At 44.9% G+C, this 138,441-nt stretch overlaps 10 protein-coding genes, 1 long non-coding RNA gene and 1 other non-coding gene across 22 annotated transcripts; 7 read left to right on the top strand and 5 right to left on the bottom strand.

Annotated features, from left to right (window-relative positions):
• The first annotated feature begins 34,272 nt into the window (after window positions 1-34,272).
• On the top strand, window positions 34,273-35,907 carry SMIM40 (small integral membrane protein 40). The gene is made up of 2 exons (XM_036023933.1): window positions 34,273-34,652; window positions 35,841-35,907. The coding sequence occupies exon 1, from the start codon at window positions 34,371-34,373 to the stop codon at window positions 34,611-34,613; it is 243 nt and encodes an 80-aa protein (XP_035879826.1). The 5' UTR covers window positions 34,273-34,370; the 3' UTR covers window positions 34,614-34,652; window positions 35,841-35,907.
• LOC118500165 lies at window positions 35,094-36,557 on the bottom strand. The gene is made up of 2 exons (XR_004902705.1): window positions 35,554-36,557; window positions 35,094-35,443 (listed from the first exon to the last, which is right to left on the bottom strand). It is a non-coding gene; the product is annotated as an uncharacterized LOC118500165 (long non-coding RNA).
• Window positions 36,558-36,688: 131 nt separating this feature from the next.
• Window positions 36,689-41,057, top strand: DAXX (death domain associated protein). 2 transcript variants are annotated; one of them, XM_028508847.2, is made up of 8 exons: window positions 36,689-36,857; window positions 37,741-37,999; window positions 38,154-38,985; window positions 39,111-39,325; window positions 39,479-39,674; window positions 39,832-40,306; window positions 40,452-40,674; window positions 40,877-41,057. In XM_028508847.2, the coding sequence occupies exons 2-8, from the start codon at window positions 37,793-37,795 to the stop codon at window positions 40,934-40,936; spliced, it is 2,208 nt and encodes a 735-aa protein (XP_028364648.1). In that variant the 5' UTR covers window positions 36,689-36,857; window positions 37,741-37,792; the 3' UTR covers window positions 40,937-41,057. The 2 variants fall into 2 exon arrangements, with proteins under 2 accessions (XP_028364648.1, XP_035879818.1); XM_036023925.1 differs by having other exon boundaries at window positions 36,738-36,857; window positions 37,744-37,999.
• A 396-nt stretch (window positions 41,058-41,453) lies between these two features.
• Window positions 41,454-45,034, top strand: ZBTB22 (zinc finger and BTB domain containing 22). Its single transcript, XM_028508849.2, has 2 exons — window positions 41,454-41,826; window positions 42,478-45,034. Exon 2 carries the CDS (start codon window positions 42,546-42,548, stop codon window positions 44,433-44,435), a length of 1,890 nt encoding a protein of 629 aa, XP_028364650.1. The 5' UTR covers window positions 41,454-41,826; window positions 42,478-42,545; the 3' UTR covers window positions 44,436-45,034.
• A 117-nt stretch (window positions 45,035-45,151) lies between these two features.
• LOC114493978 (TAP binding protein) lies at window positions 45,152-57,165 on the top strand. 2 transcript variants are annotated; one of them, XM_028508852.2, is made up of 8 exons: window positions 45,152-45,428; window positions 45,567-45,737; window positions 45,967-46,227; window positions 53,186-53,584; window positions 53,914-54,255; window positions 54,334-54,423; window positions 54,537-54,574; window positions 56,095-57,165. In XM_028508852.2, the coding sequence occupies exons 1-8, from the start codon at window positions 45,392-45,394 to the stop codon at window positions 56,104-56,106; spliced, it is 1,350 nt and encodes a 449-aa protein (XP_028364653.1). In that variant the 5' UTR covers window positions 45,152-45,391; the 3' UTR covers window positions 56,107-57,165. The 2 variants fall into 2 exon arrangements, with proteins under 2 accessions (XP_028364653.1, XP_028364652.1); XM_028508851.2 differs by lacking the exon at window positions 54,537-54,574 and having other exon boundaries at window positions 45,173-45,428.
• Window positions 57,166-57,654: 489 nt separating this feature from the next.
• Window positions 57,655-65,050, top strand: RGL2 (ral guanine nucleotide dissociation stimulator like 2). Of its 5 annotated transcripts, XM_036023921.1 has the most exons (19): window positions 57,655-57,944; window positions 58,162-58,355; window positions 58,887-58,952; window positions 59,602-59,685; window positions 59,932-60,110; window positions 60,241-60,291; window positions 60,378-60,675; window positions 60,947-61,198; window positions 61,283-61,386; window positions 61,479-61,563; window positions 61,644-61,712; window positions 61,908-61,982; window positions 62,545-62,577; window positions 62,700-62,821; window positions 62,917-63,012; window positions 63,094-63,205; window positions 63,312-63,602; window positions 63,979-64,093; window positions 64,211-65,050. In XM_036023921.1, the coding sequence occupies exons 2-19, from the start codon at window positions 58,197-58,199 to the stop codon at window positions 64,420-64,422; spliced, it is 2,403 nt and encodes an 800-aa protein (XP_035879814.1). In that variant the 5' UTR covers window positions 57,655-57,944; window positions 58,162-58,196; the 3' UTR covers window positions 64,423-65,050. The 5 variants fall into 5 exon arrangements, with proteins under 5 accessions (XP_035879814.1, XP_035879815.1, XP_028364644.1 ...); XM_036023922.1 differs by lacking the exon at window positions 58,887-58,952; XM_028508843.2 differs by lacking the exon at window positions 58,887-58,952 and having other exon boundaries at window positions 58,151-58,355.
• Window positions 65,051-65,803: 753 nt separating this feature from the next.
• On the bottom strand, window positions 65,804-67,177 carry PFDN6 (prefoldin subunit 6). Its single transcript, XM_028509662.2, has 5 exons — window positions 67,090-67,177; window positions 66,798-66,874; window positions 66,511-66,581; window positions 66,308-66,432; window positions 65,804-66,039 (listed from the first exon to the last, which is right to left on the bottom strand). The coding sequence occupies exons 1-5, from the start codon at window positions 67,107-67,109 to the stop codon at window positions 65,910-65,912; spliced, it is 423 nt and encodes a 140-aa protein (XP_028365463.2). The 5' UTR covers window positions 67,110-67,177; the 3' UTR covers window positions 65,804-65,909.
• A 261-nt stretch (window positions 67,178-67,438) lies between these two features.
• Window positions 67,439-74,879, top strand: WDR46 (WD repeat domain 46). The gene is made up of 15 exons (XM_028510275.2): window positions 67,439-67,587; window positions 67,684-67,893; window positions 68,003-68,083; window positions 68,222-68,334; window positions 68,450-68,537; window positions 68,659-68,720; window positions 68,961-69,065; window positions 69,175-69,325; window positions 69,437-69,572; window positions 69,763-69,862; window positions 73,456-73,769; window positions 73,919-74,013; window positions 74,148-74,243; window positions 74,380-74,493; window positions 74,608-74,879. The coding sequence occupies exons 1-15, from the start codon at window positions 67,519-67,521 to the stop codon at window positions 74,707-74,709; spliced, it is 1,836 nt and encodes a 611-aa protein (XP_028366076.1). The 5' UTR covers window positions 67,439-67,518; the 3' UTR covers window positions 74,710-74,879.
• Window positions 70,659-70,763, bottom strand: LOC114495782. Its single transcript, XR_003684457.1, has one exon. It is a non-coding gene; the product is annotated as a U6 spliceosomal RNA (small nuclear RNA).
• Window positions 74,880-75,145: 266 nt separating the features above from the next.
• Window positions 75,146-76,937, bottom strand: B3GALT4 (beta-1,3-galactosyltransferase 4). Its single transcript, XM_036023932.1, has 2 exons — window positions 76,734-76,937; window positions 75,146-76,551 (listed from the first exon to the last, which is right to left on the bottom strand). Exon 2 carries the CDS (start codon window positions 76,526-76,528, stop codon window positions 75,395-75,397), a length of 1,134 nt encoding a protein of 377 aa, XP_035879825.1. The 5' UTR covers window positions 76,529-76,551; window positions 76,734-76,937; the 3' UTR covers window positions 75,146-75,394.
• Window positions 76,938-77,360: 423 nt separating this feature from the next.
• Window positions 77,361-82,869, bottom strand: RPS18 (ribosomal protein S18). The gene is made up of 6 exons (XM_028510278.1): window positions 82,782-82,869; window positions 82,211-82,309; window positions 78,006-78,092; window positions 77,825-77,926; window positions 77,619-77,710; window positions 77,361-77,479 (listed from the first exon to the last, which is right to left on the bottom strand). The coding sequence occupies exons 1-6, from the start codon at window positions 82,782-82,784 to the stop codon at window positions 77,404-77,406; spliced, it is 459 nt and encodes a 152-aa protein (XP_028366079.1). The 5' UTR covers window positions 82,785-82,869; the 3' UTR covers window positions 77,361-77,403.
• On the top strand, window positions 82,787-110,544 carry VPS52 (VPS52 subunit of GARP complex). 5 transcript variants are annotated; one of them, XM_028510274.2, is made up of 20 exons: window positions 82,787-83,290; window positions 84,086-84,170; window positions 84,316-84,368; window positions 84,565-84,640; window positions 84,832-84,899; window positions 85,567-85,742; window positions 86,102-86,252; window positions 86,537-86,637; window positions 86,737-86,869; window positions 87,008-87,065; window positions 87,425-87,558; window positions 88,241-88,396; window positions 88,898-89,016; window positions 89,351-89,474; window positions 89,761-89,856; window positions 89,944-90,051; window positions 90,264-90,329; window positions 109,160-109,271; window positions 109,503-109,621; window positions 109,815-110,544. In XM_028510274.2, the coding sequence occupies exons 1-20, from the start codon at window positions 83,201-83,203 to the stop codon at window positions 109,959-109,961; spliced, it is 2,172 nt and encodes a 723-aa protein (XP_028366075.1). In that variant the 5' UTR covers window positions 82,787-83,200; the 3' UTR covers window positions 109,962-110,544. The 5 variants fall into 5 exon arrangements, with proteins under 5 accessions (XP_028366075.1, XP_035879821.1, XP_035879820.1 ...); XM_036023927.1 differs by having other exon boundaries at window positions 82,892-83,302; XM_036023928.1 differs by lacking the exon at window positions 84,316-84,368 and having other exon boundaries at window positions 82,891-83,290.
• Window positions 110,545-138,441: the final 27,897 nt, after the last annotated feature.

The raw sequence follows: 138,441 nt of genomic DNA, 5'->3' as shown, positions 1-138,441 counted from the left end.
AATGAATACCCTCCTCCCCAGGAGCGGCTCTTAACCAATGACTGTCAGTATTGGATGCATAAATAACTCAGCCACCTTGTCCTTGCATGCAATAACTCTAAAGTGTGTGATTTCACCATTTTCCAAAAATCTTTCTGTAGGATTAAGCCTTAGTCATTCCTAGTTCTACTTAGCATTATGACTGCTTTCTTTGCTTGTCTCATTTCTCTGCTCCCTTACCTTTGTATCTCTGAGTACTTCCATTCAAATGCATGTCCCAGGTCTCTTTTAGGGGAACCCAAATTAAGACAATCAAGTTGGAATTCCAAAGCCCCACACAAGCGTACAGAGCTTCTAATCAGCCTTTTAGTTCCCCACCCTTAAGTAGAAGCAGACAGCCAAGGGTCACCAAAAATTTAAGAAAAAAAAAATTAACTTGAAATATAGAGATCAAATAAAACAAAGATAAAAGAATAATTTGGAGGAAAGAAACTAAAAAAGGAGAAGAAAACTTACAAAAATTCTATTATTAATATCTTCAAAGAGTTGATATTACATTTAAGAAATATGAAAGAAATACTACAAAAATAATATTCAGAGGACAGCCCTGGCTGGTGTGGCTCAGTGGATTGAGTGCTGGCCTGTGAACTGAAAGGTCACTGGTTTGATTCCCAATCAGGTCACAGGCCTGGGTTGTGGGCCAGGTCCCTAGTTGGAAGCATGTGAGAGGTGACCTGTTGATGTTTCTCTTACACATCGATGTTTCTCTCTCTCTCTCTTCCTCCCTCCCTTCCCCTCTCGCTAAAAAAAAATAGAATCTTAAACAAAATAAAAATAAAAAAATATTAAGAGAACAAAACAGCCTTGGAAATTAAAAAATAACATATAATAGCAGAAATTAAAACATGCTAAAAGATTTGGACGATAAAGTTAATGGAATCTCCCAGAAAATAGAGCAAAAAGAAAATAATAAGGAAAATGGGAGAAAAAGAGGATTAGAAAATTTAGAGAGTAAGTCCAAATGGTCCAATATCTGATTTGGGAAGTTATGTAAAGACAGATAAATAAAGAAGTTGAAAGGATATTATAAAAAATATAATTTAAGGTCCTGACTGGTGTGGCTCAGTGGATTGAGCATTGGCCTGCAAACCAAAGGGTCACCAGTTCAATTCCCAATCAGGACACATGCCTGGGTTGCAGGCCAGGTCCCTGGTTGGGGGTGCGTGAGAAGCAACCAGTCAATGTATCTCATGTATTGATGTTTCTCTCCCTCTCTTTCTCTCTCCCTTTCCATCTCTCGAAAATAAATAAATAAAATCTTTTTTTAAATAAAAAATATATAATTTAAGAAAATTTCCCAGAACTGATATTTATAGAATTGAAAAGGCCCAGCACACTGAATAAAAATATGCTAGTTCCACAGTTCCATCATTCTGAAATTTCACCAGTGAGGACAAAGAGAAGATTCTAAAAACTTCTGGGATAAAACTGGTTTTATGTAAAGGATCAATTGCCAGAATGTCATGCACTGAATGCAGGTACACAGTGGAACAATGGCTTCAAATTCCTGAGGAAATTTTTTCTTAAATCTAGGATTCTACACTAAACAATACTATTAATTCAGTATAAGAATAGAATAAATACATTTTCAGACATATAAGAACTCAAAGCATTTACTTCCCATGTACCTTTTCTCAGGAAGTTTTTAGAGGATGTCCTCTACCACAACAAGGAAACAAGGAGATAAACAAAAAAGGTGACTTGATATGTGTGAAACAGAGGTCCAGCACAGGAGAGGAGGAAGAGAATTCCCAGGAAGACAGTGAAGGGAAACCCCAAGGACCACAGCTGTTCAGCAGGCCTGGAGGGCAGCCGGTGCCCCCTGGAGCTGGTCAGAGGCTTCAAGAGGGAATTTCATTCTGATGTGATAGACTGTATAATATGTTTGAACAAACTGAGAAGAGATACATAATGGGGGATATCTGGGGGTTGAATTAATGATAAAAAACAGAAACAATTCACACATAGGTGATTATCAGATCAAGGGAAAATGAGAGTTTATGCAGTAACATTTGCACAGTCATCATAGGTAAACAATGACTGTCCATCTAACCAAAATAAGTTTTGTTGGGCTGATAGGGAGATGAGAAGTGGGCAGATGAGGCAGTGGGGGAAGGGTGTGTTTCTTTTCATAGCAAGCCACATAGAATTATTTGAATCTTTAAACTACAGCCTTGGCTGTGTGGTTCAGTTGGTTGGAATATTGTCACATACACCAAAAGGTTGCAGGTTTAATCCCCAGTCAGGGCACATGCCTAGGTTGTCGGGGTGGGTGTGTGTGTGTGGGGGGGGTATTGATCCCCAGGCAGGGTGCATGCTGGAGGTAATTGATCAGATGTTTCTCTCACATCTCTCTCTCTCTCTCCCTTTCCCTCTCCCTTCTTTTCTCTCTCTCTAAAAGCAATAAACATATCCTTGCATGAAGATTAAAAATAAATAAATAAATAATAAAATATGTGCCTGAATAACTTTGATAAAATAACAAAATTGTGAGATTAATGGCAAAATAAACAGCTAAGTAAAATAAAGGCTGGAAACTCTAAACAGGAACAGAGGTGAAAATAGGGGTCACTGGACTGTTGCTTTTTGTAAAAAAGCCTCATTAAATTATGTGACTCTTTGTTTTTCAGTTTCTTCATTGATACTTTTTTACTGATGCATCCCTGAAGTGCATGCACCCCTAAAGTGTACGTGTCATAAATATACAACTTGATTTTTTTCACAAACTGAACTACTACCCAGATCAAAGAACAGAATATTGCCCTTATTGGCCAGCACCATTTACTTCTTTCCAGTCACTACTCACAAGGGTACCCCTTCCCGATTCTAACATTACATCAATAGATTGAGCTTGATGATTTTGTATTTTACGTAAATGGAGTCACATAGTATGTCATTTTTTATGTCTCGCTTCTCCATTCAATATTATGTCAAGGAGACCCATCTAGTTGTGTGTAGCTGTAGTTCATCCACTCTCATTTCTATCATATCGCTTTGTTAGAACATGCTACAGTTTATCCATTCTACTGTTAACTGCATCTGCATAGTTTCCAGTCTAATGCTACTGTATATAGTGCTACCAAGAATATTTTAGTAAATATTTTGACAGATATTATATACATATATTTGTTGGGTATACATACCTAAGGCTGGAATTGCTTGGTCATAGGTTATATGTATGCTCAAATTTATGTACTGCCAGAAAATTGTCCAAAGTTGTACCAGTTTTCATTGCCACCATCAGTGTGTGAGAGCTTCAGTTGATCCACATCCTTGCCAATTCTCGCTATTGTTAGTGAGACATTTTTCATTTTAGTTAATCTGGACATATGTAGTGGTATTGTATTGTGGTTTTAATTAAAATTTCACTAATGATTAGTGAACTACTTTTTCATAGGTTTATTGACCATTTGCATATCATCTTTCATGAAGTATCTCTCCAAATCGTTTGTTCAATTTTTCTATTGTGTTTTCTTCCTCTTATTGATTTGTAAAAATTTTTCACTTATTTTCATATCAGTCTCTTGTTGTCTATACATACATATTATAAATGCTTTATCTCACTCTTTGGGGTACCTGTTTTACTTTCAAACTCTGTTACACAAATAAAAGCAAGAACCAAAATATACACCCTCTACAATTTAGATTAAAAGTAAAGGATGCAAAAAGACAAATTATACAAACACTAAACAAAAGAAAATGGAGGAGCTATATTAATGCCAAACTAGATTAACAATAAGGACTATTACAAAGGATAAATAGGAACATAAAATAGAGAAATCAGTTCATGAAGAAGACATAACAGTTGGAATATTTATGCAACACAGACTCAAAATACCTATAATAAAACTTATAGAACTAAAAGGCAAAATAGGTAAATCCACAAATTATCATTTAGAGATTTCAACTCTCCTGTCTTAGTAATTGATAAAACAAGTGTACAGAAAATCAGCCAAGATATAAAGACCTGAACAAATTATCAACAAATCTGAGCTTCTGGTCAAAATACTGTAGTAAATACGGTATTTGCTTCCTCCACAACCACATCAAAACTACAACTAAGCTACAAAACAACCTGAACTGCCTGAAATCTGGCTGAATGGAAGTCCTACAACTAGAAAATTAAATAAGTCACATAGAGACTGGTGGGAAGGGTGTAGATGGAGAACAGGCTTGTCTCACATCCATGTGTGGTGAGTAAAAATCAGGAGGGATGTCCTGGCTGCAGAGGTCCCCCTGAGGAGTGAGAAATCCCAGCCCCACACCAGGCTCCCCAGCCCAGGGTTCCAGTGACAAGAAAAGAAGTCCTTATAACTTCTGGTTGTGAAAATCAGCAGGGATTGAGGCTAAGTGAGACAGGGTGGGGTGGGGGGTGGTTTTGGAGTCCCAGGAACATCATCTTAAAGGGCTGGTGCATGGACTTACTCAGACTCACTCAGAGCTCCAGTGCTAAGGCAGCAGCTCAAAAGGCACCAGAGATATATGGGGAGCCCGGTACAGGGTGAGAGCTGGGGGAATGGCTTTTGCCCAGACAGAAGTACTGGCAGAGGCCATGTTCCTTTGATGAGCCCTCCCCTCACAGAGCCAGCAGATGGGCACCACATTGGAGACACCATGAGTCTGGCTCACAGTTTTCCCTACCCTGATTCCCTGAGGCCCCACCCCACCCAACATTTAGGCCCATCCAAGCTGTCCACAGTGACATTTCTATACAAATAACATGTCTTGGCTCAAGCTTCAGATTTTCCTAATATCTATCAAACAAGCAGCATCTAGCCTCAGCAAGCCCTATACCTCTCACTAAGTGGCCTCAGGCCTGACACTAGCAGCAGCCAGCCTTGGTTCATAGCTTGGCCTCTCCTAAATACCTCTAAGCCAACCACAAATAGCAACCATCTGAAGATAGCTTTGTAGCTCATGCTGGGTGGTCCCAGGCAGAACACTGGCAGTAGCTGACCTTGACCTCCTTGGAAGTCCCAGAGCCAGTGCACCCAGTGGACAGCTTCATTTCACATCAGAGCAGCACCCAACCACCTCTACAAGTGACACACTCAGGGAGCAGGCTCAGCAGGAAGCAGATCCCTGCCAAAGTAAGTCCTGCTCTGTGGGGTGGGTCCCTGCACAACTGGTTGTTGGTCAAAGCCATCCTTGCAGCTGATCAGCCTGGGGACAAATCACTTCCATTGTTATGCCAACAGCAATCAAGACTCAACTATAAGAGGAAGGTGTATACAGTCCATGAGGGTGCCCACCTCCAGTGCCCAGTTTGGGTGATTGGAGAGTCTGTTCCATTGAACCCTACCAAACACCTACTACATAATTGCACTCTACCAAGGCAGTGAGATTTAACAGCTCTACCTATACATAGAAACAAACACAGGGAAGCAGCCAAAATGAGGACACAAAAAACATGTTCCAAATGAAAGAGCAGAACAAAACTCCAGAAAAAGAACTAAATAAGATGGAGACAAGCAATCTACTAAATGCAGAGTTCAAAACACTGGTTATAAGGACACTCAGTGCACTTAGGGAAAGAGTAGATGAACTCAGTGAGAACTTCAAAAAAGAGAGGGGAAACATAAAAGCAGATCTAGAAAACATAAAAAGAAACCAGTCAGAAATGAAGAATACATTAATTGAAATGAAGAATACATTACAGGGAATTGACAGTGGAGTATATTGAAGCAGAGAATCAAATCAGAGATTGGAAAGATAAGGAAGCATAAAACACTCGATCAGAACAGCAAAAAGAAAAAAGAATATGCTCCAGCCTGTGTGGCTCAGTGAACTGAGTGCCAGCCTGCGAACCAAAGGGTCGCCAGTTCCATTCCCACTCAGGGCACATGCTAACAACAAATTTAAAAACAAAAAAATATCCAGAACTGCCAGAAAAATCTTGCAGGCAAGAAGGGGCTGAAAGAAGTATTCAAAGTCATGAGAGGCAAGGACTTACATCCAAGATTGCTCTATCCAGCAAAGTTATCATGCAGAATGGAGGGCAGATAAAGTGCTTTCCAGATAAGGCCAAGTTAAAGGAGTTCATCATCACCAAGTCTTTATTAAATGAAATGTTAAAGGGATGTACCTATGAACAGTGAAATAACAACAAACTCACAACTACCAACAACTGAATCTACCCCCCCCCCAAAAAAAACCAAAAGAAACTAAGCAAACATCTAGAACAGGAGCAGAATCACAGAAGTGGAGATCACATGGAGGGTTATCAGTGGGGAGTAGGAGAGGAGAAAATGAGGGAAAAGGTACAGGGAATAAGAAGCACATATGGTAGGTACAAAATAGACAGGGGGAGGTTAAGAATAGTATAGAAAATGTAGAAGCCAAAGAACTTATATGTATGACCCATGGACATGAACTAAAGGGTGGGAGGGGAGAGGTAGGATGCTGGTCATAGGTGGTACAGGGCAGAGGGGAATGAAGGGGAGAAAAAAATGGGACAACTGTAATAGTATAATCAATAAAATATATAAAAGAAGAAGAAGAAGATTAAAATATGAATAAAATTACAATAAATACATTATCTGTCAACAATTGAATCTAAAAAACAAAATAAAGCAGAACAGAAATAGGCTCATAGACACAGAGAACATTTTGATGGTTGTTAGATGGGAGGGGTTTGAGGGGATGGGTGAAAAAGTGAGGGAATTAATAAGTACAAATTTGTTGTTACAGAGTAGTCATGGGGTGTAAAGTACAGCATAAGGAATACAGTCAATAATATTCTAATAACTGTGTATGGTGTCAGATGGATGTGAGATTTATTGATATGATCACTTAGTAATTTATGTAATGTTTAATCACTGGGGTGTACACCTGAAATTAATATAATAATGTATGTCAACTGCAATTTAAAAATTTAAAGAAAAATGGAAAATTTTGAGCTTTGAAAAAAGATTTTATTTATTTTTACATGGAGGGGAAGGGAAGGAGAAAGAGAGGGAGAGAAACATTAGTGTGTGGTTGCCTTTTGCACACTAATCGCATACTGCAACCCTGGCCCGCAACCCAGGCATGTGCCTTGACTGGGAATTGAACCCATGATCCTTTGGTTCACAGTCTGGCACTCAGTCCACTGAGCCACACCAGCCAGGGCAAATTTAAAAAAAAATTTTAAGATTTTATTTATTTATTTTTAGAGAGGGAAGGGAGAAAGAAAGAGAGAGAGAGAGAGAAACACCAATGTGCGGTTGCTGGGGGCTATGGCCTGCAACCTAGGCATGTGCCCTGACTGGGAATCGAACCTGCAATGCCTGGTTCGCAGCCCACGCTCAATCCACTGAGCTATGCCAGCCAGGGTGAATTTAAAAATATTTTTAAAATACAAAATAAATTTAGCCTAACTGACATTTATATAACCTTCCACCCAAGAACAAACCAACGTTCTTTTCAAGGGTACATGGAGCATTCATCAAGACAGATCGTATTATGGGCCATAAAACAATCCTCAATGAATTTAAAATAATTGAAATCATCAAAAGTGCATTCTCTGGCCACAACCAAATATAATTAGAAATCAATAATGAAAAAATGGCTGGTGTAGCTCAGTGGATTGAGTGCAGGCTGCAAACCAAAGTATCGCAGGTTCAATTCCCAGCCAGGGCACATGCCTGGGTTGCAAGCCATGGCCCCCAGCAACCGCACACTGGTGTTTCTCTCTCTCTCTCTTTCTCCCTCCTTTCCCTCTCTAAAAATAAACAAAATAATGAAAAAATATCAGGAAAATTTCCCAAGTATTTGCAAATTATACAACACACTTCTAAATAATCTATGGGTCAAAGAGGAAGTCACAAGGGAAATTAGAAAATATTTTAAATTGAATAAAAATGAAAGCACCACATATCAAAATTTGTAGGACATAGCCAAAACTGTGCTTACATGGAAATTTAAAAATTAAATTAGAGCCCTGGCTGGTGTGGCTCAGTGGATTGAGTTCCAGCCTGCAAACTGAAAGGTCACTTGTTCATTTACCAGTCAGGGCACATGCCTGGGTTACAGGCCACGTCCCCAGTTGGGGGGCATGAAAGAGGCAAACAGTTGATGTATCTCTTACACATCAATGTTTCTCCTCCTCTCTTTCTCTCTCCCTTCCCCTCTCTAAAAGTAAATAAATAAAATCTTTAAAAAAATTAAACTAGAAAACAATAAAAGCTTTAAATTGGTAATTTAATCTTCCATTTTAAGAAATCAGAAAAAAATAACAGATTAAATCCAAAGTAAACAAGGAAGGAAATAAAAAAGATTAGAGCATAAATCATCTAGCTGAGAAAAGAAAGACAATAGAAAAGAAGTCAATGAAACCAATAGCAGGTTCTTTAAAAATATCATTAAAATCAGTTAATCTCTAGACAGACACAATAAAAAAGATATTCTCCCTTGGGACTTTCCACTAGCTACCCCCTCTGCCTGAAATGCTTTGACTGGTCCATTTTCCTACTTCAAGTTGCCCTCCAGCGGCCTCTCCAGGCCACTCCATCAGGCAACTCAGTGTCTTCCTACTTTCTCTGTCTATCTCTCCTGCTGTTTATTTGTTCATATCACCTACTGCAATCTGTCATTTTTTACTTTTTTTTTAAAAAAGAGGGTAGGTTCTTTTTTTTAAAAAAATACTCTTATTTATTTTTAGAGAGAGGGGAAGGGAGGGAGAAAGGGAGAGAAACATCAATGGGTTGCTTCTCACATGGACCAAAACCGGACCTGACCCCCAACCCAGGCATGTGCCCTGACTGGAACAGGTAACAGCTTTCCTCTTTCCCAAACTGCCCCTTGGCATCTGCTTTGTGAGCTAGTTCTTCCACTGTCTCTCAATCCTCAGGAAGGCCACAGTGCATTTTTTGCTCAACCTCTGGAATAAAAAGTTCTCCAAACTTTGTTTTAAATTCAATTTCTTCTCTCTGCCAGCGAAGACTGGCTTCACGTGGAAAGCTGTGATACAGAAGCAGTGAGGATAGCTTACAGAGGATTCTTTCCAGCCTCCCTCAGTGTCCTTCCCATTGGAGCCAGGTGCAGGGAAGTAAGAGGGGGAAACAGTTAACCAGCACAGACCAGAGGTAGTTTTTGTTCCTGTGGCTGATGCAGGGGTTCATATTGGCTTTTGCTCTTGCGGGATGTTTGTGGATGAGAGAGAGCCCCCAGTTGCTGGCTCTCTCTCACATGCACTCTGTATTCCAAACCTCGCATTTGTCTACCTGTTGAATTGGCTGTAATTCTCTACCACTTTATGTAATCCTAGCCCTTTGCAATGTGCCTTGGCAGCTACTCCATCAAAAGGTGGGGTTTATTTCTACACTCTGGAATCTGGATTGGCCAGGTGACTTGATTTGGTCAACAGAACAAGGTGGAAGCAGTCGTGAGCCAGCTCTTGGTCTCAGGACACCTTGTACACTGCTCTCAATCCTGGGAGCCTGCCAACAAACTCAGGCTACTCTTCTAGATGACGAGATGTGGCCAGGCACCTCTTGTCACCCCAGCAGCTGATCACAAACATATGAGTGAGCCTTGCTGAATTTAAATGAATCGCATACATGAACCCAGCTCATAGTGCTAATTCACAGAATCACAAGTAATTAAACAGTTGTTGTTTTAAGACACCAAGTTTTGGGGTAGTGTAATACACAGAAATTAGCTAATTAATACAATCTACAAGAAGTTATCTGTGCCAGCTGGATTCTGGTTCATAATGTACATGACTTTATTTTAATTTTTTGTGTCTTTATGGTTATTTTTTTTAAAAGCCAAATAACAAGACATTACTATTTGTTTGGTCTTCCATGCTGACTTTTTCTTGGCATAAGCTCTTTGACTCCTACCTTGTAAGGTGAAAATTATTATTATTCTATTTTTATAGTTATTTGAGTAAAAAAATCAATAGATTTGCTGAAAGTCACCCAGATAGCAAGAGGCAGTGTTGGGATGGGAACTCAGCCTGGATCCTCAGTTGATGCTATTAAACACCATCTACTCTGTTTCTGTTCCCTGTCACACTGAGAAATATTTCCTGGGACATATGTAAACCAGGTTGAGGAGCATCAGTTTAAAATAGGGTATCTATATTTCATCCCCCTGGCCTTTACGTTCCCAAAGTTACTTATAAATAAGAGGCAGCACTCTCCAACGTACAAAAAGGTCTTTCAAATCAATAAGAATAAGACCGACAACTGAAAGAAATTGGGCAAAGGACATAAACTATTTATAAGAAAACAAATTCAAATGTTTTTTAAATCAATTGAAATTGAAACATGCTCAATTTTAATCATAACTTATTAAATGTAAATAAAAATAACAGCAGCATAGTACTATTCACCCATCAGATAGACAAAGATAAAAAAAGTTTGCTAACACATTCAGTGGGCAGGGGTGGGAGGAGGGAGTTGGTGGTGTCACATATTGTTGGGAGGGGACACTGGTGTAACCTTTACAGATGGCAATTTTACAACAGTTACCAAGATTAAATATTTATACATTCTTTCATATAGCAGTTCTACTTCAAAGACATATATCTACATGGATATTTTTAAGAATCTTAAGGGAGCCAAGCATAAACAAGGCCAACCCAGATATCTGCAAGTACAGTCACTCTGACCATAAAGTATATGCAAAAATATTCATTGCAGCATTATGTGTATTGGTAAATTACTGGAAATAACTCAACTATTCATCAATAGATGAATAGTTAAATAAAAGTATCATTTATCCTTACAATAGAGCGACATGATGGTTAAAAGGAGACAACTCTATAAATATTGGTTTCAAAACATTAAGTATAAAAAAAACAAGGCAGAGAACAATGAGTATGACATATAACTATTTATGCATTTTTCAAAAGTATACATGAATACTGCATATATATGAAGATGCTATCTCTGGGAGCATGAAAGACCCATGTGTTGGGGACCCTGAAACTTATACAACTGAGGTAGCCCTCCTTGAAATAAACATACAAAAAGTACAAACACAAAATAAGGTACAGGGCCTGGGAAGGAGCCTAAGTAAGTGAGGAACTATTGTGTAGAAGCATCATTGGCACCACAGTCAATTGCCTCTATCTGGAAAGATGCAGGAGAACCTGTACAGAATTTGGCTTCTGGGAGGTGAACTGGGTAGCTGGGGAACAGGGGAAAACAAGGGATGTGACTTCATCTTTTTGGGGCTTGGCACATTTGGAGAGAGCAAGGAGTTTCAAACCTATTTAAAAAAATAATGTTGCCCTGGCTAGTGTGGCTCAGTGCATTTAGTGCTAGCCTGAGAACCAAAGGGTTGCTGGTTCAATTCCCAGTGAGGGCATATGCCTGGCTTATGGGCCAGGTCCCCAGTAGGGGGCACATGAGAGACAACCACACATTCATGCTTCTCTCCCTCTCTGTCTCCCTCCCTTCCCCTCTAAAAATAAATAAATAACATCTTTAAAAAATAATATGGTGAAGGTTAAAGAAAAAAAAGAATCTTAAAAGCACCATGAAAAAAGGACTTAATTACCTACAAGGGAGCTCCCATAGACTGTCAGCTTATTTCTCAACAGAAGCTTTTCAGGCCAGAAAGATTGACAAGAAATATTCAAAGTTATGAAAAGCAAGGGCCTACAACCAAGATTACTCTACCCAGCAAAGCTATCATTTATTATCAAAGGACAGCCCTAGCCAGGTAGCTCAGTTGGTTAGCATGTTGTCCCAGGATATCAAGGTTGTGAGTTTGATCCCCAGTCAGGGAACATACAAGAAGCAACCAGGGAATGCATAAATAAGTGGAACAACAAATCAGTGTTTCTGTCTCTCTCCCTTCCTCTCTCTCTCAAATCAATAAATTAAAATTTAAAATAATTGAAGTACAGATAAAGAGCTTCCCACACAAGAAAAAGCTTAAGGAGTTTATCACCACCAAACCAGTATTATCAGAAATGATAAAGAGTCTTCTTTAAGAAAAAGAAGAAAAAATATAAAAATATTAATAATAAACTGACAATAAATACATACCTATCAATAACTACTTAAATGTAAGTGGATTAAATACTCCAATCAAAAGACACATGAAGGCTGAATGGGTAACAAAACAAGACCCTCACATATCCTATCTATAGCAAATCAACTTTGGAGATGATAATCAAAAACACATAGAAACAGAAAGTTTTAAAGAGATAAAAAAAAGATATTTCATGACAAAGGAAACAAACAAACAAATAAAAAGCTAGGATAGCAATACCTACACCATACAAAAATAACCTTTAAAACAAAAGCTATATAACAAGAGACAAAGAAGGACCCAGCAATTCCACTTCTGGGTATTTATCCAAAGAAACCCAAAACACTAAATTGAAAAGACATATATATATCCATATGTTCATTGCAGCATTAATTACAATAGCAAACATATGGAAGCAACTTAAGTATCCATCAATAGATGAATGGATAAAGAACTGAGCCCTGGCTGGCGTAGCTCAGTGGATTGAGCGCGGGCTGCAAACCAGTGTCGCAGGTTTGATTCCCAGTCAGGGCACATGCCTGGGTTGCAGACCACGGCCCCCAGCAATTGCACATTGATGTTTCTCTCTCTCTCGCTCTTTCTCCCTCCTTCCCTCTCTAAAAAATAAATAAATAAAATCTAAAAAAAAAAAAAGAATTGGTGCACATATACAATGGAATAAAAAAACATAAAAAAAGAATGAAATCTTACCATCTGCAACAACATGGATGGACCTAAAGGTTATTGTGTTAAATGAAATAAGTCAGAGAAAGACAAATACCATATGCTTTTACTTATATGAGAAATCTAAATAACAAAATAAATGAACACACAGAACAGAAACAGACTCATAGATACAGAAAACATCTTGATGATTGTCAGATGGGCAGGGGTTTGGGAATGAGTGGGTGATGAAAAATGTGAAGGGGTTAGAAAGTACAAATTGGTAGTTACAGAGTAGTCATGGGGATGTAAAGTAGAGTTTAGGGAATGTAGTCAATAATATTGTAATAACTGTGTATGGTGTCAGATGGGTGCTAGATATATTGGGGTGATCACTTACTAAATTATATAATCTCTAATTATATAATATAATTAGATAAATTATATTATCTAATCACTGGCTTGTACGCCTGAAACTAATATAATATTATAAGTAAAGTATAATTTTAAAACAAAAATTATTTACAGTGGAAAAAAACATAAGAGGAATACATATTGATTAAAAAGCTTCAATAGTGGGACTTCCAGTCAAGATGGAGGTGTGGGTAGATACATTTTGCCTCCTCACACAACCAAAAGAAGGCTATATTTTAAAACAAAAAATCACCAGAATGGCCAGAAAATTGAACCGTATGGAATCTGACAACCAAGGAGTTAAAGAAGAAACATTAATCAAGACTGGTAGGAGGGGCAGAGACAAGCAGCTGGGCTGGAGAGGATTCATGGCAAGGTGGCACTGGAGGTCCAGGGTGGGCAAGGCAGTGGCTGGCGGACCAGGCCTTTCTACATTTGCCTGCAGATAAACCAGGAGGAACAACTGGGTAGCAATACAGACTGTGCAACTGAGGGTTCCAGTGCCAGGAAATAAAGCCTCAAAACCTCTGACTATAAAAACCTTTGGGGGTTGCAGCAGTGGGAGAAACTCCCAGCCTCATAAGAGAGTTCATTAGAGAAACCCACAGCATCCAAGAATGTACACAAACCAATCCACCTGAGAATCAGCAACAGAAGGGCCCAATTTGCTTATGGGTAGTGGAGGAAGTGACTGAAAGCTGGCTGACAGCCAAGCAAGCAGCATTCTTCCCTCTCTGACCACTCTGCCACCTACAGCACCATGTGGAACTCAGCTATGTGGGTTCCCCAACCTGGTGAATACCTAAGGCTCCACCCCTTACAAAGTAACTGGTGCCCTAAGACAAAAAAAATATGGCCCAATTGAAAGAACAGATCAAAACTCCATAAACAGACTAAGCCATGAAGAGATAGCCAATCTATCACATGCAGAGTTCAAAACACTGGTAATCAGGATGCTCACAGAAATGGTTGAATATGGCCACAAAATAGAGGAAGAAGTGAAGGCTATATACAAAGTGAAATAAAGGAAAATATACAGGGAACCAACAGTGAAGGGAAGGAAACCAGGACTCAAATAATAGATTTGGAACAAAACAAAGGAAGAAACATTTGATCAGAACAGAATGAAGAAAAAAGAATTCAAAAAAATGAGGAGAGTCTTAGGAACCTCTGGGACAACTTTAAACATTCCAACATCCGAATCACAGGGGTGCCAGAAGGAGAAGAGGAAGACCAAGAAATTGAAAAAATAATGAAGGGGAACTTTCCCAGTCTGGCAAAGGAAATAGACTTCCAAGAAGTCCAGGAAAATCAGAGTCCCAAAGAAGTTGGACCCAAGGAAGCACACACCAAGGCACATCATCATTAAGTTACCCAAGATTAAAGACAAAGAGAGATTCTTAAACGCAGCAAAAGGAAAGGAGACGGTTACCTACAAAGGAATTCCCATAAGATTAGCAGTTGATTTCTCAAAAGAAACCTTACAGGCGCAAGAAGGGGCTGAAAAACAAGTATTTGAAGTCATGAAAGGCAAGGACCTACCTCCAAGATTACTCTATCCAGAAAAGCTATCATTTAGAATGGGAGGACAGATAAAGTTCTTCCCAGAAAAGCTCAAGTTAAAGGAGTTCATCATCATCAAGCCCTTATTACATGAAATGTTAAAGGGACTTATCTAAGAAAAAGAAGATGATAAAAAATGTGAACAGTAGCCCTGGCTGGCGTAGCTTAGTGGATTGAATACAGGCTGTGAATCAAAGCATCACAGGTTTGATTCCCAGTCAGGGTACATGCCTGGGTTGCAGAGCATGGCCCCCAGCAACCGCACACTGATGTTTCTCTCTCTCTCTCTTTCTTCCTCCCTTCCCTCTCTAAAAATAAATAAATAAAATCTTTTTAAAAATCTTTAATAAAAAATAATAATTAAAAAATATGAATAGTAAAATGACAACCAACTCACAACTATCAACAAGCGAACCTGAAAAAAAAAAAACAATCTAAGAAAACAATTAGAACAGGAACACAATCACAGAAATGGAGATCACAGGAAGGATTATCAGCAGGGATGGGGAGGAGAGTGAGAGGGGGAAAAGGTACAGGGAATAAGCATAAATGGTAGGTGCAGTCTAGACAGGGGGAGGTTAAGAAAAGCACGGGAAATGAAGAAACAAAAGAACTTACATGTACAACCCATGGACATGAACTAAGGAGGGGGAATGGTGGTAGGAGGGGTGTACAGGGCAGAGGTGAAAAAAGGGGAGTAAAAAATGGGACAAGTGTAATAGCATGATCAATAAAATACATTCAAAAAATAAATAAATAAAATCTTAAAACAATGGAAACAGGTAAAAAGGATAAAAAACCTCAACACCACTCTGTATGATACTGTGTATGTCATGATACATATGTCCCAACCCACACAATATACAACAATAAGACTGAAACCTAATGTGAATTATGAACTTTGGGTGATAATGATGTGTCAAGGTAGGCTCCTCAATTATAACAAAAGTAACAGTCTGTGAAATATTGATAATGGATATGGGGGATTATGGGAAATCTCTGTGTTTTCCACTTAATTTTGCTGTGAACCTAAAACTGCTCTAAAAAATAAAGTCTACTAGTGTGTTATGATTAACAGAAATCAAAAGGAACTATTTTAAAATCATTTTTGTTACAGAGAAATACAGGGGGATCAATATAAGTTTTTTAGTTATAAAGTATATTAAATTAGGATAAAATTCTGTAATAGAAGTGAATGAAATATGAATTCAAGAAGAAAATAAATAATTTAGCCTTGACTGGTGTGGTTCAGTGCATTGGGTGTCATCCCACAAACCAAAAGTTCACTTGTTCAATTCCAAGTCAGGGTACATGCCTGGGTTGCAGCCCAGGTCCCCAGTTGGGGGTATGAGAGAGGTAACTGATCAATGTTTCCCACACACATTGATATTTCTCTCCCTCTCTTTCTCCCTCCCTTCCACTCTTTCTAGAAATAAATAAAATCTTTTAAGTAAGTAAGTAAATAAATAAATAAAGTAAAATGTCCAACCGTTGAAGAATTTATTCATATGTTTTTTAAAAGTGTGATGTTAAATATCAAATAGATATGCCATTTAGATTCTATTGGATATATTTAAAAGAATATGATGAAACAAAGCAAGTGGAGTAGGTTGCCAAATCACTTTTGAAAGCAGGACATCAAAAATTACTGTGATCATTGAAAAACCAGACAGTAAGGAGACTGCTTCAGGACAAAAGGGACCCAGGGATCAGCTCGGGGTCTAGGGGTGTGCAGTCCCAGGCCCGGTGCTCCCGGGTCTACCTACCTCAGGGTTCCCAGGAGAGGGGAGTCACTGCTCCCTCCCCCGAATACGGGGGTTGAGCAACTCCAGGGGAGAACGTGTTGCTTGAAGGAACAGATTGGCCAGTTGGACTGGGAAAATATTGCCCAGGGACTATGAACACCCACCCAGAGACTTGGGAGAAATGAGGGCCTCCAGCTGGCACGACCAGGGGCGGCCGGGAAATGCGCCCGCACCCCTAGCCCTGTGGGAGTATAGATTGGTAGAAAACCCAGAGCCGAGAAGGGCTCGGCTCTCGCCCCATCAGGAATCCTGACTCGTGCGCTGTGAACCTGGAAGGGTCGCAGCGCTTAGAGCAATCCTAGAGCCCGAATCTCAAAAGTCTGGTGGAGGGGCGCAGCCTTTTACAATTCCCAGGGAGGGTGCAGTGAATCCCAAAATGTCGCGGGTGCCTCCTGAGATCATAGAGCTGGAACCCTGCAGGGACCCTGGAGTCCAGAAGAACGTGGCAGTGAGCTCTGGAGAGCGAGTGTGCTCGGGAGCGCCCAGGGTACCTGAGAGACTTGCTGAGATCTGGCTGGGAAGAGAGAGAAGCATTTCAAAGGTCCCTCAGCCAGCTGAAGCCAGCAAGATCAGAAAAACTGGTCTGGCCAGTTAGAAACCAACAAGAAGTTTTTTTTATTTGGTTTGGTTTGGTTTGGTTTTTGTGGCTGTTGTTGGTTGATTGATTTTATCTTGTGTTTTAAGTGACATTTTATTTTTCAATTCTTACTATTTTTATATCTCGCAATCCCTTATGTTTCTCTTCCTTTCATCCTAATATTATTCTTTCCACTCCAAATATATCTCTCCTGCACTCCATCTTCTCCTTTTCTTTCCTTTTTTTAAATCTTGCCAGTTACTGTAAATTTGTATTATCTTTTTCTCACTTTTCCAACATTTTTTATTTTAATAATATTTTGGTATTCTTTTTCTTTCTGTATAATCTTCTTTCCTTGGCTGGTTATACTGTCATTTGATAGGTCCCCCCTGGTATCTCAGTCACAGTGTGTTGATAATTTACTATCCTTCATCTGTGTTCCATTAATACACCTCTCAAGGTTCTATACTCTTTATTCTTGTTATCTAGATCTCATCAATTCTGCCACAAGACTGTCACTTTACTATTACTGTTAATAAGACCTAGTCCATACAATTGTAAATACTACTCAATACCCCTACCTGATCTCAGCCCACTTTGCAATTTCCTGAATTATACTATTGTGGGGGTTGTCTCTATTCTTTTACACATGACTCCTATATACTAATCTTTAATCTAACCCTACCTTAGAATCTGACCTCCCACAGCCTCACAGCTTTCTAGATCCAACTAACAATCCTCCCATCCCCAATAAGAGACTTACCCTCTTTCCATCCTTTCTAAAACATGGATAGTGGAGTGGAGGATCACGGCTAACACTATAAGGAGCCAAAGGATAACCCATCTCTTCTCTACTGGCTGTTAAAGTAAATATCATCATATACTGTCTTGCTGTCTTAAACCATTTCACCTTACTCCTCCAACTGATCACAAAAAAGAGTAGGGGGAAGCTGTGAACACCAGGATACACGAAGGATTGCACCACTGAATCTCACAAGTATTCTACCACAGATGTTCACACTATAATTACAGGGAACCAGAACAGATCAATTTAAGAAACAAGAAGAAACAAGAAGAAACCCACAAACAATGAGAAAACAAAGAAACAACCCCCAATTGAAGGGAAATGAGGAAGCCTCAGGAAAAATGCTAAATGAAATAGAGGCAACTCAACTATCAGATAGTGAGTTCAAAACAATGATTATCAGGAAGTTCAATGAACTCACAATGAGCTATCAGAAATTAGAGGGAAACTACATCAATCTCACTGCAAACTATATAAACATGAAAAAAGAAATAGAAACTCTCAACAAAGGTCAAGAGGAAATGAAGAATACAATTTCTGAACTGAAGAACACAGTGGAAGGAATGAAAAGCAGGATCGATGAAGCAGAAGATCAGATTAGTGAGCTAGAGGACAAAGTAGAAAACAACATCCAGAAAGAGCAAGAAAAGGAAAAGAGGCTCAGAAAGAATGAAGAGGGATTAAGAGAAATGCAAGACAATATGAAATGTAATAATATCCATATAATAGGGATACCAGAAGGAGAAGAAGAAGAGCAAGGGATCAAAAACCTAGTTGAAAAAGTAATGAAGGAGAACTTCCCTAATTTGATGAGAGAAAAAGTCACACAAATCCAGGAAACACAGAGAGTCCCAATCAAGAGGAACCCAAAGAGGCCCACCTCAAGACACATCATAATTAAAATGACAAAATTTCAAGACAAAGAGAGAATCTTAAAGGCAGCAAGGGAGAAATAGGAAGTAACATGCAAGGGAGCCCCAATAAGGGTAACAGCTGACTTCTCAATGGAAACACTTCAAGCCAGAAGAGAATGGCAAGAAATACTCCAGGTAATGAGAACCAGAGGCCTGCAACCAAGGCCACTATATCCAGCAAGGCTCTCGATCAAGATAGAAGGCCAAATAAGAAGCTTCCCAGACAAAAGAAGTCTAAAAGAATACACCTCCACCAAACCAGCTCTGCAAGAGATTCTAAATGGACTGCTTTAAGGAAGGGAAGGAAAAGAGAGAGAGAGAGAGAGAGAGAGAGAGAGAGAGAGAGAGAGAGAGGAACACACGTACATAAAAGACAATGAATAAGTACCTATCAATAATAACCTTAAACGTAAATGGATTAAATGCTCCAATCAAAAGACAGAATAGCTGAACGGATAAGAAAAAATGACCCACATATCTGCTGTCTACAAGAGACCCACCTCAGGATAAAAGACTTACACAGGCTGAAAGTGAAGGGCTGGAAACAAATCTTCCAAGCAAATGGACAGGAAAAAAAAGCTGGGGTAGCAATACTGATATCAGATAAAATAGACTTCCAAAAAAGGTCCATGAAGAGAGACCCAGAAGGTCACTTCCTAATACTCAAGGGAAGAATCCACCAAGAAGACATAAATATTGTAAATATATATGCACCCAACATAGGAGCACCCAAATACATAAAGAAAATCTTAGAGGACTTCAAGAAAGATATAGACAGCAACACAATTATAGTGGGAGATTTTAACACCCCACTATCAAAAATGGACAGATCTTCCAAACAAAATATCAACAAAGATATTGTGGCATTGAACAATACCCTTGATGAAATGGACTTTGCTGATATATACAGAGCCCTCCATCCAAAGGAAGCTAAATATACATTCTTTTCAAATGTACACGGCACATTTTCAAAGATAGACCACATGATAGGACACAAAACAAGCCTCAAGAATTTCAAGAAAATTGAAATCATACCAAGCATTTTCTTGGACCACAAGGGACTGAAGCTAGAAACCAACGCCAAGGAAAAAAACCCAAAACACTCAAAATCACGGAGATTAAATAGCATGCTATTAAACAATGAATGGGTCAAGAATGAAATTAGGGAAGAAATCAAAATGTTTCTGGAAACAAATGAAAACGAACTCACAACAACCCAAAACTTATGGGACACAGCCAAGGCAGTCCTGAGAGGGAAGTTCATAGCGATACAGGCCCACCTAACAAAGTTAGAAACATTCCAAACAAACAACCTAACCCTACGTCTACAAGAACTCGAGGAACAACAACAAAGGCAGCCCAGAGCAAGTAGAAGGAAGGAAATAACCAAGACCAGAGCAGAATTAAATGACATAGAGACTAAAAGCACAGTTCTAAGGATCAATGAATCCAAGACCTGGTTCTTTGAAAAGATAAACAAAATCGACAAGCCTTTAAGCAGACTCATCAAGAAAAAAAGAGAGAAGACCCAAATAAACACAATCAGAAATGAAAGAGGAGAGATTACAACAGATACCACATAAATACAAAGGATTGTAAGAAATTACTATGAAGAACTGTATGCCAAGAAATTTGAAAACCTAGGTGAAATGGACAAATTTCTAGAAAAATATAATCTTCCAAAACTCAATGAAAAAGAAGCAGAAAGCCTGAACAAACCAATAACAACAAAAGAAATTGAAGCAGTAATCAAAAACTCCCAACACACAAAAGCCCTTGACCAGATGGTTTCACAGGAGAATTCTACAAAGGATTTAAGGAAGAGCTAACCCCTATCCTTCACAGACTATTCCAAAAAATCCAAAAAGATGGGAGTCTCCCAAACTCTTTTTATGAGGCCAACATCATCCTAATTCTAAAACCAGATAAAGGCACAACAAAGAAAGAAAACTTCAGGCCAATATCACTGATGAACACTGACGCTAAAATCCTCAACAAAATACTGGCAAACCGCATCCAACAATACATTAAAAAGATCATACACCATGACCAAGTGGGATTCACTCCAGGGATGCAAGGATGGTTCAATATTCGCAAACCAGTAAATGTAATGCATCACATAAACAAAAGCAAAGACAAAAACCACATGATTATATCAATTGATGCAGAAAAAGCATTTGATAAGGTACAGCACCCATTCATGATAAAAACACTCAGCAAAGTGGGAATAGAGGGAGCATTCCTCAACATAATAAAGGCCATATATGAGAGACCTACAGCCAACATCATACTCAATGGGCAAAAATTAAAATCTTTTCCACTAAGATCAGGGACAAGACAAGGCTGTCACTTTCACCACTTCTATTCAATATAGTACTGGAAATTTTAGCCACAGCAATCAGACAAGAAAAAGAAAGAAAAGGCATCCAAATCAGAAAGGAGGAAACAAAACTGTCACTGTTTGCAGATGACATGATAGTATACATAGGAAATCCTATAGACTCCACCAAAAAACTGCTTGACCTAATAAATGAATTTGGCAAAACAGCGGGATACAAAGTCAATATCCAGAAATCAAAGGCATTTCTGTACACCAACAATGAAACAGCAGAAACAGAGAACAAGGAAAAAATCCCATTTGAAATAGCAAAAAGAAAAATAAAATATCTAGGAATAAACCTAACCAAAGAGGTGAAAGACCTGTATTCAGAAAACTATATAACACTCAGGAAAGAAATCAAGGAAGACACAAACAAATGGAAACATATACCGTGATCATGGATTGGAAGAATTAATATCATCAAAATGTCCATGCTACCCAAAGCAATTTACAGATTCAATGCAATTCCTATTAAAGTGCCAATGGTATATTTCACAGACATAGAACAAACACTTCAAAAATTTATATGGAATCATAAACGACCTCAAATAGCTGCTGCAATTTTGAGAAAGAAGAATAAAGTAAGAGGGATCACAATACCTGACACTAAACTATACTACAAGGCCACTGTAATCAAAACAGCCTGGTACTGGCATAAAAACAGGCACATAGACCAATGGAACAGAACAGAGAGCCCAGAAATAAACCCAAGTCTCTATGGTCAATTAATATTTGACAAAGGAGGTAGCAACATAAAATGGAGTAAAAATAGCCTCTTCAACAAATGGTGTTGGGAGAACTGGACAGCCATGTGCAAAAAAATTAAACTTGAGCACCAACTTACACCATATACAAAAATAAATTCAAGGTGGATAAAAGACTTAAATATAAAGTGCGACACCATTAAAGTCCTAGAGGAGAACGTAGGTAGGAAAATCTCAGATATTTCACGAAGAAACTTTTTTACCGACTTGTCCCCTAGAGCAAGTGACATAAAGGAAAGAATAAACAAATGGGACCTCATCAAAATTAAAAGCTTCTGCACAGCTAAAGAAAACAGTATCAAAATTAAAAGAGAACCAACTGTATGAGAAAACATATTTTCCAATGATACCTCAGACAAGGGTTTAATCTCCAAAATATATAAAGAACTTACATGACTGCAATCTAAGAAGACAAGGAATCCAATTAAAAAGTGGGCAAAGGACTTGAACAGACACTTCTCCAAGGAGGACATACAGAAAATCCAAAGACACATGAAACGATGTTCAATATCGCTAGCTATCAGAGAGATGCAAATTAAAACCACAATGAGATACCACTTCACACCAGTCAGAATGGCCATCATAAACAAAGCAACAAACAACAAGTGTTGGAGAGGTTGTGGAGAAAAGGGATCCTAGTGCACTGTTGGTGGGACTGCAGACTGGTACAACCACTGTGGAAAGCAGTATGGAACTTCCTCAGAAAACTAAAAATGGATCTGCCTTTTGACCCTGCGTTTTCACTGCTGGGACTCTATCCTAAGAACACTAAAACACCAATACAAAAGAACCTGTGCATCCCAATGTTTATAGCAGCACAATTTACAATAGCTAGATGCTGGAAGCAAGCAAGATGCCCATCAGTAAATGAATGGATGAAAAAACTATGGTACATTTACACAATGGAATTCTATGCAGCAGAAAGAAAGAAGGAACTCCTACCCTTTGCAACAGCGTGGATGGAGCTGGAAAACATTATGCTAAGTGAAACAAGCCAGGCAATGAAAGACAAATACCATATGATCTCACCTTTAACAGGAACCTAAACAACAAAACAAAGAAACAAGCGAAATATAACCAAAGACACTGAAATAGAGGACAGGCTGACAGTGCCCACAGGGGAGAGTAGAGGGAATTTCAGGGGACATTGGGAAGGGTTCATGGGAACAAACTTAAAGGACACATGGTCAAAAACTAAGGGGAGGGTGGTAATGGGAGGGAAGTGGGGAGGGGTGGGGGGGGCTGGATTGGGAGTAAAAAGGAGAAAACTGTATTTGAACAATGATTAAAATAAAAAAAAGAATATGATAAACAGTCTTATTTAAAATGTCACATTTATGAGACATCAGAATTTTATTCTCTTTGTAGTTATTTAAATTCACAAGAAAAAAAATAGATATAAAATAAAAATATGCAAATGGTGACATAGCTTTCCAAAATGTTTTTAGGGAACATGCAAGGAAAAAAAATAATTAAAGACTGGTTAACTAGTCCTACTAATGATCTAATACCCAGACAAGAGGAGACCCTGCCTTGAACCCTACATTTTAAGAGCCCCATGTGTCATAGCACAAAATAAGAATAAATTTGGAAAGGACATTTCTATTATTAAGATCTGACACTTAGTTCTAGCACAGTGTAGTACTTATCTATTACTGCGTAAGACATTATTCCAAATCTTAGTTGCTCAAAACAACACACATTATTGTCTCATGGGTTGTGTGGGTCAGAAATCTGGGAGAACCTTAGCTGGATCCTCTACTTCAGGGTCTCTCAGAAAGCTACAATCAAGGTGTTGCCACTGATTTCATATAAAGGCTCAACTGGGGAAGGATGTGTTTCTAAGTTTGCTCCCATAGTTGTTGGCTGGATTCAGTTCCTTAAAGATTATTGGACTGAAGTTACCAGTTTTGCTTTGACTGTTGTCTAGAGACCACCCTCAGTTTCTCGTCATGCGGGCCTCTCCAACATGGCAGCTTGCTTCGTCCAAGCCTCAATAGAGAGAGTGCCGGCAAGACAGAAGTCATGTCTTTTATAATATAATCTCAGAAATGACATCCCATCACTTTCACTGTATTCTATTCATTAGAAGCAAGTTACTGGGTTCAGACCATGCTCAAGGAGAGGGGATTACACAAGAGCATGAATAAGAAGGCAGAGCTCACTGGGAACCATTTTAGAAGGCTGCCTACTATACACAGCATGACTATAAGTTTAAACATTTGCTGTTGTAATTAATGCTACTTAAATCCCAAGAAAATTGATCTCCACATCTCTTGTCCTTGATCATTGAAACAAAAGGTCATGGTAACTAAATGTTGTGAAGATTTATGTATTGTGCTGCCTCTAGAGATGGACCTTTGTTCGGAATGTAGGGAGAATTTAGCAGTGATAGTGATTAGGTAAGAGAAAAAGATCAATTAACTTGTCAAATCTCTCTCAGTATGAAGACAATGTTTACTTACATAATGATATATTAATACTCAGTAGGGCCTCAGTTGTACATGGTGGTTGAGGAATATTTCCCTGTAGTAAACAATTCATACTACTCTTTTTTGGGGGGTGGTTGTAGAAACAAGATGCTTATTTTTCAACTGGAGCATGATGTGCAATGATCATATTACTCTTTTTTAGGAAGATTTTTAAAATATATTTTATTGATTATGACATTACAGTTATCCTATTTACCCCCTTTATTCCCCTCTGCCCTGCACAACCCCTTCTTCCCCCCCTCCTTAGTTCATGTCCATGAGTCATAAGTTCTTTGGCTTCTACATTTCCTATACTATTCTTAACCTCCCCCTGTCTATTTTGTATCTACTCTTTATGCTTCTTATTTCCTGTATCTTTTCCACCATTCTTCCCCTGGTAATGAGGATGCTCACAGAACTGATTGAGATCAGTCGCAAAATGAAGGAACAAATGAAGGCTACCCAAAGTGAAATAGAGCAAAATATACAGGGGACCAATAGTGATGGGAAGGAAACTGGGACTCAAATCAATGGTTTGGAGCAGAAGGAAGAAAGAAACATTCAACCAGAACAGAATAAAAAAACAAGAATTAAAAAAAAATGAGGAGAGGCTTAGGAACCTCCAGGATATCTTCAGACATTCCAACATCTGAGTCACCTACAAAGGAGTTCCCATAAGACTGTCAACTGATTTATCAAAGGAAATTTTACAGGCAAGAAGGGACTGGAAAGAAGTGTTCGAAGTCATGAAAGGCAAGGACCTACCTCCAAGATTACTCTATCCAGCAAAGCTATCATTTAGAATGGGAGGGCAGATAAAGTGTTTCTCGGATAAGGTCAAGTTAAAGGAGTTCATTATCACCAAGCCCTTATTATATGAAATGTTAAAGGGACTTATCTAAGAAAAAGATCAAAACTATGAACAGTAAAATGACAAGAAACTCAGTTATTAACAACTGAACCATAAAACAAAAACAAACTAAGCAAACAACTAGAACAGGAACAGAATCACAGAAATAGAGATCATATGGAAGGTAATCAGTGGGGGGGAAGGGGAAAAGGTACAAAGAATAAGCAGCAACAATGGTAGGTAGAAAATAGACAGGGAGAGATTAAGAATAGTATAGGAAATGTAGAAGCCAAAGAGTTTATATGTACAACCCATGGACTTGAACTAAAGGTAGGGAATGTGGGTGGGAGGGGGTGTGCAGGGTGGAGGGGAATAAAGGGGGAAAAATGGGACAACTGTAATAGTATAATCAATAAAATGTATTTTTTAAAAAGAACATAATTAGTGACTTTGCTAAAATGAAGATAAGAAAAACATTTTAAAATATATATTTATTAATTTATTAATAATACATGCCTTTATTTTATTACTCATCCAATCATATCTGGTCCAACAACAGAATGCCTAAATATCTGTGGTAATAATTAGATGTGATCATTTTGATATTCTTCCAGTTGTGTTGCTTTGCACACAATTATCAAGGTATGAATAAAGAACATAACAGTTTATTAGCTTGATTATTAACTTCGAACAATTTAAAACTATCTAAGCCTCCATTTTTTTAAGATTTTATTTATTTATTTTTTATAGAAGGGAAGAAAGGGAGAAAGAGAGGGAGAGAAACATCAATGTGTGGTTGCCTCTTCCCATTGTGTAATGGAGACCTGGCCCACAACCCAGGCATGAATCGAACCAGCAACCCTTTGATTTGCAGGCCAGCACTCAACCACTGAGCCATACTAGCCAGGGCATCTAAGTCTCCATTTTTATGATTGAATTTTTTATTTTTCAATTATACTTGAAGTACTTATAGCTGACTAGTATAATTTATGTTATATTAGTTTCAGGTGTACAACATAGTGATAGACATTTATATACCATATGAAGTGATTACTTCAATAAATGTAGTACCCATCTTATTACAATGTAGTACCCAATTATTACAACATTATTGACTATATTTCCTATGCTGTACTTTACATCCCCATAACTATTTTTTATAACTGGCAATTTGTACTTCTAAATATCTTTCACCTTTTTCACCCATCCCCCCAACACCCCTCTCATCTGGCAACCATCAATCTGTTCTCTGTATCGGTAGTTCATTTCTGTTTTGTTTGTTTATTTTGTATTTTTAGATCCCACATGTAAATGAAATCATATAGCATTTGTCTTCTACCTGATTGTATCACTTTGTATATCCTCTAGGTTCATTTGGTTCATTCATGTTGTTGCAAAGGTAAGGTTTCATTCTTTTTTATGGCCAAGTGATACTTCATTGTGGTACACTTCATATACCACTTCTTCTTTATCTAACCATCGATCAGTGGACATTTAGGTTACCTAGACATCTTGGCTATCATAAATAATGCTGCATGGAACATAAGGGTGCATACATTTTTTTCAAATTAGTGTTTTGGATTCCTTTGGATAAACACCCAGAAGAGGAATTGATGTTGATGGGTATTTGGTCATTCTATCTGAGGAAACTCTGTACTGTTTTCCATAGTGGCTATACCAATTTACAATCCCACCAACAGTGTCCAAGGGTTTTCTTGTTGTTTGTTGATTAATTGATAGTAGCCATTCTGACAGGTGTGAGGTGATATCTCACTGTGGTTTTCCTTTGCATTTACCTGATAATTAGTGATATTGAGTATTTTTTCATATGTCTGTTGGCCATCTTTTTTCCATCTTTGGAGACATGTGTATTCATGATTTCTGCACATTTTTCAATTGAATTGGTTTTTTATAAGTTGTATGAGTTCTTTACATATTTTGGATATTAACCTCTTATTGGATATATCATTCGCAAATATCTTCTCCCATTCAGTAGGTTGGTTTTTTGTTTTATTGATGGTTTTCTTTGCATTGCAAAAGCTTTTTAGTTTGATGTAGGCCCATTTGTTTCTTTTCTCATTAGCTGTCTTCTCCCTAGGAAACATCCAAAATTTTTTTTTACTAAGACTAATGTCAAATTGTTTATTGCCTATGTTTTCTTCTAGGAGCTTTATGGTTTTTGGTCTTACATTTAAGTCTTTAATCTATTTTGAATTTATTTTTGTATATGGTGCAAGGAAGTGGTCAAATTTTTTTTGCATGTAACTTACAGTGTCCCCAACACCATACATTGAAGACATAACAGTGGAAAATTGTAACAGTTGGAAATTGTAACCCACACCACCATTCTTTTGACATCGTTTCTGTAAGTGCTAACTCTAATATGTGTTTTGTAGATGAACAGCATATTTGTATAAATATACTAAAAACTAGTTTTAAAAGATATAGACTCTAACTTTCAGGCATCCCAGCTCCAGGAGATTTGCTGACCTTCATCCATGGAGCCAGGATGATGTGAATCCAGGATGACTAAACCTGGATGATGCATACTGGATCATCATTTGCCTTACCAGAATGTACTGCACTCATCTGCGCGTAGAGAACTTTGCAACTCCTTTTCTTGATCTGTTCCCCTGTGTTTCTTTGTTCTGTTCCCCTCTCCCTCCTTCTAAAAATCTCTGCCTCTACTGAGAGGGGGAGATGGGCTTTGAGACTTGAGTCCCCCATCTTCCAGGTGGCTGGCACCTGAAAATAAAGCACTTTACTTTATATCAGAACCTGCCTCTTGAGTACTGGCTTTTGCAGCAGCAGGCAGCTGGACCTTCTTTCGGTTACAACAAGACTGTCTTTACCTCATTGTATATTCTTGTCTCCTTTGTCATACATTAATTGATCATATAGGTGTGGGTTTATTTCTGGGCTGAAACTCAATTTTTATTCTTGACCTGGACCCTGCAATATCTACATCTTTTCTCTTCTCCAACCAACCCCTTCATGTCCAGCTAATGACATTACTTCCTAGTTCACTGAAAAGCAGGGGGCAACAGAAGAGAACTCCTTTTCCCCCCTCCTACTAAAACTCCTTGCCTCCTTACATTTCTATCCTTAGACTCTGTCTTCCCACAAGGCACCACAAATGTGTCTATCTAAAGCTACCCCTTCTGCCCAGCCAGTGTGGCTCAGTTGGTTGGAGCATCTTCTTGTGCACCAAAAGGTTGTGGATTCAATTCCCAGTCAGGGCACATACCAGCTTGTGGGTATGGTCCCCAGTTGGGGCACATGCTGGAGGCAACCAATCTCTGTTTCTCTCTCTCTCTCTCTCCAATAGATATATAAAAATTAAAAAAATTAAAGCTAGCTCTTCCACTTGTTCACTGAATCCCAGCCTCTCTCACTCAAGGACATCGTTCCTACAACTGCTTCTTCAATCCCTTGTCCCCTTTCCTCCCTACTTTGTTATTCATACCAGAACAAATCATTTAAAAAAATCTTTCCTCTTGACCCCACCTCTCCTTCTACATTATGCTGCATTTCTCGTCTTTTTCTTATGACAAACTTCTTTAAAAGAGTTGGCTGTACAGCCCTGGCGGGTGTGGTTCAGTGGATTGAGTGCTGGCCTGCAAACTGAAAGGTCGCTGGTTCTATTCCCAGTCAGGGCCTATGCCTAGGTTGTGGGCCAGGTCCTTGGTTGGGGGTTTGTAAGAGGCAACCAGTTGATATCACTCACACACAGTAATGTTTCTCTCCCTTTTTCTCCCTCCCTTCCCCTTTCTCTAAATGAATAAATAAAATCTTTAAAAAAAGATCAGACACTTGAAATCTATGTAATCTTATTAACGAATGCCACAAATTCAATTAAAAAAAGAGTTGTCTGTATTCTTATTCTCCTCTTTTTCACCTACTACTATCCCTTGAAGCCTCTCAGTTATTCCATCAAGAGGTGGGTTTACAAGGTCTATCCTCCATGTAAATCAAACAGTAAATCAAACATGTTTGTAACTCTCTCATAACCGATAGAATGCAGGCATGCTGCATCACATTGCATAATTTCTTTATTTTTATTTTTATACTTATTTTTTAAATTTTAATTGTTGTTCAAGTACAGTTTTCTGCCTTTTACTCCCATCCCAGCCCATCCCCCAGCCCTCCCCACCTCCCTCCCATTTCCACACCCCCCCTTGTTTTTTCATGTGTCCTTTATTTTTGCAGGATAATTGTTCCTGCAAATCCTTCACCTTTTCCCCTGAAATTCCCTCCCCTCTGGTCACTGTCAGCCTGTTCTCTATTTTGGTGTCTTTGGCTATATTTTGCTTGTTTGCTTGTTTTGTTGATTAGGTTCCTGTTAAAGGTGAGATCATATGGTATTTATCTTTCACCACCTGGCTTATTTTGCTTAGCATAGTGCTTTCCTGTTCCATCCATGCTGTCACAAAGGGTAGGAGTTCCTTCTTTCTGCTGCATAGAATTCCATTGTGCAAATGTACCATAGTTTTTTGATCCATTCATTTACTGATGGGCACCTAGGTTGCTTCCAACACTTGGCTATTGTAAATTGTGCTGCTATGAACTTTGGGATGCACACTGCATAATTTCTGAGGCTAGGCCAGAAAATATGGAACAGCCTATTCCTTGCTCACTGCAATACTTGCCTTTGGAGCCATAAGTGCCATGTAAGGGTTCTAACTATCCCAATGTTGCCATGCTGTGAAGAAGCCCAGGCTACATAGGGAGGACACACATAAGTGTTCTGGCCAGCAACCCCAGCAGAGATCAAGCTGGCAGCCAGCATCAACTGTCAGACCCATGAGAGAAGATGCCTCCAGAGGATTTCAGCTGTCAGCACTTAAGTCACCCGCAGTCCTTAAGTTTTCCAAGCTGACATCACTGAGCAAAAACAAGCTATCCTGTGTCCTTTTTGAATTTCTGACACAGTAATCCATGAGCATACTAAAATGGTTGTTTTACACCACTACGTTTTGGGGTGGTGTGTTAGGCAGCCATAGTAACTAGAATAGTGTGTGTGTATTCATATGAGGTCTGTCCAGAAGCTATCCAGCCATGTAATATGAAAAATAAAGACATTTACTGAAGAAGACACAAAATACAAGAAACAGTGTACATAGGACAGTGATGCCTCAGTCTCCTTCAAAGTAGGCACCTTGGGACCTCACACAGTCCCCCCAGTCAGCTGCCTTGTTCTATTTTCCTGAATCTTATTGATGGTCTGAAATCTCCTCTCTTTCAAAGGTGATTTTAGTTTTGGGAAAAGCCAGAAGTTGCAGGGCACCATATCTGTGCTGTGGGGGTGCTTAGTCACCTGGTGATTTGATGTTTTATGAAAAAACTCGGCACAAGATGTGATGTATGAGAGGGTGCATAGTAGTGATGAAGTTGCCAATCACCAGTTGCCCATACCTGTGTCCTTCTGGCTAATCCGAATAGTTTCTGTGGAGGTATGTTCAAGTTTAGTGTAAAATTTGATGCAGATTCGTTGCTTTACTCACTCAGTCATTTTGAATGTGATGGCCACACAATGCACATGCTCTCTCACCAGTGTCTACTACCCCTACTGACTAGTACAGTGAAGTCATCATTGTTCATGCATGTGCATTCCAGTCCACTCTCCTTGGATGCCAGTAAACTGTTTTCATTATGTTAACAATGGATGTACTTTTTCCAGACAGACCTCATATATACATATAAATATATTCATATGTTTTCTAGCTTTGTGTGCTGAGAAGGCCTAGAAATAATGGCATCTGGTAACACTCAGGAAATCTGGCATCCATATCTTGGTTTCCAAATGCCATCCACTGTTAAAGGAAGCCAGAGCCACTTGAAGAAATGGCTGATTCCTGAGCTGAGGCAAGAAAAGTAAAAATTGAATCTGAATTACCTCTTGTACCAGAAAGTAAGGAAGTGCTTAAAAAATGTTGAGAACATTTCAAAAGGACATAGGAACTAGCCTGAAGGGCTTTCCCATTTGCAAAATTGGGGATAATTTAGACATCCAACATAATAATGATAGTAACTGATTATAATTTATTGAATAAAATAGAAATTTATTGGTCCAGCCCTGGCTGGTGTGGCTCAGTGGACTGAGTGCTGGCCTTGCAAATAGGAGTGTCACTGGTTTGATTCCCAGTCAGGGCACATGCTTGGGTTGTGGGGTCCCCAGTGGGGGGCATGCAAGAGGCAGCCACAAATTGATGTTTCTCTCCCTCTCTTCCTCCCTTCTGCTCTCTCTAAAAGTAAATGAAATAATCTTTAAAGAAAAGAAATTTATTGGTCCAAAAAATCTAAAGAAATATGGTAATGGGTTACACGTCATTGAGTAAAATAAGAATCCACGAGTCCATATTATATAAATAAATGAATAAATGGGAGAACAGGAATGCTTTCTCTTACACTGTATGTCAGCTAAAAACTGAAGGAGAAATGATGAATTTAAAAGATCACCATTTAACAAACATCATCATGGTGGTTATTCCAATGGGGGTCACAGACAAATTATAAGGCAGATAAGTGGAGATCTGATAAGGTATCAGACACCTAGGAATTACAAAGAGACAAGTAGTGGCTTTATGAGGGAGAAACCTGACAGACTGGGTTGGCAGTACCAGGGGTGTGAGAGGCTCACCTTTTGATGTGATGCACTGAGAAAGGCATGCATCATTTCTCTTTTGCCCTTACATGTATGTAGGTTTGAGGGACATCTAACAGAAATGAAAGGCCTGCACTCTTTAAAAGGGATTCATTAAGTCCTGGCCGGTGTGGCTCAGTTGGTAGGGCATAATTCCACAAAGCAAAAGGTTGCCAGTTTGATCCTCAGGGCACATACCTGGGTTGCAGATTTGGTCCACACGTGTGAGAAGCAACCGATTAATGTTTCTCTCTTACATCGATGTTCTCTCCCTCTCTTTCTCCCTCCCCTCTCCTCTCTAAAAATGAATAAAATCTGGAAAAAAAAAAACCCCGAAAAACAAAACGGAAAAAGCAACTGTTAAAAAAAATTTAGCCCTGGCTGGCGTAGCTCAGTGGAATTGAGCGCGGGCTGCGAACCAAAGTGTCGCAGGTTTGATTTCCAGTCAGGGCACATGCCTGGGTTGCAGGCCACGGCCCCTAGCAACCGCACATTGATGTTTCTCTCTCTCTTTCTCCCTCCCTTCCCTCTCTAAAAATAAATAAATAAAATCTTTAATATTAAAGAAATTTTTGTTTAGTGTTTTGGTGCTGAAACTTAATAGCTTTAGCTTCTAAAAATACTTGGTTCTCTTATAATCAAGGAAAGGGTATTCTTTTTGTTTTTCTGCATTTGATTGTTGTATAAATCTTCATGGTGACCTAACATGGTTTATTTTTTTAATCAAATGTACATCAATTTCAGATTTCCCCCAGAACTCTATTATTTCATTTACTAAATGCTACAACAACTTAGTTTTCAGTTTGCTTTATAAATGATAAGCAAGGCCTTTTGTTCAATAGATTTTTATGAAGATTATTACATAAACTGAACTAAAAGATAATAAAAAGTTAAAATTAAAAAAAGAACAAAAATTCAATAGAGTAAATGTAAAGATCTAATTGGCTTTATTCAATGATTCATGAATCAGGCAGCATCTCATCTAGTAAATAGATACCCCCCAGGAACTAGGCAAATGTAAGGCTTTTATAAACAAAAATATGGGGAAAGGGGAACAAGGAAGTTGAAAGGGTAGATTATTTCAGGCAAGGTCATCTTTTCTTAAGGGAAAGAATGGGGTCTCATCAGGCAGATTACCACCTTAGTGGTAACTAGAAGGGTACCACTAGTAAGGTACCACCTTAGTGTGACTAGGAAATTCCAGACTGATTCATTTAAAATTCCATTCCTGGGAGAGGCTGAAACTGCAGTTAAATTAGGTATCAATTCTTGGTGGGGAGTAGCAAAAGTGACTCCATTTTGGGCCTGTTTTTTTTTTTTTTAAATAAGAGCCATTTCAATATAATGGTCTCTTTGTTTAACTTAACCTAACTAATAAATTATTAGTATGGACGCTGATCCCAGGTTTTTTGTTTCATAATGTGAACCCCTGTGGAAATGGCAAATGATAATATGAGTTGACTCTAAACAAAATTGTGGCATTGTTTGTACCATTTTGGGTCAACAAAATCTACCCAAGTAAATAAGATCTTCCTATTAACGTCAAAATGAAGTTTAGGTAGGAGACCCTAAACGATCCAGGTTTGAAGTCCACTACAACTTACACACTTCCTCTGATGTCTGTGCCATCACCACCACTTATCCCAGGGGCTCCAGGCTTCCATTTCTCTCACCGAACTTCAGGCCAGTGCTTGGGGAATAGGGTCCAGAAAAAGCCTTCAATCTCTGTTTTAAGACAACTTCTTGGGGAATATTTCCCACCAACAACTCAGACCAGGACCTCCCATGGAAAAATCTCTCTCTTCCTTATTGGTCCAACTGGTAAGTCCCAATCAAACACTCTTGCTCTGCTGACCAATCATGGTCTTTGTTTCTTTCATCTTTTTCCTCCCTCTCCCCCTTCTTTTTCTTCTTCCTCCTTTCCTTTCCTTTCTTTCTTTCTTTCTTTTTTTAATATTTACAAATCTCCCCTTGAACTCCTGCACCTGCTTGTTCCCACCAGCCTCTTTAGGAGAGTCCCACCCCTTGCCCCCAACTACCTACTGTTAATCTGGAATGGCCTTTTTTTTTTTTTTAAGAGAGGGAAGGGAGGGAGATAGAGAGAGAGAAACATCAATGTGCGGTTGCTGGGGGTTATGGCCTGCAACCCAGGAATGTACTCTGGCTGGGAATCGAACCTGGGACACTTTGGTTCCCAGCCCGTGCTCAATCCACTGAGCTACGCCAGCCAGGGCTGGAATGGACTTTAGATCTTTGACTGACATTGACTCAAGATAGCAAATCAGATCATTTACATTGCATTATATAATTATATGATTGTTCCAAAGGCTCAGAGGCTCTCCTCTCCTGTTTCCCTCCCACTCTCTCTGCCTTTCTCTTTCTCTCAGGAATTAGGGTCAAGCCAGGCAGGTGCAGGACTTTAAGCCACCGCACCCCTTAATCCTGGCATTGCTGAGCAAGGGCTTCTATCCCAGCCTCCCTGATCCAGCTAGCTGCCAGACCATAAATTAGGATGGAAGAGGAGGAAGGTGGTGTGGACAAGGAGGATGTGTTCCTGGCTTTTGCCCAGGGTCCTACTCCTCCCAGGGGTACCCTACGTCGGGCCTTGGACAAGGCCTTCTTTATCTTCCTGGCCATTTTTCTGACACTACTGATGCTGGAGACTCTTTGTAAGCTGCTGTGTTCTCTACCATGGGCAATGTTTGGGGACTGGCTCCTGGGAATACCTCAGAACGAGGAGGAGCTGGAGTTGTGACCACCTTTTCTATGAACATCCTCTTACCCCGCTATGGAGGTGAGAGGGGAGATGGGGGCAAGTAAGACTGTTGGGGACTATGGAGGGTACATTTGGATAGCTTAGAGCAGCTGTCTAAAATTTCTGCCTATACTCCAGGAAACAATTTTTAAAAAATTGTACTCCTCACATATTTTTAAGTAAGCATCTATGTTTTTTTCATCATAAATTGAAATTATTTCAAGGATGTATTTCCTGGCATATTAAAAATATTTACATTTTAAAATAAAACAATTAAATCACCCTTTGAATACCCAGGGGCACTGAAATATGAGAGTGACTTGATGCCTACTATCATCCATTAAAAAAATACATATATTCTTAACAATTGGGAATCATTTTCTTCTTTTTCTCTTTTCTCATTGAACTCCTCTTACCATTCCACTTCCCCAGAAGCAATTTTATGCTTTTATACTTGAAGGTCTCAGATGAAAACTATTTTTGTGACCAAAACTCCAGTTTAAAAAAAATTTCTTCAGGGTTATCATTACAATTATTATGACAGCAGAACTGATCAAATAGCATGAAGATTGTACACACTTTTTTTAAGAATAAAAAATACATTTTTAATGAGTAGACAAGGTGATGTTTATGGTTCCTTGGGGAAAGAAATGGGCTACATATCTGTTTATTTAAGACAAGGTGAGATTATTTCCAGATTTCATGGCTGAGAACTGCACTTTTTTTTTTAAAGATACTTGGAAAGATGTGGTGTGGAATTCTTTAAATGGAAGGGAGGGTTTGAAGCTCCCGGTCTCTGAGGGCTTGGAGGTGTGGGGATTTCTGCAGTCCTAGAAAGTGACAAGATGCTCACCAGCTGTGGAATGCACATGAGTGCAGGAGGTGGGGAACCTCAGCCACTGGAACTGTGTCAGCCTTTCCACTTTCTCCACAAACTCACCTTTCAAGCCAGCCTTGCCTCCAGGAGTCCCTCCAGCCTCCCTAAAACTGATTGAGGTGGGATGTAGGCGAGGCGGATGTCAAAGTAGGCTCTGGCCTGGTAGCTCAGCTGGTTGAAGCGTGATCCCCATACCCCAGGGTTGAGGGTTTCATCCCCAGTCAAGACACGTGGAAAAATCAACAAAATCTCTCTGTTTAAAATCAATAAATAAAAGGGAGGGGGGAGAGAAAAATTCTAAAACAAGAAAACCAAAACCAAAGTTTCTTCTCTCTTTGTTCTTTCCTCAGCTCCCCCAAAGATAAAGGAGACGAGACCCGAGGTATTTTCCGAGGCTCATTTCGTCTTGCAGCCCTCACAATGGCAATTTGCAGATTCTCCTCAAGGTCCCTGTCACACAGGCCCAGTCCCTAGGCCCTGCCTGGCAAAGCACGGCTTCTAGGTCATCACTGCCTGCGCCTAAGTGACTTCTCCAGAAATGCACGGAGAACCGCCTAAGTTCCACCTATTTGATTGGTCATTAGTTCTGTGGTGATGCTTGAAAAGCAAATCAACAATAGCAATAATAACACAATGTTTAGCACGTTGATTTGTGTGCATGTGTTTTGATTTCACGTTTGGGAGACGGTCGGGAGACGTAGTCACCATTATTTAGAGGCAGCAAAGGCGCGAGCAGCCCGTGTAAGGGAAGAGGCAGACACCGTCGATGAAGCGGTGGAATCTGGAACTTGACAGGTAGGAAGGCAGTTCAGGAAAGCTTGTCAACAGCCCATCGGAAGGAAAAGGTTTTACTTCCCTCATAAGTGACTCCTGCCCTTCGGTGCACCAGGCGCAGCCTTGGAGGACCCAGTTTCTTAATTGCCTTGTTTCGCCGCCCCTCACCTACTAAGAAAGGTGGCTCAGTCCTCTCGGCACGCGACTCGGCGGCGGTTGGCTGGTTGAAAAGAGCTTCACTTGCGGCGCCCTAGTGTCTGGACAGTCAATGCCGTACGGCAAAATGGCGGTCCACAGGTCCTTAAGGACATGCCGAGGGAATAAGCCCGTCCAGTACAGATCCGGCAGAGAAGAGCCTTCCGCTGTGAAGGTGGCAGTGGTGGGGTTCGGAAATCCGGCGTACCGTCAGTTCCGGCCACAGTGGAGGCTGGGTTCCGTACGGCAATATGGCCGCACTTAGGTTCCTGTAGGCGGAAACTCGGCAGCTTCCGGTCCAGAATAGGGCCTGCGGTAGGAGGGGGAAGGAAAGAGGAGGGAACCATGCGAGCTTCTGATATCCGCGATGAGGGTCGCCTCGAGAGGCTGTTTCTGAGGTGCGGGCCGGACGGTGTGGGGATCGAAGGTGGGGGCGGGAATGTCAAGGGAGAGGTACTGGGAAGTCCCGGGCGCTATGTCTGAGGGGCAAGCTGTGGTACTCTTCCCCCCTATCCGTCAAGGGGAGAGGGGCGGGCGGGGGCCGAACTGGGGGAGGGGGACTTGGCGGGAAGCTCTTCTTGGGGAAGGGGCCAAACACAGGGCTGGCATCCGAGAGGAATTGGGAGAACCCATTGCGGGGCTCACGATGTTACAGGTCGTAGAGAGAGAATAGGGAAAATTAGGGTGGGGTGAGAGGGAGGGGACTTGAGGTGAGACACCTCCAGTCTAACTCCGCGGTTTGAGATCCGTTAGGGGTGGGATATGGAGATAATTTAGAAAGGATAATGAATTGTTAGGAGGGAATCTTATTCATCTCAGAGAGTCTGGGAGTTGGGGTGATCCTTCAGGATGGGGTGAAGGTGTGAATTTGACGTGTTTGAGAGCAAGAGGGGGAAACACGTGAGGTGTTACTGACGGGTGTAGTTTATACCTGTGCTAGGGGATGTCAGTGAAATCTGGAGTGCAGTGTGAGAAGTGGTCCAGGGGTCGTGAGAAAAAAATCAACTTGCCAACTAGGAGGAATACTGGGGAAACCGCAAATGAAAGGCCGGATGTATTATGAGGGGTGGAGCTGGAGGTGGGAACTTCAGGTTTCAGGTTCCTTGGGGCACCCTAGTAGGGGCCCTAGAAGACATGGTACTAATAGTTGCTGAAAATAGGCATTGAGGACATTGGGCAGGGCTGGGTGTTACTGAAGCCCAAGAAGATTGGAAAATGTGTGAGATGAAGGGATGGGGCTATGCTGGAGGGGGCTCTTTCTAAGGCCCCATCCCCTTCTAGCAGGAATTACGAAATCCCCAACACTTCCACCCTCTGGGGGATTTGATCCCCCATGGCCACCGATAACAGCATCATTGTGCTGGATGATGATGACGAAGATGAAGCAGCTGTTCAGCCAGGGCCCTCCCACCCACTCCCCAATCCGACCTCACCCCGGGCAGAAGCCCCTGGCTCCTCTCAGTCCCATGGGGCTGGAGGGAACAGTAGTTCGGGCGGCAAGAAATGCTACAAGTTGGAGAATGAGAAGCTGTTTGAAGAGGTGAGCTTTAGGGGAGAGGATTCTTGTACCCCAGGGAGAGGGGTGGCTGACTGGCTCTCCTGTCCTTTCTTCCCCACTAATCCCACCTTGCCTTCTTTCTCTCAACCCCTTCCCTTATCTCTTTCCCCCTCCCTTCTTCCCCTGAACCCTCCAGTTCCTTGAACTGTGTAAGGCGCAGACAGCAGACCACCCTGATGTGGTCCCATTCCTCTATAAACGGCAGCAGCGTGCCCATTCACTGTTTTTGGCGTCAGCGGAGTTCTGCAACATCCTCACCCGGGTCCTGTCTCGGGCCCAGAGCCGGCCAGCTAAGCTCTATGTGTACATTAATGAGCTCTGCACTGTTCTCAAGGCTCACTCAGCCAAGAAAAAGCTGAACCTGGCCCCCGCTGCCACCACCTCTAGTGAGTCCTCTGGGAATAACCCTCCTGCAGACCCCTCCTCGGACCCCACGAATGCTGAGACCACTGGCTCTGAGGCCCCAAGGACCCGTGGTTCCCGGCGGCAGATCCAGCGCTTGGAGCAGCTGTTAGCACTGTATGTGGCTGAGATTCGGCGGCTACAGGAAAAGGAACTGGATCTCAAAGAATTGGATGACCCAGACTCCACATACCTGCAGGAGGCAAGGTTGAAGAGGAAGCTGATCCGCCTCTTTGGGAGGCTGTGTGAGCTGAAAGACTGTTCTTCACTGACAGGCCGAGTCATAGAACAGCGTATTCCCTACCGTGGCACCCGCTACCCAGAGGTTAACAGGCGTATTGAGCGACTCATCAACAAGCCAGGGCCTGATACCTTCCCTGACTATGGAGATGTGCTGCGGGCTGTGGAAAAAGCAGCTGCTCGCCACAGCCTTGGCCTCCCCCGACAGCAGCTCCAGGTCATGGCTCAGGATGCCTTCCGAGATGTGGGCATCAGGCTACAGGAGCGACGCCACCTTGATCTCATCTACAACTTTGGCTGTCACCTCACAGATGACTATAGGCCAGGTAGGGATTAGTGAGATGCCCATCAATAACTCTTATATGTCAGATGTGTGGTAGAGGGGGCATCTCTCTAGTCCCTTTTTCTAGGGTTTGGACTGAGTCCTCTGACTTTATATCTTCCCATATAGGCATTGACCCCGCACTGTCAGATCCCACCCTAGCCCGGCGCCTTCGGGAAAACAGGAGCTTGGCTATGAGCCGGCTGGATGAAGTGATCTCCAAATATGCGATGATGCAAGATAAGAGTGAGGAGGGCGAGAGACAGAAGAGAAAAGCCCGGCTCCCCCAAGCTACCTCTTCCCACTCTGCAGACCCCCCCAAAGTCTCCTTGGATTCTGGTGAGGTGTGGAAGGGATACACTCTTCAGAGAAACCCTGTTCTTCCCTTACACTGGTCAGCAGGGAGTCCTGGGTGACTGATGGGGGTTTGCAGAAAGAACACAGACGTAGACTCTCTGGGGCAAGGGATTACTTAAAGAAATTCCTTTGTCCCTCAGGGCCCTAGTGGAATGGTATCCCAGGAATGCCCTACCTCCTCCAAGGCTGAGACAGATGATGAAGAAGATGAGGAAAGTGAGGAAGAGGAAGAAGAAGAGGAGGAGGATGAAGAGGAAGCCACAGATTCCGAAGAAGAGGATTTGGAACAGATTCAGGAAGGTCAGGAGGATGATGAAGAGGAAGATGAGGAAGGAGGTATGTCAAGGAAAGTCTCCTCATGTGTCAGTTCCCTCTATTGGGCATAAGGCACCTGTTTGAGACCCTTCCTTTCCTCCTCTTACTCCTAGTGTTTTCTCAGCAGCATTCTTTCCTTAGTTCTCATGCTACCCCTCTCTTCTTTTTACTGTTCCAGGTAAAGATGGAGACAAAAGCCCCATGTTCCCACCACAGATATCCACTGAAAAGAACCTGGAACCTAGCAAAGGGATCAACATGTCTTTGGGGGATCAGCAAAACAAAGGACTCATAGCATCACCATCTTCACTGTCAGAAAAGCCCCTAGCCCCTTCCAGTATAGATGCTGAAAGCAACGGAGAATACCTCGAGGAGTTGCCCCTGGAGAAAGAGAGCCCTGTGTCTCAGGTCTTTGAGCTAGAGATCGAAGCCTTGACTGTGGATAACACCCCGTCCCCTGAGGAAGGGGATACTTCCTCTTCCAGGAAGCAGTCAGAGGACCCCCTTACCACTGTCTTGGAAAATGGAGCAGCCATAGTCACCTCTACTTCCTTCAATGGAGGTGTCTCTCCTCACACTTGGGGAGATTCTAGTCCCCCCTGCAAGAAATTTCGGAAGGAGAGGCAAACAGGAGCAGGGCCATTAGGAAACAGGTAACAACAAGGAGGAAGAAGAGGGAAGCCAAGGAGGGATTGCAGGGGGCTTTCTGAGAGGAGTATTGAGGAACTGAGTCTGCTGGGAGAGACTGACAGTCCCCCTCCAGCCTCAAGCTCCCTACATTTATGTTTCTGTCCCTAGCTATGTGGAAGGACAAAGGGCAGTACATGAGAAGACTGGGAAGAAGATAAATACCCTGCCCAGCCCACCTTCCCCTTTGGCTTCCATGGCCTCAGTTGCCGATTCCTCAACAAGGGTGGACTCTCCTAGCCATGGCCTGGTGACCAGTTCCCTCTGTAGCCCATCTCCAACCCAGTTGCCCCTAACCCCCCAGTTAAAACCATCCAAGCCTGGTACTTATAAGGTAAGAGGGGGAGGCTGTTTTTCCTCACTTCATTCTCTTTCAATGCCTGTTAATTTTCAGATGCTCTATCTGAATATTGCACTCACCACATCCTCTCTTCCTTTTTCTTACTCTAGTTTTTAATCTGATCAGGCCTTCCCCCTGCTTCTCCTCCCCCTATATTCCAGACCTCTCTGACTCTTTGTTTCTCACTACCTTGCAGATGAGTGTGGCCACACAATGCGATCCAGAGGAGATCATCGTGCTCTCAGACTCTGATTAGCTGCCTCCCCACCACCTGGACTCCAAAATGTTTGGGGATAGTATTTGGAGGATGGTGGGAAGCAGATGACTGAGGAAGGGATGGATTGAGCTAATTAATCCCCTTTGGGTGGTGTTTCTTTTAAAAAAAACAACTTAAGTTTTACACAAAACATTAATAAACAATAAAGTTCTTATTGTAATCCTGCCTTGTCTTTGTCCTTCTGTTCTCCTGGATTGACACCAGCTGTTCTCTGGCTCAGGGTTGGTTGGCCCCAGGGTAACCCTGGATGCTCCCTTTCTAGCTTGCCTTTAGTCCCACTCCCCAGGAGCTCCCCTGCCCTCAGGCTTTCCCCTTACCCTGTGGCCAGGCACTAAAAAAGAAAAAAAAAACCTTCAGTACTTTACTTTCTCACTTTGGGCGGTGGGAGTAAAAAGGCCAATCACGAGCCGACTCAAGGTTATTCGGCCAATCCTAGGCCCAGAAAAAGAGGGCGGGGTTTCTGGGGTACTGTCAGAAGCTGGGAGATTTGGGCGATTAGACCCCGCAAACGCGTTGATGGCCACAGCTCCGAGGCCAAGACCTAGCACTAATAGAAGAGGCAGGCTTACAGAATTAAAGGGGAATAAATGCTTCGGCCAAATCAAGTGCTGAGTCCTTAGCGAAGAAGAGAACTGGTACCTTTAAGGTGGAATGAATAACTATTTTTTAAAGGAGAAGTGGTAGAGTCTGCCGAGTATTGCCCAGCGGCACGGGCGGGGTGCCTGACTGTGCCTTTAAAGCCGGAGAAGTAGGAGGTGGAGCAGAGGCGGAGGGCGGAGGGAGTCGGCGCAAGATGGCGGCGGGAGGGGCTCAGGCTGCGGCTCTGGTGGCCGAGTGAGGGGCGGGGGGGCCCGGGGGCGCGCGGCCCGGTAAGCGGAGACGCGCGGGGTTGTGGGGCGCCTTCCGGGTGGGAGAGAAGGTCGAAGTAGCTCTTGGGGCGGAGCAGAGGGGGGCGGGGGTAGGCAAGGGGCGGGGCCGAAAAGCTACGGAGGCGGGTCTTGAAAAGGGCGGGGCCGAAAGGGCTTGGGGGCGGGTCTTGAGGGGGGGGCGAGGCTAGAGTTAAGCGGGGGGCAATGGGGCGTGACTGGCGAAAGAGCCCGAGGCTTATAGCTTGAAAGGAACTGGAGAGAGGGTGGTAGTAAGTAACAGAACAGAACCCCCTTGCCAAGGAAAGGATGCAAAACATCAAAAAGGTAAATTTTGGAAAGTTAGGATCTCTGGCATATTGGAAATTCCAAGAGGAGGCACCCCATTTCCAAAGAGCACCTATTACCCTAACCTCCAAAGAAAGAGCACTGAATTTGGAGTCAGGACACCTGCGTTTGCTGGTGCTGCCACTTGCTGGTTGTGACCACGAATGATCTCTTTGTCTTTCTTAGCCTCAGTTTCCTCATCTACAAATGGGGTTGAGAGGAACAACAGCATTGTGGGAGTTATTGAAATAATGGGTGTAAACACGTTTTTAAACTGTAAAGGGCTGTTTCATTATGAAATGTTCTCTTCTCTTTTTTTCTTCCCAGAGACCCCCCCCCAGCCGCCCTCCTTCCCTTGTTCCTGTGGCTGGGGGGGTACTCCCTCCCTCCACACCATGGAACCATCTCCTTTGTCTCCAAGTGGGGCAGCACTTCCCCTGCCTCTGTCGCTGGCCCCGCCCCCACTGCCCTTGCCTGCAGCTGCAGTGGTACACGTGTCCTTCCCTGAGGTAACCAGTGCCCTCCTGGAGTCCCTCAATCAGCAGCGGCTTCAGGGCCAGCTCTGCGACGTGTCCATCCGAGTGCAGGGCAGGGAGTTCAGGGCTCATCGTGCTGTCCTGGCTGCCTCCTCCCCTTACTTCCACGACCAGGTCCTCCTCAAGGGTATGACCTCCATCTCGCTGCCCAGTGTCATGGACCCAGGCGCCTTCGAGACTGTCCTAGCTTCAGCTTACACTGGCCGCCTCAGCATGGCCACTGCTGACATTGTCAACTTCCTCACAGTGGGTTCTGTGCTCCAAATGTGGCACATTGTGGACAAATGCACTGAACTCCTTCGCCAAGGCCGGGCCTCGGCCACCAGCACCACTGCTGCAGCCGCCTCTGTCACTGTCCCTGGTGCTGGGGTCCCATCAGGAAGTGGGGGTACTGTGGCCTCTGCCACCGTGGGCTCTGTGCGCTCCCATGCCTCTAGTCGGACCAGTGAGAATCAATCACCCAGCAGCAGCAACTACTTCAGCCCCCGGGAGTCCACTGACTTCTCATCTTCCTCCCAAGAGGTGTTTGCAGGTTCTGCAGTGGGCAGCAGGGAGCGCCGAGGAAGTGGCCCTATATTCTCAGCCCCTGTGGTTGGCAGTGGGGGGGCTACCTCTGGGAAGCTGCTGCTGGAGGCAGATGAGCTGTGCGATGACAGTGGGGATGGGAGGGGTGCAGTGGTCCCTGGGGCTGGGCTCCGGAGGCCTACCTATGCACCCCCTAGCATCATGCCACAGAAGCACTGGATATATGTGAAACGGGGTGGAAACTGCCAAGCACCAGTGCCTCTGGTTCCCCAAGACCAAGATCTGGAAGAGGATGAGGAGGAGGAAGATCTGGTTTTGACCTGTGAAGATGATGAAGACGAAGAGCTAGGGGGTGGCTCTGGGGCTGCAGTGGGGGGAGGACCTGAGGCTACCCTTAGCATAAGTGATGTCCGGACCCTGACTGAGCCTCCGGGCAAAGGAGAGGAGCAGGTCAATTTCTGTGAGTCCTCCAATGACTTTGGTACCTATGAGGGTGGGGGTCCTGGGACAGGGCTTGATGATTCAGGGGGGCCTACCCCTTCCTCCTATGCCCCCTCCCACCCACCACAGGCCCTGCTTCCTGTAGATGTGCAGGGCAACCAGATCCTAGTCTTCCCATCTTCTTCGTCATCCTCCTCCTCCTCACAGGCTCCAGGCCAGCCGCCAGGGAATCAAGCTCAACATGGGGCTGTGACCCTGTCTGGAACATCTACAGGGGCCCTGGGTGTCCCAGCTGGCACTGGAGGGACAGGCAGCGGGGATGGCAATAAGATCTTTCTGTGCCACTGCGGGAAGGCCTTCTCCCACAAGAGCATGCGAGACCGGCATGTGAACATGCACCTCAACCTTCGACCCTTTGACTGCCCCGTGTGTAACAAAAAGTTCAAGATGAAACACCACTTGACTGAGCACATGAAGACTCACACAGGTCTCAAGCCCTACGAATGCGGCGTCTGCGCCAAGAAATTCATGTGGCGAGACAGCTTCATGCGCCACCGAGGACACTGTGAGCGCCGGCACCGCCTAGGTGGCGGTGGGGTTGGACCGGGACCAGGAGGGCCCACAGGGCCAGCTTTCCCACCCAGAAGAGAGTCCCCTGGGGTGGGTGGGGGCAACAGTGAAGAGGTGAGTGGGGCCACGCCTCCGTCCAGCCGTCGTGTCTGGTCCCCACCCAGTGTGCACAAAGTAGAAATGGGGTACAATGGGGGCGGAGGAACAAACTGAAGGGGCAAGCTACTGGGAGTGGTTTTCAGGTAAGAGAAAATAAGGAGCAGGAGCCAGGGGTGCTGCGGCTCTCAGGTGATCTCCCACTCCAGTTACTGTCTTCCTTATCTCTATGGACTTGTATATATTATGGAGGGGGAACCACACTGAGCCATCAACCACCCCATTACACTCCTCAGTCTGCCCCTCAAAGTTTCCCGATAGGCCCTTCCTTCTCTTCAGATGTGTACACTGAAGCCCCAGCTCCAGAACAGGGCGCATGTAGTGGGGGAGGGAGAGGGCGCCTGTTGAGCACCTGGAGTCACAGGGTCAAGAGTCAGGTGGTTGTAGTTTGTATCTGAAGTCTGTGTTTGTGTTGTTGTGGGGGCCAGTCCTTGGAGCCCCATCCTTGTCCTAGAACCCAGCCCGTTCCCTCCCCCAATGACGTGCCCCTAATGTCTACCCTAATCCCTCCTTCCCTTCCTGGGGGGTCCCTCAACTCTGTTATCGGGGAAGGAGGGGAGAGAGGGAGGGAGGAAGTCGTAGGAATACAAGGTTTTTATTTTAAATCTTATTTTTTTTAAACAGTGATTAAAATATTTATTGGTCATTTCACTTGGCTTCCCGACAACCCCTGTGTGTTTGCTGGGGACTGGGCACAAGCGCTGGACAGCACAGTGACGGCTCTCGCAGTGGAGTGGGGGGGCGGGGAGGAGGCAGCGGGAGGAGCCTAGGGTTGGGGGAGGCGCTGTACCGTGGCGCTGGGTGGTTCTAGAGCGTGAGGCGCGAGGTCTTCAGACCAGAACTGGAGAGGATGTTCGGGCGTCTGAACTGCACCGGTGGAGAAAGCACCGACCCACCACACGCCCTCACCTAATAAGGGTGGGGATTTCCTCCGCCTCTCCTACCCGCCTTTTGAGGGAAGTGAAAGTGAAAGGGGAAAGAGGAGGCTTCAGGGCTGAGGAGATCGCAGCGCCATGAAGCTCCCGTCTCTGCTCCTCGCTGTGGCTTTGGGTGAGCAAACCCCGCGACTCTTTGCGCTGAAACTGAAGTGGGGGAGCGGAGGGAGATGGAACGCGCCGAGCGCCCCACTCGAGGGTGGGAGGAGGTCGGGTCGCCTGACATCTGGGCCGCGTCTTCACTCTCACCCAGGCTCGGTGACCACGGTCTCCGCGGGACTGGCAGTGGTAGAGTGCTGGTTTGTGGAAGATGCAGGCGGGGGCCGCCTGGCCAAGAGACCCGCCGCACTGTTGCTGCGCCAAGGCCCGGGGGAACCCCCTCTCCGATCAGACCTCGACCCTGAGCTCTACCTCAAAGTGCGTGGTGAGTCTTCCCGAACTCGCCCCCAACTGTCGGCCTCCACGGAAACCTCTTCCGCTTTAGTTTGCGCAGTGACCTCGGGCCTCGGTTTCCCCCTCTGTAAAATGAATCTGGATTACTTCAAAATCCTTCCCTAACCGGTTGTGTGTGCACTTGACATTCCCTGGACGCTGCCTTCCCCACGCCGTTCTAACGATGATCTGCAGCTGCAACCCTTCCTGCTCACTCGCAGATCCAGCAGGCGCCCTCCAGGCGGCCTTCAGGCGGTACCCTCCGAGTGCCCCTGCACCACACTGTGAGATGAGCCGCTACCTCCCTTTCCCTGCCTCAGTGAACTGGGCCAGCGGCCTGACTCCGGAGCACAGCTGCCCGCGGGCCCTGGACGGGACTTGGTTCATGGTCAGCGTGTCCAGCCGGGTCATCAGCCTCTCCAGCCTCCTGCAACTACAGTCGGAGTCTCAGAGGGACTCTGCATTCATCACCATGGCAACAGGTAGCTGGCGATGGAAAGTGGAACTGAATGGGTGGATTCTAAGCATCTAGGTCAGCCGGCGACTGCTGCCTGGACTTCATCGAGTTCTGTTTCCTTATTTGCAAAGCGAGTGGGTTCTAGTAGAAAGAAACTATCTGTACTGGGTCTTCTAGCCCCAACCAGTTAAAAAACCAAAACCAAAACCAAAAAAACGCCCTGAGGTTTGGGGCGGGGCTTTGAAAACAGGCGGGGGTTTCCAAGTACCCGACTTTGTAAGGCGACACTGTTGGGAGGGGCTCAGGGCAGAAACGTTTTTCACTTCTCTCAGATCTGTAACTTGTTAGGTACCCCCACCTTTGCGTTTCAGCGCTCTCGTGTTTTGACTTCCCTGACAGCCCTTTCCCTGTGGCCCTTGAGGGATGCCCTGACTCTGGTTACCAAATGGTGTGCTCCAGTGGGCGGAAGGGGCAAGGCGGGAGAACGAGATGGTTCCCATTGCAAGCAATTCCTACTGCTTAAACTCGGGTGTGAGACCCCCGGGTCGGCATTTCACCGGAGAGGGGCTCAGGGATGAAGAGGTCGGGTAAAGCAGAATGGTGTGGTCTGACTGGGATATCTAGGAGCTCACCTGGTGAAGGAGGAAATGAGTAGAGCTCCCGGCTTCCCTCAGTTTTTTGCGATTCTTTGTAAACAAGGCAGCCTGGCTGGTGGGTCAGCCCCACCTTAGTTATGTACCTTCCCTTTCCCAGTACCTCGTCCCTGCCACCTTCCTTACTGAGAGAATCACCTGCAGAACCCCACCCCTGGGCAGGGGCTGGAGCAAACTGCTCTTGGGTACAGTAGCTCTCTCCAGTGTGGAGGAGTATCTCCCACAGCTACTGACTTTACTGGGGTGGGGCAAGAATGTCCTTATCTCTTGAGTCTGTTTTTCCATCTGTAAAATGTGGACACTGTTTCCCATCTGCCTTTCAGTTGTTGTGCCTATCAAGGGGCATCCTTTGTTAATTTTTCAGTGATTTAGTAAATACTTACTAGCACCAAGAACCCAGTAGTTCTCAGTCCTGGTCCAGGCTGCAAATAGAAATCCTCTAGGAAGTTTGTAAAATATACTGTAACCCGAGTTGCATTCCAGACAAATTAAATCAGAATCTCTGGGGTGGTTCTGGGCCCTGCATGGGTCACAAAACTGATATGATGTAGATTCTGCTCTCAAGAAGGTTCTTGGCAGATTTGTTGTGGATAACTGAGTAGGAAGTCACTTGGGCCCTGAATGAAGTGCAGCCAGGGGAATGCCCAGGTCTTTGCATCTCACACCTACTGGAGATAGAAACTAGTTGCTGTGCTTCGTCTTCCCTTTCAAGCATTTCTGCTTGATGAGGAATTTAAGACAATGAAATTTGTTATTTTAATGAATTATTAAAAACTGAATCTTTCCAGGGCCACAGATCATTGATAATTTTGCTAACATACATTTGTACATTATTTCTTATCAAATATAGGATATTTTTATTTTATATATTTTTAAGATTTTAATTTAATTTTTTTAAAGAGGAAGTTTCATAGGAGTTTTTGTTTGTTTTTTAAAATATTTTTTAAAGATTTTATTTTATTTATTTATTTTTAGAGAGGGAAGGGAGGGAGAAAGAGAGAGAGAGAGAAACATCAATGTGCAGTTGCTGGGGGGCGTGGCCTGCAACCCAGGCATGTGCCCTCACTGGGAATCGAACCTGTGATGCTTTGGTTTGCAGCCCGTGCTCAATCCTGAGCTATGCCAGCCAGGGCCTAATTTAATTTAATTTTTAAAAAATATATTTTCTTTCTTTCTTTCTTTATTGAGAGGGAAATGGAGGGAGAAAGAGAGGGAGAGAAGTATCAATGTGTGGTTGCCTCTAGTATGCCCCTACTGGGGACCTGGCCTGCAACCCAGGCATGTGCCCTGACTGGGAATCAACTGGTGACAACTTGGTTCACAGGCCTGCACTCAATCCACTGAGCTACACCAGCCAGGGCAAGATTTTACTTATTTTTAGAGAGAGGGGAAGAGAGGGAGAGAAATGGTCTTGTGGTCGCACCCCAATTAGGGACCTGGCCTGGCAACCCAGGCATGTGCCCTGACCAGGAGTCAAACTGGCTCCTTTCAGCTTGCAGGCTGGTGCTCAATCACTGGGCCACACCAGCCAGGGAAAATATAGGATACTTTTAAATGTTTGTTGACAAATATACTTTATTAGCATATATTGAATGACATTTAATTCTCATCATTCTTTTAAAACAATTTTAGGGTGATGTTTCTCCCTTCTCTCTCTAAAATCTTTTTCTTATACTTTTTAATTTAATTTAATTTATTTTTAGAGAGGAGAAGGGAGAGAGAAAAAGAGGGAGAGGAACATCAATGTGTGATTGCCCCTCATGGACCCCCTAATCCCTGGGGACATGGCCTACAACCAGGCCTTGTGCCTTGACTGGGAATCAAACTGGTGACTGTTTGGTTCACACGCCAGCACTCAATCCACTAAGCCACACCAGCCAGGCCTTTCTCTAAAATCACTAAAGCATATCCTCAGTTGAGGATTTAAACAAAACAAAACATTGTTATGGAAAATCTCAAAGATACACAGCAATAGAAAGAGTAGTATAATGAACTCACATGCCTATCACCCACTTGTAGAATTGTTACGTTTTACCAATTGTTTCACCTATCCTCCCCATCTTCTTTTCTTTTTTTAAAGTGTTTTAAAGAAGATTCCAGGCATTATATTAAATATTTTACTCATAAGTAATTCAGAAAGCATTTCTCTCATGAATTTTTCTTCTTTGTTCAATCCCTTCACCCCCCCCAGCTTCCTCCACTACAGCTGCCAGTCTGCTTTCTATCTATGAACCTGGTTATATTTTGCTTATTAGTTCATTTTGCTCACTAGACTCCACATATGAGTGAAATCATTTGGTATTTATCTTTCTCTGACTGGCTTATTTCACTTAGCATAATGTTCTCTAGGTCCATCCATGCTGTCACAGAGGTTATGATTTCCTTTTTTTTATCATATCTAACAAAATAAACAATACAATTCCTTAATATCATTTAATTCTTAGCCCATATTAAAAATTTCCTAATTGTCTAAATGATGTTATTTCGTTGTTGTATCTGCTCAGGCTTAAACAACAAATGTATTTTCTCACAGTTCCGGAGGCTAGAAGTCTAAGATCAAGTCAGAGGTCAAAGCGCTAGCAGGGTTGGTGAGAGCTGGCCCTTTGTGGCTGTGTCCACACAGGAGAAAGAGACATCTCTGGTGTTTCTCTTCTTGCAAGGACATCAGCTCTGTCAGATTAGGGCCTTATATTTTTTTTTACCTCATTTAACCTTTCTCACCTCATAGCCTCTGTCTTCAAATATGGTCACATTTTGAGTTAAGCCTTTAACATATGAATTTGGGAAGTGGGGAGACCACAGACATTCAGTCCATAACAGTTTTCTTTCTTAACCTCTTTTAGTCTATAATTGTGCCATCCCCTGCTTTTAAATGTGATTGATTTGTTATTCTATAGTATTTCCCACTAGTATTTCCCATATTCTGTATCTGGTCAATCATTTCCTCATGGTGTCATTTCCCTTGTTCCTTTTTCTCCATAGTTCCTATAAATTGATAGATCTAGAAGCTTGATTACTTGATTTTCAGTAATATTTTAACTTTTTAAAATATTTTATTTATTTATTTTCAGAGAAAGAGAGAAAAAGAGGGAGAGAAACATCAATGTGTGGTTGCTTCTCGCATGCCCTCCACTGAGGACCCAGCCCACAACCCAGGCATGTGCCCTGACTGGGAATCAAACTGGTAGCCCTTGGTTTGCAGGCTGGCACTCAATCCACTGAGCCACACCAGCCAGGGCTTCAGTAATACTTTATAATAGTTGTTACCATTCACTTTTTTTTTTAAACAGAAAAGCAAAAACCTGTATAATGTAGGTTGTAAAAACAGATATAAATTTTCTTACTGTTCTGGCCCTGCTGTACTTACATTTGTATTTTTATAGAGTCCAGTGTGTGGGCTGCAGATCTGAAACTGCTTTAATAACCCCTACTAAAAGAGCAGTTACCTTGAGGATTAAACTCTAAAACCTCTGGCTTTTGTTATTAATCCTTTGGATTGTTTTTTTTTTTTAAGATTTTATTTATTTATTTTTAGGGAAGGAAGGGAGGGGGAGAGAGAGATAGAGATAGATATGTGCGGTTGCTGGGGGTTATGGCCTGCAACCCAGGAATGTACCCTGGCTGGGAATCGAACCTGGACACTTTGGTTCCCAGCCCGCGCTCAATCCACTGAGCTATGCCAGCCAGGCTCCGGATCGTTTTTAACAATTCAAAAGTATGTTTCTGGATTTTGATAAACTAAGTGACATTGTCTACTCTTGTTTATTCTGTTGAATGAAAATAATCCCATGAGGTTAAGAGAAGTTTAACGTTGTAGGCCCCAGAAACTAGGATTGGAAATCACATACAGATAATCACTAGAAAAAAAATAGTACTTCTACCTGGAGGACCCAAGCATTTCTGGGAGGAAGTAGCAGTGGAACCTTGAGTGACATGGAGTTATAGGTGTTTGGGAGAAAATGAGGAGGGACATTGGAAACTGAAGGAATCTTATGACCAAAGTAAAGAAATTCCTAATGATTAGAACTCTACTAGTTGCAAGAAAGGGATTTCATGTGGCTGGTTCTTAGGGTGCAAGAGAAGCCTCAAAAGATAGGTTGGGGGTTGAATTATCAAGTACCCTACAGGCTAGGCCTCACAGGTGATAGTGAACCATCAGAAGGTTTTGTGCGTGTGCATGTGTGTGCACCATTTTTCCAAAGAGCCTGTTATTTTACCTGATTCTTATAAAAAGTAGGCAAGGATCAGAACATTGGAGTAATGAGGAAAATATAGATTAACTGGTTTTCCCAAGATACCCAGTTCATGATGATAGTAGTGGAAATAGTAACAGCTAACATTCATTGAGCATTCTCTGTATGCCAGGTCTTGTTCTAAGCACTTTATAGGCATAATCTCAGTTCTTTCTCTCAGTTGCTATAGGAACTATATACTTATGCTATCTGCATGTCACAGATGAAGTATAAGACACAGGGGAGTTAGTTAATTTACACACAGCTTGTAAAAAGGGGGGTAGAAACTGAACCTGGGCCATTTAGCTCCAGCCTATGCCTTTAGTTGGTTTCCATGGTAGCTGGAGTTTTTGAACAAGTGACTTTGAACAAGTGACCAGGTCAGACTTGTAGTCAGCCACAGTGGCTACAGTGCAGAAGATGAATTGAAGGAGAGAGATACAGGATAGAGAGACCAAAGAGGAGGCTATTGTAATTGTCCAAATGCATGCTGGTGAGAACTTGAGTTAGGAACAGATGTATTCAGGGGACAGAACTGGGGCCTGGTGAGGACAGCACATAGCATATTATACTTGGCAATTTGCTCATCTGTCTCCCTTATTAAACTGTAAGCTGTTTGAGGGCAGGGATTGCCCATCTTGTATACTAGTCTGTCTTCTACCTTGAACATCCTAAATGCTCAGTAAATATTAGTTGAATGAATAAAAGAAAGGTGTCTTGTGACTCCAAGTGTTGATCTTTCATCAAAGCAAGAAAGATGGACATTGGAGCAGGGTGGGGAATATTGCAGAGATGCTGTTGAGTTGGGGCCTGTTAAGTCTGGAGATTGGTTAGAGGCAACACAGCAAATACTTTTGTAGACTTACTGTGTTCCAGGCACTGTACTAAGTGCCTTCCTTATATATGTATCTTTGTTATCCAGAATCAGGAACTGAATATAACTGGGTAGCAGGAATGATTAAATTATTCAACCCTCTGTACAACCCCATGAAATAGGCACTATCATCATCACTGTTATCTTTATTTAGGAGATTAGGAAGCAGAGCCATGGAAAAGTGAAGTAACTGGCCCAAGGCCCCATAAATAGCTTCAGAGCTGGGATTAAATAGGGCAGTCAGGCTCCAGGCATTTAATCATCATGGTTGCTTTAGTAGAGCAGAGGTCTGTTTTCAGGTGTAGGCCAGAACCCGAACCTTCCAACGTTGGTAAGTACTCTTTATAGTACCATAGGATCAACAGTCATGAATCATCACTTTCTTTTTTTTTTTTCTTAAAGATTTTATTTATTTATTTTTAGAGAGGGAAGGGAGGGAGGGAGGGAGAGAGAAAGAGAGAGAGACATCAATGTGCGGTTGCTGGGGGTTATGGCCTGCAACCCAGGAATGTACCCTGGCTGGGAATTGAACCTGGGACACTTTGGTTCCCAGTCCATGCTCAATCCACTGAGCTACACCAGCCAGGGCTGAATCATCATTTTCTTTACTAGCAAACCAAGAAAGGCCTGGATCTTTTAAGGGTGGTGCTGGAGACTGGACCGATTCAGACTGTGTCAGAAATGCACTCAGCCCTAGCTGATGTGACTCAGTGGATTGAGTGCCAGCCTGTGAACCTAAAGGTTGCCAGTTCGATTCCCAGTCAGGGCACATGCCTTGGTTGCCAGGTCCCTAGCTGGGGGTGTGTGAGAGGCAACTAGCCAATGTATCTCTTGCATGTCCATGTTTTCTCTCCCTCTCTTTCTACCCCCCTTCCCCTGTCACTAAAAATAAATTTAAAAAGAAAAAAAGAAATGCACTCAGATCCTGCTGTTCCTAGAGCTCAAGAGGACTGTGTTCAGAGCAGCCTGCAAGGGCTGTGCTTAACTTCCTGTCCCTATTCAACCCTAAACCACTCTGCTCACCTTCAGCCACACTGGGTCCCACCCAGTCCCAGAGCAAAGGCTATTTGCAGAGATGGCTGGGAGATGGTGCGTCTCAGAAAAGGAGGTGTCTTCTGAGGGGTGGGTAAATTGGGGTTCAGTCCACCCTATAACTCCAATTCTCTATTTTTTCCTCCTTTCTCTCATGCCCTTCCCCCTCCCTTCTCTCCCCATCTTCCCCAGCTGTGCTGACTGTTGTCACCCATACCCCTATCACTCAAATTCGACTGGGACAAGATGCTCTGCTGGACTTGAGCTTTGCCTACATGCCCCCAACCCCAGAGACTACTGCATCTCTGGCCCCAGGCCCTCCCCCCTTTGGGCTGGAATGGAGACGCCAGCACCTGGGTAAGGGGCACCTGCTCCTGGCTGCAACTCCTGGGCTAGGTGGGCAAATGCCAGCTTCCCGAGATGGGGCAGTGGCATTTGCCACCTGGGATGACAATGAGCCATGGGGTCCCTGGACTGGAAATGGAACCCTCTGGCTGCCTTCAGTGCGGCCCTTCCAGGAGGGCTCTTATCTGGCTACCATACATCTGCCATACCTACAAGGGCAGGTCACCCTGGAGCTTGCTGTGCAGAGTAAGTTGGGGTCCCCATGGATAGAGGGTGGGCATTGGGATTATGGGGACACCATGTAGGGGTGGTGAAGAGGATGCAGGGTGAGCAGAGGTAGATAGATTGGGGTCCCTGGGAGCCAGAGGGGCAATGGGTGGAGGCTCCCCAAGAATCTAAGGGACTTTGACTTGAGAAGTCCTGTGATGTACCAGTGGGGAGACAGTGGGTTCCCCATCCTGGGAGAAAAAGATCTAAATCCCCCTTAGTTTGGGGGAAGCCAGAGGGCAAACTGAGGGACTCTGAAGGACAATGTAGATTGATTCACCCATGCTCCTTTCCATCTGTCATCCCAGAGCCCCCCAAAGTGTCCCTGATGCCAACACCTCTTGTATGGGCTGCACCCGGGGAGGTACCCCCAGAATTGCTCTGCCTTGTGTCCCACTTCTACCCCCCTGCGGGCCTGGAGGTGGAGTGGGAACTCCGAGGTGGCCCAGAGGACAGCTTTCAGAAGGCCAAGGGAAAAAGCTGGCTGTCAGCCCTGCGCCACCACTCAGATGGCTCTGTCAGCCTCTCAGCACACCTGCAGCCGCCCCCTGTCACTGCGGCTCAGCATGGGGCCCGCTATGCCTGTCGTGTCCACCATCCTAGCCTGCCTGCCTTGGGGCGCAGTGCTCAAGTCACCCTTGAGGTGGCAGGTAAGAACCAAAGGAATCAAGAAGGGGGTGGGGTGCTGGAGAAGATATGGGGGAGCTCACTCTTGCCCCTCCCACCAGGTCTCTCTGGACCCTCCCTGGAGGATGGCATAGGCCTCTTCCTTTCTGCCTTTCTGCTCCTAGGACTCCTCAAAGCGCTGGGCTGGGCAGGTGAGTGTGAACTGACACTGGAAGTCATTTCTTGCTTACTCCCAGAAGCCTCACACCCATCCCTCTGCCTGCCCTACCACTCCCCATCCCATCTCTTCTCCATCTCTCCACAGCTGCCTGCCTGTCTACTTCTAAGGAGTCAAAGGAGAAGGTAATGGCTTCTACCTTAGCCTAATCTTTCCCTTCTCATTTCATCCCCTTCCCCCTACTCTTCACTCATGGGGGGAGACTGCTGGCATGGTGGGCAGAACCCTGCCTTGGAATTCACACAGACTTGGGTTATATCTTGCCACCTTAAACATGCTACTTAACCAACATCTGTTTCCTTGGGTGTAGGTATTAAAAAAAAGTAGGCACTGCTGTCTGATAGAGATATAATGCAGTGCTCTGACTGGGGTGGCTCAGTGGGTTGGGTGCCATCCCATAAACTGAAACGTTGGTGGTTCAATTCCTAAGGACACATGCCTGGGTTGCCAGCCAGGCCCTCAGTTGGGGGCGTGCGGGAGGTAGCTGATTGATGTTCCTCTGACATCAGTGTTGCTCTCTCCCTTCCCCTCTCTCTAAAAATAAATTTAAAAAAATATATATGCAAGCCACATATGTAAATTGAAATAATCTAGTAGTCACATGAAAAGGAGTTGATGTAAAAAGCATCCAAACCTGTAGAGAATTTTTATGAGTTTATTTGAACCATTACTGACAATTGCTAGAGCGCAAGATCTCAAATGCTCCTCCAAATGACAGTTTGCAGCTTCTTTTATGTATTTGAAATTGAGGGAATATATAAGATTACACAAAAGTAGGAGAAAGTAAGGTGGGGATTGGATTACAAGATAGTTAACAAGATTATGTGCTTGCTCTCTAGAAGGCGGTTATTATTTCAAAGTTTGCTAACCTAGATTCAGGAAAACAATGGACAGGGCTTGCTTAAGGCAAAGATAAGCCTTTTACTAAAGAAGTTATGTGTGGGGGGTGTGATTATCCACCACGACCTGCCCACTTAGAAATTCATGATTAGATCACCCTGGAAGGCTACTTTTCATAGGACTTCTTTTTTGTCCAGAAAGTTAAAAAGAAACAGGTGCAATTAATTTTAATAATGTACTTTTTCAACATGTCATCAGTATAAGAAATTTTAGTATTTATTTTTTTTCTTACTCTTCAAAAACGTGTTTTCTTTTAATCCTCACCGAAGGAAATGTTCATTGATTTTGAAAGAGAGAGGGAGAGAGAAACATCTACTGGTTGCTTCCCACACGTGCCCTGACTGGAATCAAACCCACAACCTTCAGGAGCACAGGAGGACACTCTAACCAACTGAGTCACGTGGCCAGGGCAACAGGTGTTTATTTTAAACTCAGCACATATCAATTCAGACTAGCCACTTTCAAATGCTCAATAGACACATGTGGGTAGTGGCTACTGCATTGGTCAGCGGAGCCTTCAGAGGGCTTTTGGGAGGGTTAAAGGAGATAGTGCATCTCCTTTGGAAGATGTGGGAGCATAAACTTTTGGCACAGTGTCTGCCAGGCAGAGAACAGAAAATGTTAGCTTCATTATTCTCCCACCATCTGTGCCCATGATGGTTTCTTTATCTCTGGATCAACCATGAACACTTCGTCCTAATTTCTAAAACCCTAATTCCTCACCTCGTTTTTACTTCTTTTCCAGAAAGCACAGTGACAGCACTCACCACCATTCTGGGCAAGCCACCATCATCTCTGGCCTGAGCTACTGTGGTAGTTCCTTCCCCCCCAAATATGCCATCACCTGCTCCCACTCCTCCCAATCTTTCTCCACTGAGCTGCCAGAATGTTTTGTTTTGTTGTTGTTTTTACAGACACAAATCAATGGCATTCACCTTCTTAGCGTTCTAGGGCAGTGGTTCTCAAAATTTTTGGTCTCAGGAGTTCTTAAAAATTATCAAGGACTCTAAAGAGCTTTTGCTTATTTGGGTTATAAACTAGAGACATTTATCATACTGTGAAGGGGATGTATGTAAATATACATCAGGTAGCTTCTGAAAACTCCACAGTACGTTTCTGAGATGAGAGTGAGAAAGGCAATTAACATCTTAGTATTATTATGAAAATTGTTTTAACTTCGTATACTTTGTGAAGTAGTCTCAGGGACCTCTGAGCCAAGGCCCACACTTGGAGAATGTGCTTTAGAGGCCAAATCCATTTTTCTTGCCCTTGGCACATGCATTTTCCGCTGGAGCCACTGCTAACCTCTTCAACCCCACCTGGTACCCTCCAGTCCTTCTCTCTAGGCTCAGCACACCCGAAGGGCTATTCCTTCCCTCCAATGGCCTCCTACCCACCCTCCCTGGGCCCAAGAGCTTTGTTCCCTCTCCCTGGTCTCTAGACCAGGCCAGCCTCGTCTTCCCCTCAGACCCCCGCGTGTCCCATTTGTGTGGTTCACCACCTTAGTATTTAAGTCGTTGTTAAAGCCTCCCTCTCCTGGACTCTTTGCTCTTGGAAGGCAGGAACAAATCTGCTCACTGCGGTATCCTGGACGCTGGACCTGGGTCTGGCGTCCACGGGAGGCGCTCGGTATAAGATACTGTAGTATTTTCCTTTTCGTTCTAAGTATTCAAAAGCAGGTCTTGGGTGAAATAACTACTGGACGAAGGATGCTGCGGCTCGACTGGAGGACCTCCGAGGGGCAGGGTGGTGGGCCAGACCTATGAAGGAGGGGGTCTAATCGGGTGAAATAAAGTTATGTTTTGATGCTTCCAAACGAATGACTTCCAATCACTTCTGGTGTTTTACAATTACCCCGACCTCCCGTAGACACCCAACCCGCTGGCGAAACACTCTGCGGTCTGGCGCCATGATTGGCGGACCGGACGCGCCCAAGCAGCAGGCTTTACCGAAAGAGCGGAGATCCAGGGCGGGAAGCGCCGGAGCGCCTGTTCTGGAACCGGATATAGTGGCTTCCTGGTCCGCCCCCTGGCGGGAGGGCGGGCTCCGAGGGCTCTCCGGAAGACCCGGAGTAGATTAGGCCCAAGACACGCGTGGGTGGGCAGTATAACCCCGCGGGGTGGAGTAACGGTCTCACTCGCTTAAAACGCGTCCCGCGGGAGTTTTAATCTAATCAAAGGAGGGGAATGTCAAATTCTGCTCCGGCTCTACCCCAGGACTGGAGACTAAACTATGTACCCATCCAGTTGAGGGTGACACGGGTTCCAGGATCCCAGAGCCGGAGGTGGGGCTGGGCGGGGGAAGGGGGTGCGCAGGACAGCAGAGCTGGGGACCCGGGCTCCTGGGTCCTGGCCTCTGGACGTCCAGCGCTCCTCTAGTCCGCGGCCCTGACTCCTGTCCTCACTTCCTTCCCTTTTTGGCTCCTGCACTCAGAGCGGACGGACGTAGGGGGTAGCGGAAAGGGCGGGAGGGCCGGGAGCCTGGCCGGGGGGAGTACAGGGGAGTGCGAAAAGGCGGGGAGGGGACTCGGCTAGGGCCGGAGACGGACGGAGACAGCGGCCCGGGACCGGCGCTGCCCCCACCCCTCCCGAGCAGGTCAGATCCAGAGCACCTTGTGACCCTGCCTGTTCCCGTATTCATGACTCCCTCAACCCCCAAATGCACCAGGGCCCTCCTATATTGCACCCCTGTGTTGCCCCATCCCTAGCCTCCCAGAAGGACGCCCATCGGGTCACCTAGACACCCACCCGCCTCTTTCCCCGCTCCCCAGCACCCACCAGACTCCATCGGTCTCCCTCCAGTCTCTCCCCAGGCGCCCAATGGCCCAATCCCGCTGACTACCCGGCCATGCTTCCGCGGCCCCTGCGGCTGCTTTGGGACACGAGCCCCCCCGGGGGAGTGGTGCTGAGCAGCTTCAGGAGCCGAGACCCCGAAGAGGGTGGGGGCCCAAGCGGCCCGAGCGTGGGCGAGGGGCAGGAGGAAGAGGAGGAGGAGGGAGAAGGCGAGGTGAGATGCGGGTGATGGGAGGTTGGGGGTTATATTTCTGAGACTCCCTCCACCTTTCCGTGTCTGTGTCCCTGAATTTCTTCCTCCCTGCATCATTTATTTTCGCTCCTCATGCTGGTGTCTGCCTGTCCCCCACCTGCTGGGAGTCCCTGCATTTCTGTGGTTCTCTGTGGCAGTGTGACTGAGGGCCTCACCGCGCTCTTACTGCCAGGAGCGTCTGGCTGGTTGTCCTGCGGGTCTCCGGCCGTCTACGCCAGTGCTACAGACAGTGTGCCTGCCTCTCTGGCCGCTGTGTCTTGGTCCCTGTCTCCCTCCTTGTTTTTGTTTGGCGGGGAGGGGTTTGTTTCCACAGTAACCGGTTCTTCTGAGTCTGGGATTGGGGAGGGAACCCTTCGATTTCTTGACCCCTCCCGCCCTCCCTCCTGGCGCTGGGTGGAGGCGGGAAGCCAAGGTTCTTGGATCTTGGAGGGACCGTCCCAGGCTGAGCTGGGTGGTTGCTTGCTTTCCTCTGGGACTAGTAGTGGTGGCCAGGAGCAGAATTTGGGGCTTCAGGAGGGACCAGGAGTTGGATTTGGGACCCCGAGGTCCAGAGACTGGGTGAGGGCACGGTGACTGGCAGGACCAGTTTTTCGGGATCGGTTGGGGGAGGGCCTGGGGCCACGTGACTCTCAAGAGTCTACCACACCCCCCGCCCCCCACCATCCCCACTTCCCCTTCTCCTTTCTGTACTGGGATAGGAGCCGCCACCTTGCAGGGGGCGGGGTGGGGGGTGCTCCAGGGATCAGGGGAAAGAGGGCTAAGGGAGAAAGGGTAACTCTTGGGGCTTGGCCAGTTCCTTGGGGAAGGGCGGGGCATGCGGCTGTGCCTGTGACTGAGGTTTCAGCTTCTCAAGGTCTCTGCCTCTGGTTTTCTGTCGCTCTCGTTCCCTCTCCTACTCTTTGCACTTTGCTTCTCTCCTGGGTTAGGGTTCAGCTCTAGGGGGAAGTAGCTACGGTGGTCTCCCTGCATTCTACCCGCCCCGCCTCACTGCAACCCCCTCGACTCCATCAGACTCTGAGGCGTCTTGGGTGGGGCTGTCTGGGCCCCAGTGGGGGAGACCTGGGCTCACCAGCCCCCCGGACCCCTCGCACTCGCTGGTACTGTCCCCTGCCGCCACAGGTTAGGGGTACAGAGGACCTGGGGGTGAGGGCTGGGGCAGTGGGAGGTGGTGTGGGCCTGTCTGACCTTCCCTTCCTTATTCCTGCAGGCCCCTCTGTCTGTCTGGGATGAGGAGGAGGATGGTGCCACCTTTACTGTCACAAGCCGCCAGTATCAGCCTCTTGATCCCTTGGTGAGATCATAACTTTGGCTTCTCAGCTTTGACCCATCACCTGCAGAATGGCCAACTTTCTGGCCAGAGTGCTAGGGTGGAGGTCTGGGAACCCAGACTCTACTGTGTGACTTTGGTCAAGTCTTTTGCCCTCTCTGAATATTAATACAATGATCCTGGATTATTTCTGAAGTCTGGGGTTTTCCCCAGAGATCTAGGGGCAGAGTTGAAGAAAAGGACAGTGACTGGCCCTCTGTCTCCCCCCAGGCCCCGACACCTCCCCCACGTTTGTTCCGAAGGCTTCGGGCTGGGACTCTGGAGGCTCTGGTCAGACACCTGCTGGATGTCCAGACATCAGAGGCTGATGTGACCTTCACAGCAACCTTCCTGGCCACCCACCGGGCCTTCACCTCCACACCTGCTCTGCTAGGGCTTATGGTTGACAGGTCAGGATCATAAGGGACCACAGGTCATAGAGGTATCTGGACTTTCTAGAGCCACAATATCGTACAAAAGTAGTTAAAGCCACTGGGGGTTTGGCAGTAATGGACAGACAGAATCACATTCCGTCCCCAGGCTGGAAACCCTCGAATCTCATCCTACTGAAGAACTAGAGAGGACAAAAGGGTGAGTGACCCCTGATTCTTAACCTCAGAATCCCCTCTGCCCAACTTGTAGCTTGACCTCTGACCCCTGGCTGATCCTCCTCCCAGGGTAGCCATCTCTGTGCTGTCAACCTGGCTGGCCTCTCACCCTGAGGATTTTGGCTCTGAGGTCAAGGGTCAGCTTGACCGGCTTGAGAGCTTCTTGCTCCGGACAGGGTATGCAGCAGGGGAGGGTGTTGTGGGGGGCAGCGCTGACTTCATCTGCAACCTCCGGTCCCGGGTGGACCCCCAGACCCCTGACCTTCCTAAGCCCCTGGCCCTCCCCGGCGATCCCCCTGCTGACCCCACGGATGTCCTGGTGTTCCTCGCTGACCACTTGGCCGAACAGCTGACCCTGCTAGATGCGGTGAGACCTTGACCTGTGACCTCCATGTCCCCTGTCCTCTTACTAACCTTCCCCTGACTCCAGGTCCTTTCCTTGCTTCCAACCCTCCTCCTCTGTCCCAGCCTCCTCTGTCCACCCAGTTTTGACCTTTTCCTGTTTCCCTTTGGTTGTTACCCTTCAAATTCTGTGCCCCTCTGGTTCCTTTGCCACCTGAGATACTCATACCTCTAATATTTGGAAGGCTGACTCTCTTGACTATGAACTTTAATAACCTCTGACCTCTGCTCCACAGGAGCTGTTTCTCAATCTGGTTCCCTCTCAGTGCCTGGGGGGCCTGTGGGGTCACAGAGACCGGCCAGGACATTCCCACCTCTGCGCATCTGTGCGAGCTACTGTTGCACAGTTCAACAAGGTGGCAGGGGCAGTGGTCAGCTCTGTCCTGGGGGCCACCTCAACTGGAGAAGAGCCTGGGGAGGTGACCATACGGCCACTCCGTCCACCCCAGAGGGCCCGGCTTCTGGAGAAGTGGATCCGAGTGGCAGAGGTGAGAGAGAGGATTGGCCCTGTTTGGGCACCATGGTGTAGAGAGAGGTCCCACAGCTGTGGCCTTTCTCTGTGACCCCCACAGGAGTGCCGACTACTCCGAAACTTCTCTTCGGTTTATGCTGTGGTGTCGGCCCTGCAGTCCAGCCCCATCCACAGGCTTCGGGCAGCCTGGGGGGAAGCAGCCAGGTGGGGAGGATGGGGCACTGGGTTGAGGTGAGGACTGGGAGAGTGGTGCTGAGCCAGGCCCATCCTCAAACCTGCTGCCCTCTATCCCCCAGGGACAGCCTCAGGGTCTTCTCCAGCCTCTGTCAGATTTTCTCTGAGGAGGATAATTATTCCCAGAGCCGGGAGCTGCTCCTTCAGGTGAGGCCCTGTTCCCTGGCATTCCTACCCATCCCTGGCCACCCTCCCGCCCCCATGTCTTCTTGTTCTGTCACCCCCAGGAAGTGAAGGCACAGCCCTCTCTGGAGCCAAACTCCAAGAAGGCCCCCAAGTCTGGCTCCCGGGGTGGGGTGAGTGCCTGGTGGGGGGTTGGTTGTGAAGGAATAAGGAGTGTGTGGTGGGAACAGTCTGAGGGACAGGAAAGGGAGGCACATCAAGGTGAGGGCAATTCACTTTGTCTTCTAAGGCAATGGGATGGTAAGGTGCAAGGCTGGAGAGTCTTCAGGTCAGCAGCAGGGGTATCTGACTCTGATCTCTGACTTCAGGGTGTGGTCCCATACCTTGGTACCTTCTTGAAGGATCTGGTGATGCTGGATGCAGCATCCAAAGATGAGCTGAAGGTCAGTGCTGTGTGTGTGTGTTCAGAGATGATGGAACAAGTGACCTCAGGGTCAGGCAGACCTTGCAGGAAGGGGCTGCAGGCGTGAGCACCGAGGTCTCAGCAGGGCTCAAGCCAGAGTGCCAGGGTTCTGGTTCTGTTGGTTTGGCAAGTTGCTTAACCTCCCTGTGCCTTAGTGATCTGTAAATGGGAAACTAGTGATGGTGTCTACATCAATCCGTATGAAAGTTAAATTAATTTTTGGTGAGTGCTTAGAACATATCTGAAATTTAAGCATATATAGAGTTTGTTAAATAAATGAACACTGGGACTTAAGGAAAGTTCCTAATCCTCTTTGAGCCCTAATTTTTCTCTTCTGTAAATACAATTTCTACCTGAGATATTCAGTTTAGAGGGTACGGTAGGCTGCTTAGGGAATGATAGATGGGCAGAGGGAGGGGGTGGAGGAGTCAGAGGCGGGGGAAATGTGTGGTTGGATGGGGAAATGCCTGTGTTTGGGAGGGGGCATAGTCTCTCTCTCTCTGACAGGATTGGGACTCTCACCCCACCCTTTATCCTTGCAGAATGGATACATCAATTTTGACAAGCGGAGGAAGGTGAGGGGAGCACTCTGGGCTGGGTGCTAGATATCCCTAACTACGTCCCAGGAAAGAGAAGGGGGAGAGGAAAAGTCAGGGTTCTTAAGTTTGGCTCCCATAGTCTGAAAGTCCTTTCCTAGGAGTTTGCTGTCCTCTCTGAGTTGCGGCGGCTCCAGAACGAATGTCGTGGCTATGATCTCCGACCCGACCCTGACATCCAGCAGTGGTTACAGGGGCTCCGGCCACTGACAGAAGCCCAGAGGTGACTGGCTGGGTGAGGTTGGGACTTCAGGGCTTGGGCCCTGTGTGATGGTTGGTGTGTCACACCTTGACCTTGGCCATTGCCCTTCTCCCCAGCCATCGAGTATCCTGTGAGGTGGAGCCACCTGGTACCAGTGACCCTCCCGCCCCTCGAGTGCTTCGGCCAACACTGGTCATCTCACAGTGGACAGAGTGAGGGAGTCAGTGGTTGGGGGGTAGTCTCTTGGGGACTTGCCTTCTTCCTCTGACCCTCCCAATCTCCTGCCACTCCAGGGTTCTGGGCTCTGTTGGGGGTCCCACCCACCTTGTCTCCTGGGACCGGCCCAGTGTTGGGGGAGATGAGGTTCCTGGAACCCCTGCTCCTCTGTTGACCCGGCTGGCCCAGGTAACCTGTGCTCCTGACCTCTGATCTCAGCACTGTCCCTGACTCTGAATATTTGTTTCTTGACCTCTCTGCCTTCACACCAGTACCCCATGTTGCTTGTCCCCAGCACATGAAGTGGCCATCTGTATCATCTCTGGACTCCGCCTTGGAGGGCACTCCATCCCTGCCTGGTCCAGCTGGCCCCAGCCACCTCTCCCCACCTGCATCCTCCCCTAAGCCTTCTCGAGGTCACCGCCGCTCAGCCTCCTGTGGTTCCCCACTTAGTGGGGGTGCGGAAGGGGCCTCCAGGGGGACTGCATCTGGGGGAGGGGGGTCTGGGCCAGGGGCTTCCGATTGTCGAATCATCAGAGTCCAGATGGAGCTGGGGGAAGATGGCAGTGTCTACAAGAGCATCTTGGTGAGGGAGCCGTGGGCTGGGAGGTGGGATGAAGGATGTTGACTTGTGGGGCTATAGATGAGACTAATTTTAATTTTGACCTTTGGTTTTAGTGGCCAGATTTTATTATTAGCTGTTGCACCTTGAACTTTTGGTGGCCATATTAGGTGTTCAGAAAAAAGAGCTGTTTTCCCCACAGGGATGCAGCCCTATCTCACTGGGCACCGTGTGGGTTGGCCTGTGGACAGGGAGCCACCACATAGGGTTTCCCTGTTCACTCTCAAGTATTGGACACGGGCAACCTTTTTTGGTTGGAGATCAGTGTCTGGGTTGGAAGGATGGGAAGCAGAGGTCATTCTGGCCAATTTATTGCTCTTTTGGTCTCCTGTCCTGCCAGGTGACAAGCCAGGACAAGGCTCCAAGTGTCATCAGCCGTGTCCTTAAGAAAAACAATCGTGATTCTGCAGCGGCTTCAGAGTATGAGCTAGTGCAGCTGCTACCAGGGGAGCGAGGTCAGAGGCAGACTGGCGGGGGACAGCGGTGCCCACCAGTGGGAATGCTTCTACACCTAGGTGGTTGCGGGGGGAATGACTTTATTTGTGCTTGACACCCCATATCTGAACCTACAGAGCTGACCATTCCACCCTCGGCCAATGTCTTCTATGCTATGGACAGAGCCTCACATGATTTCCTTCTGCGGCAGCGGCGAAGGCCCTCTACTGCTACACCAGGCCACACCAGTGGCCCCTCTGCCTCAGGAACTCCCCCTAGCGAGGGAGGAGGAGGTTCCTTTCCTAGGATCAAGGCTACAGGGAGGAAGATTGCCCGGGCACTGTTCTAAAGAGGAAGCTCTCTTGGCTCACATAACTCTCAGTGACCATATCAGCTGTGGGTAGCCATGCTGAATAGTAGCAGTTACGTTGCATTGGGAAGAAACCCAGAAAGGTGGCCAACCATCCTGGGGCAGTGAAGTGCCACTGCTTCATCAGTCAAGAGAGCCTGCCCTGTGGGAACTGGTAATCTTGGTAACCAAGTTGGATATCCATATATAGCTCCTCACTTTCCAGGAATGCAGCACACGGCTAGTGCTAGAAAAAGGGGTCTGATTCCTGGCCACGTCCTAGCATGCCAAGGGCCAAGGAAAAGGCCACAGTATGGGGAGAAGAAATACCTAGAGGCTCTGAGCTCCAGGGAGAGGATGGCAAGAAGTAGGTTCTAGTAGGAATTTGTTTTCCTATTCTGGGGGTTCCTGTCACTGTGACACTAAAATAAACCAAAACACTACCTGGATCTACTCCTGCTCTCACAGTGTGTGTGGACTAGCTACTTGGAGTGGGAGTGGGAGCTGTCTGAAAATTAGATGCCATGGAACACAGATGCATTGTTTTCCATCCCCATGAAGAACTGAAAGTGAGGTGTTGCTGAAAAAATGCTTTTCTCAGAATTAAAAAAGATTTCATTTTCAGAGAGAGGGAAAGAAATATCCATGTGTGAGAGAAACATAGATGGTCTCCTTCACACCCCCAACAGGGGCCCTGGCTTGTGCCCTGTGAATCAAGTGTGGGAGGATACCTAACCCACTGCGCCCCATCAGTCAGGTTCCTCAGAATGGTTTACTCCTCCCTAGCAACCTCCCTCCCTGGTTCCTTTATTTGCTTTAAAAATTTTCTTGTTAGTTGTCACAGACCCATGTCAAGTACTAGCCACCCAAATAAAGTGATCACTACAAAGAACTCCCCTGGCTACAAATTTGTAAAGAACAATTTTAGGACAAAGAAATGGAAGAACTTTGTGGACAATGTACAAACTTGGAGGACTTACATCACAAAGCATGTGTTGGGATTTCACATCAGTCCAAGCTACATTCATACCAATTCTAGGAAGAGAGAGAAAAGAACTAAGATGCCAGGGCCATTCAGAGGTAACAAGACATAGCATAGACAGTCACCACCTTTCATCCTGGGGTCTCAAGTCAGAGAACTGAGTTCTTTAACATCTTCCCAGCAATTATTGAATTGTAAATGACCTGATGTTTCCTAAAGGGGAATGCCAACCAAGATCAGGGAGAGTTTGCATTTTATATACAGATAAGAAACAGGTTTGAGATGTTGCAGATTTTAGTCTCAAGAAAGGATGGATTGCTGTGTCAGATTTTCTGTTGCAAGAATTTGAACCTGAGGTAACAGGTGGTCAGGGGCCAGGGGAAAGGATGGAGACAATTATGACAGAAGTGGCTGGTCAGAAAACAGCCAGGTATTTCCATATTTTATTAGCTACAGTCTAGATCCTAGAGCTGCCTGGTTTCCCTCCCTCCCCCCAACCATGGGGTTAGGCTTTTCCAGGAGCCCCTGCCTTTGCTGCCTGGGCCCGCTGGAACTCCTGCTGCAGCTGAGCAAGGGTCTCCCTCTGTTGCTCTGATTGCTGCTCAAGTTCCCGGAGCTGGGATTCGTATCTCTTACTGAGAGGAGAGGCAAAAAAACAAAAAGAAATTAATGAGACTCACTGAGGATGTTGAAAGCAAGAAAAAGATTGGGGGACAATAAAAACAAAGTTAAAAGATCAGTGGACAACTTGAGATATAAGGGAGGCAAGGGGAGAGGTTAATGGTAAAGGGAATGGAGAAGTGGATGACCCTGGTACTCTGGAGAGATACTCTACAATGGTTTCTTAACACTGCTACTCTGGTGGTGTGAGGTGTATCATAGGGTGGTGGGACAAAGACTCACATTTCAGCTGTGATATAGTCCAGTCTCTTCCCCACTGTGGCCCGGGCCTCCCCCAGGTCCTGTTTGACCAGCACAGGACCCAGAAGTTTAAAGACCACGTTGGACCCATCCAGCAGCGCCAGTTCCTGATGATGGGGTGGAACACATATGATCAGAATCCTTGCCAGTACAGGCCCCTATGGCCCCACAAATCCCAGTCTCACCTCCTTGACGATATTATTTTCTGTTAGTTGTGCTTCAAGCTTCTGCCGCCCTGACATAGATTTACTCAAGTCTGGGGGTAAGAAAGTGTGGGTGAGAGGAAAGACTTGATTAGAGACATCAAATGTGGCACCCGACCCCCACAACCTTAGAAAAAAATGGAGCTGAGGAAGTAGACGAGGATGGGGCGGCGGGTCAGGGAGTAGGGAAGAAAATGATTTCAGTATGGCTTTGCGTTTGCAGTGAGAGAAGGGATTGGGGAGAGGCTACACGCACCCTGCTGCCTTACCCTTCTGTAGCTGTTGATATTTCTCCACTTCTCCCTGTAGCTTCTTCTGGATCAGCTCGGCCATGGTGGAGACGAGTCTGCGGGAGCGGGAGAGGGGCGCTGGGTCTAACGTTCTGGAAGGTACCCGAGCTCCCTAATGGTCTGGCCTTAGGAAATGACAGCACTCGAGAGAGGCAGCCTCTCGGGCTACCCCTACCTTCTCCCGGTCAGGATATCGACACGACCTAGACCGCAGAGGTTGGCGGTTGAAACATAACCCCAAGCCTCTCAACCCAAACCTTGCCCTACTCACGTTCTCTCTTCAGTATTCATAAACCCGGAAATAAACAAAGAATGGTGGGAAAAGACTGTGCAGAAAACAACCCTCTAATGCATGCCGGGAATTGTAGTTCAGAAGCGTTTAATACTCGTGTTGTGCATAAAAAGCAAACAAACAACACTTTGAAGGTTTTAGGCAAGAGGGGGAAACGAAGATGGAAGAAGAAAATACACCGTTTCTTGGGGCCTAGTTCCGGACTTGGCTTTATTTGTTATTCGTACAGAAGCTGCCACTCAGGAGGGCGGAGCCAAGGTCGAGCGTGGTCTCATTCAAAATGGCGACTAAAAGCGTCACACCTGGTACAGCGCTGGTTGGGTGAGGGCTGGAGCACTTCCGGGAGGTCCCAGTCCGACTGTGTACGCTGAGAGGAGTTTGCACGTGCATCGTCTTAGGGTTCGTTAGATGGAGATTGCCCCCAAGCCGGGCAAGGATGTCCCTCCCAAGAAAGACAAACTTCAGACCAAGAAGAAGGTAGAGATCTTCCTAGGGTGGAAGGGAAGTTTTCAGCTGTGGGGTCGGAGGGGCGGGCACGGATGGCGGAGCATCAGGGCACCCTATCTGCCATAGAAACCCCGGCGTTACTGGGAGGAAGAAATCACTCCGACTGCTGCTGGAGCTTTTCCAGGGCCCCCTCGTAACAAGAGGAATCCAGAGCTCTTCCCCCAGCAGCCAAAGAACACTCACACCCTAAAGAAGTCTCGCATCTCCAAGAAGCCCCAGTTCCTGAATAAATCCCGAGAACGGACGAATCCGAAGCCTCAGCAGAGCTTGTCCGGGGTAAGCATGGGATCTGATAGGGTGGCGGGGCAAGTTCCCTAGTGCTTTGAGGGTGCGAAGGTTGGAGTCATCCTGAGCCTGTTAGCGAATTGCTTACTCCCTGCCCTAGGCCCAGGACCCATTCCCAGGCCCCGCCCCGGTCCCGGTGGAGGTGGCTCAGAAGTTCCGTCGTATTGACAGATCCAAAAAGGTGAGGACCAGCCTGAGAGTGGTGTTGCAAGCAGGTAGTGTCTGGATGGTCTAGATGGAGGTGGGACCAGGTGGCTGTCCTGTGGCCACACTCAGCCTCTGGTTCTTTTTCCGCTCCTTCTCATCATCGATGTTATAGCTGCCACATTCTAAGTCCAAAACCCGAAGCCGGCTTGAGGTGGCTGAAGCTGAGGAAGAGGAAATAAGTGTTAAAGCTGCTCGTTCTGAGCTGCTGCTTGCTGAGGAACCTGGGTGAGTGGCTTTCCCAGCCCCTGCTATATTTATAGGACTGCTCTGTCTCATTTTGTTGTTGATACACTCACTTCATACTAGAAAACTTGACTGCAGCTCCAACACTCACTTGCAGGTTTTTGGAAGGTGAGGATGGGGAAGACACAGCAAAGATAAGCCAGGCTGACATAGTGGAGGCTGTGGACATTGCAAGTGCAGCCAAGGTGAGCTTGAGGATGGGAAAGAGGCCAGGCAAAAAGGAAGTGGGGACTAGAAGAGGAAATTACTGATGTGAGCCAATTATTGTTATTCCTGAATTCTTTTCTAAACTCTTTCCTTTCCCAGCACTTTGACTTGAACTTGTGGCAGTTTGGACCCTACAGGCTGAATTACTCTCAGACTGGGAGGTAAAGTTGAATTCCAGTGATACTTGAACTGGGATGTGGTCATGTCTCCTTAACCACTTCAGCCATGCCAGTGTGTGTTTGGGTCATTGATATAGGGAGTGTCCTGTGATTTGCTTACATGTGAGGGTGAGCACATACAGTGACACCTCTCAGGAGAGAAGGAGCTGGCTTTGGCAGACCTCAAATGGTCTGAGGGTGCTCCCCTTCATTGACACTCTACTTGTTCCCCACCTCCAACAGGCACTTGGCTTTTGGAGGGCGCCGGGGTCATGTGGCTGCCCTTGACTGGGTGACAAAGAGGCTCATGTGCGAGATCAATGTCATGGAGGCAGTACGGGACATCCGGTCAGTGGCTTCTCTGTCAGTGGTCAGTGGTAGTGAGATAGCCCATTCCTCATTGAATGATGCTTGTGACCTCCTTACCCATTGAGCCACTCTTCTCCTCCCCCCCCAGGTTTCTGCATTCAGAGGCGCTGCTTGCTGTTGCTCAGAACCGCTGGCTTCACATCTATGACAACCAGGGAATTGAACTCCACTGCATCCGTCGCTGTGACCGTGTCACACGGCTTGAATTCCTGCCTTTCCACTTCCTACTGACCACGTGTGTGAGTGGCCTTGGAGCACAGAGACTGGGTGGCAGTCTGTGAAAAGACCACTCTTCTGGGACCCCAGTAAAGGGAGACCAGGGCACTCAGGACGAATTTTCTCTCTCACAGTCAGAGACAGGGTTTCTGACCTACCTGGACGTGTCAGTGGGGAAGATTGTGGCAGCTCTGAATGCTCGGGCTGGGCGGCTCGATGTCATGACCCAGAACCCTTACAATGCCGTCATCCATCTGGGACATAGCAATGGTTCGTCCCTGGCTGATCTTCAACTCTAACTATCCTAACCTGCCTTTCTTCTATGTTTGTACTTCATGAGTCCCTTAAAGTTGCCCTTTCACCTTTCTTTCTTGGCCCCTCTTGGTCTTGAGTCCCTATCTTTCCTTAGTTGAATAACTTTAGTGCTTGTTAGTAACTTTAGCTCTTCTCTGACCTCCAGGTACTGTGTCTTTATGGAGTCCAGCCATGAAGGAGCCATTGGCAAAGATTCTTTGTCACCGTGGTGGGGTCCGGGCTGTGGCAGTAGATTCTACAGGCATGTAAGTCAGTTGTTTGGGCACGAGGTGCTGGGGGTCACAGCGGGGCAAAAAGGAGCACAGATCCTGTAGTCATGCTGCCTGGGTTTAAATCCTGGTGCCACCACTGATAAGCCAGCTGAGTGTGGGCACATTATATAACCCGTGTGCCACACTTGTCTTAACCTGAGATGATGTGTGAGTATCTAGCCCAAGGGTCAGCAAACTTTTTCTGTAAAGAGCCACACAGTAAATATTTCAGGCTTTGCTGGCCAAGAGGCAAAATCAAGGGCAAAATCAAAAACAGTACCACAAGTTTTTAAGCAATGAAATCCAAAACATAATAATGAATATAATAGTTTTCACATGCATGCCTACTAATAGGAAGAAATGAATTCTTCTTTTTGAGGATATTTTGCTTAGTTGATATTCAAAGTTAGCATTTCAAAATATAGTTGGAAATAATAAATCTGTTAATACAATGAAAAAAAACAGCTAGTGTTCCACTTGACTGCCAGTGTTTATCTGTTAATGCTAATTTGTAGAGGTTTTACATATTTTATCTTTGAACACATTTCTGACACAGGCAGGTAATGAGGTGGGTGGTCTTTGAGGTACTTGGGGTGCTGTCAGGTTATAGCTGTGTCACTGCAACTCCATCATCAGTGTGAAGTGACCGGATGCCAAACATAGTGTCTGCCTCAACCATTCTACTGTGCAGCACAAAAGCAGTAAATGGATGTGGTTGTATTCCAATAAAACTTTATTTGTGTACACAATTTCATATAGGTTCCTAATCTTGAAACATTCTTTTTTAAAAAAAAATATGGAATGCTTCACGAATTTGCATGTCATCCTTGTATAGGGGCTGTGCTAATCTCTGTATCCTTCCAGTTTTCAGTACATGTGCTGCCGAAGCAAGCACTCAAAATATTCTTTTGATTTTTTTCCAACCACTTAAAAATGTAAAAACCATTCTTAGCTTGTGGACATTACAGAAATAGGTGGTGGGCCAGATTTGTTTGGCCACAGTTTGCCAACACCTGGACTTAGCTCGTAAAGGTGTTGTAGATGGTAAGTGAGTTAAGGCACTCAGAGTTTAGTGTGGTGCCCAGTGAATAGGGAGCACTGTCCTTCGTCATCATCATCATTAAAGATTTTTTCTTCAGGTTTGGCTGGTGATGTGAGGGGTGGGGTGGTGGGTCTGCTTTGAACTTCTGTTCTTCCTGAGAGAGGATCTGCTTTTCACAGCTGTTCTGTCTGATTTGTATGTATGTCTGGATCTGGTGGACAATTTTTTCATACCAACTCTTGTGTGTTTTCCTCTAATTCCTTCCATTCATCAGGCCTTCACTGGGCACCTGCTATGGACTGGGCTCTGTGCTAAGGTTCCAGAGTATAAGGATGAATTGGTTCCAGTTCCACTTTCTTTACAAAAACAGGTGGCAGTAGTTTACAGGAATGATTGGTCAGGGCGGGGCTGGGAGGGCATTTAGTCTCTAGTCACTTGTCTTTTGTCACCCTAAACACTTGATCTGTCGTGCATCACTGGATCCGACACCCCACTCCCAGGATTCTTCCTTGCTCCTTTTCTGCCACATTTTCCTGTCACAATTTCACTTCTTTGACACCTCTAGCTTTGACACAGAGACCCACCATGTTCCTTAGCTGTTACGAATCTCAGGAATCAAAAGCAATGTTTACTGAGTGCTTTCTGGTTCTACCCAGGTTCTACTATTCATGACCTCCTGTGAAGTCCTGATTGCCTCTTCCCTCAAAGGTCCTTCCAAGGTCTGTTTCTCTTCCTCCTTGCTGCCTCTGGGCATGTGTGGTGCTCACAGCCGGGTTCCAGCCTCCAGTTTTACCTCCTGCCTTGTTCTGCAGGGCCTTGTCAGAATCACCTTTCCTACAAGTTGCTTTCCTCCTTTTACATTGCTGCTTGGGGTTCTACATTAAATATAAACTACATGACTTTATTTTTAAGTTGTTTTAAAGGAAAAGCCTAGGGGCCACCAATTTATGAAAGCCTTCCTGAGGCTCAGACCCCTTAGACTCCTAGAGTTGTATCTTTGGGGGCAAGTGATTGGCTCCCCACTCTTGACTCCAGAGCTGTGCCTGCTTGGCTCTAGGAGAGTGAAAAGGCCAGCCCTGGGGCTTCTGGGCCGCTGGACCTGAGCTACAGTTTACCTTCCCGGGGCTGCCTGGGTCAGTTGCTCCTGTTCCCAGGGGGTAATCAGCCAGTTTATTGAGGTTTGGTCAACACTTCCATGCTGCTCTGGTCTTTGATCTTAGGTTCAGCCCTGCTTGTCTCTGGCCCCCCTCAGGAGCACCTCAGACAGGCCACAGGGGCTCCAGAGATGAGGTTTACTGTCTTCCTTTCTGGAAGCTTGCATTTAGGATTAGATTCTCAAAGCTGCACTATTTGTAATAAATTTAGTAGTGTGGTGCATGGGTGCCCATCTGGCCAGTGGGCTGGTATTTGTGCAGGGGATCCCAAAGGTTTGTGAGGGGCCAACCTGTGTCCGGGAAGCCCTTAGTAATTCCTGGTTTGCATCAGTGGTCTTTCCCTTTGGTGGAGCTGGGGCCCTGATTGGCTTGTCAGAAGTATCCAGCTGGGCCTCTGTTTGGCCCCATCACAGAGCACGTCTTTGCTCTTAGGAACTCTTCAGTACCCTCCTCCTGGGTTTACAGCCACAGCTAAAAAGAGGGTTCTTGGCCCTTTGGCAAACATACATCTGGCCTGGCTGGTTCCTTTTCAGCCTCTCTCTCTGAGGAACAACTTGAACATAGGTAGAAACTCCAACCTCTGAAAATAAACAAGTTATACAGGGCCTAATCCTTGAGAGGCTCTGGTCAGCAACCTTACCCTCCCTCCTTCAGGGAAAGACAGGGTGGGGTAGGGCCGGCTAGCACTTGATTTCATTACCTCCCAAGGTTTTCTCAGGTTTATTCAGTCTTCAGTTGTGGCTTGTTATTGGCCAAGGGCACTGGTGGGGCATTGGGACCTCAGTCTCACTTGAATGAACCCCTGCAACTTTTTCCCTCCTGATCTTCCTGGCTGCGTTTCCCACCAATCCTGAAAATAAACCTTTGCCTCCGTCTCACCATCTCCACTCTCCGATCATTCAGTTGTACCTGCTGTATCTCTGTTTCTTGTGTTCACTTGAGAATTACTGAGATTAGCTTACGCCCCTGTTTCCCCAGGCAGTCCTCCCTGCCACTGCAGATGATCCTTCTTGATCCTTCCCTTTGCTGAGCTGCCGTGCTGCCTGTCTGTAGTAGGACATCACATTTAGGTAGACACTGTCACGTGCATTCTCCTTTTGGTTCACATCTTGAGTAGGTTAGAGGGCTACAGGAACAGCCCTGCCTTGAGTTCTAGCTCTACCCCTCACCCTGATTTCCTTCCTCTGAGCTTCAGTTTTTTCATCTGTGAAAGGAAAATACAAATAGTACAAGAGTTGTGATGCATAACCAAGAGGCTGTCTGCAGAGTGTCTGGTGTGATGGTCGTAGTTACTGTCTGTCTTTCTCCCCACAATCGGACTGGATGCCTAGACTTGGTCACAGGCCTCCTCAGTAACACCTTAGATTAATTGATCCCCCTTCTTCCACCAGGCACATGGCCACCTCTGGCCTGGACCACCAGCTGAAAATCTTTGACTTGCGAGGGGCATACCAGCCTCTGAGTGCTCGGACCCTGCCCCAGGGAGCAGGGCACCTGGCCTTCTCCCAGTGGGGACTGCTCGCTGCAGGAATGGGTGACGTGGTCAACATATGGGCAGGGCAGGGCAAGGGCAGCCCACCCTCCCTGGAGAAGCCCTACCTCACCCACCGGCTCTCAGGCCATGTGCATGGCCTTCAGTTCTGCCCCTTTGAAGATGTGCTGGGGGTGGGCCACAGTGGAGGCATCACCAGCATGCTGGTCCCTGGTGAGTGGGCCAGGGGATGGGGCTTAAAGTGAATGCACTCTGGATGGATGTTTGAGTGGGCCTGAGCCAGCCAGGAGCAAGGGGCTTGGTCAGGCTGGAATGCTGATCTGGGTTCCTATTTATGACTCCATGTTCTTCCCTCCCTCCAGGGGCTGCTGAGCCCAACTTTGATGGCCTGGAGAATAACCCATACAGGAGCCGGAAGCAGCGGCAGGAGTGGGAAGTGAAGGCCCTTCTGGAGAAGGTGAGGAAGTGGGGGTTGGGAAAGCTCCTATTCTGGGGGTCTTCGGAAGAGTGAGATTTAGCAGTCTCCCTGGCTTCAGTCCCTCTTTGGAGTCACCCGCCTTACCCATTCCTGTCCCTCTGTGACATCTGCAGGTACCCGCAGAGCTCATTTGTCTGGACCCACGAGCCCTGGCAGAGGTTGATGTCATTTCTTTGGAGCAGGAAAAGAAGGAACGGATAGAGAGGCTGGTAAGGAGCAGAGCCCTGAGTGCTCAGGTATATCCTCTACGACCATGTCCCCAGAAGTGTGGCATAGCAGGTGGGTGCTGCCACAGTTCCCTGGCTCTGAGGCTGTTACAGACTTCACTCCTGTCCTCTCCCCCAGGGCTATGACCCAGAGTCCAAGGCTCCCTTCCAGCCAAAGCCAAAGAAGAAGGGCCGAAGCTCAACAGCAAATTTGATGAAGAGGAAGAGGAAGGTCATGGAGGAGGAACACAGGGTAAAGGAACATTTGGGGGGTGGGCCAAGCCTCCCATGGGCTGCACCCTCCTTGTTTATGCCTTTGGCCTTGCTGGCCTACCACTTCTCACTTTGCCTGTCCCCCCATCCCTAGGACAAAGTCCGGCAAAGCCTTGAGCAGCAGTCACTGAAGAAAAAAAAGGTGGCCAAGCCCGTGGGGACCCGGCCATCTGCCCTGGACAGATTTGTGCGCTGAGCCAGGCTCCAGGGTGACCTGAGAACAACGATCTCCCCCCAAGATCTCCTGTGGGGGAATGACCCTGTTTCTTGGAATAAGGAGGGGGACAGGTGCCCCTTCCGCAGGTGGGAGTGAACAGCTGGTTTGTGGGATGGGTTGGTATTAAAGAGGAAGGTGAGCTTTTTGAATAATGTGTCCGAATTGTTCTGTGGACCTGTCCCCTTCCTTTGCCTAGCATGGGGCTCCAAGGAATCAGTGTCCTGCCTCTACCTTCACCCCATATCTTATGGTCACTATGGCCTTAGCTTTGCTTTTTAGGGACCTTTCTCCTAGAGGCTGTCCCCTTTCTCCCGTGCCTCTGGAGATGTGCTTCTCATCAGCAGGCCTAGCATCCTCCAGGCTCTCCAGGTTTATGTGCTGGGGCTCCTGGTGAGGACCACACTGCACTCGAAGAGGTAGAGAGACAAGTTTATTAAGGGGCTTGTGCCCTCTCTCCTGCTGTGGATGTTTTATTCTCCAGGTGATTATATTTGGGGCTGGCAGGCCAGGTCCCAGGTTTGCCCTGTATCCTCAGTCTTCAGTGACAGACTGAGAATCAGGTGTAGGGGAACTGTTCAGTTGTAGCCAGTTGCCTTGGGCCTGGGAGAAGGGTTGTGGGGGTCCTGGCTGGACTCAGCTCCTCACTCCCACGGCCCAGATGCTCTCAGCTGTGAAGCCAGGCTATTACCCGACACCGCAGAATGCCCAGGACTCCCTGGAACCAGGAGCAGAAGGGTGCAGTCCTTTCCCCATCAGAGCCGCCTACCAGCTTCCAAGCTTCCTGCATCTTCCAGGGATCCAACCTGTGGGATGTCAGCAGGAACTTCCCATAGCAGCACCGGTCCAGGGGGTAGTGGGTGGCACCAGCCAGCCTGACACAGTGGGTTGGGGTGAGGCCTCCTCGTCGAGCACTTATCCCTACAAAGACATCCTCCAGTGGCAGAGGAGGTGACCGACTGGCCACTTTGAGGATGAGCTGCACAGCGGAAACTGACAGCACATATCCTGTGCCCGAGGCATAGGGTGGAAAGGGACCCCAGGTGGGAGGCCACTGCTCCTCTGATAGTTGGTGTTTGCCCCCTGGTCTCCGAGAGGGATGCACCCGCCAGTGCACACGGCCCAGGTACAAAAGAGGCACGGGCTGGCTCTCCAATGTGGGGCTGTCTCCTTCCCATTCTTCATCTCCAGCCTCAGCCTCTCTGCCCCTCTCCCATTGCTCCCAGCGGCCCCCTCGCCGGACCAGCTCCGATACCAGTTCCGGGACGTTGACAAACACATCATCATCGGTCTTGAGGATGTAGCGAGCCATGGGGCAGTGTTTGTAGGCCCAGTTCAGCCCGCTGAGGGTCTTGAGGGTAAGGTTGCGGTAGGAGTCCTGGAAGGCCGCCTGTAAGATGTCTCCCTGGGCTGCAGACTCCCGTGCCAGGTCATTCTCATGGGAGCCCCAGGTGGGACGTGGCTCTCCCAGAAGAAAGAGAGTCTGCACCCTGAGCCCTCGGGCCTCGCGCTGCCCACCCCACGAGGCCCGAATGGCGTTTCTTTGGTTCAGATTCTCCGGGGCCGTACACACCAGGATGAGCAGGAAGGGAGGGGAGCCAGGGCCGTGACAGGCGTCCTTGTTGGGGATCAAGAGGCGAGGCAAAGCTAGGGGTGGCCCCGGCGACGCAGGTGCTGGGAGCAGGGAAGCTAGCGAGAGGCTCAGCAGCTCCTCCCCGAGGCCTGAAGGACCGAAGAGGGTCCAGACAATCACAAGCAGCAGCGCGGCAAGAAGAAGGCGCCGGAAGAGACTGAGGCGCATGGTGTGGCGCAATCAGAGGGAACCTGGGAGAAAAGATGGAGGGCAGCTGGAGGGCGCAGAGCGCAGCTCTCAACAGCCTGAGTTCCTAACCGGCCACGCCTAGGATGGGGCCAGCAGAGCGTGCGGGGAGTACTAGTGCCGGAAGGTGCCGAGAGGCAGACACAGGAGACGGCGTGGGAGCATACAGCAGCAGTAGGGAAGTTACCTTGTCGCAGCCCCGCCAAGCTGAAGCTCGACTCCATGGTGGGTAGCATCAGTATCTTCCCCCGCCCAACCCTGGCAGCCCCGCCCCTTCCCGGGGAAGGGTGTGGCACTGCGCATTCCCAGAGTCCCACCCGGAAGCATTGGCAGAACACTGACTGCCAGGGTAGGAATGTAATTGGATCTTTGTGCCTCGCTGCAGAGGCCTTCCTCCCCAACTGCTATGTGCATCTCTGAGTGTGGAGTCCATCGATTCTACGTCCAAGAAATCTGCACCCCACCCCCAATTTGCCGACATCAATCTTACACCCTTTTGAAACCTAGGGTGGCAGAGACCTGCACTCGCCAGACTAAGCTAAACTACCTACACGTACCACTCCACACCCAAGCCCCAGCAAGAACTGGTTGGGCTCCTCCTTAAGGCTGAGTGTTAACTGCTCCACCTTCCTCATACCTTAGGGGTGGAGGGAAGGGAATGAGACCATTGCTTTAACCAAAGCAAAGTACATTGTTTGGGCAGCTGGGTGGGAACATCAGCCAAGAGACTTGGGAAAGCAACCAACAGGGTCCTTCAGGAGAGCTGGCATACCCTACCAGTGTCCCCAGAAGGAAGAAAAATCACAAAGTAAGCCATAGGTGCATAAACTATTTATTAACAGACAAGGCCTAGAGATTTATTTCTTCTTGGACACACCCACAGTGCGACCCCGGCGGCCTGTGGTCTTGGTGTGCTGGCCTCGAACACGAAGACTGCAGGTGAGAAAAAAGAAGGGTCACAGGTCATACACATTACACAGAAAAGATATGGGATGAGAAGACAACATGAGAAATCTCTGGGAGCCTAGGGGCAGGAAGGGAAAGGAGACCCTCCCCCACCCCACTGACTCACCCCCAAAAGTGGCGCAGCCCTCTGTGGGCCCGAATTTTCTTCAGCCGCTCCAGGTCTTCACGAAGCTTGTTGTCCAGACCATTGGCCAGGACCTGGATTTAGAATAGAGACAGGGATATCTGTTTTGCCACCCAGCCCCTATGACCAATTCTATTCTAACTGGATGCCCTGCCTTTTTTTTTTTAAGGTCTCATCTCAATACACACCTGGCTGTATTTTCCATCCTTCACATCCTTCTGTCTGTTCAAGAACCAGTCTGGAATCTTGTACTGGCGAGGGTTCTGCATAATGGTAATCACCCGCTCCACCTGGCAGGCAGGACAAGGGTCATCCTGACGGTACCCTTCCAAGGTAGGCCCAACCCACAACCCCCTTCCTTGTCCTCACCTCATCCTCTGTGAGCTCTCCTGCCCTTTTGGTGAGGTCGATGTCTGCTTTCCTCAACACCACATGAGCGTATCTTCGCCCCACACCCTGAGGAGGTTTTGGAATTAGGTTTGAGGGTTTTTTTTCCCCTTTATAGCTCCATTATTCAAAAGCACAAAAGTAGGGCCTGCAATAAACTAGTGCTTTAAACTTTCCCAGGTGATCCATACCTCACCCACTTTTCCAGATAAGAGATCTAAGCATTAAGTAGAAAGGATAAAAATAATTTTATTCAAAGAGCTGGGCTGGACCAAGAACAGAAAACTTAGGGTAGATAACCCCTTGAAAGCAGGAACTTTTCATTCAGCATATCCACTTTGTTGATAAAGACTGCAGCAGCACTCAGGAGCAGAATCTTCTGATTTCCGCATCATGGAGGACAAAGGACCTGGCTGTCAAAGCAGATATAGCTTCAAAGCTGCAAAACCGGGGTCTTTTGGTCAACAGGTGATCAAGTGGTAGGATTGTCAGTTGCTTGGAACCTCTTAAAGATCATAATTCTTTGGACAAACTACTGCAGCCCCATGATCAAACTTCAAATAAATTTTTTTAAGTTATTGATTTTAGAGACAGGGAGTGAGGAAGGGAGAGAGACAGCAATTTGTTGTTCTACTTATTTATGCATTCACTGGTTCTTATATGTGCCTTGACTAAGATAGAACTCACAATCATGGCTTAGCAGGATGATGCTCTAACCAACTAATCTGGCCCAGGCCCTCATAATCAGTTTTTGAAGACCACTAACTAAATTTTGTCAGTGCCCAGAGATGACCAGGCCCCAGGGAACTTATTGCCCACATCAAACTTAAAAAAATAAACACCCCCCCCCCCAAAAAAAACCCTCTAACACCTATTTCTTACACTGGTGGCATCATATAAACACCAACACTGGTACTCATTGCCACCAGAGAAGTTAACCAAACATTTGGATAATAAAGGGTGGGTTGGGTTAAATCACCCCCACTCCCCTGCCATGTATTTCCATCCAGAGTCTCAGAATATGACTTTATTCAGAATTAACCTTTCAAATATGGTTAGAATGAGGTCATATTGGATTAGGGACAACCTTAAATCTAATGATGGTCTCCTTACAAAAGGAGGACCCTAAGGCACAAAGGGGAGACCACATGACACCACAACAAAGCCAAGAGGTTGGACTGATGCAGCTACAAGACAGAGAATATTAAGAATTGCCAGTGACCACCAGAGGATAGATAGGAAGAGGCAGGATAGGATTCCTAGGGCCCTTAGAGGGAGCACTGCCCCGCTGACACCTTAATTTTGGATGTCTGGCCTCCAGAACTGATAGCTGTTTTAGGTCAACAAGTCTGTGGCAACTTGTTACAACAGCCCAAGGAAATGAAGATATGGTATTTCCTCTCTGGAAGAAAGTGACCCAAGAAATCAAATGACCAGGATGATTCAAAAGAGATTAGGGTCTAAGTTTCTCAAATTTAAATGCAGATGAAATAGTATTTTTGAGCTTTACTTTAAAAATGTGTGGATAGGAAAGGGCATGCATGAAACAAGAGTTCTAGTTTTAGCTAGATGATACATCCACAGGGGTTATAATTTTCTTCCCTTTACTTTTTAAAAGATATTTTTATTTATTTTTAAAGAGAAAGAGATGGAGAAAGAGAATCATCAACTGGTTGCCTTCAGTACACACCCTGACTGTGGACTGAACCCACAAACCAGACATGTACCTTAACCAGGAATCAAATCAGCAACCTCCTTTGTGGGAGCTGATCAGCCAATTGAGCTACATGGGCTAGGGCCCCTTTATTTTTATTTTCTTAAACTTTACATTGATGTGACAGAGAAACACCTATTGGTTGCCTTCCACACACATCTTGACCAGGGACAGAACCCACACAACCCATGAATGTGGTGACCAGGAATCAAACCAGCAACCTTTCAGTTTGTGGGACGACGCCCAACCAGCAGAGCCACTAGGGTCAGGGAATCTTCCCTTTACTTTTAAATGTTTAAAACCTTCCATAATCAAGTTTTTAAAAGTTGCCATCAAGCTAAGATTTTTGAAAGCTGCTGAGTTTATTTAACGGCTTGCCAATTTCCTAAGATCCACAGATGCCCCCATTTCTGCCCCAGGATAGCCCCTGCTTTCTCCATCCAAAAGACTACACGACAGGGGACTGACACTTATCTTTGTAGTCCAAGGGCCTGTACCACATAACAGAAACACTGATACCAACCTAATATTACTCTCTGAAAGTATTTATGTAAATATTACTCACAGGGACACTGGCATTGTGGCAGGAGAGAAGAGTTCCTTATAGACTAGGCCAGTGGGTACTTCCCAGTTATTGTAACCAAACCCAGTCTCCCCCTCCTTCTGTGTTTCCAAATAATCCAGATAGCAGTTATCCCTGATTTAGAGGAAGAACAGAAGACCAGCCAGCTTTCAAGAATATCCCTATCAAAGGCGTACAAGTGGAAATACAACAATCAGGAAGGGATCAGGGCATAGAATAATCTTGCAGGATCTTTGTTACTTCTCAATACTCTCTTCTGCTTGTGTCGACTTCCATCCCATGTTCTACCCCTTCCCTGGCCAACTAACCTTGCTCACCACTTTCCCCCCAAAGATTTTATTTATTTTTAGAAAGGGAAGGGAGGGAGAAAAACATCAACGTGTGGTCGGTCACCTCTCATGTGGCCCCCACTAGGGACCTGGCCTGCAACCCTGACTGGGAATCCAACTAGCTAGCAACCCTTTGGTTCACAGCCCACGTTCAATCCACTGAGCTACACCAGCCAGGGCCTTACCACTTCTTTAACCACATCTTTTAAGGTACTCCTTCCCACACTCAGCCTGCCTTTCCCCCATTTTGGATCCTTAATAAAAGACTACCCTCAAGCTTTCGTTCTCTTACCAGAGGAAGAGCTGGCTGCATTTACTTGCTCTTCACAAAATTAGCAAAAACCTCATACTTATCTATAGGAATAACCTTTCCCAATGATAAGCAGGGCATCAGGATCCCTAAAGACTTGTCAAAATGTTCATTCAGTACCTGAAAATACTTTGGTTAAGTGGTTTTTAAGTTGACTACAAAGTTATGACACAGATTTAACTAATATAAATAAAACCACCTAATTTAGAACAAGCAGTTTAACAGAAGCACCCCATTAATCACCGTCACCTTTTACTCTTACCATCTCACTTAAGTCTTGTAACAACTCTTGAAAAATGTACTACTGTATTTTACACCACCTTACTGATTTCCCAGAAGGAAGCAACCTTCTTACATACAAATTAATAATAAATACAAGTTGTGCTCCTTGCAGTGCAGAATTAAAAACCAAGGGAATTTGATGAAGCTTGGATTTAGTTTTGAATGAACAACTCTATACCTGATAACTTGCATTTCCTAACACTGCCTGAGCACCTATCATACACCAGAAGCTGGGGACTGTGAGCAAGACACAACTATTCCTGACATGAGAGGGTGTACATACAACAAAAAAGCTAGTCATTTAGCCATTGCCACAACTAACTACACATACTTAAAAAAAAAAAAAAGCCCCCCCCCCCCCAAGGCCACGAGTTCATTAGGTTGGTGAAGGGAGATACCCAAGCGTGCACTCACCAACTTACTTCATGCAATAAGCCAAGTACTGGTACCTGCTTCAACTGGAAAGGGACAATGACTTTCACCTCTGGCATCTGAGCAAATGTTCTGCTCATGATGTAGTGACACCCCTCCCAACTACACCTGTCTTCACACTTGGAATCTGTTGGCATTTCTACCCCTCCCCCCAGAAGATGCACAATTATCCAATTTAGGGTATATAAATATCACAGGAAGGGTTGCTGTTAATGATGCACAGAAGGAAGGGGCAGAAAGCAGACACAGAATCATCTCATGATGGCTGGTGGTCCAGGAAAACTCGAGCAAATTCAGGTATTCAGCCAAACCTACTCCCCATCCCCTGCGTGAAATATTTTGGCTTGACCTGAGGCTGTTCTCTAGGTTTCCTCACTTACTTTTCAGGGTAACTGTGGTAGGCGGTTAAGGGGATTACCCAGCAGCTGAGGTGATCTGGTTGGGGGTTGTTTCCTTAACCTTGCCTCAGGTCGTTCCCTTAGGTTGTCTTTACAACCTAAGTTTCACTTACATTCTCCACACCTTACCCTACTTTACCTTAATTGCAGTGATGGCAAAGGCTATTTTTCGTCGCCCATCGATATTGGTGTTGAGTACTCGCAAAATATGCTGGAACTTCTCAGGAATCACTAGAGACTGACAAAGATTGGGGGAGAAAGCAGATACTGTGAACTATCATCATAACCTCAAACAGGAACGTTAAATTGAATCACACAGGGAGATGATTCCCCTTCAGGTTTTCACAATACAGCAAATTCATTAATTCTGCAGACAGCAGGCACATTTACTGCTCGGGCTTGGGGAAAATGCAGCCTCTGGCAGAGAACAAATCTCCTGCCTGTTTCCAAGAGTACACTGAGTGGCGGAGGCCGGACGTCCCCATGCACGCCCAAGGCTTTCGCCGCTCTCGAGCGCTCAGGGAATGTTTCTTCCTTTGGCCCCATTCCCCAGAAACGGATGTCTTTAGTCGTTCCTTCCCAGGAGCACGATCCAAGGTTCCACACAGAAAGCTGCAGGCCCTAAACAGGGTGTTTTCGACTCCCTGATAGCAGACTTTCCCTGCCCCGGTTCCGATGTCGTCGGATCCCCGAACAGACTCAAATCTTACCATGGCTGCGGCGGCGTGTAGGCCTCCTGTGGAAGAGAGAGCGGAAGTTACGAAATAGTCTTATATACTTAGCAGGCGGAAGAGGCGGGGCGATCTCGGTGGAGAGTTTCCAGAAATGGAGGAGTCCACTGGACTATTGAGAATCTGAATTATTCTGTCATAATTTCCGGCGCAGTTCTTTACTGTTCATCAAGTTTTGGGATATAAGAGCAGCGAAGGTTCCGGGTGAGGTTGTGCTTAAGACTTCCACTTCTCATTGTACTTGGGTGAAGTGGTTAGAGCTCAAAGGGAAGGCTGGAGTCAATTTAACGCAAGTATCTGGGAACGATTTCGCGCTGTGCAAACCACTCGACTTGTAGTTCCTTTCGTGAGAACGGACTCGCCGTGACTGACAGCTGCCGGAAGTGAGGCTGCGTGGAATGACGGCTGCTGCCACAATGGCGGTAGCTGCGGCGGAGCTGGTGTTGCGGACCGGAGCCTCAGATATGGAGGAAGAGGAGGGCCCGCTGGTGAGAACGCAGGGCTTTTTCTTCTCCAGAATCTCCTTCGGTCGTCTTCGCGTCAGAAAAATCTGGGCTGGGTTTAGCTATAAGGGTGGGAGCCCGGCTGCTACCAGAGATACTCTTCATAGCCCCCGCCCCGGGATAGAACCTGAGCCTGAGCAGGGACCGGAATGGTCGATTTAGGTTCCCGGGGCACAATTTCAATTAATCCCCAGATTTTGAGGCAGAATAGAGAAGCAGTGCCCTGTAAAGGTTAAGAACATGGCCTCTGGAGCCAGGTTGCCTGTGTTTTAATTCAGTTCTGCTACTTACACGCTGCGTGTCCTTAGGCTAGGTCTCTGTATCATCACTTACGTGTAAGGTGAAGAAAATAAGACCTATCATATAGGTTGTTGGGTAGATGAATGAGTATATTTAAGATGGCACCTGCATATAAGTAAACACTTGTGTGTAAACTGGTGTTTCCAGAAAAACTGGAGCTTTCCAGAGGGATTGCGATAGAACACCTAAGTTAGCAGGAGTCTGGGGGCTCCTAAATTCAACTGCATATTCTGCTCTGTCTTCTGCAACTCGTAATTTTTCTTCTTCAGACACCTCCATTCTCTGTAGGTTGCCTGGCTCCTTGTCCATTAGCCCTAAATTGTAGGTTGGGTACAATGTGAGACTAGGGATTTTTACTCAGTACCTATAGCTCTCCAGTAAATGTTCCTCCCTCCCTCTTGAAGGATTAGGGATTATCCCATTATTGTTTGTTCTTCCCCTCTTTCCAAGTATCTTTCCTTGTTATCTTATCCCTCCCAGGGGGATGGTCCTCGTCTTCAGGAGCCATTGCAACTTGGAGAGTTGGACATCACCTCTGATGAATTTATCATGGATGAAGTGGATGGTAAGTGATGCCATGGGGTGGGTGCAGAGTGCCTATAATCTTGAGAGGCATGGAGCCTGGAAGTAAAAGGGTTTGGTGTGCAGATGTTCAGTGTGGGGAGAGGGAGCTATGGAACTTAACCCTTATAATAAACTTCTATTTCCAGTTCACATTCAGGCAAATCTGGAGGATGATTTAGTAAAGGAAGCTCTTAAAACGGTGAGGCTTTCCACTATACTAACCAGCTCCCCCTCTCCAAAACACATACCCTCCCCATAAAGAAAAAAAAAAAGGAAACAGTCTCATGCACTTATTATGTCATCCTAGTGTCTTATCCTCTAGTCCTTCACTGATTCTGTTCCAGTGTTCCCTTACTGTGACTTTCTCCTGACCTGTCATGTTTATGTTCTCCCAGGGTGTGGATCTCCGTCACTATTCAAAGCAGGTAGAGCTGGAACTACAGCAGATTGAGCAGAAATCCATTCGGGATTGTATCCTCCAGCAGAGGAGAAGGGTGGTGGTATTATGATTGGGGATTTTGTGGAACGTGGTGCAGACAGCCTAGCTGGGGATGGCACCTTTTCTCTGAGGTTTCTGTCACCTCGGGGAGAAATAAGAGAGGTCCTGCAGGTCTGAGGATCTCCATCTTTACAGTGAGGTCCCTTGACTTTCTGTGGGTCAGATATCCAAGAGAGTGAGAACATAGCTTCTCTGCACAACCAGATCACAGCCTGTGATGCTGTCCTTGAGGTTAGTAACCATGACAATATAACCCCTAAAATAACTTTGAACCAGTCCTGGCTGGATGGCTCAGTTGGTTAGAATGTAGTTCTGATACACCAAGGTTGTGGGTTCAATTCCAGGACACATACGAGAGCCAGCCAATGAATGCATAAATAAGTGGAACAACAAATCGACTTTTATACCCCCACTCCCCCTCTCTAAAATCAACCAATTTAAAAAAGCCTTGGCTGGTGTGGCTCAGTGGATTGAGTGCCAGCCTGTGAACCAAAGGGTCACTGGTTCCATTCCCAGCCAGGGCACGTGCCTGGGTTGCAGGCCGGGTCCCAAGTAGGAGGCGTGCAAGAGGCAACCACATGTTGATGTTTCTTCCCCTCTCTCTAAAAATAAATAAAATCTTTAAAAACAAAAAACAACCTTGAACCAGATCACGGTCTCTGGTATCATTCTTTAGGTCATCAGTCTCAGGTGGGGACAGTTAGAGTCACTTGCACTATGACCTCAGCAGCCTTTTTTGTTACTGCCATAACTAATGTTACTTGCCAGTGACCTTTGGGGTACCGCTTTCCTTATCATCTGCTATCCTCATGGACTAATAGATAGTGGAGACTTCACCAATGCACTTAGGTGGGCCACTTGTCCTATGGCGCTCCAACAACATCTGCCTTTTCCCCAGCGCATGGAGCAGATGTTGGGAGCTTTTCAGAGTGACCTCAGCTCCATCAGCTCTGAGATCCGGACGCTGCAGGAACAGTCAGGAGCCATGAACATTCGGCTACGAAACCGCCAGGCAGTTCGGGGGAAACTTGGGGAGCTTGTTGATGGTCTGGTAGTGCCCTCTGCTCTGGTCACGTGAGTTACTAGTTTGAGGGATTACAATGTCTATAGCAGGTAGATCAGCTGGGCTGACCAAACCTGCTTAACCACATGGGTTTCCTGGCTCCAGGTTATCAAGTGCCTTCTAGAAACTGATGGTTGGGTTGCTAACTCTTTCTAACCTTATGGCATGTGTTAGGCATCAAAGATTAGGAATCATGCAGGGTCAGGTATGTAGTGAGGAGGTCCAGGAACAGAAAATTGTATATAAATCCTCACTATGATATGGCATAGGAAGGGAAGGGAGACAGAAGCTGGATATAAGGGAGATGATTTGGAGTCTAGGGATGTCTGGGTCTCCCTCCTACCTGATCCCACCCCTCCCTGCTACCCAGGGCAATTCTGGAGGCACCAGTGACAGAGCCCAGATTCCTGGAACAGCTGCAGGAACTGGATGCCAAAGCAGCTGCAGTCCGAGAGCAGGAAGCTAGAGGTACAGCGGCCTGTGCAGATGTCAGAGGTGTGCTCGACCGACTCCGGGTCAAGGTGAGGGGTGGGGTGAAACCCTAGAGACTTAGAACCACCCTCCTCAACACCTTCACCCTTGATCTTCCTGGCAGAGTTCATTGTAGCCTGTCTCCAAGAACTTTACCCCACCTTACCCTGGCAAACTCATGTTCACATCTCTAGTTTCCCCTGAGAATCTTAAAAGACACTGAAGAGGTATTCTCCACATTTCCTCCTCCATTTAACATGGTCACTTCCCCCAGTGCTCCTAAACAATAAGCAGGTGGCAGCTTCATGCCCTGTTTTTGGTCCTCCATGTCTAGGCAGTGACGAAGATCCGAGAGTTCATCCTTCAGAAGATATATTCCTTCAGGAAACCAATGACCAACTATCAGATCCCCCAGACGGCCCTGCTGAAGTACAGGTCACCGTGGGAAGGATGGCCTCTGAGCTTTGTGCAGCCAAGTGTGGCGTCTGGTTTCTTGGGCAAGCAGGGAGACTGACTGGTCTCTGGCCCCTCCAGGTTCTTCTATCAGTTCCTGCTGGGCAATGAAAGAGCAACAGCAAAGGAGATCCGGGATGAATATGTGGAGACACTGAGCAAGATCTACCTCTCTTATTACCGCTCCTACCTGGGGCGGCTAATGAAGGTGCAGGTGAGGTCAAGGAGGGAGAGGCGTTCCTGGGCACCTGGGCTGGGAGGAAAGACTACCACTGGGCCAAGGGGACAAGGTTAGAAAAAATTGTTTTTGGTGCTGTGGGAAGAGATATTTACCTCTTTTTTTTTTCTCTAGTATGAGGAAGTTGCTGAGAAGGATGATCTAATGGGAGTGGAAGATACAGCAAAGAAAGATATCCTACAGCTGAGGAACCCTCATGCTAGGCCTGGAGAGCAAGGGAGTGTCTGGCTCCAGCTTCCAAGGCACTGCTTCTTACCTTTTTCTCTGGGACCAAAACCTTTAAGAATGTGATAAAGGCTACGGTCGTCCTTTTCAGGAAAAAAAAAAAAGCATTTTGGTACTTAGTTTTGCATATGATGTTGGGGTGTAGAGGTTTCCTGAAGCCCATTCACAGATGTCAGGTGAAGTGGGGCCCCAGTTCTGGGAAGGAGAGTCATCTAGGCTGTGTCTAGCTGCTGGAGACCCTGGAGGTACTGAGTTTGATCTATCACAGCTGTGATCTTACTGTTTTCCCTGACTCTGACCCTTCACGATTCTTTTCGAAGCCGTCACTGCGAAGCAGAAATACCATCTTCACCCTGGGGACCCGTGGCTCTGTCATCTCCCCCACTGAGCTGGAGGCCCCCATCCTGGTACCCCACACTGCCCAGCGGGGAGAACAGAGGGTAAGAGGAAAAACAAGCTTCAATCATGAGCTGGATGCCGAGATGAGTGGGCCAGGGGTTTGTGGGGAGGTCAGAGTTTCCCTCAGGACTTGAGGGCATATGGGGGGAGAGATTCACTGAGGGGAGTGACGTGTCCTGAGGCAGGTGTGCAGGTAATTGCAAGGGCAGCCACAGCAGGTGGGGGTAGGCTGTTCTCTTGTACTCCTTTTCCTCCTTCAGGACCCACCCATTCTGGATGCTCTTTCTTTCTCTCTTTGTTTCTCCTGCCTCCCTCCCTCCTTCTCTCCCTATGTTCCTTCTTTTCTTTCTTTCAAGATTTTATTTTTAAAAAATCCTCTTCTAAGGACATGTTTAGAGAGAGAAAGAGAAACATTTATATGAGAGAGAAACATCAATCAGTTGCCTCCTCTACATGCCCCAACCGGGGATCGAACCAGCAACTTAAGTATATGCCCTCACTGGGACTTGAATCCTCAACCTTTTGGTGTAGGGTATGGTGCTCCAACCAACTGAGCTACCTAGCTAGGGCGAGGATGGTGTTTCAAAATAACCTAAACTTGGGTTAGATGGGAAGGGTCTCCTGAACTCTGTATACGCTGGTTTGTTGATTTCCCAGCCAAATCTATGGGGAATCAGTATTGAGATTCATTCTTCTGTCTTTCTTTTTTCTCTCCTATCCTAGTATCCGTTTGAGGCCCTCTTTCGCAGCCAGCACTATGCCCTCCTAGACAATTCCTGCCGGGAATATCTTTTCATCTGTGAATTCTTTGTTGTGTCTGGCCCGGCTGCGCATGACCTCTTTCATGCTGTCATGGGCCGTACGCTCAGCATGACCCTGGTAAGATCCCTAGCTCTTGTGCTCTTCAGTCCTCTAGCACCCTAGTCCCTTTGTCCTCAGTCCTTACTGACACCATAGGAGCATCATAGTTCTGGTGGTATTGAAACCAGGACCCTTTGTTCTAAAATGTCTAAGCCCTGTATTTATGGTGTGACTCCCTACTAAACCCTCAAAGCTTGGGGTCCCCCAAACTCCCCCTTACTGCTGATCCACATCCAGGCAATAGCACCTGCAAACTGAGGGGCCCTAAACCTTGGTGCTCAGCCCTGAATTCCGTACTGGGCTTGTGATCATAGAGGCTGGTGAGCAAGGCAGCAGGACCACCCGAGTTGTTAGTCGTCAGAGAAGGAGGTGGCATCTCCCTTTTAAATATCTCTCCCCTCCCTCCCACCCTTCCTCCCAGTGCTATATTCCCCAAAGGAGCGAATGCATTTGTCTTTATCCACTAGAAAGGACAAAATAACATTCTCTTTCAATCCTCTACCTATCCCTAAATTGCAGAAGCACCTGGAGTCCTATCTCGCTGACTGCTATGATGCCATTGCTGTTTTTCTCTGTATCCACATTGTCCTCCGGTTTCGCAACATTGCAGCAAAGAGGGATGTTCCTGCCCTGGACAGGTCACTGAGTTTTGGTCCTTGAAACCCTGCTGGCCTTAAATTCTTGGTCTTCCATGACCCTGCCCTGACCCTTAGGCTCCTACTGATTTGATACCATTGACACTATTCCCACTCACCTGCCAGGAGGCAGCATGCCTGATCTGACTCACCTTTCACACCCAGTTCTACCAGCACCAGCCACCAACTGTTAACTGGAAGGATGTCCCAGAATTAGATGGGTTTCCCACACATACCCTCTAACATAAACACCACTCCTCCCCCACCATCCACCCCACTGCCATCCTTGACTTGATATTCCTGGCCAGCTGATTATTGATTCTAATTAAGCCCACAGGTACTGGGAACAGGTGCTTGCCTTGCTGTGGCCACGGTTTGAGCTGATACTGGAGATGAATGTCCAGAGTGTCCGAAGCACTGACCCTCAGCGCCTTGGGGGCCTGGATACTCGGCCCCACTATGTGAGGGAGGGCAAGGGTAACGAGGGTTCCTGAAGGGTAGGGCTCTGAGCTTCAGGTGGGGTGGGGCTTCAGTGTCTACATGGTTATGTTGGGTCCAGCAGGGTGTTGAGCTACATGGTGTGAGGGGCAGTCCAAGCATGAGGGTCCACTCAGCGTGGTTGGGCGTCCTTTGTAGGACTGGAGACAGGAGTCACACAGGTTCGTTGGCCAGCTCCAGGAACTGGGAGGTTGTGTTGGCTGAGTCAAAGGCTTGATAAGATTTTTCTTCCCACCTTCTTTCTCCCAGATTACGCGCCGATACGCAGAATTTTCCTCTGCTCTCGTCAGCATCAATCAGACAATTCCCAACGAGCGGACCATGCAGCTGCTTGGGCAGCTCCAGGTGAGGGGCAGCTCCAGCTGCAGCTGCAGCCACTGGGGTGTAACATGTATTTCCACCTTCTCCTGTCACTGCCTTTGGCTTTTCCAGGTGGAAGTGGAGAATTTTGTCCTCCGAGTGGCAGCTGAGTTCTCCTCAAGGAAGGAGCAGCTTGTGTTTCTGATCAACAACTATGACATGATGTTGGGTGTGCTGATGGTAACAGATACCCCTTCTTTCCTTTTTCAGTACCCAGGGAATTTGGGTTCCCCCACTGTTCTGCTAGCTCTGAGGACAGGTGTGTTGGTCTTGTTCAGTCGTGTATTCTGGTGTCTGGTACATTGTGTGACGGTAACTGTGGAAGGAAGGAGATATCCTGCAGTGAGGGCTGCTTCTCCCTAAACGTGAGATTTCCCTTTGTCTTCCCTTAGGAGCGTGCTGCGGATGACAGCAAAGAGGTTGAGAGTTTCCAGCAGCTGCTCAATGCTCGGACACAGGTAGGGTGTGGGGAGAAGGAAAGGGAAAGTCCTGTGTACTGTTTCCTCTGTGTGTGTGTGTGTGTGTGTGTGTGTGTAGGGAGTGGCAGTTAATGGACACCCTCTACACAGAATTGGAATTATAACTCTTGGTTCACAATATGCTCTCATTATTGGTCTATTTTATTTTCTTTTGTATTTTTTATCTTTTATATTTATTTATTTTTAATTAGTGGAAAGGTTTTTTTATATTTCATTGATTGTAATATTATACTTGTCCCAATACTTCCTTCTTTGCCCCCCTTCCACCTGGTGCCCCACATTCCCTCCAGTAGTGCCCCTCCTTAGTTCATGTCCATGGGTCATACAGGTAAGTTCTTTGGCTTTTCCATACTATTCTTAACCTCCCCCTGTCTATTCTATACCTACCCAGTTTACTTCTTAATTCCTGCACCTTTCCCCCCATTTGCCCCCCTCCTGCTCCCAGCTGATAACCCTCCAAATGATCTTCACATCTATGAGTATGTTTCTGTTCTACTTGTTTAGTTAGTTCTTTTTTTTAGATTCAGTTGTTGGTAGTTGTGACTTTATTGCCATTTTAATGTTCATAGTTTTGATCTTCTTCTTTTTCTTAGATAATAAGTTTCTTTTAATATTACATGTAATAATGACTTGGTGATGATGAACTCCTTTGGTTTTACCTTGTCTAGGAAGCACTTTATCTGCCCTTCCATTCTAAATGATAGCTTCGCTGGGTAGAATAATCTACCCAGGTTGAGTAGATTATTCTACTAGGTTGTAGGTCCTTCCTTTTTATCACTCAGAATACTTCTTGCCAATCTCTCCTAGCCTGCAAAGTTTCTTCTGAGAAATCAGCTAATAGTCTTATGGGAACTAGTTTGTAGGTAACTTAACTTGGTTTTCTCTTGCTGCTTTTAAGATTCTCTCTTTATCTTTAACATTTGGCATTTTAATTATGACGTGTCTTAGTGTGTCCCTCTTTGGGTCTGACATGTTTGGGACTCTGTGCTTCCTAGACTTATATGTATATTTCCTTCAACAAATTAGGGAAGTTTTCTTTCTTTTTTTTTCAAATAAGTTTTCAGTTTCTTGCTGTTTCTCTTCTCCTTCTGGCACTCCTATGATTCGAATGTTGGTACATTTGAAGTTGTCCTGAAGGCTCCTTAGCCTATCCCCATTTTTTAAAATTCTTTTTTCTTCTTGCTGTTCTGACTGAACGTTTTTGTTTTCCTTATGTTCCAAATCATTGATTTGATTCTCGGCTTCCTTCACTGTTGATTCCCTATAAACTTTTCTGTGTTTCACTTAGTGCACCTTCATTTCTGCCTGGGTCTTTTTTTATGTTGTTGAAGTACCCAGTGAGTCCTTGAGCATCTTAATAACCAGTATTTTGAACTCTGCATCTGATAGATTGTTTATCTCCATTTCATTTGGTTCTTTTTCTAGAGTGTTGTTTTCTCTGTTCATTTGGGTCATATTTCTTCGTCTCCTCAATTCAGAAGCCTCCCTGTGTTTGTTTCTGTGTATTAAGTAGAGCTGCTTTGACTCCTTGTGAAAGGCATCTGCAAATTGTGTGGGGCAGACAGAGCCTTCAGTAATTGCTGGGGTGGAGGCAACCTGCTTTACTGACCACTTTATGGCTCTGTGTGGGAGGGGGTCTCAGAGAGGGGACAGTGCTGCTGCCTGGCTTCTGGAGCTTTGCCCAGCACTCGCCCTATTTCCATTTACTTCACCTACTTCCCATATGCAAGTGGCACCCTTCCAGCTGTTGCCCAGGTAGTGAATCCAAGAGTGGGTAGGTTTGCATGGGTTCTAAGTCTGTGTAGGCCCTTCAAACAAACTCTTCTGAAAATCTGGAAGTTTCTTCCCCACCCCAATCCCCACTCTTTTTTTTTTTTTTTTAAGATTTTATCTATTTCTGTCTAGGGGGCGGGAATGGTAGGAGAAAGAGAGGGAGAGAAACATGAATGTGTGGTTGTCTCCCATGTGCCCCCCACTGGGAACCTGGCCTGCAACACAGTCATGTGCCCTGATGGGAATCAAACCTGTGACCCTTTGTTTCGCAGGCCAGCACTCAATCCACTGAGCCATACCAGCCAGGACCCCAACTGGTTTTTATAGCCAGAAGTTATAGGGATTTATCTTCCTGGTGCTGGAACCATGGGCTGTGCAGTCTGACCTGAGGCTGGGGTTGCTTGTTCCTAAGGTAGCCCTCCCCATTTTCACCTACCACACATGAATGTGGACCACCCATTCAGCCACCGCTGCCTCTGGGCACCACACCATGTCTCTGCACCTCTTCTTGTCTTTGCAACTCTGCCCCTCCTACTCATGGATGAATGTGACTTCTTTAAATCCTTGGTTGGTGGACTTCCACACAGCTTGATTTTCTGATGATTCTGGTGGTTATATGTTTTGAGAACTAGTTGTAATTCTCTGTGGTTGCACAAGGAGGTGAAGCCTGTCTTCCTATGTCTCCATCTTGACTGGTAATCCTCATGCTCTTGCTTTTAAAAATATAGCTATAGTTAAGCCCTGCCCAAGTATCTCAGCTGATTAAAGCATTGTCCCGATATGCCAAGGTTGCAGGTTCAATCCGTGGTTGGGGGACACAAAAAACTTAACTAAGGAATTCATAAATAAGTGGAACAACAAATAGATGCTTTTCTTTCTCTCTCTCTCCCCCCTCCCTAAGATTAATCTAAAAAAAGAAACCCTTTTTTAATTCCAAGGTCAGAAAAATACTATACTAAATTTTCTTCTTTATATTATAGAATTTGCTTTTCCTTTTAACTCCTAAATTTACCTAGAATTGATTTTTATGTGTGTTATGAGGTGGGAATCTAATTTTTTCTATATATATAATAATTAGATTGAAACCATTTATGGAAAACTTTCCCTACTTGATCTGCAGTGCTCTGTTTGTCACACAGCAAAATTCCACAAAGATGTGTATCTTGCCTTTATTTTATTCCATTGATCAACTTGTCTACCCTGCAATATAGTTTTAATTATACTTTATAGGTATAAAGTATAATGATTCTTCTACTTTTTCATCAGTATCTTATCATTGGCATTTAAAATTATTTTTATTTTTTAAAGATTTTATTTTTTTATTTTTAGACAGAAGGGAAGAGAGGGAGAGAAACATCAACGTGTGCTTGCCTCTTGCACGCCCCTTACTGGGAACCTGGCCTGCAACTCAGGCATGTGTCCTGACTGGGAATCAAACTGGCAACCCTTTGGTTCTCAGGCCAGCGCTCAGTCAATTGAGCCACACCAGCCAGGCCTAGCTGTTTTTTTAAACCCTCACTTGAAGATATGTTTATTGATTTTAGAGAGAGAGGAGGAGAGAGAGAAAGATGGAGAGAGGAACAACTATGTGGGAGAGAAACATTGATTGGTTGCCTCCTTTACACAGACTAGGGATTAAACCCACAACCTAGATATGTGTCCTGACCAGGAATTGAACCTGCTACCTTTTGGTGTATGGGACAAAGCTCCAACCGAGTCACCTGACCAGGGCTAAATGTGGTTTTTTTGGCTGGATAATCATAGTAGTTAAATACTTGCCTAAGGCTGTAAGAAGTCAAATAAGTACACCCGAAGAAAGGTAAGAAAGAAATTATACTCATTACTAAATTCAGAAAACAATGTGGGGACACACTGGGTGAAAGTGGTGGGAAGAGGGCTCATTGCATGTCCTCAGACACCCAAGATGATGAGACTTGGGCCTTGCTTTCACTGTACGTGGAGTCGTTCCCCCAGAAAATATTCCAAGTTGTGTGTGTGTTTTCTCTGGCTGGGTCTAAAAGGCACAGCTGGCCCAGGATCTCTAGGCATAGTTTGAAAGAGAAACAGTTCATTCTCTGATGTGGTTCATTTTCTAGAGTGCTATATATGCCTGGGGTACCCTTGGCCAGGGCAGTGCTGTGCGATGGTTTGACTTGGCTGAAGGCCAAGGTGGGTGGGTTGACCTGGGGATGACCCTGCTTGGTAAGTGGTGGGCTCCAGTGGTCAAGGTTGGGCTACTCTGTCCTCATCTCTGGAGACAGACTAAGTGGTGGTGAGAGCCTTACTAAGTTCCTCACTCCTCTTGTGGTCAGTGTCTTCCATTTTCCATAGTTTCAGGGAGGTTTCAGCAAGGATGATTCCTCCGTACTGCCTGCCCTGTCCTTGGGCTCCAAAAATTCCTCAGTCAGGAATTTTTGCCTCTCCTGGATTTCCTTCACCAGTTCAGAGCTCAGGAGCTGGGTTCTCCTGTTGCACAGGAGGGGCTTTCTTTTCTGTTCCTGTTTGTCCTTCCCTGTGGCAAACACATTTTATTTTAGAGTCTTCACTTCTCCTCCTCTAGATCTCTGAGGAGCTGTTGGGTGTAAGTGGTTTGCTTGGGGCAGTGCGAGAATAGCATTTCTTCAGTCACTGTCTCCACCCTCACCTGGGAAGCTGTGGGATGGTCACGAATGTAGACCTTGCTTTAGTTTATCTAAATTCTTAAAAGATTAGAATCATTAGCTATTACAGGTGACTTGAAGTGTTTGTCAGTATATAAGGACCCACCTTAGCCCTAATAATTTTGTCTTAAAGCCTATTATGTCTGATGTTAACATAGCTCTGCCAGCTTTATTTTGGTTAATATTTGCCTGTTAATTTATTTACATTTTTTTTACTAGAAGCTTTTTAAAAAAAATACATTTATTGACTATGCTATTACAGTTGTTCCATTTTTTTCCTCCCCTTTATTCCCCTTTGCCCTGTACCACCCCTCCCACCAGCATCCCCCTCCCTTAGTCATGTCCATGGGTCGCACATATAAGTTCTTTGGTTTCTCCATTTCCTGTGCTGTTCTTAACCTCCCCCTGTCTATTTTGTGCCTACCAGTTATGCTTCTTATTCCCTGTACCTTTTCCCCATTTTACCCCTCCCTCTCCCCTCTGATAACCCTCCATGTGATCTCCATTTCTGTGATTCTGTTCCTGTTCTGCTTGCTTAATTTTTTTTTAGATTCAGTTGTTGATAGTTGTGAGTTTATTGTCATTTTGCTGTTCATACGTATTTTTAAAGATTTTATTTATTCATGTCTAGAGAGAGGGGAAGGGAGGGAGAAAGAGAGGGAAAGAAACATCAGTGTGTGGTTGTGTCTAGCATGCTCCCCACCGAGGACCCAGCCTTTAGACCAGGAATCAAACTGGTGACCTTTTGATTTGAAGGCTGACACTCAACCACTGACCCACAGCAGCCAGGACTACTGTTCATATTTTTGATCATTTTCTTTTTCTTAGATAAGTCCCTTTAACATTTCATATATAAGGGCTTGGTGATGATGAACTCCTTTAACTTGACCTTATCTGAGAAGCACTTTATCTGCCCTTCCATTCTAAATGATAGCTTTGCTGGATAGAGTAATCTTGGATGTAGATCCTTGTTTTTCGTGACTTGGAATACTTCATTCCAGCCCCTTCTTGCCTTCAAGGTTTCTTTTGAGAAATGAGATGACAGTCTTATGGGAACTCCTTTGTAGGTAACTGTCTCCTTTTCTCTTGTTGCTTTTAAGATTCTCTCCTTATCGTTAATCTTGGGTAATGTAATTATGATGTGCCTTGGTGTGTGCTTCCTTGGGTCCAACTTCTTTGGGATTCTCTGAGCTTCCTGGACTTCCTGGAAGTCTACTTCCTTTGCCAGATTGGGGAAGTTCATTATTTTTTCAAATAAGTTTTCCATTTGTTGCTCTTCCTATTCTCCTTCTGGCACCTCTGTGATTTGGATGTTGGAATGTTTAAAGTGATCCTGGAGGTTCCTAAGCTTCTCCTCATTTTTTTGAATTCTTGTTTCTTCATTCTGTTCTGGTTGAATGTTTTTCTTCCTTCTGCTCCAAACCATTGATTTGAGTCCCAGTTTCCTTCCATTCACTGTTGGTTCCCTGTACATTTGCCTTTATTTCACTTTGCATGGCACTATTTACTTCTTCCTCTATTTTGTGACCATACACAACCATTTTTGTGAGCACCCTGATCATCAGTGTTTTGAATTCTCTATCTGATAGGTTGGCTATCTCTTCATGCCTTAGTTCTGTTTTTGGAGCTTTGGTCTGTTTTTCCATCTCAGCCATATTTTTTTTTTGTCTTGGCCCACCTGTTTACGTCGAAAGGGTCAGAGCCTTAGGTATTCTCCAGGGCAGGGCAAGACAACCCAGGTCATTGCGTTGTGGTATTGTATGTGGAAGAGGGGTCTGAGAGGGAACAGTGCTGCTTGCTCAGCTCTCAGCCGGCTTTCAGTCCCTTCCCTTGCTACCCACAAGCAAATTGGGCCCTTCTGGTTCTGATTCTTAGGTGGGTGGGCTTGTGTACATTTTAGGACCCTGTGGGTTTCTCCAACGAACTCTCCTGTGAGGCTGGGAGTTTCTCCCACTGCCGCCTCAAACCTCACAGGTGTTTTCAGTTGGTGGTTTGAGGCTTATTTCCCCGCACTGGAGCCCTGGGTTGCGTGGTCTGTCTTGCTCCTCAATTGTTCCCCCCTGTTTATCTACACTCAAATGTGGGACTGCCTGGTCCTCCAGCCACCACCTTGCTGCTTGTCCTGTCTGCCCTGGCTGCCCATCTCTGCCCCTCCTACCAGTCTGAATGAATGTTTCTGCTTTATCTCCTTGGTTGTCAGACTTCCATACAGTTTGATTTTCTGGAAGTTCTGGTTCTTTTTCTTTCTCCCTCTCCCTCTCCCTCTCCCTCTCTCATCCTTGGTTTGGTTGTTCAAGGAGGCAAACTGTATCTACATATGCCTCTATCTTGGCCAGAAGTCCTACTTTCAGCCTTTTAAAAAGACATTTTTATTGGCCCTATCCAATGTAGCTTAGTTGGTTGGAGTGCCATCTTGTAACCTAAAGGTTGTGGGTTCGATTTCCACACAGGGCACATACCTAAGTTGTGGGTTTGATCCCTGGTCAGATTGCATATGATTTGCAGTTAGGCATGTACGGTAGTTAACCAGTTGATGCTTCTCTCTTGCATCAATGTTTCTCCCTTTCCCTTCCTTTCTCACTAAAACCAATGAAAAAATGTCCTTGAGCCTTGGCTGGTACAGTTTAGTGGATTGAAAAAATGTTCTTGGGTGAGGACAAAAAATTAAAAAATAATTTTTCATTGATTTTTAGAAAAAGTGTAAAGGAGACTGAGAGAGAAACATTGTTTGTTGTTTCATCCATCCATTTACACATTGGTTGATTTTTGCATATGCTGGACTTGGGATTGAACCCACAACCGTAGCACATTGGAACAATGTTCCAACCAACTGAGATATTCAGCCAGGGCGCCTCTCAGCCTTTTCATGTTTTTATATATTAAGTCTTTTGTAAATAGCATATAGCTGGAATTTTTAAATAATCCAGTTGGGTCTTTCAGGTTAGGATTTTGATCCATTTATGTTTATTATGATTAATGTACATTTGGACTTGTTTTTACCATCTTTAGTTTTCTGTTTGTGCTGTGTAGTTTTGCTTCTTGCCTTTATTTTTACTAGTGTAAAATAATTTTACATTATTTTGCTAATTGTTTACATTTTGTACTCCTTTCTATTAGAATTTATCCTTTTAACTTTTACCTTGCATATTTTTATTAATGTTTATTGTATTTTTCCCATTACCATTTAGTCCCCTCATGTCTCCTTACTGCCCAGCAATCACTACACTGTTGTCCATGTGCATGAGTCCTTTTTCCTTTTTGCTCAGTCCCTCCCCTCCTCCAATACCTGTCATCTGCTCTCCATCTATGAGTCTGTCTTTATTTTGCAGTTTGTTCATTAGATTCCATGTATGAGTGAAATCATGTGGCACTTGTCTCTCTCTGACTGGCTTATTGACTTAGCATAATGTTCTCCAGGTCCATCCATACTGTTGCAAATGGTAAAAATTTTTTTCTTTTTTATGGTTGAGTAGAACTCCATTGTGTAAATGTTCCATAGTTTTATTCACTCATCTATTGATGAACACTTGGGCTGCTTATGTTCTTTCAGATTAGTGTTTTGGGTTCCTTTGGATATATCCCCAGAAGTGGGATAGCTGAGTCACAAGGCAGATCCATTTTTAATTTTTTCAGCTATCTCTATACTGCTTTCCACAGAGGCTGCATCAATCTGCATTCCCACAAACAGTGCAAAAATGTTCCCTGTCTCTACATCCTCACCAGCACTTGTTGTTTGTTGATTTGTTGATGATAGCCATTCTGACTGGTGTGAGATGGTATCTCATTGTGGTTTTAATTTGTATTTCTCTGATGATTAGTGACATTGATCATCTTCTCATATGTCTATTAATCATCTATATGTCCTCTTTAGAGAAGTGCCTATTCAGGTCCTTTGCCCATTTATTAATTGGGTTTTTTTGGGGGGGGCGGGGGGTGTTCAGTTTTTTAAGTACCTTACAAGTTTTGGATACTAACTCCTTATCAGATGCATCTGCAAATATGTTCTCTGATTCTGTAGGTGGCCTTTTTATTTTGTTGATGATTTCCCTTTCTATGCAAAAACTGTTTAGTTTGATGTAGTCCCATTTGTTTATTTTTTTCTTTTGTTTCCCTTGCTTGGGGAAATACATGCAATAGAAAATTGCTATGAGCAATGTCCAAGATTTTGCTGTATATGTTTTCTTTTAGGATTTTATGGTTTCAGGTCTAATATTTAAGTCTTTGATCCATTTTGAATGTATTTTTGTGTGTCGTGTAAGAAGATGGTCTAATTTCATTTTTCTGCATGTATCTGTCTAGTTTTCCTAACATCATTTATTGAATATACTATCTTTAGTCTATTGTATGTGCTTGCTTCCTCTGTCAAGTATTAATTGACTAAAAAAGTGTGGGTTTAGTTTCTGGGCTCTCTATTCTGTTCCATTGATCTATGTGTCTGTTTTTATGCCAGTACCAGGCTGTTTTGATTACTATGGCCTGGTAGTATAGTTTGACATTAGGTAGTGTGATTCCTTCAACTTTGTTCTTCTTTCTCAGGATCACTGTTGCTATGCAGGGCCTTTTGTGGTTCCATATAAATTTTGGAAATATTTGTTCTAGTTCTGTGATATATATCATTGGAATCTTGATAGGAATTGCATTGAATTTGTAGATTGCTTTGGGTAGTATGGACATTTTAATGATGTTAATTCTTGCTATCTATGAACACAGTATGTGCTTCCACTTATTTGTATCTTCTTCAGTTTCTTCAGTGTCTTATAATTTTCCAAGTACAGGTCTTTTACATTCTTGGTTAGGTTTATTGCTAGGTATTTCACTATTTTTGAAGCAGTTGTGAATGGGCTTGTCTTCTTAATTCCTTTTCTGTTAGTTCATTGTTGTCATATAAAAATAACAACTGCTTTCGGGATATTAATTTTGTACCCTAATACTTTGCTGAATTCATTTATCGATTCTAATAGTTTCTTGCTGGAATCTTTGGGGTTCTTTATGTATAGTATCATGTCATCTGCAAATAATGACAGTTTTCCTTCTTTCTTTCCAATTTGGATGCCTTTTATTTCTTCTTGTCTGATTGCTGTGGCCAGGACTTCCAGTATTATGTTGAATAAGAGAGGTGAAAGCAGACATTCCTACCTTGTTGCCAATTTAAAAGGAACACTTGTAGTTTTTGCCAATTGAGTGTGATGTTGGCCGTGGGTTTCTAATATATATGGCTTTTATTATGTTTAGGTATGTTCCTTCTAATCCCACTTTGCTGAGAGTTTTGATCATAAGTTGGTGCTGGATTTTGTCAAAAGCTTTCTTTGAGTGTCGCAGGTTCGATTCCCAGTCAGGTTACATGCCTGGGTTGCGGGCCATGGCCCCCAGCAACTGTACATTGATGTTTCTCTCTCTCTCTATCTCCCTTCCTTCCCTCTCTAAAAATAAATAAATAAAATATTTTTTTTTTTTAAAAAAAAAGCTAAGCCCTGGCTGGTGTAGCTCAGTGGATTGAGCATGGGCTGTGAACCAAAGTGTAGCAGGTTCGATTCCCAGTCAGGGTACGTGCCTGGGTTGCAGGCCATGACCCCTAGCAACCACACATTGATGTTTCTCTCTCTCTCTATCTCTATCTCCCTTCCTTCCCTCTCTAAAAATAAATAAATAAAATCTTTAAAAAAAAAAGCTTTCTGTGTACCTATCCATATGATCATGTGGTTTTTACCTTTCATTATGTCTATGTGGTGAATCACATTTATTGATTTGCAAATATTGTACCAACTTTGCATTCCCAGAATAGATCACACTTGATCATGTGGTATGATCTTCTTGATGCATTGCTATATTCCATTTGCTAATATTTTGTTGAGGATTTTAGCATCTATGTTCATCAGGGGTATTGGTCTGTAATTTTCTTTCTTTGAAGTGTTTTTATCTGGTTTTGGAATTAGGATAATGCTGACACCATAAAGTGAGCCTTCCCTCCTCTTGGGTGTTATGAAATAGTTTGAGGTGGAGAGGTGTTAGGTCTTCTCAGAATGTTTGGTAAAATTCACCTGTGAAGCCATCTGGTCCAGGGCTTTTGTTTGTTGGCAGTTTTTTGATTACTGCTTCAGTGTCATTAGGTGTAATCTGTCTATTCAGATTGTCTGTTTCTTCCTGATTTATTTTTAGGAGACTGTATGTTTCTAAGAGTTTATCCATTTTGTCCAGGTGGTCCAGTTCATTGGCATATAGTATGTCATAGTAGTTTCTTACAATCCTTTGTATTTCTTTGGTGTCAGTTGTTATTTCTGATTTTATTTATTTGGGTCCTCTTTCTTTATTTCTTGATGAGCCTTGTTAAAGGTTTGTCAGTCTTGCCCTGGCTGGTGTGGCTCAGTGGACTGAGTGCTGGCCTGGGAACCAAAGGGTCGCTGATTCAATTCCCAGTCAGGGCACATGCCTGGATTGCAGGCCAGGTCCCCAGTAGGGGGCATGTGAGAGGCAACCACACATTGATGTTTCTCCCGTTCCCTTTTTCTCTCCCTTCCCCTCTCTCTAAAAACAAGTAAATAAAATCTTTAAAAAAAAGAAAAAGGTTTGTCAATCTTGTTTGTCTTTTCAAAGAACCAGCTCTTGGATTCATTGATCTTTTGTATCACTTTTTTAGACTCTATTTTGTTTATTTCTGCTCTGATATTTATTATTTCCTTCCTTCTTCTTACTTTGGGCCTTGTTTGTTGTTCTTTTTCAAGTTCCTGTAAGTGTGAAGTTAGATTGTTTATTTGAGCTTTTTCTTGTTTTTTTGAGTTCAGCCTGTAATGCTATGAATTACACTGGGATTGTTTTCCCAGCGTCCCACAGATTTTGGATTGCTATTTCCTCATTTTTATTTGTTTCACGGTATCTTTTGATTTCTTCCTTGATCTTGTTGTTGATCCATTCATTGTTTAATAACTTGATATTTAGCTTCCATGTCTTTGCATGTTTTTCAGTGTTGCTGTGATTGACTTCTAGCTTCATAGCAGTGATCAGAGAAGATGTTTGATATGATAATCTTAAATTTATTGAGACTTGTTTTGGGTCCTAACATGTGTTGTGGTCTATTCTAGAAAATATTCCATGTGCACTTGAAAAGTATGTATTTTCTGCTGCTTTGGGGTGTAATGCTCTCAAGATGTCAATTAAATCCACTGTCTGTTGGTTTTCTGCCTGGAAGATCTATCCATTGAAGTCAATGGGTTGTTAAATTCCCAACTGTGACTGTATTTCTGTCAGTCTCTCCCTTTACGTCCATCAAGATTTGCTTTACATATTTAGGTGCTCCTATGTTGGGTGCATAAATGTTTACTAGCATTATATCCTGTTGTTCGATTATTCCTTTCAGGGTCCTTCTTTGTCTCTCAAAACTATAGCCTTGGTTTTAAAGTCTGTTTTGTTGTATATAAGTACTACTACCCCAGTTTATTTTTCATTTCCATTTGCATAAAGTATATTTTCCCATCCCTTTACTTTTAGTCTGTGTGTATCTTTCGATCTGAGATGCATCTCTTGGAGGCAGCATGTATATTCATGGGTCTTGTTTTCTTAGCCATTCAGCAACCCTATGGCTTTTGGTTGGAACATTTAAGCCGCTTACTTTTAAGGTGATTATTGATAGATACGTATGTAGTGCAATTTTATTGTTAGATTGTTTTCCTTTGTTTTTTCTTTTTTCTCTTCAAGCAAGCCCTTTAACATTTTTACAGTACTGATTTGGTTTTAACAAACTCCGTTAGCTTTTTCTTGTCTGGAAGCTCCTTCTTTCTCCTTTGATTTTAAATGATAGCCTGCTTGGATAAGGGAGCCTTGGTTGTAGGTCCTAGCTTTTCATCACCTTTAATATTTCACGCCATTCCCTTATGGCCTGAAATGTTTCTGTTGTGTAATCAGGCCCCAGTCTAATTGGTGCTCCCTTGTAGGTAACTACCTGCTTTTCTCTTGTGGCTGTTAGGATTCTCCTGTCTTTAAGTCTTGTAATTTTAATTATGCTGTGTCTTGGTGTAGGCCTTTGGGTGCAACTTGTTTGGGACTCTCTGAGCTTCCTGGGCATGTGTGTCTTTTTGCTTGATCCAAGTAGGGAAGTTTTCGGTCATCATTTCTTCAAATAGATTCTCGATCCCTTGCACACTCTCCTCTCCTTCTGGTATTCCCATGATGTGGATGTTGTTACTCTTCATGTTGTCCAAGATGTTTCTTCAGCTCTCATTTTTTAAAAATTCTTTTTTCTTTTTGCTGCCCTGCCTGGGTATTATTTTCTACCTTGTCTTCCAAATCTTTGATTTGATCCTCTGCTTCATCTAATCTACTGTTTATTTTTTTCAGTGTATTATTTATTTCAGATATTGCATTTGTTATTTCTGACTGGGCCTTTTTTATGATTTCTATGCCTTTTTTCATGCTGTTGAGTATCCTCATAATTACTCTAAATTGTATCTGATATATTGCTTGTTTCCATTTCATCTAGTTCTTCTGGGGAATTCTCTTGTTCTTTCATTTGGAGCTTGTTTTTTTGTCTTCCTGTTTTGGCTGCTGCTTTGTATTTTCCACCTTGGCTATTAAACTGATCAGTTGTTAATCTAATCAATCTTTAATCAGCCTGACTTTAGCTGCATGAGGTGGGACAGAGTAATTCCTGTGGGTGGGCCTATTGCTTTCCCTCTGGCTGATGCTACTTGGAGAGGAGGCTCTGAGAAAGATGATTTCTGCTTTATGCAGAATAACTCAGCACAGGGATCTTGGTAGCTGTTCCTTCAGTTCTTTCCCCAGAGCCACCAGCCCCAGACTATCCTCAAGCGTCTCTAGTCCATTCTTCCCTCCCTTTGCCAGAGCCCAAGGAAAGTGGCTGCAAATGAAATTTTCTGTGTTGGCCTTTTAAAAGGCTCTCTGCATCTCCAGCTGTCTCCTGTTGGCAGACAGAAATGCTGCTGCTTTTCGTAGCTAGATATCATCTGGGTTCCTTTCCAGCTCTGGTGCTGTAGGCTTAGGAGAACAGCTTGGGATTTAGACCCCATTTCTCAGGGGGAACTCCCTGACTGCTGAAATATCCCTCCAGAACTTCAACTGCCCCCTGTGGGAGCCCAGCCAACCCTCTCATGCCTCTGCACTGCCTATGTGGTGAAGTGGTTTCTTCTGTCTGTCCTTGCTTATAAGGCTTCTCTCCAGCTAGTGTTCAGTTGGTTTTTCAGGATGATTTTTCTACAATTTTATTGTAATTCTAGATTGATCCTGGGAGGAGTTTAGTGTAGCTTCCACTTACTCCTCAGCCAGTTTGGGAACATAGATTATTTTGCATATTTAGCTTAACATGTAAACTTAACATATAACCCCTCTCTCGAGCAATACATGAGCTCTAAAACATTTTAAGTGTTTTAATGTTCCAATGACTCCTCCTTCTTCTGTCTTCCATGCTAATTATTGACCAGCATTTTATTTCTGTCCTACTTTTCATTGTTGCCATTTTATAGTGATATAATTTATTTGGATTTCCATGAGTTTTTCCCAGTTAATTTCCTCACCATTCCTTTTTAAAACTCAGGTGATCTTTTGGGGATCCTTTTCCTTCTTTCTGAAGCTACTTTTTAAGAAATTCCTTTGTGAAAGTTTATTGGTAAATCTCATTTTTATTTTCCTACAGATGTCTTTATTTCTTTTTTGTTAGGAAAAGATAATTTTGCTGGCTTACTGTCAAATTCTAAGTTAACAACTTTTTTCTCAAAATTTAGAGGATAAGTTTTCACTCTTAGCTTAAAATTTTACTCTGGAGAAGTCTGCTATTTTAATTATTGTTCCTTTGAAGGCAGTCTGTTCTGTGACTATGGAGTTTACAACAATGTCTAGATGTGGGTTTATTTTTTGTTACCTTGTGTTTCTTGGGTCTTTGAATTTATCTTTTTCACTAATTTGAGAAAATTCACAGCCAGTATCTTTATTTTTTTTTAAGATTTGATTTATTTATTTTTAGAGAGGGGGGAGGGAGAGAGAAGGAAAAGATGAGAAACATCAGTGTGTGTTTGCCCCTCACATGCCCCCCACCGGGGACCTGGCCCACAACCCAGGCATGTGCCCTGAGTGGGAATGGAACCAGCAACCCTCTGGTTCACAGGCCGGCACTCAATCCACTGAGCCACACCAGCCAGGGCTCAGTATCTTTTTAAACATTGCTTTCACTCCATTCTTCTCTCTTTCTGGGATATGATTAGTTGTAGGTTAAACTTTCCCATTCTATTCTTTCTTTTTAGTAAAATAAGCATGTAATTAGATGACAAGGACAACCGTTGTCCTCACCTTCCCAGTTAGGTGACGCAGAGAATGTCAGCTCTGCCTTTAGAAGTGTAATTTTTGCCAAAGAACCTATACGCATGACCCATAGATGTGAACAGTGGTGTGGGGATTGCCTGAGGGAGTGGAGGGTACTGGGGTGGAGGGGGACAAAGAAGGAAAAATTGGGACAACTGTAATGGCATAATCAATAAAATATTATTAAAGAATCTGAAAGGAAAAAAAAGTATAATTCTCTAGACCCCTGAGCTCACAAAATGCACTTATAAACTAATGGACTCTGTTGAGAGCAACTGAGGCACTGTGGAATTTGTCAGGGTGGGGAGCCAGCTGTCGCCTGTCTCCTAGTCTTTGGTGGGCTTCTGCCTGATATTGTGTGGGACGGATTGCTAGCCAAAACCCGGTGTGCACTGTTTCCGTCTCGTCACTACCCTATGAGAATATTCTCTTTTGCTGGGTAGAGAGCATAAATAAAATTTATATCAAGTCTAGACCAGTGCTGTCCAATAGAAATCTAATGCATGCCACACTATGAGCCACTTAAATAATTTAAAATTTAAATTATTTTAAGGTGAATGAATTTAACAGGTGAATGAATTTAATACTATATTTTATTTAAACCACTATATGCAAAATATTATTTCAAAATATCAACAAAAATTAGTAACTATTTATTTAAAATTTTTTCTGCCCTAGCTGGTGTGGCTCAGTGGATTGAGTGCTGGTCTGCAAACCAAACGGCTTGCTGGTTCAATTCCCAGTCAGGGCACATGCCTAGGTTGTGGTCCAGGTCCCCAGTAGGGGGTGCATGAGAGGCAACAACAGATTAATGTTTCTCTCCCTCTTTTTCTCCCTCCCTTCCCCTCTCTCTAAAAACATATAAATAATGTTAAAAAATAAAATAAAACATTTTCTCATAAAGCTCTGGCTGATGTGGCTCAGTGGATTAAGTGCCAGACTATGAACTGCAGGGTCGCTGGTTTGATTCCCAGTCAGGGCACATGCCTGGGTTGCAGGCCAGGTCCCCAGTGGGGGCTCTTGAGAGGCAACCACACATTGATGTTTCTCTCCTTCTCTTCTCCTCTGTCTAGAAATGGATAAATATAAAATTAAAAAAATTTTTTCTCATATGAAGTTTCTAAAGTCTGGTATGTATTTCATATCCCAGCACATACCAGTTATGACTAGCTGTGTTGCAAGATCACTCATGTGACTTATGGTGCTGTGTTAGGGCAGGTCATCTCTGTTAGCTGAACTTCCTTTTGCATTCTGCTCCCTGTGTCCCTCACTGTTACATTATTAAGAATGTAACAGGTCTGCGCTCAAGCCACTGAGCTACACCAGCCAAGGATGTATGTCTATTTTCTTAACCAGATTTTCCATCATCATTTTTTCACATAGCTTTTCAATCCATTTTTCTCTTCTCCTTCTGGAATCCCAATTTTGTGAATGTTGGTGTGCTTGAAGTTGTTTCAGAGGCTCATTATACTATCCTCATTGTTCTGAATTCTTTCTTTATGCTGTTCTCATTGGTGGTATTCTTCCTCCTTATCTTCCAGATCTCTTATTTGATACCCTGCTTCATCTACTCCACTGTAGATTCCCTATAATGTATTTTTTTTTTGTTTTAGTTAATGTATTCTTTATTTCCGACTGGTTCTTTTTATGTTTCCTATCTTTTTGTTGAAGTTCTACTGAGTTCATCTACTCTTCCCCTAAGTTCTTTGAGCATCCTTATAACCAGTGTTTTGAACTCTGCATCTGGTAGATTGCTTGTCTCTATTTTGTTTAGTTCTTTTTTCTGAGTTTTGTTCTGTTCTTTCATTTGGGACATGTTTCTTTGTCTCCTCATTTTGGCTACTTCCCTCTGTTTGTTTCTGTGTAATACCAAGAGCTGCTACATCTCTTGGACTTGGTAGAGTGGCCTTATGTAGTAAGTGTTCTGTAGAATCCAGTTGCACAACCTCCCTGATCATTAAGTTGGGTATTTCAGGTGTGCCTTCTGTGTCGGCTGTGTACACCCTCCTGTTGTAGTTGAGCCTTGATTGCTGTTGGCATTCAGTGGGTGGGATTTATGCTTTGTCCAATCAACTGTGAGGACTGGCTATGACTACTGTGGAGGATCTGCTGTACAGGGGCTGACCCCACAGAGCTAGACTTAGTTCAGCCAGGCTCTCGGTGCCCACTAAGTCTGGTGCCCTTGAATGCACTGCTTGTAGAGGTAGTAGGGTGGTTGGGTGCTTTGATGTGGTCTGAAGCTGTCCACTGGGTATAATGAATGGCCCTGGGGACTCCCGGAAGGTGCAGGCCATGGTCCCCCACCTCCTGTGCCCTGCCCATGGCCATGCAGCATGAGCTACAAAGTGATTTGCAGATAGCTGCTACTTGTGCTGGGCTTGGAGGTGGCCAGGAGAGGCAAAACTGAACCATTGTGGTCTGCCACTAGTGCCAGACCTGGAGCCACTTAGTGAGAGAGGTATAGGGCACACTGAGGCTAGATGCTGCTTGTTTGAGAGATTTTAGGAAAGTCTAAGGCTTGATCCAAAACAGGTCATTTGTTTGGAAAAGCCACTGGTAATAGCTGTGTGGGCCCACAAGTTGGGTGGGGTGTGGAGGGGAGTTTTCAGGGAATCACCAGGGCAAGGAGAACAGTGTTAGCCAGATTGATGGAGACTCAGACATGGTTCTTTGGGGGAGGGCTCAGGACAGGAACAAGGCTCCCTGTCAGCACTTCTGTCTGGGAGAAAACCGCCCCTCTATCTTTTGCCCTGATTTCAGACTACTCAGTTCTTCTCCCTATGTCCCTGGTGCTCCATTGCTGGAACTTACAGAGAGTAAGTTCTTGTGCAGGCCCTTCAAAAGGAACTGCTTAGACCTCTGGAAGTTCCCCGTCACACTCAACGACAATCCCCACTGGTTTTCATAGCCAGAAGTTATGGACACTTTTCTTCCTGGCTCTGGAACCCTGGGCTGGGGGTCCCCGTGTGGGGCTGGGACCTCTTGCTCCCCCGGGGGGATCTCTGCAGCAGATATATACCTCCTGATGTATATCCATCACTCCCAGGTGTGGACTAGCCCATTCTATGTCTCCACTCCTCACACCATTCTCTTTGTGGCTTCTTTATATCCTTAGTTGTAGAGCTTCTGTTCAGCTAGATTCAGGTGGTTCTGAATGATGGTTGTTCTGTAGTTTAGTTATAATTTTGACATGGTTGTGGGAGGATTTGAGTGACTGAATTTACCTATGCCACCATCTTGACTAGAACCCCTAAAACAAATTGTTTTTAAAAATAATTTCTAAAAAATGCCATGTTGTTAGAACTCTCTTCATTCCTTATCTTGGTAACTGGTCATCTTTGTGTCTATCTTTTTTTTTTTTTTAAGGTTTCCTCTTGTTAGGTCACCTTTTCAAAAGTATTTTTTAAATTGATTTTAGAGAGAGGAAGGGGGGAGAGAAACAGAAACATCACTTTAGTGTTCCACTTATTTATGTATTCACTGGTTACTTCTTATGTATGAATGTATTTATTTATTGAGAGGGGAAGGGAGGGAGAAAAAGAGGGAGAGAAACATCAATCTGTTGTTGCCTCTCGCATGCCCCCTACTGGGGACCTGGCCTGCAACCCAGGCATGTGCCCTGACTGGGAATTGAACCAGTGACCCTTTGGTTCACAGGATGGCACTGAGTCCATTGAACCACACCATCCAGGGCTGGTTGTTTCTTTTATGTGCCTTGACCAGGTATCTAATCCACAACCATGGCGTGTTGCTCTAACCAACTGAACTAGCTGGCCAGAGCCTGTGTCTATATCTTTAACTTCTTTAAACATTTCATAAAGAATGTACAACTGCCTGGCTAGGTAATTCAGTTGGTTAGACCATCTTTCTAGTACAGGGGGATTTATTTTTGAGGATTGGGAGCCTTGAAGATTTCCCCTACCTCTTGTGCTACCAGCAGTTTCTTAAGGTATATGACCTTTGCAGGGTTTAGCTGTTCTGCTGTGGGATTGTTCTAAGGACTTCATCAGTCATGATACCGGAATTGGAAAAATCTGCTGACACCAGTACACTCAACTGTGTGTGTTTCTCCAGGAATTCATTGAAGAGTTACTGTCTCCCCCTTTTGGGGGTCTGGTGGCATTTGTGAAGGAGGCAGAGGCTTTGATTGAGCGTGGACAGGCTGAGCGACTTCGAGGGGAAGAAGGTATGAGAATGGTGTGGTAGTAATGGGGTCTGTGATAAGATGATTGGAAAAGAAAAATGAGAGAATGTGGATTACATGGGGAGTGGGTGGGGCAGGAAAGAAGGGATTGGGAGGACACCAGAAAAGAGGGGTTGGATGGTGAGGATGGCTGTGCCTTGGGGAGGATTTTGTGGGGTCAAAGATCATTTAGCCTTGTCCCTGTCTTACATTTCTCTTTTCTCTTCCCATCAGCCCGGGTTACTCAGCTGATCCGTGGCTTTGGTAGTTCCTGGAAATCATCGGTGGAGTCTCTGAGTCAGGATGTAATGCGGAGTTTCACTAACTTCAGAAATGGAACTAGTATCATCCAGGTGACCTGCAACTCCCACCCTGCCCCCATCACTCATTTATCCCCCTTTTCCCTGGGCTCAGCATCATCCAAGTGACCCTTGACGTTCACCTACCAGCTATGCCCAAAGTACTGGATAATCCCTAACCTTATTCTTAATTATCATCATTGGTGCTGCCCCACAGTCTTACCCCTCTTTGACTTTCTCTGACCAGGGAGCATTGACCCAGCTGATCCAGCTTTATCATCGTTTCCACCGGGTGCTGTCTCAGCCCCAGCTCCGAGCTCTCCCTGCCCGGGCTGAGCTTATCAACATTCACCACCTTATGGTGGAGCTCAAGAAGCACAAGCCCAACTTCTGATGTGCCGGACCCTGGGACTCACGAGCCCTCTCCATGGACTCCTATACTCTATCCCATACCCTTCTTCACCTGGCGTGCCCCTCCAGTTTTCCTCTTGCCTCCCAGGCATGGACTTGTGGCATGCCTCACCCTGCCTTCATTCCAGGACCGTGCCTCATCAGGGTAGGCTGGGTCCCTTTAGCTTTCTGAATCTCCCAGGGTCTTCAGGGTTCCCAGGACCACCTTTCCCTGGGCATCCAGAGTGACATTTACCATTCTCCAATTTTGTCTTTTGTCACCCCCTTTACCCCTTCCCCCTAAAACACCTAAAAAAACCAAGGCTCTCTCAATCTCTGGTTCATTCAACTCTTGTCAGCATGTCCTTAGGTGTGAAGCCTCAACTCTTGGAATTAATTGCTGGTAAGGGGAGACTGCCTCCAAGTCATTGATTTATCTTTTTTTTTCCTCCCATGCAAAGTGGTCTCCTTTCTGTAGTTTTTTGACCTAAGATCTCAGCAACTTGAACACTAACCAGTTCCCCTCCTGGCTTGGGAGATACTCCAAGGTCAGTCTGCAGAGAACAATAAATATTGATATGACACAACAATCCTCTCCCATTTTCTTTCTCCTCCTGGGACCCGCAAGTAGCCCCATTTCTGCCCCAGCGTCACCTCCATCTCCAAATATATCCTGGGTTTATATCTCTTCTGGTTGGTGTTGAAAAAGTAGGAACACACACCTGTAGCTGCTTTAGGCCAATGTGACTGCGTTGGTTTTAGGGTGGAGATTATTTCATGAGTAACCTACCTGATGGAAGAAGGTGGCCCCTGGTTAAAATGGCAGGTGCAAGGGCTGGGTACATGGCTGTGCAGCGTCATACACTGTTCCAAGGGCTGCCTTGGGTCCCCCACACCGGCTTTCCTTGGATCCCATCCCTTGGATCTGACTGGGATTGCTGCTCCTTAAACATCCGCTCCCTACCTTGCAGAGGGCTTGTAGCACCCACACCGGTTGGGGTAGGGGTAAGCCAGCTTTGCATGGTGTGCCTCTACCCACTTCTGTGTTTGACTCAAGCCCTCCTGCTGTCTCTGCTTGTACACTTCAGTTAAACTTAAACTCTGGACTGGAAAGACACAGGGCTGCCTTTAAGTCCTACAGGTAAGACGTAGGCACTTGGGCAAATGGTAATTAGGTGACGTTTCCTTTAATAACTATGCCCTTACATTCTAGTCATTCCATCCCAAGCCTTGGAGGATTGTAGAAGAAAAGCGATTTCTACCCTCCGCTTATGTCCCGTGGTGGCGGGCCCAGCCAGCCCTGGCTGTCAAAGATGGTGTCCTCAGGGGCGCCGCACGTGGTCAGACCCGTGGAGTGTCTAGTGCAGGGCAGTGGAGCGAAGACTGGCTAGTTCCTTGGCTGGTCGTGGTTGGTGGGCGCTCCGGATTGGCTGCCGCGGGGAGGGGGCGTGGTGGAGGTTCACCCTCTCCGCTCTGGCTTTTTCTTGGGTTCCACCCCTATCTCCCGGAGCAGCGCTCCGCTACAGAGGTTGGGCTTGGCTGCCCAAAGTGCCTTGGCACCCAAGGCTAAGTGCGGGGGAGGGTGAGATGATGTTGGGGACTGACAGTGGCTCCGGATTGGCCCAGACGCCTCCGGCTGAACCAAGGCAGCATCCTTAACTGATCTCACCTGGCATCATCGCCACTTTCCGCCTCCTATCAGCGTCTTCTCCACTTTACTCGGCCTCTCTGCCCCAGGCCTGCCTGGCGCTAGGCGGCGGTGTGCTGGGCTCCAAGAAGCGGAAAGCTAGTCCAGGTAGGTGGCCCCAGCAATCCTGTTTCACCACATTATTTCCTGCCTCTCGTTTCTTGCTCACCTATACCCATACCCCACTTCTAGGTTTCAACCTTGGGGGATACAGATGTTCTCATATTTGATCTGACTCCAGCCTCAGCCTGAGGAGAACGGGAGGCGCAGGCTGCTTTAACAAAGCAGGTTCTCAGAGAAAGGGTCACCCATACCTTGCGAGGGAGACTATTCCTCCCCCGCCCTCTCATAGGTGGCTTCATTGGTAGTCAGCTAATACTCCAGTGGAAGAAGGCCCGTGCAGGCAGACACCTTGGATTTTCGCAGTTTCTGACCTTCCATTCTATCTAACCCCGAACCCAAATATTCAGACTTGGCTCATATACGAGTTTTTTTTTTTGCAGACCACAGAGGAGCAGTACTAGCGTGTGCGGAGACTCGTGATTCTGGAACCCGTAGGTATTCACATTATACTGGAGGACACAGTTTTCAGGGACATCGAAGTCACCCGGGGATCCATATGAAATCTCTGACCCGAAGTACCTCGGTGTGGGACGAAAAGGAGACAGAATTGCGTGAATGGGAGCCGTGATACCTCTGCCGCCGTCCAGGGGGCAGCATCGACCAGGAGATGGAGTTCTCGGCTGCAAGGCTTCTCCTATGCCTCCATGCTGAAGCACCAAAGGACTCTTGGGCTGAAAAACCCTTAGATGGGACCTTGTGATCCCCAGGCTGTAACTTTTGGGTAACATCACTGACCCTCAACTTTCTCCCTCACTTAGTTCGTTTTGCTGATGATGGACACACTGGCCTCACATATCTAGGAGTATCTGGGATCACTTCCCAGGACAGGTTGTGTCAATATCCTGCTTCCTTTTGCTAATCTCCAAGAACGGTGTCTGTATCTGGTACAAGGGGCCCTATTCTTACCTGGTGTCATATAGGAAAGGCTTGGGGGTATACAGCAATCCCACGCTGTTCAGGGATGTCGATCTTTTTTAACAAGTCATTTTTCTCTTTGTCCACAGCTCTGCTCTGAGTTATTTTTTAATTGGGCTCTCTGGGAAATATTTACTCTGTGTTCAACAGCTCTGTTTCTGCATAACATAAGGGTGCTCATCTCAGCATCAATTTCAGAGCTATAGAATATGAAACCCCGGGCTGGTGTGGCTGTGTGGATTGAGTGCCAGCCTGAGAACCAAAGGGTCACCAGTTTGATTCCCAGTCAGGGCAGATGTCTGGGTTGTGGGCCAAGTCCCCAGTAAGGGACATGTGAGAGGCAACTGCACATTGCTGTTTCTCTCCCCTTCTTCCTGCCTCTCTCCAAAAGTAAAATAAAGAAAATCTTAAAAAACAAAAGAATATGAATATGTACTCCAAGGGCAGAAAGAAAAATGAGAGGCTGAGATTTCTTCCCATCCTATCCATATGGACCCACCCACCCTCCACTTAATAAGGGTGACTTTTCTGATTTAAGGAAAGCAGATATTAGGAGAAGCAGACAAATTGACTGGGTTCCAACATAGATTTAGGGCAAAGATTCAAGGACAAAAGGAGAAAGCAACACCAAGACAAAACTTTGAGGGGAAAAAGAGAGATCAGCTCTCTTTGTCCTGGGAATATTGGATACAGCAATTCATGTTGCATTTTAGAGTTTACTGAGTATTTTCAGATACGGTACTCACTATACCAAGATACATTTATTGATCCTCTTCTCTGTGTTCTGTGGACCCTGATCTCACGGAGCAGGTATTTCATCTCCCCGGATTCACACACCTGCCCTGTAAGGAGCTGTTCTTTCCATTTTGTATTCTTGAATTTGTAGTGAGCCCCACACCACACAGCCACTCTGTGGCTTGGACGTTCTGTGCCACATTCACCCTTTGTGCCATGTCCCCGGGCTGGGAGTCATGGAGTGGAGGAAACAGCTGGCTGTAGAGGAATAACAATTTAACTACAAGAAGTAAGAATAAGTTATTGGAAGGATATTTACAGAACAGAAGGTAAAGCTCAACAGGCAGGCTCTGGGAAAGGACAAAAACCTGGACGTCCCCAGCATCTAGGTAGCAGGGACCAAAGGTCAGAAGGTTCATGGGCAGGAGGCATGTTCTTGACTGAGCTCCCTTTCCTTTCAGACACTTCGCTGGCTGTATTGCTGGGCTCTTACCCAGCACCCCAACAGATCTGTGGATGAAGATGGAAAAATAACATTTTATTTTCACTAACTTCAAACTAAAACTTAAGATTTCTTCCAATAATAAATGTAAGCAACAAGCCAGCACAGAATTAGCAGTAGCGGTGACTGTCACCAACAGGAATCACAGACTTTATTTGTGTATTTTATTGTTTATGCTATTACAGCTGTTCCTGCTTTTTCTCACTTTGCCCTCTTCCCTACAGAATCACAGACCTTTTTTTAATCACCTTGCACTTGCAGAAATTTCAAGATGTCATACGTGCTCATCACTACTTTGTAGTTATGGTCATGGTTAGACCCATCACTAGATCTTATCATCACACATTTGTTCCTTATTTTGATAACTATACTTCAATATAATTGTGTTCTTTTGTAATCCTCTGTTTTATTTTATGCAGTTGAAAAAATACTCTAAGGCTCCACAGACTTCACCAGACTGCCAAAGGGGTCCAAAGTGTAAAAAGGTTAAGAATCCCTAGGTCTCTGATGAAATGGTAGTTTCATGTTCTTTTTTTTTTTTAAGCTATGGTAATTGGGAAGGTTTTCTTTATGTTTGAACTAAATGTCTTCTGTAATTGTCTGCCCATATTTTCTTGCATCAATCATTACTCAATTCAGTTATTCATTAGTTCATAATATACTTAGGAAACACCTTTCTTGTACAAAGCACTGCTCCACAAAACTATACTACCAGCTTCAAAACAATCCTCACTTGCCTTGGTTCCCATGGGGGATCCCAAGCTGGGATAGGAGTGGAACTATACTCAGATGGGCACTCAGGCTGCTGCTTACCAAGGGCTTGGAGCAGGGAGGGGCACCCTGGGAGAGGCAATAAGAGGGTGTGTTATCTGTAGGGAATTTTTTAAAAGTACACTTTATTGATTATGCTATTACAGTTGTCACATTTTCTTCCTCCCCTTTCTTCCCCTCTACCCTGCACCTCTCCCCTCCCACCTGCATTCCCCCCTTAGTTGATGTCCATGGGTAGCACATATACATTCTTTGGCTTCTTAATTTCCTATACTATTCTTAACCTCCCCCTGTCTATTTTGTTCCTACCAGTTATGCTTCTTATTCTCTGTACCTTTTCCCCCATTCTCCTTCCATTTCCCCACTGCTAACCCTCCATGTGATCTTCGTTTCTGTGATTCTGTTTCTGTTCTAGTTGTTTGCTTAGTTCATTTTTGTTTTTTTAGGTTCAGTTGTTGACAGTTTTGAGTTTGTTGTCATTTTACTCATATTTTTGATTATCATTTTTTTCTTAAATAAGTCCCTTTAACATTTCATATAATAAGGACTTGGCGGTGATGAACTCTTTAACTTGACCTTATCTGGGAAGCACTTTATCTGCCCTTCCATTCTAAATGAGAGCTTTGCTGGATAGAGCAATCTTGGATGTAGGTCCTTGTCTTTCATGACTTGGAATACTTCTTTCCAGTCCCTTCTTGCCTGCAAGATTTCTTTTGAGAAATCAGCTGATGGTCTTATGGGAACTCCTTTGTAGGTAAGTGTCTCCTTTTCTCTTGTTGCTTTCACTATCCTCTCATTACCTTTAATCTTGGGTAATGTAACTATGATGTGCCTTGGTGTGCTTCCTTGGGTCCAACTTCTTTGGCGCTCTCTGAGCTTCATGGAAGTCTACTTCCTTTTCCAGACTAGAGAAGTGTTCCTTCATTATTTTTTTCAAATAAGTTTTTAATTTCTTGGTCTTTCTCTTCTCCTTCTGGCACCTTTATGATTCAGATGTTGGGACATTTAAAGTTGTCCCAGAGGTTCCTAAGCCTCTCCTCAGTTTTGTGAATTCTTCTTTCTTCATTCTGTTTTGGTTGAATGTTTAGTTCTTCCTTCTGTTCCTAATCATTCATTTGAGTCTGGTTTCCTTCCCTTCACTGTTGGTTCCCTGCATATTTTTCTTTATTTTACTTTGTATTCAGTCTTTAGCCTTCACTTTTCCTTCTATTTTGTGATGATACTCAACCATTTCTGTGAGCATCCTTATTACCAGTGTTTTGAACTCTGCATGTGATAGGTTGGCTATTTCTTCATGGTTTAGTTCTATTTTTGGTGCTTTGTTCTGGCCTTTCATTTGGGCCTTGGGGCTTCCAAACTTACTAAAACCCTTTCAATTATATGTTCATGAAAGGCAGGGCATTGCCTAACCCTAACCCTAACCCTCACCCAAATGCTTAGTGACATTCTCCAATGCACTGCATACATGTCAAGGAAACTGGATCACACTGTTCAGGGGTGGCCAGCCTGCTTGTGAGCTGTGACAGCTAACTGTGAGCTCTTACAGGAAGCTGAAAAGTTTTTCTTGGGACAGCCTATCACCATTTATGCACCCCACCAAGTGTTGAGCCTGGCGAAGCAAAAGGGAAATTTGTGGCTCACTGTTGGAAGAGTGGGCAGGTACCAAGAAATTCTTGACAATCCCAACATTTCCCTCAAAACTGTAATTAAGTTAAATCCTGCCTCTCTCCTCCCAGAACCTGACTCAGCTGTGCTAATACATGACTGTGCTGAGATAATTGATGAGGTGCATTCTAGGAGAATTAATTTACAGGGCCATCCTGTAGAAGAGGCAGACTGGACTCTATGTGCCGATGGAAGCAGTTATATGGACAAAGGAAACAGAAAGGCTGGGTATGCAGTTGTTTTTTAAAACTATATATTTTATTTATTTAATTTTAGAAAGAGGGGAAAGGAGGGAGGGAGAGAGGGAGAACAATCGGTTGCCTCCCTCACACCTGCAACCGAGGACTGGCCTGCAATCCAGGCATGTTCCCTGACTGGGAACCAAAGCAGCAACCCTTTGGTCCACATGCTGGCGCTCAATTCACTGGGCAACACCAGCCAGGGCTGGGTATGCAGTTGTAATTCATGAAGGAGTAGTGGAGGCCAAGGCCTTGCTGCTGGGAACTTCTGCTCAGAAAGCTAAACTAATTGCAATGAGGGCACTGGAATTGTTGCACAAAAAGAGAGTGAATGTGTATACCAACTCAAGGTACAATTTCCTAATTTTGCATGTACTTGGTTCACTCTGGAAGGAAAAAGGACTATTAACCTCCAATAAAAAGAAGATTAAGCATCCAGCAGAAACTTTAAAATTGTTAGAAGTTGTCCAGGTACCTTTACAGGTGGCAGTTATGCACTGCTTGGGGCATCAGAAGGAGGGCACTGAAACAGCTAGAGGAAACAGTCTGGCTGATCAAGCAGCAAAAGGGGCTGATAAAGGAATGTTTATAATGCCTTTGGTACCTGTTCTAGACTTGTCACAATTTGACCCCTGAATATCCAACTGCAGACTTAGAGAAATATAAGAGTTGGGGTTTTGATCAAGAGGGTGCTGATAGTAGATGGAGAAAGAATAAGAAAGGAGTTATACTGCTTCTTGAACATTAAGTAGAGCCAGTCATGAAGCATTTGCATGAGGCCAGTCACTATGTAAAGGAATCATTAACCACCTATATTAAACCATGGCTCATGAGTCCTGGAATTTCTAAAGCCATATGGAAAACTGTAGCTAGAAGTGTTGTGTGCCAGAAGAAGAACCTCAAGACAGACCCTCATCAAAAGAAAGAAGGGGACAATACCAAGGACAGTCTCCATTTGAGGACTGGCAAATAGACTTTACCCAGATGTCAAGGGTCCGAGTGTGGAAATATTTGTTAGTCTTTGTTGATACCTTTTCAGGATGGGTGGAAGCCTATCCTACTAGAACTGAGAACTCCTGAGAGGTAGTGAAAGCCCAAATGAAGGAAATAATTCCTCATTTTGGCCTACCTAGCAGGATCCAGGGTGAGAACAGATATGCTTTTGTTTCAGAAATTACACAGATTAGTAAATGTTTAGGAATCAAGTGGAGGAGACTCCACACGGCATGGAGACCTTCGGCTTCTGGGAAGGTAGAGAAGATGAATCACACCTTGAAGAAAAATATAGCCAAGCTCTGCCAAAAAACTCATTTTCATTGGGATCAAGCTTTACCTATTGTCCTGCTCAAGGCAAGGCTGGCTCTTTGAAGTGGGATTCAGTTGAGTCTTTATGAGATTGTGTACAGGTGACCATTTCAGGCTATGATTGTGATGGGAGATATGTATGTACATCAAGAAGTGAAGGTAAAGAAATGTATACCACATTTAAGTCACACCTTACCTGTGATTAATGACTTTGCTTGTATTGGAGACCTCTCCCCCACACGTCTGGCTACATTCCTTTGAGCCTGGAGACAAGGTGCTACTCAAGACTTGGAAGTCAGGATCCCCAGAGCCAACCAGGAGGAGAGTGGACTGGACCTTGGAATGTACTCCTCACCACCCCAACCGCAGTGAAATTGGCAGGAATGAAACCTTGGATTCCTCACACCACAGTAAAGAAAGCACTGGAGGAACAATGGACTGCCGAACCTCAAGAAGACCCAAAAGTCGTCTTTCTAAAACAATGCTTTATATGCTTTTCATTATTTTTGTTTAATAATGTTCCCCATGTTATGGAGAACTTGTTCCTTTCAAATGAGATGAAAATATTGGTATATTTAGGAAAAATGTTCTAAACATCTCTGAATTTTGTCTCGCAGGAGGAACTTAGGTTGAACAAACTTCCACTACATGTCTTGTAGGTGTTTGTACTCCCCTGGAAAGCCTTCAAAATTATACTTTGTTTAAGCTTATGTCAGTGAGAAAATAACCTACTCTGACATTTATAATTGGGGACCTGTGGTAACTCTAAAGGACAGGGAAGTGTTTTCCTTAAAAGTCACTAATGTAGCTCCAGCTGGAGATTGTGCAACTTTTAAGTCAACTGTGCTAAAAACTGTTTTATGTTTTATCATTACTTGTTGTTGCATACAATGTGCCCTCTTAATGTGGATCTGCAATTAAATGTATTTCTTAGCCCTCCACCAGACAGTCTAATGCTAAGAAATGTGCTCAACAGCAAAATGAATACTTTCATATGAAACTGATCTCATAGAAATAAGCAAGTTTAACTATGGAAGGATGATGGACTCAAAAGTTGGAAAATTTTAGTTTTAGGTAACAGTCAATAAACTTAGTAGTCAATGCATGTAAAAAGCTGTTGTTTCAGAAACTGAAGGTTTGACCCTCCCTGACTCCAGACCACAGGGAGTTCCACCTTTGTGCCCCAGGAGGACTGCAAGCAATGAAGATGGTATCTGAGCCACTGTACTCCAGGGAGAGAACTCTGCTGACCAGGACACAGGTAAAGAATCACTGGTCAACAGATGAAAGAATGCTGCAACTTTTTATCTGAATAACCTTTTCCCTGAATTCCAAACCCCTTTTCTTCTCTTATAAACACGGTCGGTTTGAAATGGAATGAAAGACGGTCTGTGAGGGTACAAACCCGCCGTCTTCTCAGATCTCTGGCCATCTGAATAAAGTGCCCATAAAGATTCAATCTCTGTCTCTGCTTATTGGTTCTGGCAATGATAGGCAGCACAAACACCAGCTTTTCTGATTTCATTCCTATTTTATTGATGTCATCTATTTTTTATTTCTCCTTGCTGTGATTGAATTTGATATGCTAACCTTCTTCCAGTGTCTCAAGATTGATACAAAGAGATCTGATCAGACCAACTGGGAAGGAGTGGGGAGGGGCTGTGGGCGGAGGATGCCCAAGGCAATGATAAACAGCCTAGCACAGGATTGGCTGAAAAGCTGAGTGCCTCCACAGTACCTGGAATTATAGGTTTGAAGATTTGAAATAAAAGAAGTGCTCTTAGGCTCTGGGTCAGTCGCTGGCTGGCTCTGGCTCTCTTCCTTGAGGATGTTTGGATGATTGTGCTGCAGCTGCCTGCATTTCCCAATGGACAATGGACAGTATTTTGGATGGAAAGGAACTCTGGCCACAGCCTAGGATTAGTCTGGCCTGGCAGAGGGTATCAGGGTTATTCCTTGGGTGTTCTAGTGGTGCTCTGAGGCAGAAGCCTGCCATTCTTCCAAAATTGTGTAGCTTTTGTATCTTATGTTGTTTTAGTTTGTAAACTAACCCTACAGAAATAAGAATTAGAACTAACAGGGGGAATAATAGGAGAACTCAGGTGTTAAAGAGTTTAGCCTTAATTTATAGGCTTAAGTGACTAATGCATGTGGAAAGCCGTCATTTCAAAATTGTGAAGCTTTTAAATAAAGACTTCTTTTATCACCAAACCTTTGCCTTTGGAATTTTACCAAGGGGGTGGTGGCAGGCAGCAGCACCCCAATTGCTGTTTGGTAATAAGATGACTCTCAAATCACTAGCTTTTGGCCCTGTCCTCTTTTCTAACACAAGGATTTAATTATGTAAATTTCCCTCTAAACACCATTTAGTTGTATTTTACAAATTTTGATAGTTTTATCTCTATCATTGTTCAGTTCAAAAGATTTTCTAATTTCTATTGTATTTTCCTTAATCCAGGCATTATATAGAAATATATTGCTTGATATCTAATCAGTTCAGTACTTTTTTTAAAAGATTTTATTTATTTTTAGAGAGGGAAGGGAGGGAGAAAGAGAGAGAAAGAGAGAGAAACATCAATGTGCAGTTGCTGGGGGTTATGGCCTGCAACCCAGGCATGTACCCTGACTGGGAATTGAACCTGCGACACGTTGGTTCATAGCCTGCGCTCAATCCACTGAGCTATGCCAGCCAGGGCTTGCAGTTCAGTACTTTTTAATCATTTTATTATTGACTTATACCTTTCCAAGAACATATAGGGAATGGTTTCAATCCTTTGACTTTTTTGAAGCTTGTTCTGTGACATAACATGGGGTAATTTTGGTAAATAAAATTTGATATACAAAAATTATGCATTCTTTTGCTGTTGGAGGAAATGTTCTATATTTGTCATAGGTCAAGTTGTTAATTGTGTCCTTCAGATGTTCTTTGTCCTTAGTGGTCTTTCGTTTTGTGTGTGTGTGTGTGTGTGTGTGTGTTTTAATTGATTGTTGAAAAAGGTATGCCAGAATCTTCCATTATGAATGTGGATTTTTTATTTTTTCATTTAATTTTATGAAATTGTCTTGTCTAATTTAATGTATGTTTTTGGATATATATTACCTTGGGTTTGGGGAAGGGAAGGAGTCATGAGTATATGGAACTGCGATATCCTATTGTCTCTCAAATGGAATTAGGACAAGCATTCAACTTACCTTTAAGTTCAGGATCTGGATCAGAGTCAGAGGAGGTCAATACTGCTGCTGGAGGGTGAAGTCTGGTGGGAGAAACCCAGGACACAGAGACAGGGATGACCATGGAGTGCTCAGAGTCCAGGGGTCTCATCTGGATTCCTGAGGGTCCTCAATATAGATCACATGTAGGAGATGGAGGAATAGCAGCTCCTTGAAGAGAACATGGATAGGCCAGGCCTCCAGCTAGTAGTCAGGAGGGAGAGGTCCCTCAGTCTGTACAGGGACGACCTGAGAAGACATTGTCCTCCTGTTTACATTCCAGGATCCCATGTAGGGCTTCCCTATAAGGACAGAGCAAGGGATCAGTCCTTGCCTCTGGTTGACCTCGTTAATGGTCCTGAAAAGTCCCACAAACAGCACCTGTAGGCCTTGTCACCAGCTCCCCTTTCTGCCCCTGTGCTTGAGGCCCTTGGCATTTGCTTTGCTTTTGTCAGTGCATGATTCCTGTTCCTCATCTCCAGCTGTATTCCATTCTTCAAGAAAACTGGATTTCCCTGTCACTACAAGATCTCATTAATGAGCCTGAAGTTTTCTCTGGTCCCATGCTTCTTTACCTTTCTTGACTTTCTGAAGATTTCTAATAGTTTTACTTGGAAGTGTCACTGTCTCCATTCTTATTCCTGAGTTTTCTGATTCTTTTCTCTGCAGCCACAAAGCCTAATCCAGGGCCTGTGGAGAGCTAGCAATTGGTCTGAGCTGCAAGGCTGAGGTGAGTAAGGAAGTCCCAGAGTGGAAATATGTTTTTTCATTTCCAGCCACTATTAAAAAGCCTTGGATGGGCACTGGCTTGTGTGGCTTGTGGATTGAGTGCCGGCCTGTGAATCAAAGGGTCAGTGGTTTGAGATTCTCAGTCAGGGCACATGCTGGGTTGGGGTCCAGGTCCCCAGTGTGGGGCATGTGACAGGTAAGCACACACTGATGTTTCTCTTCCTTTCTTTCTCCCTTCCTCCCCTTCTCTGTAAAAATAAATAAAATCTTTTTAAAAAGTCTATTACCTCAAAAAAAAAAAAAGCCTTGGACGGGATTGAGTTGGACCTACCACATACAAGATAAACTGATTTAGGACTTTTTTTATATCTGAAAAATCCCTTCCTAGCAGCACCCACATTAAAATTTGATTAAATAATGAGAGAATGTGATAGCTATCAACTAGGGCAGTGATTTCAAGGGTCCCTGGGCCTCACATTCCCAAGTTCAAAATGTGAGGTGGTTACATTTCCACAAATGAGCCCTTTGCCACACCCCGCACTCCAATTCACTGCCTGAGTTAGTGTAAATGAATCAGTGATGTCTTTTGGGCTTGGCATCTGAGGTCTTTCTGTGCCTCGGGAAGAGTGGTCTGAACAGAGGGTTAGGGGAAGACACCAGGTTTCAGCTGGCTGAGGGTAGAAGGGTAGTCATACCTTGCTCTTTCTGAAGTGCAAACAGAATTTGGATGCCAGAGCCTCTGTTTGCCTTGGGGGAAACTGAGGAAAGCCTCCTATCCTCCCAGTCTTTCCTCCCTTTCTCCTGAGGTCTCCTCAACCTGATACCTATAATCTCATTCTGTGCTTGACCAATGATTTGAAGGCAACCCAACCACCTTCGGTGGAGGATTTGAATATAAAAAACAGCTTCCTGTGAGGGGAGGGGTATTAGGGGAAGGTAAAGGAGGGGATGCGGGCGATAAATGGTGATGGTGGAGACTTGACTTAGGATGGTGAACACACAGTACAGTGTACAAATGATGAGATGTGAAATGGTGCACCTGAAACCTGTATGATTTTGTTAACCAGTGTCACCCCAATAAATTCAATGAAAAGGAGGAAAAATCAAATAAATGAATAAACAAAAATCAGCTTCCTCTGTGTTCCTCAAGGACACAGAGTCCACACTAGGTGTGAATGTATAAGAGAAGGAGCTCCCTAATTTGTCCAGACTTGGAACACTCATCTCAAAGGTCTTCTCAGATGTACTGAACACCAATTGTTCCATCCACAAGATGGAAACTATGTTTGTTCATGACTGCCTACTCGTGTGCATTCCAGTGGCCCAGCTCTCCTATCAGGCCTCCAGTCCAGCTGCCTTTGGTGCAGACAGCTTCTTCTTACAGACTTTACACTTCTTGTTTTGAGGCATATAGTTTTCTCCTTCAGCTCAAACTCTGCCACCTTGACATGTAGTTTGTAGCTTCTAAATTTCATCTTTGTCTAGAAATGTTAGAGCAAGATCCACAGATTCCCTCTTCAAATGACAGCAAAGCCCATCCTCCTTTCGGATTTCTTTGTAAAGCTTGACCTTAAATTCTTCCGGGAGAGGAGCAATCCTGCCAGCACACTGGTGGCTTTGGTGTGTCTCTGCAACTGCTGTGTGGGTGCTGCTGCTGGTTTATGGGGTTCCCTCCACCTCTGCCCAAGAAAACAAGATGGCTGTGTTCATGTAATATTCTTGTAAAGGTTTAAAACTAGTTCATCTTTTGTTTTGATCTTCAATTCATTTTAACAAAATGAACTCAAAGGAACCTAATGGTCCCTGTATGAAGTAATTTTTTGGGAGGTGTACTCAAGAAATTTTTTCACTATTGTCAGAATTCAGGCATACTTTAGAAGCAAATCATTACACAACCATAAACTCAAAATGGATAAAAGACTTACATGTAAATCACAAAACCTGTGAAAATCCTAGGAACATAGGCAATAAAATCTCATATATCTTACATAAAAAATTTTTGCTGATATCTCCTAGGACAAGGGAAACAAAGGAAAACATAAACAAATGGGAGTATATCAATTAAAAAACTTCTGCATGGCTAAAAAAATCATCATCAAAATGAAGAGAGAACCCACTGTCTGGGAGAACATATTTGCCAACGATACATAAGATAAGGGTTTAACCTCCATGATATACAAAGAACATACATGACTAACACCAGAAAGACAAACAACCCAATTAAAAAATGTGCAAAGGACCTGGATAGACACTTCTCCAAGTAGGAAATATGAGGTAGGATCCAAAAAAACCTCCCCTGGAATTATATTCTGGAGGGTGGGCCCCTGGTAGTACAGGCATCTCCTGCTACTGAGTGTTCTAGGAACTCATCTGTATCAGTGTACCAGCTGGTGGTGTGAGAGGCTGTGCTGGGCTTCTGTGAATTTTTTTTAAGACCTTTTCAACATGTTTCCCCATTTTATGATGGCTGATTTACAAGTGCGCCTGCCCACACTACACTGAGTGTTCAGCAGTTTTTGACCAAAACACAGCATCATGACCCACACAATCCTCCCTCCCTATTCACCAAGATGTTGCCCGGAGTGACTTTTTTTTCTTTCCCCAGATGAAAAAAGTCCTTAAAGGGAAATGTTTTGCCAATGTGGAAGAGGTGAAACAAAAAACAGGAGAAACACTAAGAGGCATCATAATAGATGAGTTCAAAAACTGTTTTGAGCAGTGGAAAAAATGTCTCAATAGGTGTATTGCATCAAAAGGAGAGTACTTTGAAGGTTACTGAAGTTTAAACTGACTAGCTTCTATGTGTAAGAGTAAATACACAGTTTTTAATAAATAAATGCCACTTTGGGGGACCCCCTTGTACAGATGGCCCATAGACATATGAAAAATGCTCAACGTCACTAATCACCAGAGAGATGCAAATTAAAACCACAATATCACCTCACACCTGTCAGAATGTCTCCCATCAATAAATAAATTAGCAAACAGCATGTGTTGGCAAGGATGTAGAAAAAAGGAAATCCTCATATACTGTTGGTAGGAATGCAAACTGTGCAGCTGCAGTGGAAAATAGTATAAATTTTCCTCAAAATAATTAAAAATGAGACCCCCTTTTGGCCACATTTTTAACCACCACTTTTTTTATTTTTAAGATTTTATTTATTTGTTTTTAGAGAGAGGGGAAGGAAGGGAGAAAGAGAGGGAGAGAAACATTAATGTGTTGTTGCCTCTCATGCGCCCCCTACTGGGCACCTGGCCCACAACCCGGGCATGTACCTTGACTGGAAATTAAACCAGTGACCTTTTGGTTCACAGGCTGGTACTCAATCCACTGAGCCACACCAGCCAGGGCTTAACCACCCCTTTTTACAGCTTCCAAGAGACTGGCTGGATGAGATCCAGCCTGCCTCCCTCCCTATTTGTATCACTCAGTGGTGGAAATGTAAACTCTGCAGTCCACCCACTCTATGGCACTGTTGTCTCCACGACACACTGTGCCTTCTGGCTGTAACCAGGCCCTCTACTTGTCCCCTACCTAAACTACTCTTATGCCCTCTAGTAAACAGCAAATCTCATAGCCTTAACTTCCCTGCGAGCATCCCCCCACTTACAGGCTTTAACTGAAATTTAAGTCTCCCTTGAGGGTATGGCCTCCTCTGCAGGCCTCTGAAGTGAGAGCTGTTTGTTTTCTTATAGGTGAGGCTGCTTCCCTTGCTCCAGATGGTTGCTTCCAGACTCCTCCTCCTCCAACCACCACTTCCTAGTTTAAAATAACCCTCTGCCTCTGAGGCTCAGCCGCTAGACTAATTACCCTCATCCCTCCCCTTCGTTACTATCTGCCATCTGCCCGACCTCCCATCACATGGACACCCGGCAGACTGTCTCTTCCCATCTCATTGTACACATGGAGGACCCATTCCCCATCTGACCTCTCAACAGCCTGCAGACTTCAACCTCTGGACCTTTTCTACTCCAAACCAGCCACCCCATTCTCTCTGTCACCTTGTCATCTAAAGTAGCCCCTCCCCGAGGATCACTCATTCAAGCAGCTTGCCTTAGCCCCCGCCTCCTAACCATCCATCCACCAGACTGTCTACTCCTTTCACAACCATTTTCTGTCTCCTGGGACCTCTAGATCAATGCCGTGTCCCTTTGTCCGAGCCAGCAGCCCCTCCTTATCCAGTTCCAACTGTGCGGCCCTTCATGTCAACAACTCTCTTGACAATGCTCCAAACTTCTGGCCCCTCTCTATTTTCATCTCTTGCAACTGTCTGGCAAAACCTCAGTCCTAGATGAGCCCAGTGATTTGTTTTCTTCAGGAATTTACTGAGAGCTCACAAGTGGAGGAAGTCACAGGATCAGGACATGGTTGGTTACTACTTCTCATTTATGGTCATTAACCCCTCATTGCTTCATGACCCAACCACATCATGCTGGTTATTGGCTCCTTTAAACTCCCTGACCCTCTCCCTGGCTGGTGTGGCTCAGTGGACTGAGTACTGTCCTGCAAATCAAAGGGTTGCCTGTTCAATTCCCAGTCATGGCACATGCCTGGGTTGCAGACCAGGTCCCCAGTAGGGGGCTCATGACAGGCAACCACACATTGATGTTTCTCTCCCTCTCTTTCTCCCCTCTCCCCGCTCTCTAAAAATAAATAAATAAAAACTAAAAAACAAAACTCCCTGACCCTGGGAACTGTGTCACAGGGAAAACGGAAGCTAACAGAGGTGAACCCCTCAATCACCTGTTACCAAATCTACACTGCACCTGTGCCCCCTCTCCTTCTCCTGTTAGGGTGGACGATTGTTCTCCAACTCTGTGTGCCTCAGAACTGCCTGGAGGCCATGTAAAAACATGTTTCTGGTTCAGTAGGTGAAGGTGGGAGGAGCAGCAAGAATTTTTATTTGTGACTACTTCCCGGGTGATGCTTGATGCTGCTGGCTTGGGGATCCCACTTTGAGAACCATGGGAGTGGAGGGGCTGCCCTCCTCTTGCCCAAGGCTAGTCTCTCTAAAAGTGTTCTGCACCCCATTTCCTCAATTACCCATTTCCCCTTCTGAGTCTATAACCTCTCCCTCTTAAAATAAAACCAAACCCCAAACCTCCCTTCCTCCCCCTCATTTCTCCCTCTGACTGCTCCCTGCACCTGTCAGGCACCTCACGCAGCCTCCCTCTCACATACACAGTGCATGCACCTCAGTGGGGTACTTTGAAAAGACATATATTCTGGTGCAACCCATGTGGACAGCAGTATGGCATTACCTCAAAAAGTTAAAAATGAAACTGCCAGCAATTCTACTTCTAGGAATCCATCCAAAGAAACTTGAAACATTAATTTGAAAGAATATATTCACCCCTATGTTCATTGCAGTATTATTTACAATCACCAATATTTGGAAGCAGCCCAAGTGCCCATCAGTAGATGAGTGGGTAAAACAACTATGGGACAATTACACAATGGAATACTACTTGGCCATAAAAAAGAAGAAAATCTTACCTTTGCAACAGCATGGATGGACCCAGAAAGCATTATCCTAAGTGAAATAAGTCAGCCAGAGAAAGACAAATACCATATGATTTCCCTCCTATATGGAATCTAATGAACAAAATAACTAACAAACAAAATAGAAACAGACTTATAGAGAACAGACTGACAGCTGTGAGAGGGGAGGGGTGTTGCAGGGCTGAGTGAAACAGTTGAAGGGACTGAGAAAAAAACAAAAGGAACCAAACCAAACCCTCACAGGCACAGACAACAGTGTGGTGATTATCAGAGGGAGAGGGGGAAGGGGAATAAATGGCGATGGAAGGAGACTAGACACAATACAATATACAGATGATGTATTATGGAGTCATACACCCGAAAGCTATATAATTTTATTAACCAATGTCAACTTAATAAATTCAGTACAAAGTAAAAATAAAAAAGAAAAGATGTATGAAAGACACTATAGGGTTAACTGGGGAGAATTTGAGTATATCCTGCATGTGGATAATATTTGGGACAAGTTGTTATTTTCTTGTGGTCAGATCATTGTGGTCGTGTAGGAGGAAGCCCTTACTTTTAGGGGATGTATGTTGAAGTATTAAAATGTGAAGCATCACAATTTCCTAAGTTTCCACCTAGTTCAAGAACTATATATAAATCTGTAAATGATAATTGTTAAATCTAAGTAAAGTGGTGGATATACAAATGATAATTGTACTAAAGTTTCAACTTTTCTGTACATTTGAAACTTTTTATAATAAAAAGTTGGGAGCCCTGGCCTGCATGGCTCAGTGGGTTGGAGTGTCACACTGTAACCTAAGGGCCACTGATTTGATTCCCAGCCAGGGCACATGCCCAGGTTTTGGGCTCGATCCCTGGTTGGGGTTTGTGCAGGAGGCAGCGGATTAGTGTTTCTCTCTTACATCAATACTTCTCTCTCTTTCTCTCTCTCTCTCTCTCTCTCTCTCTCTCTCTCTCTCTCTCTATCTCTTCCTTCCTCTCGAGAATGAGAATAAAATAAACCTTAAAAAAAATAAAAAGCTGGGAAAAAATTCTTTCTTTCCTCACTTCCACTCACTCAACTCTTTCAGGCTGGGTCCACCTCTCCTATGCTTTTGCAATGAGCTTCGTGTCATTAAATCCATTTTTAAAAAGCTTTCCCCTACTTGAACTCCCACAAGTATTTAACATTATTCACCAAATTTTTTGAGACCTTGTCTTTTCCTTGCTTCCAGCACTGAGCACTCTTCTGATTTTCTTCCTCTCCCTCTGGCTACTCCTTCCTCCTCTGTTGGCCCATCCTGCTCTATCCACACAGACTGGAGTTTCCTCTTCTATGCTACACAGTCCCTCTAGGGGACCACACCTCACCCATGGCTTCAGTTGCTACCAGTTGGTCTCTCTGAAATTTATATCTTCCCTCCGAGCCCCAGACTTGTGTATCTGACCTTACCTGACATCCCTACTTGAGTGTCTCAAAGGCACCACTAACTTAGCCTCAAAACTGAATCATGATTTTCCCCCACAAGCAGTATCATCTTCAGACCCAGACCGCAGGGTCCCTGCCATGGCCCACATACTTTATGGGGCCTCTCCTAGCACATACTACATTTATTAAATGACACCTGGGCATCTCTGTCAGTTGTGATCTGGTCCTCAGTGCTGGCACAACACAACCTGAAACCCTGAACCTCTGTTCTGGTCATGGACACTGCTCTGGCCGCAGAGAAACACTCTTGCCCCGTATTCTGGAAATGGAAGATGTCCATAGCTGGGTCCTGTGAAAGTGGAAGTCCTGTGCCTGCCAGGTCCGTGGAGTACACCACTTTGGAGTGTGCAGAGGATTTAAGCAGTGAAAGGACTTAGGAAAGAGAAAATACAACTTAATTCATGGCTTTTGTCAAATATCACCTCTCAAATAGCATGATAAAGTATTTCCCAATAGTGTAGAGTGTGCATTTTCCTTGTTCTTTGTGTTCTAGGGGCATCAATTTATGTTGTATTGCACACTCATCCTGCAGCCCGCCTAGAGCGCTGGCCGTGAGAGCTTCCAGAACTGGCTCAAGAATGGCATGGTGCTGTGTGAGCTCATTAGTGGACTGTAGCCTGAGGGGCAGGCCCTGGTGAAGAAGATACAGGCCTCCACCATGGCCTTCAAGCAGATGGAGCAGATCTCTCAGTGCCTGCAAGCAGCCAAGCGCTACAGCATCGACAGCACTGAAATCTTCCAGACTCTGGATCCCTAGGAAGGAAGGAACATGGCCCGTATGCAGCAAATGCTGATGAACCTGGGTGGGCTGGCAGTAGCCCCAAATGATGGGCTTTTCTCTGGGGAATCCCAACTGGTTTCCTAAGAAGTCCAAGGAGAACTCTCAGAACTTCTTGCACAACCAGTTGCAACAGGGCAAGAACGTGATTGGGTTATAGATGGGCACCAACCAAGGGGCATCTCAGGCAGGCATGACTCCCTATGTAATGCCATACCAGATCCTTTGGCCCCCCCCCCCCAGCCTTGCTCCTGCCCTCCCTTGGATAGTTAATATATCATATATAATATTTTAGCAGTGACATTCCCTGAGAGACCCCTGGGGCTCTCAAGCTCCCCTCTGCCAGGGTAGGGGCCTGGCCTGGCGTGTCTCTTCTAGGAGTGTCCAATGGTGGCCTCTCCCCCTGTGCTTACTAATACATTCCCTTCTCTGAACCCACAAAAACTGGACCAACTGGCCCCCTTTTTACCCTGGGACCAAAATTTAGGGCCTCTTCCTCTCCCTTCATACTTCTCCTCCCATGACCTCTGCGGCCTCAATCATTTCCTTGGCTGGGGATCAGCAATGCTGCCTCCGGGCCTTCCACAAATATGCCTTGCCCACAGCTGTGGCTGCAGGGACTTAATTTATAGGGAGGGGTCTGTGGCAGCTGCCACCCCTGCCACAGCTGGACTGGGCTCATCGCCACTAGAGGCAGCCTGCTCTGGCACGGGCCCTCTTGGCTTCTCATTTTGCATTCCCCTCACTGTGGCTAAGGGGCAGGGCAGGGTGAGAGGAGAGGAGTGGGAGGACTGCCCACTATGGGCTGGGGCTGAGGAATCTGAGTTTGCTGATTTAAAAAAAGAATCTCGTGTTTTGAAAAAATTTTATGTCATGTTGAAGTCTTAATGGTTGAAAGGACAGCTGAGGAACATTTTGTATTATTAAATAGTTCTTACTACTGTTAAATTTGTATGCATGTATGTCTAGATATAAAGTTTATGAAGTATGATATTGATTTTCTTTTTTAAAAATATATTTTATTGATTATGCTATTACAGTTGTCCCATTTCCCCCTTTATTTCCCTCCACCCTGCACACCCTCTCCCACCCATATTCCCCCCTTTAGTTCATGTCCATGGGTCACACATATAAGTTCCTTGGTTTCCACATTTCCTATACTATTCTTAACCTCCCCTGTCTATCTCTACCTACCATTTATGCTACTTATTCTCTGTACCTTTCCCCCTCTCTCCCTCTCCCACTCCCTCACTGACAACCCTCCCTGTGATCTCCATTTCTGTGGTTCTGTTCCTGTTCTAGTTGTTTGCTTTTGTTTTTGTTTTAGGTGTGGTTGTTAATAACTGTGAGCTTGCTGTCATTTTACTGTTCATATCTATCTTCTTTTTCTTAGATAAATCCCTTTAATTTTCATATAATAAGGGCTTGGTGATGATGAACTCCTTTAACTTGACCTATCTGAGAAGCACTTTATCTGCCCTCCCATTTTAAATGAAAGCTTTGCTGGATAGAGCAATCTTGGATGTAGGTCCTTGCCTTTCATGACTCGGAATATTTCTTTCCAGCCCCTTCTTGCCTGTAGGGTCTCTTTTGAGAAACCAGCTGACAGTCTGATGGGAACTCCTTTGTAGGTAACTGTCTTCTTTTCTCTCGATGCTTCTAGGATTCTCTCCTTATTTTTAATCTTGGCTAATGTAATTATAATGTGCCTTGGTGTGTTCCTCCTTGGGTCCAACATTTTTGGGACTCTCTGAGCTTCCTGGACTTCTTGGAAGTCTATATCCTTTGCCAGATTGGGGAAGTTCTCCTTCATTATTTGTTCAAATAAGTTTTCAATTTGTTGCTCTTCCTCTTCTCCTTCTGGTACCCCTATAATTCAGATGTTGGAACGTTTAAAGATGTCCTGGAGGTTACTAAACCTCCCCTCATTTTTTGGAATTCTTGTTTCTTCATTTCTTTTCTGGTTGAATGTTTCTTTCTTTTTTCTGGTCCAGAAAAACTCTAACTGTTGATTAGAGTCCCAGTTTCATTCTCATCACTGTTGGTTCCCTGTACATTTTCCTTTATTTCACTTAGCATTGCATTCAGTTTTTCATCTAATTTGTGACCAAATTCAACCAATCCTGTGAGCATCCTGATTACCAATGTTTTGAATTGTGCATCTGATAGGTTGGCTATCTCTTCATTGCTTAGTTGTATTTTTTCTGGAGCTTTGATCTGTTCTTTCATTTGAGCCTTTTTTTTTTTTTTTTTTTTTTTTTTGGTCTCAGTGCGCCTGCTACATTTAAGGTCGGAGCCTTAGGTGTTCACCAGGGCCCGGCACCCCACATCGCTGCTCTGTGATGCTGTATGTGGGGAAGGGGTTGAGAGGGAACAATGTTGCTTGCTCTGCTCTCAGCTGGATTTCAGTCACTTCCCCGCTACTCACAAGCAAAATGGGCTTTTCTGGTGCTGATTCCTGTGTGGGTGGGTTTGTGTACATTCTAGGATGCTGTGGGTCTCTCCAAGGAACTCTCCTGTGAGGCTGGGAGTTCCTCCCACCACTGCCTCAACCCCCACAGGTGTTTTCAATCAGTAGTTTGAGGCTTTATTTCCCCACCCTGGGACCCCAGGTTGTGCAATTTGTTTTGTTCCCCAGGTGTTCCTCCCAATTTATCCGCACATGACTGTGGGACCTCCGCTGCCTTGCTGGTCCACCAGCTGCTGCCTTGCCGGCCACCTGCAGCTTTGAATGCCCCACTCCACAATCCACTGCTTCACTGGGTCCACCAGCCGCCACCTTGCTGGCTCTGGTCCTCCACTGCTGCTTTGCTGAGAGTCCTCTCTGCCCAGCTGCCTGTCTCTGTACCTCCTACGGATCTGGATGGATGTTTCTTCTTTAACTCCTTGGTTGTCAGACTTCCATACAGTTCGATTTTCTATCAGTTCTGTTTTTTTTTTTCTAATTGTTGTTGTCCTTCTTTTGGTTGTGTGAGAAGGCACCATGTGTATGCCTATGCCTCCATCTTGGCCGGAAGTCCTGATTTTTTTGTATTGGTAACTGGGTGGATATTGAATATTAGATTATGAATAAATTGATTTCTATAAAAATATTTTATAAAAAATTAAAAGTTAGCAAACCACCCAGATTCATTTAACTTTGATTAGTTTTAAATATAAATATTTATTAAGTATAATTTGTATTTGCTTTTTCAATAGACAATTTTGAATACTTTAGAAGAAAATAAATTTGGTAAACATATTTAAATTTTTTTACATGTATATGTACCTACTTTGGTGGAACTACATTTAAATTTTATAAACTTTGGGTAAAGTTATATTTTATTTTTATTCCTTGATTGTTGAGAATGAGTACACATTGAGATCATGACAGAAATGGAAATTATGAGGGGGAATTCAAAGAAACAAGATTGAAAATAAAAAAGAAATAGAATATTTTCAAGGAAGTAGTCTACTTAAATTTTTAAAAACTGGGAAGAGAATACGTATCAGAGCTCCATATATCTTCATTATTTTGATCAGTAATTAAACTGATAAAGGATATGAAATTATAACTTCCAGCCAAGATGAAGGCATAGGTAGATACACTTGCCTCCTTGCATAACCAAAAGAAGAACAACAACAAATTTAAAAACAAAAAACAACCAGAACTGCCAGAAAACCGAACTGTATTGAAATCCAACAACCAAGGAAATAAAGAAGAAACATTCATCCAGACTGCACCACAACACAGCAAAGTGGGTCGTTCCACCCTGGAGGATACCTAAGGCTCCACCCCTTACAACATAACAAGTGCACTGAGACAAAGAAAAATGGTCCAAATGAAAGAACAGATGAAAACTCCAGGAAAAGAACTAAGTGATAAAGAGAGAGCCAACCTATCACACGCAGAGTTTAAAACACTGGTAATCAGGGTGCTCACAGAAATGAGTGAGTATGGTTGCAAAATTGAGGAAAAAGTGAAGGCTATGCAAAGTGAAATGAAGAAAAATATACAGGGAACTGACAGTGAAGGGAAGGAAACTGGGATTCAAATCAAGAATTTGGAGCAGGAGAAAGAAATAAACATTTAACCAGAACAGAAAGAAGAATTTTTAAAAAAAAAGGGCAGGCTTGGAAACCTCTGGGACAATTTTAAATGTTCCAATATCTGAATCATAAGGGTGCCAGAAGGAGAAGAAAAAGATCAAGAAATCAAAAACTTATTTGAAAAAATAATGAAGGAGAACTTGCCCAATCTGGCAAAGAAAATAGACTTCCAGGAAGTCCAGGAAGCTCAGAGAGTCCCAAAGAAGTTGGACCCAAGAAAGCACACACCAAGGCACTTCCTAATTACACTACTTAAGATCAAAATAAGGATAGAGTCTTAAAAGCAGCAAGAGGAAAGGAGCCAGTTACCTACAAAGGAGTTCCCATCACACTATCAGCTGATTTCTCAAAAGAAACCTTGCAGGCAATAAGGGGCTGGAAAGAAGTATTCCAAGCCATGAAAGGCAAGGACGTACATCCAAGATTACTCTATCCAGCAAAGCTATCATTTAGAATGGGAGGGCAGATAAAGTGCTTCTCAGATAAGGTCAAGTTAAAGGAGTTCATCATCACCAAGCCCTTATTATATGAAATGTTAAAGAGACTTACCTAAAAAAAAGATCAAAACTATGAACAGTAAAATGACAATAAACTCACAACTATCAACTACTCAACCTAAAAAAATCCCAAAACAAAAACAGAGTAAGCAAACAACTAGAATAGGAAGAGAATCATAGAAGTGGAGATCACATGGAGAGTTATCAGTGGGGAGGTGGAGGGGGGAGAATGGGGGTAAAGGTACAGGGAATAAGTAGCATAGATGGTAGGTATAAAATAGACAGGGGGAGGTTAAGAACAGTGTAAGAAATGGAGCGGCCAAAGAACTTATATGTATGACCCATGGACATGAACTCTAAGGGTGGGGAATGCTAGTGTGGGGGGGGGGGGTGCAGGGAGGAAGGGAATAAAGGGGAGAGAAAATGGGACAACTATAATAGCATAATCAATACAATTTGCTTAAAAAAAAAAAAAAGAGCTCTAGCTAGTGTGGCTCAGTAGATTGAGCACCATCTTGTGAACCAAGAGGTCGCTGGTTCGATTCTGGTCAGGGCACAGGCCTGGGTTGCGGGCCAGGTTCCCAGCTGGGGATGTGCAGGAGGCAACCAATCAATATATCTCTTGCACATGATGTTCCTCTCCCTCTCTTTCTTTCCCCCTTTCCCTCTTTCTAAAAATAAATAAATGAAATCTTTAAAAAAAAAAGAAAAAAGAAAATTAAAAATTCCCAATAAGTTACTGAAAAAAAAAATGAAATTATATGGATTTTATGTGACCTGTTCAAGTTGTAGAATATAAATTTCTGCTTGTTTTAGAAAATCTACAACCCAAGCATGCAGAATAAAGCCCTGTCACTTCATATTCTTTATTTGTACTCTTGTCTTTGGCCCCTCAAATATCAGGGTTCTCTCTCTTCCCCTCAGGAGGCTGCCCCCCGCAGGAACTCAGCCTTCATGTTTGCAGGGGTAACAGCCTACAGTCTCAGCAAGGGCCCGCTGCAGACACTCAGGTGAAGAAGCTTTCAGGTGATTCCAGCTTCTGGCCATCGAGTCACTTCCAAGTCAGTCCCCAGACACTGCTGAGCAGAGACAAGAGGTCCCAGCTGTGCCCTGCCCAAATACACACTCCTCAGAGCTTCTGGGAGTTAATGTATACTTATTGCTGCTGTAAGCCAATAAGGTTTGGGGCAGTGTGTCCTACACAATGGGTAAGTAATGCACCTCCTCGTCCGCAGTCACCTCCCACTGCACCAGGTAACCTCAGCTGGACCTTCTCATTGCCAAATCGAATGGGCATTTTCATCTTCATTCTGTTTTTCTTCTCTGGAGCATTTGACCCTACTGACTACCCTTTGAAGTTCTTAGCTGGTTTTTGTGAAAGCACTCTTTCTCTCCCTCTCATCCTTCTTGCCTGCCCCTGTGGCTGATCTTTCCGAGGCCACTTTCCAAGGCTTACTTGCTGCAGGCTCCCTTCTCTCCTCACGCGCATGCTTTTCTTGGGTTCTCTCATCCCATCACTATGCTGGTGACTCTCAAACATGTATTCTAGCCCAGATTTTTCTCCCGACCTTTACTGCCAGGCACTTCTGCTGTGAATCTCTCTATCTCAATATCCACAGCTGCTTTAAAAATTGATGTTTCAATTTAAATTTACCAAGCAAACATTGAGTATTCTCAAATTTGAATTCATCTTTTCTCCTAAACCTTCTCCTTTTCTGTTGTTCCTGGTTTCAGTAAATAGAATTACCAACTACCCAGCTGCCCACACAGAAACCTGGAAGCTCCCCCAGGTCACACCCTTGCTATTCCCCCCGGGTCTATGACGACTGTTACAATTTTACTCACCAGCTCATCACCACACCTGAATCTCCCCTGTCTACCTGCCTCTGGCCTCTTCCTCAGCCCTTGGCACCCTATGCCCACCTGCTTCACAGAGGTGAGTCACAGCACTCCCTGGAGAAGGGATGTCAAACTCGTTTTCACTGGAGGCCACATCAGCCTTTTGGTTGCCTTCAAAGGGCCAAAATAATTTTAGGACTGTATAAATGTAATTACTTAACTGTTAAGGAGTTGAAATTACATTCGGCCCTTTGAAGGTAACTGCCAGGCTGATGTGGCTCCTGGTGAAAATGAGTTTGACACCTCTGCCCTAGAGTTTCTAGCCACTGCTCAGGACCTCTGTTGGTTCTTGGCCTACTCCCCTCATCCTGCCTCTTTCCAGCTCCTAACTTGGCTGTGTGACCCCAGCCCAAGTCCCATCTCTGGACTGTTGGACTCAGGGTTTGGACCCAGTTTTCCCTGCCACGTTGTGACATGGCTTTCTGTGTTCATTGTGCCTCAGAGAGAAACTTTATCCTGGTTCTGCCCTGAACCTAACTCACAGTGTCAGCCACTTGGCCTGTGCCAGTCCCCACGAGGGGCAGTGTAGCACTGCTCAGGTGTCCCCACCTAGACCTTCACAAATGTCTCTGTACTTGCTTCTGTTTCTAGTTTTGTCAAGCTGCCAGAGGGATATTTCCCAAGTGAAAATCGGAACATCTCACTCCCCAACTTGCTCTTTAGTGGCTGCCTCTCCCCTTCAGGTACAATCCTCACCTGTTCACCTGGAGCACAGCCCCTCGGGATCTGACTCAATAGAAGAAGCTGTAGTGTCTCTATGATACAGTGGAAAGAACACAGGCTTTACAGAGCAGCTTCAAATCTCAGCTCTGCCATTTGTTGGCTGTGTGACCTTTGGCAAGTAACGTAAACTTTCTGGACCACAACTTTCTTGTGTATAAAATGAGACAGCAATGTTGTGAGGATTAGTGATTTATATGAATTTGCAAAGCATCTATCACAGTACCTAGCACACAGTAAGTACTCAGGAAATGTTAGAATTTATTATCTCCCGTCCCTCCATCTTGGTGCTTTATGCCCCAATTAGCAAAACTGATTTACTTGGGGATCCTTGGTTGCACTATACTTTTCATTATCCACGCTATGTGCCTGCTTTCCCCTCCATCTGCAAAGTTAACTGCTCACCATCCACTCCCTCCTACACACACACACACACACATGCACAAAGCCATATATGTCTTTTCCAAGCATTGCCTCAAATCTTAAAACTTGACTCTTCTAGGTAGAATAAAGCCTCCTTTTTTTTCCTTTTCCTAATGCTGCTTGTTTTCATTATGTGTTGCTACCCGACAAGACACCCTAGCATTTGGTATCTTAAAAAGAAGTTTACTGTTTCTCACAATTCGGCAGGTTGACTGTGCAGGTCTGCATTTCCTGTTTCCTGGAGCTCTGGGGTGGCTGGATGTTCCACAGTGGCTTCACTCACTTGACAAGTAGTTGATATTGGCTGCCAGCCTCTGTTCTGCTTGTGTGAGTCTCTTCCTGTGGCGGCTTGAGCTTCCTCACAGCATGGTGGTTGGGTTTCAAGGAGGCATGTTCCACATGGTGAAAGGGGAAGCTGCAGACCTCATGAGACCCAACAGAGTCACTCCGGCCAGATGCTGTTCAAAACAGGTTAGGGCCAGCCTGGAATGTTGGAAGATGAGGTAGACTGTACATCTCGGTGGGAGCAATGACAAAGAACTTGCTGTCATCTTCAGTCCACCACACTCCCACCGCTGTCACTCACCATTGTGGTAGCTCTGATCACACTGCGTTGTCAAGGTCTGCTCTTGCAGCTTTCTCTGTGCCAGCCTCCGTCTTAGGGCTTGAAACCTGGCAAGCCACAAATATCTACTTTGTTCACAATGTGCTTTTATTATTCTTTTGAATTAATTGCAACACAAAAATGGGGGGATTTTACAGAAAAATGGGACTTATAGTTTCTGTTGAAAAAAAATTTTTAATGTGGCAGTGCTAACTCTGAATTCCAGCATGGCAATGCCAGACCAGGAGCTGCTGCTCCTCCAGATGGGAAAGCTGCCCTGTCATCACCACCTTCCGCTGCTACTTTGCAGTTACCTTCCTGGCCTTTACAGGAACGTGAGTTTTTAACCCTTGATTCAACTCCTTGAAGGCAGAGTCTGGGTCTATCCAGGTACTGGGCACTTTAATTGACAAATGAGGTTCTTAGGAGATTTTAAAAGTTAAGATTTATAAAGAATTTATATGAGCCCTGGCTGGTGTAGCTCAGTGGATTGAGCGCGGGCTGGGAAACAAAGTGTTCCAGGTTTGATTCCCAGCCAGAGTACATGCCTGGGTTACAGGCCATGACCCCCAGCAACCGCACATTAATGTTTCTCTCTCTCTCTTTCTCCCTCCCT

The sequence above is a fragment of the Phyllostomus discolor genome, chromosome 4 (genome assembly GCF_004126475.2).
Source record: "Phyllostomus discolor isolate MPI-MPIP mPhyDis1 chromosome 4, mPhyDis1.pri.v3, whole genome shotgun sequence".
Taxonomy (NCBI): domain Eukaryota; kingdom Metazoa; phylum Chordata; class Mammalia; order Chiroptera; family Phyllostomidae; genus Phyllostomus; species Phyllostomus discolor.
Note: the sequence above shows the minus strand (reverse complement) of the source record. Positions and strands in the feature narration are given on the sequence as shown.

What these genes read in the sequence shown, in the direction of transcription:
- SMIM40 (XM_036023933.1), top strand. Translation starts at nt 34,371, where the DNA reads ATGGAAGAGGAGGAAGGTGGTGTGGACAAGGAGGATGTGTTCCTGGCT.
- DAXX (XM_028508847.2), top strand. Translation starts at nt 37,793, where the DNA reads ATGGCCACCGATAACAGCATCATTGTGCTGGATGATGATGACGAAGAT. An exon ending in ATGAGAAGCTGTTTGAAGAG is followed by an intron (nt 38,000 to 38,153) that starts GTGAGCTTTAGG and finishes TGAACCCTCCAG; the next exon opens with TTCCTTGAACTGTGTAAGGC. An exon ending in GCAGGGCCATTAGGAAACAG is followed by an intron (nt 40,307 to 40,451) that starts GTAACAACAAGG and finishes TTCTGTCCCTAG; the next exon opens with CTATGTGGAAGGACAAAGGG.
- ZBTB22 (XM_028508849.2), top strand. Translation starts at nt 42,546, where the DNA reads ATGGAACCATCTCCTTTGTCTCCAAGTGGGGCAGCACTTCCCCTGCCT.
- LOC114493978 (XM_028508851.2), top strand. Translation starts at nt 45,392, where the DNA reads ATGAAGCTCCCGTCTCTGCTCCTCGCTGTGGCTTTGG. An exon ending in GCTCCTCGCTGTGGCTTTGG is followed by an intron (nt 45,429 to 45,566) that starts GTGAGCAAACCC and finishes ACTCTCACCCAG; the next exon opens with GCTCGGTGACCACGGTCTCC. An exon ending in GCTCTACCTCAAAGTGCGTG is followed by an intron (nt 45,738 to 45,966) that starts GTGAGTCTTCCC and finishes GCTCACTCGCAG; the next exon opens with ATCCAGCAGGCGCCCTCCAG.
- RGL2 (XM_036023921.1), top strand. Translation starts at nt 58,197, where the DNA reads ATGCTTCCGCGGCCCCTGCGGCTGCTTTGGGACACGAGCCCCCCCGGG. An exon ending in AGTGGATCCGAGTGGCAGAG is followed by an intron (nt 61,199 to 61,282) that starts GTGAGAGAGAGG and finishes TGACCCCCACAG; the next exon opens with GAGTGCCGACTACTCCGAAA. An exon ending in GTGTCTACAAGAGCATCTTG is followed by an intron (nt 63,603 to 63,978) that starts GTGAGGGAGCCG and finishes CTGTCCTGCCAG; the next exon opens with GTGACAAGCCAGGACAAGGC.
- PFDN6 (XM_028509662.2), bottom strand. Translation starts at nt 67,109, where the DNA reads ATGAATACTGAAGAGAGAAC. An exon ending in ATGAATACTGAAGAGAGAAC is followed by an intron (nt 66,875 to 67,089) that starts GTGAGTAGGGCA and finishes CCGCTCCCGCAG; the next exon opens with ACTCGTCTCCACCATGGCCG. An exon ending in ATATCAACAGCTACAGAAGG is followed by an intron (nt 66,582 to 66,797) that starts GTAAGGCAGCAG and finishes TCTTACCCCCAG; the next exon opens with ACTTGAGTAAATCTATGTCA.
- WDR46 (XM_028510275.2), top strand. Translation starts at nt 67,519, where the DNA reads ATGGAGATTGCCCCCAAGCCGGGCAAGGATGTCCCTCCCAAGAAAGAC. An exon ending in GAGGCAGTACGGGACATCCG is followed by an intron (nt 69,066 to 69,174) that starts GTCAGTGGCTTC and finishes CTCCCCCCCCAG; the next exon opens with GTTTCTGCATTCAGAGGCGC. An exon ending in TGAAGGCCCTTCTGGAGAAG is followed by an intron (nt 74,014 to 74,147) that starts GTGAGGAAGTGG and finishes TGACATCTGCAG; the next exon opens with GTACCCGCAGAGCTCATTTG.
- B3GALT4 (XM_036023932.1), bottom strand. Translation starts at nt 76,528, where the DNA reads ATGCGCCTCAGTCTCTTCCGGCGCCTTCTTCTTGCCGCGCTGCTGCTT.
- RPS18 (XM_028510278.1), bottom strand. An exon ending in TTGCCATCACTGCAATTAAG is followed by an intron (nt 78,093 to 82,210) that starts GTAAAGTAGGGT and finishes AAACCTCCTCAG; the next exon opens with GGTGTGGGGCGAAGATACGC. An exon ending in GGGCTGCGCCACTTTTGGGG is followed by an intron (nt 77,480 to 77,618) that starts GTGAGTCAGTGG and finishes TCTCACCTGCAG; the next exon opens with TCTTCGTGTTCGAGGCCAGC.
- VPS52 (XM_036023927.1), top strand. Translation starts at nt 83,201, where the DNA reads ATGACGGCTGCTGCCACAATGGCGGTAGCTGCGGCGGAGCTGGTGTTG. An exon ending in CCCAGCGGGGAGAACAGAGG is followed by an intron (nt 87,559 to 88,240) that starts GTAAGAGGAAAA and finishes CTCCTATCCTAG; the next exon opens with TATCCGTTTGAGGCCCTCTT. An exon ending in TGCTCAATGCTCGGACACAG is followed by an intron (nt 90,330 to 109,159) that starts GTAGGGTGTGGG and finishes GTGTTTCTCCAG; the next exon opens with GAATTCATTGAAGAGTTACT.